The 140,287-nt window shown below is 46.4% G+C and overlaps 1 protein-coding gene across 2 annotated transcripts; it reads left to right on the top strand.

Moving 5' to 3' along the window:
- The first annotated feature begins 36,830 nt into the window (after window positions 1-36,830).
- On the top strand, window positions 36,831-96,300 carry ST3GAL5 (ST3 beta-galactoside alpha-2,3-sialyltransferase 5). 2 transcript variants are annotated; one of them, XM_056118189.1, is made up of 7 exons: window positions 36,831-37,021; window positions 66,827-66,950; window positions 68,666-68,771; window positions 82,147-82,490; window positions 85,957-86,143; window positions 87,331-87,489; window positions 91,097-96,300. In XM_056118189.1, exons 1-7 carry the CDS (start codon window positions 36,934-36,936, stop codon window positions 91,334-91,336), a joined length of 1,248 nt encoding a protein of 415 aa, XP_055974164.1. In that variant the 5' UTR covers window positions 36,831-36,933; the 3' UTR covers window positions 91,337-96,300. The 2 variants fall into 2 exon arrangements, with proteins under 2 accessions (XP_055974164.1, XP_055974172.1); XM_056118197.1 differs by lacking the exon at window positions 68,666-68,771 and having other exon boundaries at window positions 36,883-37,021.
- The last annotated feature ends 43,987 nt before the right edge of the window (window positions 96,301-140,287 follow it).

The raw sequence follows: 140,287 nt of genomic DNA, 5'->3' as shown, positions 1-140,287 counted from the left end.
GTGGTACTCGGCTTCTCTTTCTCTTCAGCTGAATAAACATTTTTGGACAGACTTAATTTTTCCACTACTAACAGAATAAAGGCAGTTTTCTAAAACGAAGAGGAGGAAGTGAGAATGGTATATATATATATATATATATATATATATATATATATATATACATATATATATATACCCACTGTCCACTGTCCTCCCATTGTTCATCAATTTGCTTGAGTGGGCCCAGTAACATCTCATTGTGACAATTGTTACTGTATTTGGCATATTGAATATGTCACGGGTAGCTTGCCAGGCTTTGCTGTGCAGGCGAGATACTCTTGGTAGCTTGCCGGGCTCTCCAAGAGGATATATATATATATATATATATATATATATATATATATATATATTTAAATGCAAATAATCCACGTTGATGAAGATATGGTGAAAAAGGAACCTCATTCATGTTAGTGAAATGTCATCTGGTTCAGCCTCTATGAAAAATACTATAGAGACTGCTCCACAACAGTAGGAACAGAGTCTCCATATGGCCCAGTGATTCAACTTCTTGGCATTTATCCACCCTAAACTTAAAAACACTAAATAAAACACAACACAACACACACACACACACACACACACTTCTATGTTCATTGCAGCACTTGGTACATTAGTCAGGTTATGGAAGCAATCCTAATACCCAATGACAGAAGAATGGATAAAGAAGTAGTGATATAAGGACCTCAATTCGATCCCTTGAATCCCATATGGTCCCCCAAGCACCACCAGGAGTAATTCCTGGGTGCAGTGCCAAGAGCAAACCCTGACCTTTGCTGGGTGTGACCCAAAGAACCAAAAAAAAATTTTTTTTTAAAGATCTATATGCACAATGGCATAATATGCAGAGATAAGAAAAGATAGAAATCTTGCAGTTAATCTTGCAATCTGGACGAACTGGAGAATATCATCTTTTTTTTTTCCCCTTAAATTTTTATTAGTGAAACACCATGAGGTACAGTTGTAGACTTACAAATTTTTGTGCTTGGGTTTCAGTTATACAATGATTGAATACCCATCCCTCCACCAGTGCCCATTCTCCACCACCACCAGTCCCAGTATCCCTCCCACCCCCCTTCCCCCCATCCCCCATCCCACCCTACCACTGTGGCAGGGCATTCCCTTTTGTTATCTCTCTCCTTTTGAGTGCTGTGGTTTGCGAAAGATATGGAGGAGAGTATCATCTTAAGCCAAATAAGGCAAAAGGAGAACAAGAAGTACCAGATAATCTCCTTCCTCTGTGGAAATACAGAGACAATAGAAAGTACTAAACAATGACAAACTCTTGGCCTTGGATCACAAAACTGATTATCAAGCAGTGGGTGGCTGAGGAGAAGGAAGACTGGACTAGGGCCACACAGGGACAGAGGTGGAGTGTCAGCACTTGGGTGGTGTTGGAGGGCAGTACTTTTGCACATCAATACCATCAATTTAAGATTATTGCAGCCATTTTATCTAAATGATAATAAACACTTTTTTTTAAAAGAAAGGACTTTTGAGCTTAAGGTGAAGAAATAGAATATGGTGGGGAAATAGAAAGTAGGAGACTGCGTGTTGGGAAATGATGGAAATGATGGCTTCACTGATACTGCACAAATCCTGGGCAAGTTTTAACAGGCAGGACAGGAAAGTTGAAAGGGAAGGTATTAGGGTTTTGCAGACTGATTGAGAAACTTAGTAGTGAGAGGCTTAAGTGAGAGCTTTTAGCTGGGATTGATGTTGAAACAGGATATTTGGGGTCTATTAGAATATTAGAATGAATTTCAGAGCATTGTCTTGATTGGGGTATGGTAAGAGACTTTCTGGGGCACAGGTATTTCATACCTGTGGAGGTAGCTGATTCTGGATGGTGAGGAGGAGGTGAAAAACAAATTATAGAGACCCAGTAAGAAGAAAATCAAAAGGGCTGGAGAGATCATGCAGCTGGTAGAGTGTTTGCCTTGTGCATGGCTGACTCAGGTATGATCCCCAGCATGCTATGTGGTTCCCTGAGGATGCCAGTAGTGACCCTAAGTGCAGAGCCAGGAGTAACCCCTGAGTAAGCTCAAGGGGTGGTTGGGAAAATGGAGACAATAGTGGAGGGACGGTGACAGTGGCGATGGAATTGGTGTTGTAACATTGAGTGCCTGTAACAAATCATTCTGAACAACTTTATAAACCAAGGTGTTTAAATAAAGGCAAAGGGGTGGGGTGGAAGGGGAAGTCTGAATGATCCTTAGGCCTCCTGGTCAGAGCTATCACCCACAGTGATGGTGGGCTGCAACTACTTATCAGGGATCTTTATTCACTCCAGGTTAAAAAAAAGAGCTGGCTTTTTCTATAAGGGAGGTGAGAAAAGTTCCTCTCTTTAAAAAGAGGGCACCATGCAGAGAGGGGCCCTTTCTGAGGTGAAGACACTTCTTTTTCCTTAACACAGGTGGAAGAGCCCATCCAAGGCAATTTGAATGGGGCCAGAGTGGGGGAAACTGAGAGGGCAGGTGGCTGGCAAGGGCCACAATCACTGGACAAGCCTTTCTCTGGCCCCTGTCCATGTCATTAGTCTAGTTCTACCATATCTCGGTCAATAAATGCCCTGAACCCCTGAGTCCAGGAGGACAATGACATTCTTCAAAGAAATGGAGCAAACACTCCTGAAATTTGTATGGAACAATAAGCCCCCATGAATAGCTAAAGCAATTCTTGGGAAAAAGAAAATGGGAGGAATCAACCTCCCTAACTTCAAGCTCTACTACAAAGCAGTAATAATTAAAACAGCATGGTACTGGAACAAAGGCAGAGCTGTAGACCAATGGAACCCAGTTGAATATACTGATATCACCCCCCCAAGCATATGATCATCTAATTTTCAATAAGGGGGCAAGAAAAGTGAAATGGAGCAAGGAAAGCCTCTTTAACAAATTGTGCTGGCAAAATTGGACGGCTACATGCAAAAAAGTGGGCTCAGAACTCTGCCTAACGCCATGTACTAAAGTAAGATCAAAGTGGATTAAAGACCTCAACATCAGACTGGAATCCATAAGGTACATTGAAGAAAAAGTTGGCAAAACCCTCCATGACATTGAAACTAATAGTATCTTCAAAGATGTCACGTCACTGGCCAAGCAAGTGAAAACAGAGATAGACAAATGGGACTATCTTAACTAAGAAGCTTCTGCACCTCAAAAGAAACAGTGACCAAAATACAAAGACAGTCTACAGAATGGGAAAGGATATTCGCTGAATACACATCGGACAAGCGGTTGATATCAAGGATATACAAAGTTCTGGTTGAACTCCACAAGAAGAAAACACCCAACCCCATCAAAAAATGGGGCAAGGAAATGAACAGAAACTTTCGCAAAGAAATCCAAATGGCAAAAAAAGCACACGATAAAATGCTCTACGTCACTAATCAACAGGGAAATGCAGATCAAAACAACAATGAGATATTTCACACCACAGAGACTGGCACACATCCACAAGAACAAAAGCAACCGGTGCTGGCGCGGATGTGGCAAGAAAGGGACCCTCCTTCACTGCTGGTGGGAATGCCGACTGGTCCAACCCTTTTGGAAAACAATATGAACAATTCTCAAAAAATTAGAATTTGAGATCCCATTTGACCCAGCAATACCACTCCTGGGAATATATCCCAGAGAGGCAAAAAAGTATAGTCGAAGTGACATCTGCACCTGTTTGTTCATTGCAGCACTCTACAATAGCCAGAATCTGTAAAAAACCTGAGTGCCCGAGAATAGATGACTAGTTAAAGAAACTTTGGTACATTTACACAATGGAGTACTATATAGCTGTTAGAAAAGATGAAGTCATGAAATTTTCATACAATTGGTACTACATGGAAAATATCATGTTAAGCGAAATGAGTCAAAAAGAGCGGAATAGACACAGAAAGATTGCATTCATCTGGGGAACATAAAGTAACATAATGGGAGACTAACACCCAGGAGTGACCGAGATTAGCACCAGGAATTTTACTCCATGACTTGGAGGCCAGCCACATGTGCTAGGGGAAAAGGAAGCTCAGATAGAGAAGGGAGCACCAAATAAAGGGTGTTGGGAGGATCCTCCCCGGGTGGGAGAAACATGCTGAAAGTAGACTATAGACCAAACATGATTGCCACTCAATGCCTCTCTTGCAAACCACAGAACCCAAAAGAAGAGAGAGCGAACAAAAGGGAATGACCTGCCACAGAGGCAGGGTGGGATGTGGGGGATGGGGGGTGGGAGTGATGCTGGGACCCATGGTGGTGGAGGATGGGCGCTGGTGGAGGGATGGGTATCTGATCATTGTATAATTGAAACCCAAGCACAAAAAATTGTAAATCTACAACTGTACCTCATGGTGTTTCACTAATAAAAAAAAAGAAAGGGAGCAGGAGTCTCTCAGGGCTTAGTAATCAGGAGATGTGAGGAAGGAGGTGGAAAATGGCAGGTTTTTAGATTGAAGAAGGCATGAGCAGGAGGAAGTCTGAGGTGCATACTCTTTTGATTAGAAAAATGCTAAGAGTTGCAGGAGACTATTATGATGAAGGGTCAGAAAGTCAGACCTCACCACAGCCAAGGGTATGATAAGAGTGAGACTGGGAAGAAGCAAACTAGAGGGGAGTACTCAGAGACACGACAGGAGAGTTTGCTTTCTTTTGAGGGGGATGAAGGATAATAAACTTGAATAAGAGAAAATAATAACCTGAGAAAGGATTATCAGAAGATAGCAAAGGACATCAGAGCATAATAACCTGGAAAAAGGAGAAAAGAAGACTGAGGAAAATCCGAGATTACAGAAGGAACTCGATCCAGACACATGAGGCATCCCCAGCAGAAATAAAGACAGTATGGTTGGAGCTTGAAATACATCAGGACCATCCTCACAAACATGCCTGCCCTGAAATGGAAGTTTCAGACAAATATAAAAGTCATTCTGCATATATATATATATATGGGACTGGGCCTCCTCCAACCAGATCCCCCATCCTCCAGCATGCAGGCGCTGCACCCATCAACCTCCCCCAGTGCCATACAATCCCATCAACAGCCAAGACCTAGAGACTACAAAACCCAGCTCCCGGAAGAGAACAGTGTAGAGTCTCCTGCCTCCACACCTGGCTATCCTCACCAGGGCCCCTCTCCACACATTCAGACGTGAGGCTTGTCCAAACGTGTGGAGAGTGGTCTTAAGCATGGCTGTGGCTGGAACTGGAGGTCTTCAGCTGCCGGGGCTCTGCTTAGGGTGGGGAGGGAAACTCAACCCACCCTCCTCCAAGGGGCCCTGGTGAGGACAGTCAGGTGGAGGCAGGAGACTCTGCCCTGTTCTCTTCCTGGAGCTGAGTTTTATAGGAGGCAGAGTCTCCTCCAGTCTTAAGCCATGCTTGGGACCACTCTCCACACGTTCGGACAAGCCTCACACATGAGAGAGCCGGCGGAGGAATCCAGGTGTGCGGGACCCAGGGCGTGGATCTCCAAGCCTGCTCAGATTGGGACTGGGCCTCCTCCTCCCAGATCCCCCATCTTCCAGTGTGTGGGCGTTCTGCCCACCAACTGCCCCCAGCGCCGTATGGTCCCGTCAACAGCCAAGACCCAGAGACTGTGAAGCCCAGCTCCCGGAAGTGTGCAGCCGCAAATGCGGCCACGCAACATCTTATTATCTAGTTCTTACTCTGGAGAACATGGCAGTCTACCAAAAGTATCCTGCCCACATGGCAGAGTCTGGCAAACTCCCCGTGGCGTATTCAATATGCCAAAAACCAGTAACAATAATGGGTCTCATTCTCCTGACCCTGAAAGAGCCTCAAATGTGGCACTTTCTAAAATCTCAGGGCTAGGACGAAGGAGACATTACTGGTGCCTGCTTGAGAAAATCTATGAACAACAGGATGACAGTGATACAGTGATATATATATATATATATATACATATTATGTATATGTATGTGTGTGTGTGTGTGTGTGACTAACAACACCAGTAAAATCAAGGGGTTAGAATGGGAACTGAGTCCAGGACATCTAAATGAACTGATCTGCATCTCAGATACAAGCACTTACCAAAAGAGGCAATGGAGTGAGTACCAGGGCAGTGTCTTGGGTGGAGTGATTTTATCTCTTCACTCCTGGGTTTCAGCACTGAATGGTGGAATGGACATGAGCTCAATATGATTGGTAAGTCAGATATGAGAACAAAAAGGTAAATATGAAAGAATAGCCTGGGGACATGAGTTACAAATAAAGTTTACTTCTGTATAGGCATAGAAGGACATGAGATATCATAAAAGATTCTCTGACCCCTAGAAAAGGGGAAAATTGGTTTATATTTACCAAGAGCTTTATAGATTAGCTCATATATTAAAAAGTAAACCATTAGATCATATTAACAAGAAACTCATTTTCTTTAGCAAGGGGAGTTATTGATGGCTCAGTTATCTGTAGGGGGAATTTTACAGTATACTGTGTGCAAATGTCTTCGTAAGAGACCTTGGGAATTTAGTATGTGGCAATCTCACCCAAAGCATTGTACAGATTCAATGTAGCTCTTATGAAAATGCCCATAAAATTTATTTAGAGAAATAACTCCCACCCCAGTAGCCACAGGAATTCAAGGGTGGGGGGGGGATGATGGGGGCTTCTCCTTCTCCAACTTTAAACTTAACTATACAAATGTAGTGATGAAAACATTGTAGTCCTGGAATAACAACAGACTCTCAGATCAGTGTACTAGAATCAAGAATCTGGAGACAGATCCTCTAGTATATGGACAGTTAATCTTTGATAAAGGAGCAAAACATATGAAGTGGAGTAAGGAAAACTCCTTCAACAAATGTTGTTGGGAAAATTGGCCAGTCTCAGAATGATCTTTCTTGCATGTGAGAACATAGTAAGGGAATAACAAATGTCCAAAGTCAACAGAAGCTGAGAACTGGTCTTAGTAGAAAACATACCATAGTGTGTGTGTGGATGCTGCAGTGGGGTGTGGGGGGTGGGGGAAGGAGGGATAGGACAGGGAAGGGGATACTGGGATACCAGGGGGGTCATACCTCAGGTGGAGAGTGAGGTGCTAGCATGTGTTATGCAAGAAACTTAGCAGCAACAGTTTTATAAACCACAGTGTCTACAATAAAATTTTAATTTAAAAACATAGAAAGAAATCAGTTTTTCAGACACTGGCTTTGTAAGGTTTGTTACAGTAGCAAAACAGTACACTTGTACTATTAAGCCCCAATGCCTGTTTGTATATTTGAACGGTGACTTTGTCAGTGGGGTTGTGTCCTTGACACCCAAACAAGACAACCAGACTTGTTTTATGGGAACGGATATGGTAAGATTAATTATGGAAACTCTCTGAGAATTGCATAAGGCATAACAATATTCTCAAATCCTATTTTTGTCCCACAAATGTTGCCAGTACAGTGAAATCTACTTTCAACCAATGTTCAGATAAAATAATAAAATGAGTATTTATAAATGTGTTTGAATTTGTCACCCCAAAATAAAAGGACTTAGATTTTCATTGGATGATATTCATTAGTGAGTGATTGCTTCCTCTACTAGACCTGAAAGAGGGAAGAAATACAAGCATTTTGTTGAATCTTTATTGGTCTGGTGGCTCTTTTTCCTGGAGGGGTTTTGGGTCAGCAAAGGAAGAACAAAGGGTAGAGGGACGTGCAAGGGAAGATTTCTTTTCTTCTACTCCCCATTATTCTCTTCCCTATTTGACCCCAAGGAAGAGGTGCAATGAGGTGGGTTCATCAGCTTCAAAGTCTGCAAGGAATAAAACATTAGGAATAAAATGTAAATATCAGGGGCAGAGAGACAGTACAGAGGGTAGTGTGCTTACTTTGCACGTGACAGACCCGGGTTGGATCCGGCACCCCAAGTCCATCAGGAGTGACCCCAGGAAGCAGAGTCAGGAGTAAGCCGTGAGCACTGCTGGGTGTGGCCCCAAAACAAGCAAGCAAAAACCATAAATATCCCCCAGAGGATCAGGGCAGGAGAGGAAGGAAGAGAGGAATAGGGGATTTTTCAGTACTGTGAAATTATTTTGTACGATAAGATGATGGTGGGTATATATCATTGGACATGTCTCACAACTCACAGAATGTACAGGACAAAGAATGTTAAGTAGTGGACTTTAAAGAGTAATAATATATTACTATTGGATCCTCAGTTGTAACTAAAGGATCACATTAAGGCAAGCTGGTAAGAAGAAGAGGCGTTGGGCTGAAGGGTGGGTTATATGTGAATTGGTATTGATATTTTCCATTCAATTCTTCCATAAGCCTAAGACTTCTCAAAAACAAAAAACAAAGGTTCATTAGGAAAAGTTTAAAAATTAACCCAGATGGATATAAGAGGAAAAACTCTCATTCTTGCTTTTTACTGGCTGTTGTTCCTCTTTCTCAATGAAGTTACTCCTAACCAACAGAACAGAAAGTGAAGGACAGAGATGGGATTGCAACCTTGGGAGAAAAACTAAAGGCACCCACACGGCCTGTTGTGGGCATTGCACCAAGGTCACGGAGTCCAGCTCAGCCAAGAGGGAACACTTCCTCAGAGACCGTAGAGTTTGGTGCAGTTCTTATGCAAATTACAAGAGATGTTTTCTTTTCTCATTTGTTTAATGGGAGCCTGTCCAGGCACAAACTTCTGCCTAAGTGGGGAGGTTTCTCAGGTGTGTGTGGTGGGGGCAGTCTGGTCTTTCGGGAACAGCAGTGATGTTGGGAGACACCTCTCCGCAGTTAGTCAACTGCAGAACTGTTGGAACTAGACAGACAGGAAGGGATGCTGGAGTCCTCAGATGGAATGTGGTTCTGGAATGCTGCTCCCCACAGTGGGGGGTTGGGGGGTGGGGGGAGTCCTGGACCTGTTTTCTGCCCCCTTCCTAGAAGAATGTCCTGTTGTGAAAGCTCTTTGCAAGGATGATGATTACCATAGCTTGAGGTCCTGGATATGTAAAAGTCTAAGATAGTTAAGCTTCTTTTTCTTTTTAAAAATTAAATCACCATGAGATACACAGCTATAAAGTTGTTCTTGATAGGGTTTCAGTCATACAATGGCCCAACGCCCATCCCTTCACCAGTGTACATTTCCCAGCACCAATGTCCCCAGTTTCCCTCCCTCCATCCCACCTCCAGTATACCTCTTCTCTTATTTTTTTTTCTTTTTGGGTCACACCTGGCGATGCGCAAGGGTCACTCTTGGCTCTGCACTCAGGACTCACTCCTGGCGGTGCTCAGGGGACCATATGGGGTGCTGGGCATTGAACCCGGGTCAGCCACGTGCAAGGCACATGCCCTACCCGCTGTGCTATCACTTCAGAGGCACTTATCCGTCTCTGTCTCTGTCTCTGTCTCTCTCTCTGTGTGTGTGTGTGTGTGTGTGTGTGTGTGTGTGTGTGTGTGTGTTTTCTTTTGGGCCTTATGGTTTGCAATACAGGTCCTGGAAGGTTTTCATGTATGTCCTTTCCCTCCTTTCAGCACTCAGTTCTTGTTCAGAATGATCATTTTCAACTTATTGTCACAGTGGTCCCTTCTCTATCCTCACTGCCCCATCCTGCCCCACCCTCCGACCTCTCCACCATAGTTAAGCTTTTGACCAAAGAATGTTACTACTTTTTTTTTTTTGATTACTGGTTCTAAGCAACTACTGTACGAGGAGGGCAGTCACAGCTGTTTATGAAGCTGTGAGCCCCCTGACCCTATGCTTTTTTCCTCTCTTCTTTCTGTCTCTTTTCTTAATCCTCATGGTCCCTCTGCTTCAGGCCTGTTCACTTGGGGCTGGTCCCCAGCACAGAACCTCGAGGAACTGCATAAAGTGACAGGGGCACCTCACGGGGTGTCTGAAAATGAAAACTCCAAAGCCTTGTCACCCGATGCAGAGAAGGAAACAGGGCCCAGGACCAGCCCACCCACAAATTTAGGCCTTAGAAGGCTCACCTGGTGCCGAGGAGCGCTGTTCCCACCAGCAACTGTCTGGCTAATAACATTAGAGTGTCTGAGTGGCTTCCAGTTACTGATGTGGTTGGGACTAGCGGGGGCTGGGAACCTGCACCTTTCACTTCTCCCAGGCAGGCTGCCCAGATTGCACACTTTCCAGCAGGCACTGGTGAAATACAAGGGGCTGTTTCAGCCATCAACTCCTGTGGCCTTGCATGCTGCCCATTGGTTGCTTTGAAAGTCACCCCAGGTACATGCAGTGAACCACACAGGCACAATCTCAACCCCAGAGTTCAGCTCAATGGGCATCTCTGGGGAAGTGGCTGTGGGCTGTTTGTCAGGTAGGTGAGCTGCTCTTTCCACTGAGAGAAGGGTCTGTTAGCCCACCCAAACCAGTTACAGTGATGTTTTGTAGATAAGAATTGTTTTGTTGGACCACACCCAGTAGTGCTCATGGCTTACTCCTGGCCCTGTGCTCAGGGGTCTTATGGTGCCAGGGATCAAACTGGAGTCAACTGCATGCAAGGCGAGCTATTTACCTCCAGTGCTACCTCTTCAGCCTCTGGAAAAGAACTTTATGAGCAGACAATAGCGGTACCATTTTGAAAGGGAGAAAGAAAACAAGTAAGGAAGAACGGGCCAAGAAACCTCAAAAAAGCTCTCTCTTCAGCCTAACTTGAAGAAAGCTCAAAGAAGTTGGTTTATACCAGAGACATCTCAAAGGAGAGAGTAGGGGCCCAAGAGATACCAGAGGGTAAGGTGCTTCCCTTGCATATACCAACCCAGGTTCGATCCCCGGCATCCCATACGGTCACCTGAGCCCGACAGGGAGTAACCCCTGAACACCACCTGGTGTGGCTCAAACACAGAAATCAAAAAAGGTAGAAAGCATGGTTGGGGCACCTCAGGGCCTAGTCCAGGGGGGCTTGGTGAAGTAAAGAGGGCCAGGAAGAAGTGCCTGAGCGAAAGCTGGCCTACATAAATATATTGACATACGTAAGTAGAGTTAGTGCATGTAAATCACCTTTGTTTGTGCTGGGTAAATAATTTGAGTCTGTTGTCACTGTTCTATTTCTAGGGTCCCTGAGGACCTCTTGGATTCCATGCTACTAGGTGCTTCCTTCTCTGATCCTAGCAGAAGTGTTCCAGCCTGGAGAGGGTACCAGGGTAGGGCTCTGGATGGAGGCACCCAGGGACAGAGGAATGTGGGTGCAGAATGAAAAAAACAAATGACTGGTGGCGTGATGTGAAAAATCAGGGATTCCCAATCCTTCTTGCTGCATGGTCAGCTCTGTGGCCTGATGCCACCTTCCAAACAAGACCTGGGGACTGCCCTCGGGGAATTCGGAGCAGCTCCAGAGGAAACCCTAAAAACATGCAGCATGGTTCCTGAGTAAACAGCCTGCCTGTATTTCCTGCAGTATGCTCAGTATGCACACAGACCAGCTTGCTGGAGAAGGGCCATCTGCCAGCGGGGGGACGTTAAGAGAGGAATGGGAAGCACATGGGTGGAAGGAATAGTAGCACAAACTTGCAGAGACATGATCGAATAAGCCCGTTGAGGGAGGCCGCGGAGAGCAATGGGCCAGAGAGCAGCCTAGGATGAAAGGGAAAGTGGGAGAAGAGACACAGGGTTTCCAGACAATGATGTGGGGTACAAAGGAGCTAATATCCAGGTCAGATTCCCCTTTCTGAGCCACACTGCTTGACCTGGACTCCACGGGCAGGTGAACTAGTACATTGGGCCCATCCTATATTGGCTTCTGTCTAGAAAATCCTGCAGCAAGTAGGTCTCTAAGAGTGGGCTTAACAGATGGATGTTAATTCAGTTGATAATGAGGAACCTGATAAGAGTTTGGGAACACAGGAGCCACTCAGAAAACTGAGTTAGTCTGAAGAACAAATTAACCTCTATGCCAGGTCCAGTCAAGGACAGTGACTGATGACAGTGAGGTTAACTGGGAGCTCAGCTGCATGAAGGTCTGTGTTTCTGGAATGAAGAGGAGCTGGGAGACTAGAACATCAAAATTTCTCCAAAAGGAACTGAATCCTTTTGGAAGGGGAACAAGAACTCGAATGGAATGTAGGGAGGAGGATTGAGCAAGAGAGAAAGAAAGCCTTTGCCAACCTATCTGAAAACAAACACCTTGAACTCCAATGGGGACATTAAATGTTCTGGCAGGTTTTCCCCCCTGGATTGGAATGCAGGGAAAGAATTATTCCCTTTCCCCATGCAGTGGGGCTTCCGACTGAAAACAGCCTCTTGAGCTGTGTCCCAAAAGGCTGGCACATGAAAGAAGTTTATGTAGCTGCATTCCCCGCCAGTGCTGCGTCCTTGGAGATCCTTTCCTCTCAGCCTTGAGTACAAGGACTTCACTGACCTAGATAACACAGCCTCGGCTTTCATGAGGAGAATTGGCAATACCAGCCAAGTACCAGCCAACTCTCCTAAGGAGAAAAAAAGGTCACCCTCCCAGCTTGCCTGCAAACAGGGAATTTATTCCCTACTCTTTTCTCTGAAAGAGGGAGGGGAAGCGCTTGGTGATGAGTGTAAACTATTGTCAGAAAAGGGAAACAAAGGCTGACTACTAGCCATTCACACCTTGATTCAAGTAGAATCCCAAGGAAGGAAGAGGTTCCAGATTTATAAGTCCATAACTGTACCTCATGGTGTTTCACTAATAAAAAAATTTTTAAAAAAAGAGAGACACAACAGACACCTTAGAGAATACTGAAGATGTTCCCAATCATCAGAGCCTCAGATTTACACTGAGGGTCTTCCTGTGCTATTATCTCCTTACAGTGTAGGGAATTAAGACTCAGAAAGATTGACTTGCCCAGGAATCCTCAGGCAGTTGTTGGAGGCAGAGCTCAGATTTGGCATCCAATGTGGCGACCTTTCCTGGGACCATCTGAGATGTGGAGCACTCTACGGGAGTTAAGGGCTGGGATCTAAGGGACCCAAAACAGGTTCCTTCATGAACACACCGCCACCTCTAGGGTTGACCCAGTCAAGCTCAATGTCACCTATTGTCAAGGCCTCCTCCCTCTGTGGGGAAACAGAGGAAGAGAGTGAGAAGTGGACTTCCAAGTGCCAACCCCAAATCCCAGCCCTCCATCCTAGTCCTGTGCACCTCTGGGGGAGCCTGCCTGGAACCACCTGCCACCACCCAGCAACCACCACATGCTCCAGCTCTTGCGACCAGAGACAAGACAGCCATGGGAGAGCAGGGTGCCTCTCGGGGACCTCGGCCCTCCTGTCAGGTGGCCACCTTAGCTCATGGGCCAAGGCTCCCGACATGCTCAGTGAGGGAATCAACTGGCGTGGGCTCACAAGGAAATGCAAAAATCACTCTTGGTTGAGAAGCTGGAGGCTCTCCATAAAGGCCTTTGCTTTCATAGGGCCTGGACATATGCTCCCAGGAACTGTCTGGAAGAAAACTGGTATTGGGCTTAAGAGACAGTAAAGCAGGATTTGCCTTGCATGTGACCAACCCCAGTTTGATCCCTTGGATTCCATATGATCCCCCCCAACATGACCAGGGGTCGCTCCTGAGCACAAAACCAGGAATAGCCCCTGAACACCAGAGTGTAACTACAAAACCCTACCCCCTCAAGATAAAGCAAGACCTCATAGTAACTTTATATTTAAGACCTGGAGCCCAAAGAAAGTATCTCTTGAGGTCAAAACTACCCTTCTTCAAAGACCCTGTGGGAGATTCATTCACAGAGGAACAAAGACCAGGAAAAGAGGTAGTATACAGCTTGCTCCTTTAGCCCAGTGTTGTATACAAATATAAGCTAAACCTTTATCTTTAAAGCCATGTCAGAAAGGAGAAAAGCCAAAAAGTACTTTGAGCTGGAACTTTTTGGGGATTCAAGGAAATATCTGGGTTCTGATCCTGTGTGGCCTCACCCAACACACAAGGGTGAACTCTTCCAACACACAGGGCACCCTCACCCATCACACAGGGCACCCGCTTCTAACACACAGGGCAACCTCACTCAACACACGGGGCACCCTCACTCAACACACAGGGCACCCTCTCCCAACACACAGTTCAACCTCTCCCAAAACACAGTTCATTCTCACCCAACACACAGTTCACCCTCATCCAACACACATTTCACTCTCACCCAACACACAGTTCACCCAACACACGGGGCACCCAACACTCAGAGCACCCTCACCCAACACAAAGGGCACCCTCACCCAACACACAGGGCACCCTCACACAAAACACGGGGTACCCTCTCCCAACACATGGGGCACCCTCACCCAACACACGCGGCACCCTCACTCAGCACACAGAGCACCCTCACCCAACAGGGCACCCTCACTCAACAGTGTGCAGGTAATTACTGAAGTTTATAGTTCTGCTGCTTCCTATCCAGGAGCCTCCGTGGAAGGACCCACAGCCCATAAGGAAACTGGAGCACATCCCCACATAGTTTCCCTCAGACCTTTCAGGGAAAGAACAAGAAACTAGGAAGAGACTCCTCTGGTTCTGTCTCCAACATATCATTTCAAAATAGGTAATCATTAAAGATGAATTGCCAGGATAGGAATTCATTTGTTGGGCATTAAAACATATGCCATACTTTGATATTCTTGGTGGGTCAGTGGATGGAATTTAATTCAACAGAACACTGCAAAAGGTCTCCATGAGTCAGGCTCACTGAAGGTACTGCTGATCTGAAGTGGAATCCAGCAAGACGAAAGTTGTCACGGTGTCACCAAACAAACATCCATACAATGAGTCACCATTCTGGCCAACATGAGTGACTCAAGGAGAACAGTGCAAGCAATGATGATTTCTGGGTAGTGGGAAGATATGCAGCAGAAATGCTTCGAGAGAAAGGTATAGTCATGGGCCTTTCCTGGGAAGGATTCATGGGTAAGGGAGAGAGGAGAAATGCAGCTGTGTCTAAGTAAAGAATATGGAGAAAAGGTGGGAGTCCTGATGCATGACCTATGTTGAGGGCAGGGAGAAGGAAGAAAGAAACGAGTCGGCAGAGATCCAGTTAGCTCCGGGATCCAACAAACAATGGATTTGGCAAGAAAGGGAGTGCAAGAGATATTGGTCAAGGAGCTTGCGACACTGATTGCGTTAACACTGTTATCAGAAGAGCTCACTTCCCCCTCCTGGGGAATAGCTATAGTAGGAAGGCATTGAAGCAGGGAGCTCCATTCCAGCTCTGGCTCTTGCGCAGAGAGAATCTGGGTGAGTGAATAACGTCCTGAGTTTCAGCTGGCACCTGTACTGTTGCAATGAATAGAGCCGGCATTGCAAGAGTTCTGAGGTCCTGGAGGTCTCTGAACACTGCAGGGCTGACCTTGGATGCTGCTACTCAGACAACACAGTATCTGAGTAGCGGCATCCTCATGCCTCTCATTGAACCTCTAGCACCACTTGCTGAGAATTGCAGGTGGGGGCCCTGGCCCCTGGGTACCTCTTTGGAGGCTTCCCACAGAGACTTTCCCCAAAGGATCATTTTTACAACAACAAAGACATTAACTACAGTAAAACTGAAGTTTGAGAAAATTCTGGGCTGGATGGTATACATTATTTCTAGTGCCCATATTCTGAGTTTCTATGGGTCTTTAAGTAGAATACTATGCCAGGAAAATGCTAAGAAACATTATAGTGTCTTTCCCTTCACTTTGATCTAGTAAGATATTGCGGTCATGATTGAGAGGTTGCAATGACCACAGAAGCCTAATCACCCTGCTATTTTTTGAGGTTGGTCTTTCTCTTCTGTGAGGTTAATAAATGTGCAAGATCAAAAGCAAGAATATTCTCTGTAGATAGAATAGTCACAGTTACTGTCACTGTCCTCTCATTGTTCATCAATTTGCTCGAGTGGGCTCAGTAACGTCTTCATTGTGACACTTGTCACTGTGTTTGGCACAGTCAGTCACTATAAAATTTACTAACTTCTATAGTCTCCAACTTGAAACAACCCAAATATTCATCAAAGGAACACAAAAAATGCATATGGACTGGAGGGATAGGACAGCAGGTAAGGCATTTGCCTTGCATGCTGCCTACCCGGGTTCAATCTCTTGTGCCCCATATGGTCTGCTGAACCCACCCTGAGTGCAGAGCCAAGGACACTGCTTCATGTGGCCCCAAAACAAAACAAGCAAAAAAGCCACACACACACACACAAAAAAAAAAAAACCCAACATATATCATGATATTCAGCAATGTAAATGAACAAATTCAAGTTGTAGGCAACATAGATGAAACTTTCCAACCCAATGTTGAGTAAAAAAAATTGGATGCCATAATATTTGAAGTTCCAAAAAAGGTTAAATAAACTTTAATGCAACCAGAGAGTGGGCACCATCATAAGTGAGAATGTGAGTGGAGACAGGTCTGGAAAGGTAAGTAGTGCTTTGTTTCTTTTTCTTTCTTTTGGTTTTTGGGTCATACCTGGTGGTGATTACTCCAGGTTCTCTGCTCTGAGTTCATTCCAGATAGTATTTAGGGCTGGTGATCAAACCTGGGTCATAACAAAGCATGTGCTCAGCCCTTTGAACAGTATTTCCAGCCCTGTTTTGTTTCTTGACATGGTATTTTCACTTGAGTTGAAATTAACTGAGCTGAAATAACTTGAGCTGAAAGTTCTACAGTGGTAGAACTTAGTGGTCAGTACCTAGCCACCCATGGATAGTCCCATAGAAGGTTCTCCATTTCCTCCAACAGTTTAGGGGAAGTGGCCAATCTCTCTAATAGGGTATATACTATAGCTTATACAGGGGAAAACCAAATCCCTGTGGTACATATAGCAAGTTGAGGGAGTGGAAAAATAAAATTGTATAAGATTGATATAAGATTAAGATTGATATAAGATTGGTGAAGGAGAGAATAAAAGAATTAATTCCTGAGCAGGCTACTTTTCCCACTAGTTACAAACCAGGGCATATACTGTCCTCCTGTTCATCGATTTGCTCGAGCGGGCCCAGTAACATCTCCATTGTGAGACTTCTTGTTACTGTGTTTGGCATATTGAATACTCTCGGTAGCTTGCCAGGCTCTCCGAGAAGGGTGGAGGAATCGAACCCTGCTCGGCCAGGGTGGCTGTGCACAAGGCAAACGCCCTACCGCTGTGCTATCACTCCAGCCCTACAGCATATACTATACCCTGGAAATGTAAGGAAATGAGGCCCCTGCCTTTAAGTATCTTGGCAGCTTCATCGGGAACGTGAGGTTGTCTCCAAGTAAAGCAAAAATAAAACAAAATCTGGCCAGACAAGCTAATTCTGAGGAGGCATGTGGGACTTACCTCTTCAGTAGGGCTTGCATACTGCACCGGATTAAGGATTATCCTCATCATCTTAACCAGTCAAGAAAACATAGACCTTTCCCCTCCTTGTGGAAGTTCTGCTTTACCCATATGGTGACCGTTACCCTGCAATGAAAATAATCATTTGAACTGCTGCTAACTTTAAAAAGGACAGTGCTACAGTGCAGTAGTTTGTTGTACATATATTCCTCTTGCCAGAAGAATAAAGTCCAAATGGCTCATGCTGTTAAATATTTCATGAACAAGTTTCATTTCTACCCTACACATGTTTTCCTCTCTTATGCACATGAAAAGAGGGCAAGGTTAGGAGCATTCAGCTCATGTTTTTCTGTTTTTTTGGAATCAAGTCTCAGTCTTCAGCCTCTCATATTTGCCTAATTGATATTTTACTTCCGACATCATTATTCAGTATATGTTCATTGATTTTTCTTGTCCCGTAATGTTTTTATTGATCTCAAAAGTTGATTTCCTGAGTTATGCAATTCTACTTAGACAGTTACTTTCTCCCAGAATTTTGCAGAGATTATATTTTTGTCTTCTGGGAAATTTCAGTATAATTGATATTTTCTTCTCTACACCCCCCACCAAATCTGTCCTTTCTCTCTGCTTCAAGATGTTCTTTTCAGTCACTTATGTTCTACAGTTTTACTATGATGTAGCAAGCATTTTTATTCATTTGACTACTTATGACTTGTTGGGGTTCCTGAGTTTGAAGATTATGTTTTTCATCAAACCTGGAAATGTTTTCATCTTTTTCCCCCCAGTTATTGCCTCTATACCAATTTCTCTACTTTTAATATTTCTGGGAATCTGTTAGGTATTGTAGACTTTGGATTTATTCATCCTATCCCATCCTCCATCTCTCTCTACTCCCAGCTTTGTGCTCAGGGATCACTCCTGTCAGGGTACAGAGGACCACCATGAAGTGCTGGGATCAAACCCAGGCCTTCTGCATGTAAAGCATGAGCACAGCCCACAGAGCTATCTCCCCAGCCTCCCCCTCCTTCCCCCGCTTCTCTCTCTCTCTCTCTCTCTCTGTATCTCTGTCTCTGTCTGTCTCTGTCTCTGTCTCTCTCTCTCTCCCTGTCCCCTATCCCCTTGTAGCTTTTTTCTTCTTTGTATCTTTTAGTTCACTGATTATATCTTTAACTGTCTTCTATTTAAACTGTTTTCCTGCATTTTGTTGTTACTATTGTCCATAGTCTATTGCTTCTTTTATTTTTCAGTTGTACTTTCTCTTATTTCCGTAAGCCCAATGAACTAATTTAGTTTTTAGAAGTTTGGAATTGTGCAAATTAAATTTAAAATTTGTTAGGTGTTATTCATATATATCCTAATAAGGGGAATAAAAACATGGGTAATGTAGAAATGGGACCAGATTTTGAAACATTTCCTAATTCCATTGTCTGCAGGTTTTGGGGTCTGAGTCTTAGTTTTATTATTTGTGTGACTCTTATGTGCTGAATCTTTCTCAGAATAATGGCTTGTTTCCTTATGTGCATTGTGATACTTTAAATTGTAAACTTAGAGTTGTGTGGGAGTTGACTTAGATTTGGATCAAAGGAATGTGTCTCTAGATCCACCAGGACTGTCCCAGCAGTGTGGGGCGCTGAATTGGGGGCCTCTGCGTGTGCTTCGATGCTTTGAATTATCTCCCTTTCTTGTGATTTGTTTCTTACGGTACCTAAGAAAACTACCAGCCTAGAACACTTTAAAAATGCCTTTTCTGATGAAGTCATAAAATTTACATACAAGTGGTACTACATAGAAAGTATCATGCTAAGCGAAATGAGTCAGAAAGAGAGGGACAGACAGAAAGATTGCATTCATCTGGGGAACATAAAGTAAGAAAATAGGAGACTAACACCCAAGAATAGCCGAGCTAAGTACCTGGAGGTTCACTCCATGGCTTGGAGGCCAGTTGCACATGCCAGGGGAAAAAGCAGCTCAGATAGAGAAGGGAGCACCTAATAAAGGTATTGGGAGGATCCTTCCAGGATGGGAGATGCATGCTGAAAGTAGACTATAGACCAAACACGATTGCCACTCAATGCAAACCACAGCACCCAAAAGGTGAGAGAAAACAAAAGGGAATGCCCTGCCACAGAGGCAGAGTGGGATGGGGGGATGGGGGGGTGGGAGGGATACTGGGATCAGTGGTGGTGGAAAATGGGAACTGGTGGAGGGATGGGTACTCGATCATTGTATAATTGAAACCCAAGCACAAAAATTTGTAAGTCTACATGGTGTTTCACTAATAAAAATTTTCTAAAAAAAAGGATTTTTCTTCGGGCTTGAGAGATAGTATACAGGGGTTACGGCATCTTGCACATAGATGACCCTGGTTTGATCTCAGCAATGCATATAGTGCCCTAAGCACTATCAGGAGTAATGCCTGAGCACAGAGCCAGGAGAAGCCCCAAGTACTTCTGGGACACCTCCCCACTCCCCCTAATCCCCCAAATACAAGGCCTTTGGTCACAAAGTAATATGAGAATTCCAGCCACCAACCAGCATAAGCATGAATTTATGTTAGGAAATCTCTGAGGAAATTTTTTTTTTTGGTTCCGCTCTGAGCTGAAATCAACTGTTCTAAGGCAAGTCATTATGACTAGCATTCTGCTATTTACTTTGACAAAGGAGATATCATGATATGTTGAAACTGGCACTCTCGCAGGGTTCTTAGCCTAAAGATCTCCAACCAAATGTCACTTTCTGCTACATTGTATTTGTCTCCTATTTCCAGTTGGTCAGAATTGACAGGTGGCCTCTGGGTAAACTCTGGTTCTGTGTTGCCTCTCCAGATTCAGACTTTCTCATTATTACTGCCTTTGGGTGGAATCGAACTCGGGTCGGCCATGTTGGCCGCTTGTAAGGCGAACGCCCTACCCGCTGGGCTGGAGCGATATCACAGCGGGTAGGCGTCTGCCTTGCACGCAGCCAACATGGCCGACCCGAGTTCAATTCCTCCGCCCCTCTTGAGAGCCCGGCAAGCTACCCAGAGTATTCAATATGCCAGACACAGTAACAACAAAGTCTCCAATGGAGACGTTACTGGGCCCGCTCGAGCAAATCGATGATCAACGGGAGGGCCTTTACCTTACTGCCTTTGGGAAGTTTTCCTTCTTTCCTGCCAACTTACCTTGCTGTGGAAAATGTGTTTTTAATATTTTCTCATCCTCTTAGGGATTTGGGGGTGGGGTGGGGTTGTACCCAACTGTGCTCAGGGATTCCTCCTGGCTCTGTATTCTGGGATCATTCCTGGTGAGGTCAGGAGACCATATGCGGTACTGGGGATGGAACCAAGGTCAGTCATGTGCAAGGCAAGTTTTCAAGCTACTGTGTTATCTCTCTGGCCCCTTAGAGATTTTGACCTGAAAGACTTCTCCAGAACCTAGTCTGCCATGCTGGAAACATGCATTCACTTTTCTAACAGTCTCCAAGAATCCTTTAACCTTTTCCCTCCTTCTGGCTCCATCCTCCTCATCTTCTCCATATGCTAAATGTTACTGCAGAAGGCAAATTTCTAAGACATTGCTAGTCTCTGGTGTATGCTCTTTCTTCAGGATATCCAGATCCTAATCTAGATCCACTCTCAATAGAACGACCATCTCCGAATGCAACAGTTATGTGTACCTAGGTCGAGAAGTCAACATGACAAATGACCTAGCACCTGAGTTGCGCAGGAGGAAGACAGCAGCTTGGAACGCCTTCAAGAGCATTGAAGAAATAACTAAGAGAATGAAGAAATACGAGATAACAAATTTGAGTTGTTTTAATCTGCTGCTTTTGTGATAATGGTGTATATATCAATAAGAAACTAGTAGAGTTTCAAACTACTTTATACCTGCTGCTATTGTTATACCTGCTTTATACCAGGCTGAGATCTCCTCAGAGGAATCACGCAAAGACAAGTTGCGATGCAATAAGCAAAGGGTCTTTATTGACTATCTTGGCTAGCTTGAGCTCGAGCCCTTATCCAGCTCACTCACACAGTGGCAGCCTTCCTGGAATGAGCAACCCCGTGTCTTAAAAGTGATGGGCTTTTATACCATAACATTACAGAACAGGGACTTTCCAAGGACCACCCTTTTGGCCGCAGTCTGAGGGGCTTTCTACTACTTGTCCTTAAGTGATTGATTATAAGTTGGAGTTACATAAGGGTTGCATATGAGTTACATAAGGGTTAGATAGGAGGGCGCTTCCCTACCTGTATCTGATTGGTAACCCTTAGTGCCTATTCCACTTCAGAAAAATCGTGACTCAATTTCAGGTATCTGCTCAATTCCAGGAATTCTGGGAACCGAAAGTTAGGCCTAGCTTCTTCTGGCTTCTTTATGAGCCTGTCATGACACTGCCTTTGCTTCTCTATCTCTCATGATTTCTACCTTGTCCTTTAAAGAAAGATTCAAATTTCCCCTGTCTTGAAAATATCCTTAAGCTCTGAGACAAACCTACCAGTGCCCTTTAATGCCTATATTGTTTTTTGTTTGTTTATTTGTCTTTGGAGGAGGATTGGGGCCATACCCCATGCTCAGGGGCTGGCCTGGCTCTGTGCTCAGGAGTCACCCTGGCAGTGCTCTGGGAACCATAAAAGCTGAGGTTTTGAGCCAGAGTCACGGGTGTTGCAGCCACATGTTAAACAAGGCCTTGCCTGTCTTATTATCTTTCTGCACGTCCCATGGCTTCTGTTGGTAGTTTTTCTCTTCTATTTGTCGTGTTGCTGATTTTGTTGTTACTGATTTTAAGTGTCTTAAAAATCTGGTCACTCTGGGAAAAGGTCATGTCTAGATGGACTCTGGAGTTTGACAGTCTGGGTTTGAATCCTGGCTTTGCTACTTCTCTGCAAGGTAATCTTGAACAGACTATTTCATTCCCTAAAGTATTTCAGCTCCAATCTTTGACTTTTTTAGGTAAGTTATGGAGATAAGAAGACCATACCTGAGGTCAGAGAGCTAGTACATGGGGTGAGGGCACTTCCTCATCATATACGGTCTCCTGAGCAGTGCCAGGAGTGATCCCTGAGTACAGAGACAGAATTAGCTTTTGAGTACCACTGGGAGTTGCCCCAAACAAACAACCAAACCAAACCAAACTAAACAAGAGGGTACCTCAAAGAATAAGTAAAATAATTTATGTAAGTTGCTTAGTGTAAGGCTTGGAACATATTAGACTCTCAGCCATAAACCAAAGAGTGAAGAATGGTTAAAATGAAGGCTTATAGGTATCTTAAATCTGGCAAAACATGTCTCCCAACTTCCAGCAGATTCAGCCAGTCCCAACTGTCTCCTTACTCCCAGAGGCTCTGCCAACAGAAAGCCCTTACCAGATGTTTCTGTAATATCACTTTCTCACCTTTATTTTACCCCTGTTTCTGCCTGATTGCTCTCAGAAAACATCCATAGTAAAACCTCCAGGGAATGATTTCCTTTGTGCTGGAGTTCCCAGGGAGGTGCCACTTCCAGGAACAGCAGGGAAGACCCACAGGAGGGTAAGACAAAGACAGACTGGGTCAGGTGGTATAGACATCTGGGTCCCCACCTCATCCCAGTGCACACACATCCTGTGTTTTGATTCAGTCATCTTCCTTCCCTTGTTCCCTCCTGGTCATCTACAAAACTGTCCCATAAGCATCACTCTACCAGGGCCAATGCTGCCAGACCTGGGAAAGGCCAGGAGTTCCCAGGAGTTCCCAGTTTCTGTCTGAAAGAGGGCTGTTTGGCAAGTGAAAGGAAAGGGCCATCCGCTGAGGCCTCCCACACTTCAATAATTTGAACCAATGACTCCCCTCATTTTTATTTATTGCAAAAAGTAACATTATGACAGCATGAAAGGAGATTTCTTTAAAAGGAAGAAAAGATTCTTCAAGAAGCTGCTTTCCTTTTCCAAGTTCTCATTCTGTTGTCAGCCACGTGGTGCAAATTTGCATATAATCTGTGTCCTCTTCATTGCTCTCATTTGTGTCTTACCCCTTTTCCAGCTGACAATAAACTTATGTCTTACACTTTTTCCAGACCACATAGCCTTCTTATTGGTTTCTCCATCTTTCTCTAATTGCAGATATTCCAGCTGATTTGATTCAGACATAATTAATGATTTTTTAACCCCTGGGAATTTTCACACGTCCCCTTGAACATTTGAGGTTGACTCTTGGCAAAGCTATAAATGAAAGGAAGTTTGTTTTCTTGTTTCTGGATCTGTCTGCATCTCTAACAGTTTTTTATTTCCCTGCTACTAATTTTAGCCAGAAGTTCTCTGTAGTTTAAGTCTAAAACTGTGCTCTAAGCCAGTGCTCTCATTCAGGGGACTATTAAAAAACTAATAATAATATATAGTCATGTGTTGCTTCAGACTTGGGGATATGTTCTGAGAATGTGTTATATTTCTCGTGATCACCACTGAATGTCGTAATATAGAAACATACAAACTTAGATGATTTGAAGCCAGATCAATAGTACATGGGGTAGGGCCTTTGCCTTGCATGAGGCCAACCTGGGTTTTATCCCTGACATCCCATGTGGTCCCCTGAGCACTGCCAGGAATAATTCCTGAGTGCAGAGCTGAGTGCGACCAAAAAAAGAAAGAAACAATAAATAAACAACAAAAAGGAAAACTTAGATGACACAAGATGCCATACACTTACACATCTCAAACAGTTTTTGTCCAATGGGACCACCATGGACTATGTATTCATCATTGATTAAAATGTTGCTATTTGAGAGAACGTGGAGGAGGTAGATACCTCTATATACCATCTGCATGTAAGAAATGATATGATTGATCTTCATCTAGACAATGATTGGTTTGTTCTGTGTAATAATTCAGATCCATGAATTTTCGCATCTGTGTCAACATTGAACATAACCAATCAGAAAATGGGGGTGGAAATACATAACATATAGAAGCATCAATCGCAAGCTGCTGGAAATTGAGGTCCTGGGAGAGAAAGGAGCTACTCGAGAGAAGCTACAAGGGGAGAGCTGCTGGGGAGAAGCTACTGATGAAGGGGCGCTGCAGGGCCCCTGTCCTAAACAGAGGGTGATGTTGACTTGTTGGGAGCTGTAGCTGGTGGTTGGTGCGCTCTTCTTACTCTACATCCCCAAACACCCGGAAGCTAGCTGCTTTAGTTGTTTGCTCTGTAACGCTCTTTTTTTTTTTTTCCTTTTTGGGTCACACCCAGTGATGCTCAGGGGTTAGTCCTGGCTTTGCACTCAGGAATTACTCCTGGCGGTGCTCAGGGGACCATATGGGATGCTGGGAATCGAACCCGGGTCAGCCACGTGCAAGGCAAACGGCCTACCTGCTGTACTATTGCTCCAGTCCTGCTCTGTAATGCAATGAGTGAGGGCAGTTCTATTTTTTCCCCTCATTATGGAAGCAGTACATACATAGGTTGTTAAATTTAAGAAATAGGCAAAAACAAGAAAGCAGAAATTTGCCATAATCTTTATTCTAGACTATATGCCACTAGCCCTTGTGCTCTTCTAAGTGTTGGCACTGTTTTCTTCTTATGGTACGTGGTATTGAATCCAGATCCTCATACATACAAGGCAAGTATTGTAATAACAATGGCTGAATGAATAACTCTTAGAACATTTATAATTCTGAGTCCTTAGGACCGGGAAATGAAAAAACAGCACATGTAGGCATACAAAGCATTGAATGGTAGACCTGGGGTTGGTTAGTTGAACCCACAGTGGAATTTATTCCAGTCCCTCAAACTAGAATGTACATAGAGGGAAAGTAGGCTGAAGGACTATTTGGGAGGTGGGTGGTGCATTCCTGCTGTGCTCAGGACAATTCCTGGCTCTGTGCTCATAGATCATCCTGACAATACTCTAAACTATTTGTGGTACCAGGGATGAAAACAAGATAAGCCAAATACAAGGCAAGCTCCTTACTTGCTGTGCTATCTCTCTGACCCCAGAGAAGTCATTTTGACCTTTATGTCCTCACCTGCATCTAATCAGTTGGAATCAAACTGTCCCGGCGAACTCAACTTACACTGCCTAGAGAAGCTCCTGTTCAATCTTGTTGGCCTGAGACTAAAATATAATTGCAAGGGAGTTTATTTGATAATAGGAATTGTGATTTGTATGTGTGACCAAGAGCATGCGTCCTAAGACATGTTGCAGTAGGACCATCGCATGGGGGACCTTTAAGGAACAAGTAGGGAAGTGGTCTGATCTGGCTCATTTGCTGTTTAGCTTTTTGAGTTGGTTCTCAGATCCTTTTGGATTGTGGGAGAAAGTGTCCAGACAGGAGGCTGCAGGGTGAAGTCTGCTGTCGCAATTAGCAGGTGACCTCTTGTTTTCTCTCTAGTCACCAAACTGATTGGAGTCAGGCTGGTTCATTTCCTCCTGGAAGACTCATCACGGCAGCTTCAAGACAGGATGATTCCAAGTTTCATATTTCACCCTTTTCATGATGAAAAAGACAAAAATCCTTTCAGGGCTCAATGCAGTCATTGCCAGAGTGAAGATGACTCCTCTGTTCTGGTTCCCTCCACTGGATACTGATTTGGTCCAAGGGAGACCATTTCTGGAATTCTTACCTCCATTTTCTGCTAGGAATACATCTAGGTCCTGGAGGCAGGGTTAGTCAAATGTCTTTGTTTTAACAAATTGTAGAGATAGGATTACACAGACCCAGAGAACACAAGTCTAACCTCGTGATATTGTACCTGCAATGGCACCCAACTTTAACCAATTAAATGATACAAGAGAGATTCATCACAGTAGGAATTGAGCCAGAGGATTCTTTGGAAACCATGCATCAATGTTTTCTGGTAGAAATTGAAGAATCAGAAACACTTCCAAACAGTTTCTACAAAGCAAATATCACCCTAATACCAAAAGTAGAAAAAGATATCACAAAGAAAGAGAATTACAGGCTGATATCCCTGATGAACACAGATGCAAAGATTTTCAACAAATCCTAGCAAACAGAATCCAACGACTCATCAAAAAGATCATACACCATGACCAAGGAGGATTCATCCCATGGATGCAAGGATGGTTTAACATTCACAAGTCAATCAACATAATCCACCATATCAATAAAAGAAAAGATAAAAACAATATGATCATATCAATAGAGGCATAGAAAACATTTGACAAGATCCAGCACCCATTTATAATGAAAAATCTCAGTAAAATGGGCATTGAAGGAACTTTCCTCAATATAGTCATAGCCACCTACCACAAACCCCTGGAAAGCATCATTCTCAATGGGGAAAAACTAAAAGCCTTCCCTCTAAGATCAGGCACAAGACAAGGTTGTGCACTTTTGCCCCTCCCATTCAATATAGTACTGGAAGTTCTGGCCATAGCAGTTAAGCAAGAAAAAGATATCAAGGGCATACAGATAGGAAAGGAAGAGGTCAAGCTATCACTATTTAATATGATACTATACTAAGAAAATGCTAAAGACTCTACATAAAAGCACCTAGAAACAATAGGTTTGTATAGTAAAGTAGCAGGCTACAAAATCAACACCCCAAAGTCCATGGCTTTCCTGTATACAAAAAATGAAAGAGAAGAAAGAGATATTTATAAAACAATCCCATTCACAATAGTACCTCATAAAATCAAGTACCTTGGAATCAGCTTAACTAAAGAGGTGGAGGACCTACACAAGGAAAATTACAAAACACTACTTCAAGAAATAAAAGAGAAAATGGAAACACACACCTTGCTCATGGATAGGAAGATCAACATTATCAAATTGGCAATATTCCCCAAAGCACTATGCATTTTTAATGTGGTCCCTAACAGGATACCCATGACATTTTCAAAGAAATAGACAAAACACTTCTGAAATTCATATGGAACAACAAACCCCCACAAATAGCTAAAGCAATCCTTGGGAAAAAAAGAAGACGGGTGGCATCACCTTCACCAACTTCAAACTGTACTACAAAGCAGTAGTAATTAAAACAGCATGGTATTGGACTAGAAACAGAGTTTGGACTAGACCAATGGAACAGAGTTGAATATTCTGTCACTGACTCTCAAATATATGACTGCTTAATCTTTGATAATGGAGCAAGAAATGTGAAGTGGAACAAGGAAAGTCTCTTCAAGAAGTGGTGCTGGGGAAACTGGACAGCTATCTGCAAAAAAAATAAACTCTGACCTCTCTCTAATGCCAGGCACAAAAGTCAGATCAAAGTGGATTAAAGACTTCAATATCAGACCTGAATACATAAGATACATGGAGGAAAATGTAGGCAGAACCCTCCATGACATTGAAGCTAAAAACATCTTTAAGGATGAAACACCACTGACCAATAAAGTGGAAACAAACATAAAGAAATGGGACTATATTAAACTAAGAAGCTTCTGCACCTCAAAAGAAACAGTGACCAAAATACAGAGAGAGTCCACAGAATGGGAAAGAATACTTACCAGTACCCATCTGTAAAGGGATTAATATCCAGGATATACAAAACACTTAGTAGAACTGTACAAAACAACCCTCCAACTCCATAAAAAAAATGGGGAGAAGAAATGAAGAGAAGCTTCCTCAAAAAAGAAATATAAAAGGCACATGAAAAAAATATTTTATATCCCTAATCATCAGGGAGATGCAAATCAAAACAATAATGAGACATCATCTCACACCACAGACACTGGCACACATTCAAAAGAACAAAAGTAACCAGTGTTGGCGTGGATGTGGGGAGAAAGGGATGCTTTTTCACTGTCGGTGGGAATGCCAACTGGTCCAGTCTTTTTGGAAAACAATATGGGCATTCCTTCAGAAACTAGAAATTGAGCTTCTATATGATCCCACAATACCAATTCTTGGAATATGTCCCGAGGGAGCAAAAAGGTACAATAGAAATGACATCTATACCTGTATATTTATTGCAGCATTGTTCACAATAGCCAAAATCTGGAAACATCACGAGTGCCCAAGAACAGGTGACTGGTTCAAGTAACTTTGGTACATCTACACAATGGAATACTATGCAGCTGTTAGAAAAGATGAAGCTATGAAATTTTCTTATAAGTGGATGGTCATGGAGAGTTCATGCTAAGTGAAATGAGTCAGAAAGAGTGGGATAGACATAGAATGACTGCACTCGTTTTTGGAATATAAAATAACATAATAGGAGACTGACACCCAAGGACAGTAGACACAAGGGCCAGGAATATGCTCAATAGTTGGAAGTCTGTTTCATGAGCTGGGAGAGAAGGCAGCTGGAATAGTTCTCTATAGATCACTAAGTCAATGATGGTTGGAGGAATCCTTTGGGATGGGAGAGGTGTGCTGAAAGTCGATAAAGGACCAAACGTGATAGCCTCTCAGTATCTGTATTGCAAGCCATAATGCCCCAAAGTAGAGAGAGAGTATGGGGGAAATTTTCTGCCATAAAAGCAGGGGGTGAGGTTAGAAAGGGGAGGTATACTGGGGACACTGGTGGTGGAGAATGTGCACTGGTGGAGGGATGGGTGTTTGATCACTATATGACTGAAACCAAACATGAAATTTTTGAATCAATTTCACAGTGATTCAATAAGAAAAAAAAGGAAAAAAGAAAAGGAACTGGTGGTAGAATTATGTGTATGAGAAACCATTATTAATGTATTACACACCATAGAATTTCTATTAATAAATTTGTTTTTAAAATTAAAAATAAATAAAAATAAATGTTTCCTGATAATTAGCCAAACAAACCATAGAGAGGATCTTCTTTGGTCATTTCCCAGAACCAGTGATGATTTTGACTGCCTTTCTATATGAGTTTCTATTTCCTCTGCAGGGTTAATGCGGATGTAGTGAGTAGTGTTAGCTAACGTATATACTCCTCCCCGTTTTCAGTTTCACCCATGACAGTTGTGTTATCTGATAAACCCAACTGAGTGAATTCAATTATGTCCTGCTAGACCAGTTCCTTTAACTCCAAAGGTATATCAGAGGGTTTTACCAATGAAGAGCTTATGATTGATGGAATAGGTGCAATAAAATCTCCTAAGAGACACGGTGCTGCCATGTACCAGGTGTCCAGGCAGCAATAGGCCCATCCTCCTTTAGCCTTATTAATATCTCTGTCACAAACAAAGAGATATCCTTAAGGAGCAGGAACAATTCTCCCAAACTTTTTAAAAATTCTTTATTAGTATGGAGACTATTAATTTAAAGTGTACCCAGTCCCTTTAAAAATTCTACACAATCCAAAATCTTTGCCAGTCTTATACCAAATTTTAAAGTAAGAGGGAAATTGTTAGGGGCCTGGAGTTGGCTGTCCTGTGATTGAAAGTTACTTCTGACAAATACAACATCACAAAGAGATTAAGCATTTAGGTGATACATCCTGTAATGGCTTAGATTTCCTCCATCATCAGGAGTTTGAGATAGCAAAATGCATTGTTCATAGATGGTAGTAGATTACAAGATAAAGAATCAGAGGAGGAGGGACAATTATGGGTATCCATGTTGAAAGGCGTTCCTACTGTCTTCAGGGTTTAGAGCTCATGAAATGTTAAATATCGCAGATATTAAGGATACTTTCCCTAAAGCATGGTTCTAACAAAACACAGGTGAGCTGGGTAACTGGACATATTTTATGGAGAGGTGGGATGCACCTGAAGGAGGAACCTACTCTTAGCTTTGTGCTCAGGGATCAATCCTAGCAATACTCCTGGGGACATATGAGGTGCCAGGGACTGAATCAAGGGACAGCTGCATGCGAAGCTCCTTATCCACTCCTTACTTTATCCACTCCTTAATATCTCTCTCGCCTCTGCAGAACTGGATTGATCTACTGACTCCAAAAGGTTATAAAGATATTAATCTCTAATCTCTCTTCATGGGTTTCCCAAAGATTTTCTTCTTCCTAAGCTCTTCTTGTTTAAAATAGCTGCATTGTTAGCAGACTACTGACTGTCTGACTTTTTTCTAACAGGTAATGAGAGCATTTACTCCCACTATCTAATAAGCTCCTAAGATTTCTTTTGGCTGAATCAGCCTGACTCCTAGGGGAACCCAAAAATCAATCCCAGGGCAAGAGGACAGGGCTACTCTGGGTGCTTAGACCAGTAAGTCTTAAACTCTAGTCATGGGACTCCTTTAAATTCTTAAAAATACTGAGGACCTCAAAGGGTCTTTTCTGGCTATTTTAGGGAGGTGGGGCGGTCCCCAGCAGTGCTGAGCAATCCAGGAGCTACTCCCATTGCTACGTGCCTCTTCTGTGATGCAGTGAGGTCCAGTTGCTCCGGGGATCAGACTCAGGACCTAGTGAATACAAGGCATACATCACTCTCTCTCCTGAATAAATTTCTTTTTTCTTTTCTTTTCTTTTTTTTTTTTTTTTTTTGCTTTTTGGGTCACACCTGGCAAAGTACAGGGGTTACTCCTGGAGGTGTGTGGGGGGAGACCATATGGGATGCTGGGAATCAAACCAGGGTCAGCTGCGTGCAAGGCAAATACCCTATTCACTGTCACCTTATCTATCGCTCCAACACCCTGAACAAATTTCTTAATGGAGTTTTATCTATTAATATTTACCAAAGTAGAAATTTAATTTATTAAGATAATAAAACAGGAGAGAGTCATAGTATAGTAGATAAGGTGCTTGTCTTGCATGTGACTCCTCTTGGTTCAAATCCCCAGAACTGCATATGGTTCCCTGAGCACTGCCAGGAGTTATTCCTGAACACAGGGCTAGAAGTCCTGAGCACTACCAAGGATGCCCCTCTGCCCCCAAATAACATTAAAATAATTAACAAAAAATGATTTTTTAAAAAAAGCACGCTAACATGGCATGTTGACTTAAAAAAACAAAACCAAAATATACCCTACATTTTCCCTAACAATAATATGTTGAAAAATGGCCTTTTGGTATTCTTTTTTTTTTTTTACATACTTGTAAGTCTCTATATCTGACATAATATAAGACAGCTGGATTTTTCATATCTGCTTCTGCATTTAATCTGTTGCAAATTGTTTTGGTGGGAGTACATGAAGAACATTTTGTTTCACACCAATAAAAAGGGGGAAAAGAAGCATTTTTCTTTTGTTTCTGAGCCACACCTACTTGTGCTCAGGCTTACTCCTGGCTCTGAACTAAGGGATAGCACTTGGCAGTACTCAGGAGACCATATGAAGTGCTGGGAATTGACTTGGGTTGGCCACATGCAAGGCAAATGCCCTGTCCACTGTACTATTACTCTGGCCCAAAGGGAGAAATATTTTTTTAAAATTTTATTGGATCACCGTGAGATCATTACAAGCTCATGTTTGGGTTACAATCACACAGCAATCAAACACCTATCCCTCCACCAGTGCACATTCCCCACCCCCAATATCCCCGGTATACCCCACCTTTCCCACCCTTCCCCTGCCTCCATGTCAGACATGATTCCCCATAATATCTCTCTACTTTTAGACATTATGGTTTGCAATACAGACCCTAAGAGGTTATCATGTTTGGTCCTTTATCTACTTTCAGCACACATCTCCCATCCTGACTGATTCCTCCAGCCATCTTTTTTCTTAGTGATCCCTGGGAGAAGTATTTTAATAGCCTTTTGAATAATTGTTGGTACTCTTTGATATACCACCAAGACTCTATAAGAATCATTTCTTAAAGACTTTTTGTTGTAGAATCTAAAACCTTATTTACAAACTTTTTATATGGTTTAATTAAAATACCTGGCCTGTCTTACATTTAAAATGGATCTGTTACCCATATATGATTTCGTAATAACATGCATTTGGAAAATATTGATTCACTGAGTCACTCTTCCAGATGTGGACATTATCCAATATTCCCAAATCACATTGTTACCACAAAAGTGGATTTTTCTTGCATTAGTGGGTTCTTAAAAATTATATGGAAGATTTGAATATAAAACTTGAGTGCTGAAGAAGTTTAGTTTATTCAGTCAAGAAGCTGTATCCGGTCCCTCCCCAATAGTCAGGCCTTTCACTCAGGGACGATGTCACCCACCTCACCTCTCTTTCCTCTGGCCAATTCCAGTCTATGATAATCTGGTCTGACCCTACATCCTTCTGCTTGACTCCAGTGTTCAATGGCCTGATTTTGTCCTATGCTATAATCAAGCTAGTGTATATATTTTCTCAGTCTAAAATCTTGTTGCTGGGTCCCTTTAGAACTATGCCCCAGAGACACAGTCACATGACTCACATGACACGGCCACATGAGTTTGACTTCTGTGCTCAGTACCTGTCACTGTCTGGGCATTTGAACCGTGCCAGATTCTGTCATCTCTCTGGACATAGGTGAGTATACAAACAGGAGCCAACCTGACTGGGGCTTCCTTTTAGCTTTTGTATTTTCCCACCCTAGTCATCCTATCATATTCGATATGCCAAAAACAGTAACAACAATCTCACAATGGAGACGTTACTGGTGCCTGCTCGAGCAAATCGATGAACAATAGGAGGACAGTGCTACAGTGATCCTATCATCTTTTCTTGACAGCACAACTTTTGGGGTGGGTGAGTTTTAAACGATCAGATAAATAGTTTAACTATTTATCTGGTGCTCCACCCTTCCACTTTCACCATATCAATATATACTAATACCATATAGATCTCATCAGAAAAGTTCTTAAACATCAAGTTTCTGTCAAACTCATGGTGATGCAAGCTTTTCAAAATTCAAACGTTGTTTTGAAAACTGAAACTTCTTCACCACTTCCCATAGTTGTTGTTGGTGAAGAGACAGTTTCTCTTTGTTCATTGCCAATAAAACGTCTATCACTCCAGTCAAAGTATCCATAATCTGCAAGTTGTTTTCTAAAGGAAACATTGGTGTTTCATGAAAACGAACAAACCAGCTGCCTTCAAACTATGGTGCAAGTGTTTTCCTTAGCCAACCACCCTACTTTAGTTTGCAGTAAAATTGTTTATGAGTATTTTCCATTTTGTCCAACAAAATATTTAAAAGATACTTACTCAAGGATTGATAACTTAGTGAAGTTAATCACTTTTTCTCCTCCATCAAAAGCATTCCTGCATGAAATCACACTTCAAAAACCAATGAAAATACAAATCTGTGATTGTGCAGTAAAGAACATTTGTACAGATTGGTGCCACGACCTGGCTTAGTGACGGTGAAGGACATTTTATGAATTGTTGCTTTTGCACCACCAGTAGAGAAGGGAAATGATGTCCTGGATCATTATAAAGGGATTCTGGCATTGGTGCAACCCTGGCCTTGAGAGCCCTTGGCTCTACTTTGAGAGGAGCTACTGGCTTAGATCAGTTAAAACCTGCTCACTCAACAAGGAGTACAGCAAAATTAACCAAATGTGTATGTTGTATCACAAAAAAGGGAAGAGTGCATAGCATGCTGAGGGTAACCACAATGCCTGCTCTCAATCAGAATGACCAAAGCAATGAGCATAAGGGACTGAAGAAGTGCAAAAAGCAGTTTCTGTCCCAGTTGACAAATGGTCTAATCTCTTCACTGGCAAGCCTCTCTGAGATCTAGTGGCTGATCCTAATCTATTATGTGGAGATCTCTATCTTCCACCCATTCCCCATCCTTCCCCTTCTCTCCCCCTCCCCCCCCCCCCCCCCACTCCCAGTGCCAGGAATTGAACCTAGGGCCTTATACAGGCAAAACAAGTGCTTTACCCTGGAGCCACCTATCTGGCCCAAAGGCTCTCTTAATCCAGAGCAGTAGATAAGGACTTTGTCCTTAGTGAGGATCAAGTCTGTGGACAGGGCTTGGCTTATTGCACAATCATATCAGTTTTTCTCCCCACCAAATACAGTAGTATAAATGAGGAAGCAGATTCGAGGTCAGCTTTGCCATTCTAAGAAAGCACAGGAACAAGTGAATAGAAAAGAGGGGTTGTATTGGCAATGAAACACCTTAAACCCATCCACCAGCACCAGCTGGAGAACAGCTCAAAGAGAACGTGTTGGGTCTGGCTTAGAGGGATGAAAAGCTTGTACACATTCTAATACTTATTCAGGAAACTTACACAAGCCTCACAATGGAGACAATACCGGGCCCGCTTGAGCCAGCCAATCGATGAACAACAGGAGACAGTGCTGCAGTGCTACCATATATATTCATGAAGGGAAAGAGGGCGCATGGGCAATTAAGCAACACACAAAGACCATCTGTGGCATGTCCAGAAAATGGAGGAGACGCATTTATGGGTGTGCATTTTTGGGTATGGTAATGAAGATTAAGGAGACTACAGGTCAAGAGAGTACTACCGAGTAGCCTCCACTGGCCTGGCGGGTACTGTCCGGCTGGCCAGGGGCCTGGGGGTGCTTATCAGTACAAAAACGTTAAGATTTTTCCGTTGACCCAATCAGAGCCGAGAGAATGCTGCCTCGCAGGTTCTCTCAGAGAGAGGTCACATCCAAATTATAAGGACCACACTGGCCCAAATTATAAGGTCAGTCTTTTAGATGTCCCTAATCTCAGAGAAACCTAAATTTTCAGGTGAAAGAGAAGGGAAGAAGTTGCAAAACCTTTTGACAGGTTAATAGCTGTCCTGTTAGGCTGGGATGGGAGAGGGCTTCGAGTCTCCTTTCTTCCTCACCCCCACATCACACCCACTTGTCCAATTCAGGTGTTCCTCTCCTACCCCCTATCCCCATATCAAGCAGGGCTTGGTTTTAAGGATAGGGAGTATCTGGGAGGTAAAAAGAGTCAGAATAGCTGATAGAAAGAGATCTGTTGAAGGTGACAGGTCTCTAAGAACAAGGGGTGGGGTATCCAGCATTTTCCTTAAAGCTGCCCTATCGAGCCAACCGTGGCCAGAGGCACTACAGTGAGATCTTTCAGGAACAACTCTTTGATCACTATTCTTAAAATGTTCTCATGATCTCACCCTAAAACATCCCAGAAATATTTTTATGGCAAACCTCCTTTAAGATGTGTGAAGCTAGCATCCTCCCAGCCTTCTATTTATTCCTTCCTGACCCTCGTTACCCGGACTCCACACTGGAAAAACGCACCTCTCCCACCGTGGGAAGAACGGACTCCTCCAGGCAAATCCTGCACAAGCTACTGAAAAGAGAAGGACAAATACATTTGCCTCCGTGTCTTGTATCTTCCTTGCCAAGCTGGAGTTGGCTTCCCAAGCAAAACAGAGAGAAGCTCTCTACCGGTCGTGAAAGGCATTGTAAAAGGTGGACCAGCAACTTCACTGAATGATCTCAGTCAACAAGTTCTAAGGCCCGAAAATGTGGCAGGTAGGTGTCTAAGGCGCACTATTAGGGACACAGTACAGCTGGACTTTTACAACAACAACCTGTCTTTCCGTTGTTCATCGATTTGCTAGAGCGGGCCCAGTAACGTCTCCATTGTGAGACGTCTTGTTACTGTATTTGGCATATCGAATACTCTCGGTAGCTTGCCAGGCTCTCCGAGAGGGGTGGAGGAATCGAACCCGGCTCGGCTGGGCTGGCTGCATGCAAGGCAAATGCCCTACCGCTGTGCTATCACTCTAGCCCTGGACTTTTAAATGCCTTTTAATTCCTGAATTTGGGGATTCACGAATATTTGTGCTCTCGAAGACTATTTTATCATTTTTTCCCTCTGGAATTAAGGCAGAGGTGGGAGTGGGGGTGGGTGTCCAGAGGTATGGGAAGGCAGTTTCTGATCCCGGCTTTGCCATGGAGTACCCCAATGATTTAGAGTAATTTACTTATGTTCACCCACCAATAAAAGTAGTTAATAATTGCGAAAATGGTGGTGGGGAGCGGACAGCTAGGATAGAGAAAGGCCCACTATGACAATGATAGTTGGAAATTATCATTCTGAACAAGAACTGAGTGCTGAAAGCAGGTAAAGGGACAATAACCTTTCAGTACTTGTATTGCAAACCAAATTGCCCCAAAGGAGGTAGCAGTGGCAGCGGGGAGGGAAAGGTGAGGGAGAGAGAGGAAGGGAGAGAGAGAGAGAGAGAGAGAGAGAGAGAGAGAGAGAGAGAGAGAGAGAGAGAGAGAGAGAGAGGAAAAGTGCCTGTTATAGAGGCAGGAGGCGGGTATGGGAGGGAAATTGGGGACATTGGCGGTGGGAAGTGTACACTGATGATGGAACATTGTATGACTGAAACCCAATCACGAAGGGCTTTGTAACTGTATACTCAAGGTATTCCACTTAAAAAGAGAACAAACCTAGTGAGCAATTACCGTTATCTCTCGTCTGCTCCTACACAGGAACGGCACACTACAAAGCCGACCTGCAAGGCGAGGCAGGCCACAATCTCCAGAACAGGAACCTGCGTCGATGTGCGGAGCGGTGCCCGCCAGCACCCCCGGGACTACAGAACCCCCTTCATTCATCCGCTGCGCAGGCTCTGCAGCCCGGGAGCCGGCAAACACGCGCCGGCTTCCTTCCGCCCCCACCACTGCAAGCACAGCCGGAGGGATGAGCGGGTGCGCTCGCCGCCGTCCGCAGCGGACCGCAGCCCTGCGTCGCGGCGGGGAGCCCCCGGTGGAGGGGTCGCGGCCGCGGGGCGGGGCCTCGGCGGCGGCCTCCGCGCGCTCCGATTGGCCCCCAGCGCCCTCGTGACTCTGGGCCCGCCCCCCGAGCCCTCCTGGGCCGGGCGCGGGGCTGCGGACGGCGCAGGGCTGAATGGGCGCGAGCGCGGCGCCCGCTGCGGGCGGGGACGCGCGGCCCGGGCCGAGCGGCGGGCGGGCGCCGCATCCCTAACATGAGCGCGAAGCGGGCGGGCGATGCGAAGCGGCGTCCCCTGCTGCCGCGGACCGAGGCGGAGGCTGCGGCGGCACCTGCCGGCCAAGGTACGTGGCGCAGCCCCCCTCTTCGCGTCAGTCTGGGGGCCGCGGCGGCGACGCGCCCCCGCCCAGCCTGCCGGGTCGGGGCTGCTCCTCCTCCCCGGGGCTCCCCGCGGGCTGCCCCGGGACGCCCGCGAGCCCAGATGCGCCCTGTGGGGGTCGCGAGCTGGGCTGGTGACCCGGGCTGGCGTGGACGCGGCGGGGACGCCCGTGTGGAGGCGTTGCTGGAAGATTCGGAGCCCGCCGAGCGGCGCGTTCATTGCCTCGCGAGGGGTTTGGGGACCCTCCGCCGGGTAACTCCATCTTGCAGACTCCGGAAACTGCACGGGCACCCAAGCAGGCAGCTGTGATGGGTGCGAGCTGCAGGTCGAAATTCGCCCGGTGACCTTGCCTGTCCCCTCTCTGCGGCCAGCCCCGCGAAGGGGACTCGGCTTCGATGATCTTTTGGTTTCTGATTAATTGTAAGGGCGGCTAGATACTCAGCGTGCGCCTTTGGTGTGTGAGTCTTGGGAGAGCGTTTAGGTGAGAATTGGGAACGGGGGACCCCAGGCCCCGTCCCACCCCAATTGGGTGACCTTGGCCAATACCGATTTTTTTTTTTTTTTGGTCGCGCTCCTCGCCCTGCTCCTGGACAAGGTTGACCCTTCCCAGGCCCTAGGGGTCCGTGATCCGAGAGAAGCGGGTTGCAGATTTCTACCTTTGTGCTTAACTCGTTGCCGGTTTCGAGCAGAGGGAACAGAGAATGGTTTTTACCTGCTGCACCCCGTGTGGCACCCCTGCGTTGCGGCTCCTGTGAGGCTCGGGGGCTGGGTGTTGGATCTACAAAGAGAAAAGAGGCTCATCTGCCCTCTGGTGTTTAGCCAAGCTTTCTCTTGCTCTCTGCCGGCCGATGCTTTACACAGAGGGATGCTTGCTTGAAAGTGTGGTGGAATCCCAGGCTACTGAGTGGAGAGAGGCACGGAGGCAAACGGGGGCCGGGGAGGTGGGTCCCTGTTGCCCTTGCGTGAGCCTGAAAGCTTGTCGTTTAGGAAGAATGTTTGACGTTTCCAGTGGGAGAGCAGAGGCTCCCTGGCACTGCATCCGTTTCCTGGGCAGGGATGTTGTGAGCTGCAGGAGCATGTGTGGTTACCTCTGTCCAGCACCTGAGATGCTGCTATCCCTGTAAGGAGAAGTGGACCTTGCAGAGTTTTGGTTATGTTTAACCACCGCCCTTGCAACTCAGGGAGAGACAGGAAATGAGTGAAGTGGGAAGGTACAGAGTTTATAGAGAGAGAGAGAGAGGGAGCTGAACACATAAACTCTGAAAACTCCTGCTTGTAATTTTAGCAACAACTCCCAAATAGTCTGATGTCATTAAAAAAAAAAACTAGTGAAATTTAAGGAAAATTATAGTGCAGAATTAGAACAGATGCATTTCTTTGTTCTTGGATATGCCTCTTCCACTTGCTGGCTTGCCTTGCTGGGGTATTTTGTAGCAGTGAAAGCAGGTGAAAGCAGGTGACCTCTTTGGAGGTGAAAGAACTATAAAACTAAAGAACTATAAAAAGAGGTTCCAGGGTTCTATGCAGGAGTTCACACAAGTGCCCTGGGACCCAGGGGATGTGTCATGGAGCCAGGCAGTTCTCAGGAGAAGGGGTGCTCACTTTCCCTACCCTTCCATGCCCTTCTGGCTCCTGAGAGTGATTTCATCAGAGCTGCTGTTGAGACACAGAGAGGTGGGGAACCTTGGTGGACGTCAAACAGCAGTGAATGTGTGCACAAAAGTAGGGGGAGAACTCCTGAGCCGCCGAGGAAGGGGAAGCAAGAGTTGGGTCACTGTGAGTAGTGTATGGTATCAAAGGCATCTGAAGCTGAAGGGGGTGGTTCCCAGCCTGGTGGGAGGAAGCCATGGGTATGGTTATACTCTTTGGGTGCTCTCTCCCCATGTATTAAACACACACATGCAGACGCAGTGCCACTAAGGAGTGGGCATGGGGGAATGAAGGTAGAGTGGTACAAGGATACCACCAGGCCTGTTTTATCTGGATAACTTTAATTTAAAATTGGTGATGGGGGCCGGGGTGGAAGGGCTTCCAAGGGTCAATTCTGGCAGGTCAGGCAATTCAGTGTGAGGGCCAGACAGTGCAGTGCTTCCGGGGGGCCAGGGACCACTAAGGACACCCTGGAGATGCTTGGGGGCAACGCAGGCCACATCTGGTGGTACTTGGGGGCTCCCAGGGTTACACTCCACAGTGCTCAGGGAGGCAGGCTATCTTGGGTATGCCAAACATGCATCACTAACCATCCTATCTCCCCGGTCCCTCATAACTAAAACACATTTTTAATTGTTGTAAACATATGAGAAAAGTAGTTAGTTCCACGTTTATCCTCTCAGCACTCGCATCCAGAAGCAGGACCCCCAGGTGGCCCTTCCCACTCACACTGACTTCCAACTCATCTATACACGCAAGGCAGGTCCTCAGATGACATCTTCTTCTTCTGACATTGACAGGAGGAGAACAGTCCAAGCTGATGGCATAGGCCAATGTCAAGGGCCTGTTTCATTAGACTTTGTTTTGCTTAAACTTGCAGTTTCCAAACCCCTCTGGGAAATACTTGCACTAATGATGCCATTCACTTAATGAGTCTCAAAAACCTAACCCAGAAGAAAAGAAGCAGAGCGCTGCAGGGTTCCACAGATACACTGATAGTTAAACGGTCACTTAACGGTCACTTAACGTTTAACTATCAGTGTACCAGTGGAACCCTCCAGCGCTCTCCTTCTTTTCTTCTGAGTTAGGTTTTTGAGACTCACTCGAGATGCTGCTGGTGACACTATGAAATGTGCACTCTCATTACTGATTTGACCCATGGCTGAATGTCCCACAGATTCACTGTGCACTTTTAGATGGTTTCCAACCTTTGTGCTCAGTGGACCCTCTTACACTTGACTTGTGTGTGTGTGTGTATGTGTGTGTATATATTTTGCAAATATATGTATATGTGCACGTATATCTGTATATTTGCATTATTCTCCACTTGTTATTCTTGGAGTAGGGGGCGGGGGTGGGGAGTTTGGACCAGGTCTAACAGAGCTCAGGGCTTTCTCCTGACTCTGAGCTCTGGTATCACTCCTGGCAGGTCAGGGGACCATGTGTGGTACCAGGGATTGAACTGGGGGTGGGCTGCATGAATGGCAAGCACCATATCCTTTGTACCATCTCTCGGGCCCTCTTTTTCTTTTTCTAGTAGATTTTCCCCTTCCCTTTGTTGATTTGTTCCCTGGGAGTCACACACACTTGGTTGTTGGACTCACACGCTTGGTTTGTGGCATGCCAGATCGTACTGTTTCGGCTCCAGGGATCACAAACTTCAGTGCTTCCCAGAACACACTTACTGGGGTGGGGGGTGGAGGGGAAGGCTGGGAGGACTGGGGATCAGATTTGTGGCCTCGACCCTTCACCTCCCGAGCTGCAGTGTACCTTTCTGATGAGGGTTTATGCAGGCGTCTAATTGCTGGGTGCTGGGTGCATATCTAGGCAGCTCAGGAGTTGCAGGTAATGGAAGGGTCTTTGATTGCAGTTTTAGAATAACTAGATTGGTAGCCTCCTCTGGGTGATGGTGAATCTTACAAGAAGCTCAGATCCGTTTTTCTCACAGAGGCATCCTTTTTGGGCTGTGCCCAGTATTTTCTCAGCAAATGCAGTCACCTCTGGGCCCCAAACACCCCTTCAGTCAGGCAGTTGGGCAGGCCAAGTGGCTGGGAGCCCTTCAGCCCTGGCAAGTTTCTCTGGAAAAACGACTTTACTTTATCTCTGCTTCTAGTGCTCTCTGCCAGCATGCCTGGAGCCTCTCCTCCCCCTGGCTTTCGCCATCTTTGCACTTTCTCCACTTGTTTCTTACTTCTCTGACCTGCTTTCCTGGAGTTCTGCTAAAGAGCTCCCCCATGCCCTAGTAGAAAAGCCCTTTTCTTATTTAGTTGTTTGAAGCTGCACAGAAGAGGGTTGTTCTCCTATTACAGCCTGAAAAATCCCCAGGATTAAGTTACCAGAGACTTCACCAACTGCTCTAGCCAGGCCTTCTATTGTTTCTCTTCAGATTTTAATGTTGGAAAATTGTAATGGAATCATACGGGACTTGATCATCTTGAAGAAGGAAAAAGTGGGAAAAAGTATAAGGAAAAAAAGTGCTTTGATAGAAGAATAACTCAAGAGCAGGTGTCATTTTTGTCATTAGACACTTCTGAGTATTGATTTCTGATCAGGGCAGATTTTCTAGACTTCCCTTTTCTTTCATCCTCCTTCCTCTCTCTGTTTTCCAACATCTTTTCTTTTTCTTCTTTCTTTTTTTGAGGGGCCACCTGCCAAAGTCCAGGCTTACTCCTGGCTCAGTGCTCAGGGATCACCCCGGTAGTGCTCTGGGGACGCTGCAGTGCCAGGGGTACAACAGGAGGAAGTCCATCTCTCAGTCCTGCCCGCTTTTTTTTTTTTTTTTTTTTTTTTTTTGCTTTTTGGGTCACACCCAGTGATGCTCAGGGGTTACTCCTGGGCTCTGCATTCAGGAATTACTCCTAGTGGTGCATGGGGGATCATATGGGATGCTGGGAATCAAACCCGGGTTGGCCGCGTGCAAGGCAAACACCCTACCCGCTGTGCTATTGCTCCAGCCCCTCAGGCCTGCTCTTAATCTCTGCTTTTCACAAACATTGTTCTCATTTCTTTTCTAGACATCTGCTTGGAGAGATGAGGATGGAATTGTGCTATAACACAGTTTTTACTCTACTTGTCATTTCCTGACCATTGGTCATCAAGGATTTTGCGGTAGGGTGCAGGATCCTGGCTCCTGGTTCCCTGGAGCTCCTTAGTCATCCAGGGAATTTGCAGCTTTCTGGTAGCTTCATGGGAGGGAGGGCGGTGGGAAAGTTCAAAAGAAACAAGTGATCAAAGTTCAAAGTTAATTGTCCTTGGAAGATAAATGTTTAAAATTCTTGAGCACCTGATAATAAAGTAAAAAGTGACCAGAAAAGGAGTAGGAGATAAGAACAAAGCTCTTTCAGGAACTGCTAAAACAAGCTGACATCAACCAGCAAGAGATTATTCAAACAAACAATCAAACAAACTTACTGAAGAAGCTTTATTTAGCTGATGCTTCTGGTGGTTCCCTCCTTCCCGGACAATACACCCATCCCAGCTCAGTTTAAAAAGTCTCCTAATGCTTTGCGCTCATAGCAGCATATATGTTAGAAAAGAAAGGCGATAGGAAGGATACATGGCGGACAGAACTGGTTGACTGATTTGGCTCGGGGACTTGTGAACCTTTGAGGGAGAGATGGGTCCTTGGTGCCAGCTGCAGTGTGCAGTTACGAGCAGGTCATGCTTCATGCTTCATGCTGGAGGAAAAACACACTCTATTAGCAGGGGCAGCCTGGATGGGGAACCTCCCCCGTGCCGCCTGCCCAGAGTTTGGGAGCAGAGAGTCAAAGGGCTCCTTGATAGAAGTAGAAAAGGAAATCATGTGTTTGGATCATGCCTCTCACAGAGCTAAGTCCATAGCATTCGTTTTAGGAATTCGGACTTGTTGAACTTCCAACATGAAGCCCAACAAAACTTCCCTTTGTCCCCATCTGAGTGCTGCCTTCCTTGGTCAGTCTAGGCCCTGTCCGTTCCAGCTTGTTCCCCGTCAACCCCCACTCACACCCCTTTCTCACTGTGGCTTCCTATGACTAGTCAGTTCTTTCTCTTCCTGCAGGGCGGATAGAATGATTGAATGCCAGACTGATACATATGCTGCCTGGCTAACTCCCCACTTTCCTTCCCCATCCATCTGCCATCTGCTCCCCGGGGAAATGCTTGCTGATGTTGCTTTGTATTCTTAACCTCAGGACTCCATCCCTTGCATCTTTCCTTTGGGGATGGGACCTGCTAGTTTCTGAATCTGCGCGCGCGCGCACACACACACACACACACACACACACACCATCTCATACCCTATCTTTCCTTCCCATGGGACTCAAGTTTGGGGGAAGCACCTGTGCTGGGACTTGTTGATAGTGTTCCAGAGTTGCTGTGTCATTCGACTTTCACTTTCTTGCACTGAACATTATTAGTCCAGCCCAGCAATTTGTTTTTGGGCCTCCGGGAGATCTAAAAACCACCTCTAGTGAGACTCAGGTACCCAAGTTGGATGGTCCAGTGCTTGCGCCCTTTGAAGCAATAGTTTGTTTGTTTGTTTGTTTGTTTTCAAGCCACATTCAGTGATGCTTAGGGATTACTCCTGGCTCTCCAAACAGGAATTACTCCTGCTGGTGCTCAGGGGACCGTATGGCATGTTGGGGATCAGCTTTATGCAAAGCAAATGCCCTGCGTGCTGTACCATCTCTCCAGCCCCAGTGGAGCAATATTGTTCAGACCCAGTGGTTATATGGGTGCAGTCCACCCTGGTAGTTCTAAGGACTATGAGGTGTCAAGCATCCAACTTGGATCCTTGTGTATGTAAGACATGTGTCCCTGCCCCACTGAGATATCTTCCCTCCACCTGTATTTCCTTTGGATTTATCTTCCGTTCAGTGGTAGGGCGTTTGCCCTGCACGCAGCCAACATGGCCAACCCGAGTTCGATTCCTCCGCCCCTCTCGGAGAACCCGGCAAGCTACCGAGAGTATTCGATATGCCAGACACAGTAACAACAAAGTCTCCAATGGAGACGTTACTGGGCTTGCTCGAGCAAATCAACGAACAACGGGAGGGACTTTATCTTCCGTTGAAATGATAACTCTGGGCCTTGCACACTGTTGACCTGTGTTCAGCCCCCAGCGTGTCCCCAGAGACCCGCTAGGAATAATCATAGAGCTAGGAGTAAACCCTGAACACAGCTGGTGTGTCCTCAAAACCGAAATGTTTTTTGAAAGGATGACTTCCAGGTTTTGCTTTATTTGTGGCATTCATGGGCCTGCCAATGCCTTGTTCTTCTGTAAACTCTAGTATGTAGTTACAACATATTTGTCATACAGTATGAGTGGTCCGCTCCACGGAGCTATCAGGAGGCTGTTTTGTTAGTTTGAAGTAACCCAGAAGGGTGGAAGGGTCTATGGGGAGTTTCCTCAGTCCTCAGTATCATATCTTCTTCCACCTCTGCCGTTAAGTCCACAGAGATAGGAGGCAGCAAACAGAACCTTCTAGCATGCTCTTTTTTTTTTCCTCCAGTAGAAACCTAACTTACTGCACAGGCTAGATCTTGTGGCTGACCCAGCCATGGAGTTGTGTGACATCTTTCAGCTCCAGCGCTAGCTCAGCTGTCCCCCCCCTCCCCTTCGATGACCCCATGGTCCCATGACACCTGACTCATAGCCCACTTCTACCCCTGTGATCACGGCCCCTGCTTCGGAACTAACTACTTAGGGCTGCCTCATTCCTCCCCTGAGGATGGTTCGAAGGACTGGTTCCTTCCTAGCTGCATCTTCGCCACTGTCCCTGGGTCCCCTCTGATCTGGCCTGTGCAGGTCTCTCTAGGCATTTTGGCACGCCCTTCCCACCACCGGGAGTCTGCGCCTCTCCTTTCTGTCTCAGAAGCCCAGCCTGTCCTGCAGGGATCCACTTACATCCATTCATCCCAGGGAAGCCTCTGATCAACTCCGACTGAGCTGGTGCCTGTTGCGCCTTTAGGCTGGCTTATTTGGTATTTGGAATATTTGGGTATTTTGGCGTCCCTGGCTAAATTATTCATTTCCGGAGGAAAGGGCTGTGTTATATCTTCCTGTCTTTCCAGTGTATGGAACATGCTGATAAAATGGGTATTCAAAGAATTGCAAATGACCCAGCAGTATAGACCACCCTAAACTGAAGCTCTGAAGAGGTTAAGCCCTGGTTTTAGGGCGTCCTTTGTGTGTGAGGAGTGAACCTGCCTTCCTCCCATTCTGCTGGAATGAACTCAGTCACCGGCCTCTTTGAGAAGACTGAGAATGCATATGCTCAGATTATTTCCTGAAGGGCTAAATTCTTCGGTGGAACCCAGCTGGAAGAAGGCTGGTACAGAGAATATGATCTCGATCATGATCAAACAGACAGATACAAAGAGAAGGCTAGTGATACAGTAGCACTGTAGTACTGTCCTCCCATTGTTCATCAGTTTGCTTGAGCAGGCACCAGTAACATCTCCATTGTGAGAATTGTTGTTACTGTTTTTGGCATAATAGAATCCGCCATGGGGAGCTTACCAGGCTCTGCTATGAGGGCAGGATACTCTCAGTAGCTTGCCGGGTTCTCCGAGAGGGATGGAGGAATCAAACCCATGTCAGCCGCCTGCAAAGCAAATGCCCTACCCTCTGTGCTATCCAGCCCAGCAATACAGTATCCACCAGAATGCAAACAGGGATGATTCCTGGGCTATGGCAGAACAGTCAAGGCATGTGCTTATAAAATGCCCTTTCAGTTTTCACTGTTATGTGAAATTTCTGACTTTTAAAAATCATCTCCTTACAACACTCTTCAGACACTTTCCTCTAAGGAAACTTTTTTGGATCATTTTTAGCAGATTATTCACAACAAGCAATACAAAATAATTTACTTACTCTGCGGTTTGGGGGCAGGTTTGCGTGATGGTGGGAAAATTCAAAATAATGGTGGTGGGATGGTGTCAGAATTGGTATTGGAATGTTGAATGTAATAAATTATTGTGGACAAAATTTTTAAAGATAAATTAATTAAAGTCAATAAGTAAATAAAAATCATCTCTTGGGTCAGAGATATACGACAGGGTTAATACGACTGTCTTGCATACCCCGGATCAATCCCCAGCACTGCACATGGCATAAAGCATCTTCTGAAGTGACCCTTGAGCACTTCCCAGGTGTGGTCCAGTCCCCATTCCCACCTCCTAAACAAATAAATAACAATTTAAAAATTTTTATTTATTGACAGCAGTGTTATTTGTATCTTTTTTTTTTGAATGAATCACCATGAGGTACAGTTACAGACTTAAAAACTTTCGCGCTTACATTTCTGTCATACAATGATCGAGTACCCATCCCTCCACCAGTGCCTGTTCTTCACCACCAATATTCCCAGTATCCCTCCCGCCACCTCCCCATCCCCCCACCCCTGCCTCGGTGGCAGGTGCATTCCCTTTTACTCTCTCTCAAACTGTGGTTTGCAGTACAGTCATTAAGTGGCCATCATGTTCGGTCTATAGTCTACTTTCAGCCCGGATCTCCCATCCCGAGCGGGCCCTCCAAGCATCCTTTACTTGATGATCCCTTCTCTCTCTGAGCTGCCTTTTCCCCTAGCATGTGAAGCCGGCTTTCAAGCCGTGGAGCAATCCTCCTGGTCCTTATCTGTACTATCCTTGGGTGAAATAAATAAGAATTTTTTTAATCCCTTAAATTTGCCAAACTGGAATTTCAGAACCAAGCATAAACCTAGGTTTTTGTTTTCAAGCATAATCCTCTGTGCCATGCCATAGGAGGGTTTCAGTCCTGGTTTTGTCCTGGGCAGATGCCCTGAGTGCCAGCATGACCCCATCTACCCTCTGACCCTCTGCGTCAAATCTCAGTGACTGTCCTGATCCCTGTAAATGGAGGGGCTGAGCAGCAGGTGTGCCTGCCCAGGAGAGACATAAGCAAATGCATGGGTGACCCTGGAAGCAAATGTAGAATAGCTAAGGAGTGCACGGAAGCTGTGGTTATTGGAACTGAGCTTGAGAAGGACGCTGAGACGCTGATTCTCCCTCTCTGCCTCCTCCCACACGCCCCGGCATTTTATTCTCCTTGAACTCTTTGACCTCTTTTGACTGGACACAGAGTTTTAACCTCATTCTGGCAAACATTCACTTGTGGGTGCTGAAATGCACACTGAGGAACTGGATATTTATTTCATCTCTGTCTCCCTTTGAGTTTCTAATGGCAAAGCGGAAATTCATTACTGGACAGTGGAGAGGCCCTCCCCAGACCTCCTCAACTCATCCTTCAAGACTAACGTCACCAGTACTGTGACTGATCCACATCACGTGCCTCCTGGGAGACGTTGGAACGGGCACAGCTTCACATCTGGGCACTTTCAGCCCAATGTGAGTCATTTGAATAATCGTTAAGAAACAGACAAATCCTGCTTCAGGGAAATTCCACAAAATAATTAACCTGCATTTTGTTTTTGTTTTGCTTTGTTTTTTAAAAAGTCAGCATTAGGAAAGATCAAGGAATTGGTTTAGATTAAAGGAAGTGTGGGGGGAAAAATACAGGCAAGGGACTGAAGAGATGGCTCGGAGGACTGGAGTATGCGCTTTGCATGTGAGAGGCCCAGATTTGATTCAGCTCCTGGTACTGCGTGATTCCTGAGCACTGCTTGGAGGAGTAGCTCCTCACTGCAGAACCCATTTAGTGTGGCCACACTCACACGTATAACATGTGATTGATTCAGGATGTAGGAGTTAGTTTTCCCCTCAGAGGTTGTTAATTAGAACCCTAGGGAAATGTGTCTGAGGTCTTCAGATTATAGCAGTATTGAAGACATATTTCCTATTTTTTTATCATATGCCATGGCTGTATACAGGAATATCTGTTCTCAGGACACATTGGGATATTTAAGGCTAAGTCTCCTCATGTCTTCAACATACTTTCAAGTCACTTTTTTCTTCAAATCATTTTTTAAAAGAGATAGGCATGTTAGCTAATAGAATGGCAGGCAAATGTGACAGAATACGGACAGTTAAAGAGTCTGGGCCAGGGATGTGGCTGAGAGGCAAATCACATGCCTTGCACATGTGAGGCCCTGGTTTCCGTTGCCCTGGCAGAAAATGAAATAGGATACAAACAAGGCAGAAAGTCTGGGTACATGGGACTTGGAATTCTTTGTACTGTTCTTACCATCTTTCTGTGACTTTGAGGTTATTTCAAAATGTAAGTTTGGGCCTCACGATAGTACAGCAGGTAAGGCACTTGCTTTGCATGTGGTCAAACCCTTGTACCATATGTGGTCCTCTTAGCCCTGCCAAGAATAATCCCTGAGCACAGAGCCAGGAGTAAGTCCTGAGCACCACTGGGTGTGGTCACCTCCAAAATAAAGTATAAGTTAGGGCTATAGATGTTACTGAATGCAAAGTATATGCCTTACATAAATGAGACCTGGGTTTAATATCCAACAAAAAGCATTCTCTCTCTTTCTGTCTCTCTCTCTGTCTTTCTCCCTGTCTGTCTCTCTCTGTCTCTCTGTCTCTCTCTCTCTGTCTGTCTCTCTCTGTCTCTGTCTCTCTCTCTGTCTATCTCTCTCTCTCTCCCTCCTTCCTTTCCTCCCTCCCTCCCTCCCGCTTCTATATCTGAGACCTTGCTGCTGGCTGTCTTAGTGTCTGCCCTTTCTGAGATTGTTACTGGAATAAACTCCCACAACACCAAGCTTTCTTCAGAGAACTTCTTGTGTTTCCTTTGGCATCAGCAGGAAACAGGATGCAAGAACAGTAATTGTGTGGCTTCACCTGACAGGAATTTCTTTTTTTCAACTGTGGCTGCTGCTGTTCCTGCTCTAGGGGATTTGCCTCCTGCTGGTCTTTTCAGGTCTCTGGTCAGCCAGCTTCCAGCCCTGCATTCGCCTGGTGCTGACCTGACCTGCAGCTGTCCTGTGACAGAGTCTTCCAGGCAGATTGTAACCCTAAAAATACATCCAAATGCATCTGAGAGTGTTAGTACAGAGGCGGTGCCTTTCACCATGGGGCCTGACTGGGCCCTTGCCAGCTCATGAAGCACAAGGCCCCCAGAGTGTTTTACTCAAAGTCTCCACACTAACCAGTGAAGGGCGAGCGAACCTTCTTCCTGCGTTGGCAGACCCTTGTGTGGAGTATTTTGGTACCAGTTGAGGATTAGCCTTTCTAGCCTAACCGTATTGGATCCTGTTGAGGACAGCCATCCACCGCTGCTGGAATTTCTCCGGAGAGGTGAGGGTGAAGGGGCCGTTCTGGGGTTCAGAAGGGGACTCCGAGCTGGGTCTTCAGGTTGTGGCTTGCCAGACCATGCAGGAGTGTGTCCGTGTCCTGGGCCCACTGTGGTAAAGACAGAGGTGGCCTGCTGTTATCCTCTCCTTCCCTTCCACCTCTCCTTTCCTAGAGTTGCCTCTCCCTGCCCTGGTTTCTCCATTCTTCCTTCTTTTCCCTTTTATCTTTTAAAATCCATCTCCTCCACTGACTCCAACTTCCTACATGGCCGTATTTGTGTTCATTGAACAAGCTGACTCTTATGTTTCCTGTTCCTCAAAAGGGAGGGGAGTGAGACTGATGATATTTTAGTGGAGAAAGGGGCCAAGAGAAATATCCCTGCCCCACCTGTGTTAAAATGATGTCTGCTCACTTTTGGCTATATCATGCATTGGGTATTTTCTCTTTCCTTTTCTCCAAAGAAAGCAAAAAAAGAAAGAAAACCTGACTAAGTTGTACTTCCTTATCCATGGTAGTGAGCACTTGATTTTTGTCTCCCTTTAAAAAAATTTTTTTAATCTTCACCCCCCCCTTTTATTTATTTGGTTTTGGGGTCATATCTGGCAATGCTAGGGGTTACTTCTGACTCTTGGCAGTATACAAGGGAACCATATGGAATTCCAGGGATTGAACCCAGGTTGCCTGTGTGCAAGGAAAATGTCTTTCCCTCTGTACTGTTGCTTCAGCCTCTTTCCCCTTTATTTTTTGCTTTTTTTTTTTTGGGTCACACCCAGCGATGCTCAGGGGTTACTCCTGGCTCATGCACTCAGGAATTGCTCCTGGCGGTGCTCAGGGGACCATATGGGGTGCTGGGAATCGAACCCGTGTCGACCGTGTTGGCTGCGTGCAAGGCAAACACCCTACCCGCTGTGCTATTGTTCCAGCCCCTCTTTCCCCTTTATTTAAACACTGTGGTTTAAAAAGTTGTTCATGATGCATTTTTCACAGGCATTCAATATTCCAGCACCAGTACCACCACCTGTGTGACCTTCCCTCCACTATTGTTCTCATTTTCCCAACCACCCCTTAGGCCTGCCCCCTTAGCAGCACAAAATAATTTATTTTATATTGCTTATTACAACTAAATGGCTAATGGAATTATAAAAAAAAGTAAAAGAAAATCAGTGAAAATTGTTATAGAAAATTGTTATATCTCCCCACGGGGGTCATTACATACTTGTCTGATGATTTACTAAGCTGGTCGTGGCTAGTCAAGCCTTCTGTGTTATTGTTTTTGTTTATTAAGCTTAGTTGGCTCCTCTGTTACTTTCCCATCTAATTTGGTGTGCTCCTACTAGGATGTCAGTATTGTAGAACTTGGAGGTGTCGGTGGCCTCACACTTCAGAAACTTCAGAGTATTTAATGGGGCTATAAGTTTACGAGGCAGTCTTTGTGGGATGTGGGTGTGGCTGCCAGGGCTTCTAAGAGTAGGGATGGAGGGAAGTTGCCAGCACCGCTCCCTCGGGTGCCCCAGAGTTCTCAGCTAGGAGATAGCTCTACGTGCGTGTGTGTGTGTGTGTGTGTGTGTGTCTGTGTGTCTGTGTGGCTTGCTTGATCTCTTCTGAGATTTAATCATGAATCTGTAAAGCTGGGCTGATAGATGACAGTGGCTGCAGGATGTGGATGTGGCTGCCAGGGTTTCTGGGTTTAGAGGATGGAAGGAGGCTGCCTGCCCCCACTTCGAAAAAGCCCCAGAGTTCTCAGCTTGGAGACTGGTGTACCTGGAGTTTTCAGCAGTTTGGTGTCTTTGCAGAACACTAATTAGTTGTGAGGCAATGGAGTTGGGATGGGGACAGCTGTGGAGAGGGTGTGAGTGCAGCTGCTGGTGCTTTAGCGGGGTGGGGACTCAGCCACCTCATCCTCTCCTGAGGATACTCAAATTTTCAGGTGGGAGAAGGGTTTAACTGTGTTGTTTTTTTCTCCCGGCTTACTTGATCTCTTTCAAGATTTAATCATAAGTCTATGAAGCTGGGCTAATGGATAAGCTTACATGGTGGCGGTTTTGTCTCCATTTCTTAAGGCACACACATGCACAGACACACACGCGCGCACACACACACACACACACACACACACACACACAATGACTCTTATTTGAAATAGGATTCCCAGCCCAGGACTGGAATGATAGTACAAAGGGCACATGGCTGACTCACGTTTGATTCCCAGCATCTCATAAGGTTCCCCAAGCACCGCCAGGAGTGACTCCTGAGCATCACCAGGTGAGGCCCCCCCAAAAACAAGAAAATAAAGGATTCCCATCCCTGACCACCATGCACCGTACTCAGAGCATTGTGTAAATACCGGCTGTTTGTGCTGTTCAGACACATGGAGGATCTGTTTTTCCTTCCTGTCTTTCAGTAAGGCTGGCTGACCGTGAGTTTGTTTTTCTGTGGGGACCTGGGTGTGAGCCATTGATGGGGGCATTCTTTCTTTCAACTCTCTTGCAGCATTGCATTGTATATGTTAAAGTGCCTTGAAGTATTAGACAGGAGTTTCTCAACCTTTTTCTGTGACCTCCTTCCCATCTTGCTTTCTTCCTGTGTCCCTCTCCCTCTTACCAGTTGGCCTCTAGTCTTGTGTCATGCCCTCCCCCCCCCCATCCATACAGCTTTCTCCTGTGGTCCCCTTGGAATATTGAGGACCTTAACAAGGGGGTGTTATATGACACTCAGATGAGAAGCTAGTGTTTGTCACTGTTATAGATTCTTTGTCTTTCCAGGGCCAGTGATGAAACCCAGGGCCTCATGCATGACAAAGCTTGTTGGGAAGTGGGATTTCTCCAAATGCAGCACCCACATAATAGGGAAATTTGCTTCCCATGAGCATCAGCATTCTCACCTGTTCCTAGCAAGCAGGTGGGAAATTCTGGAAATGAGGTCTGGGCATCATGAGGTCTGTGGCCTTCACAGCCTCCTGCAGGAGCCCTTGCCTGTGACCAGGCCACACCAGCACCAGCCAGAGCATCTGGGAAGCACCAGTAACTTTAGCGCACAGATAGAGAACAGATAGAGAATGAGCCTGGGAGCTGATGGGGCGTGGGGTTCACACCCACGCTCTCAGCAGCTTGGATATGGTGGGTGAAAGGTCAACGTTCTTAAAAGAGACACGAGACCACCCCACCCACCCTGCATAAATAGGTAAGAATGATATCGTGGTGCTTAATCTCCTGAGGATACCCAAATGGTGACATCAGCCTGGGTGTCTAAAAGCACCGTGGTATGCCTTAACCCTCTGTTCCCACAGTGTGTGTACTGTACATATGTGGGGCTTCTTGGAAAAGATCAGGGGTGGAGGACAGTTGTAGGCTTGGGTGTGGCTGGATGAGTGCTTTCTTTTCACTTTAAAAAGGTAGTGATACTTAAGTGAGTAGAGCACTTGCCTTGGTTCAATCCCTGGCACCACAAATTGTTTGCCAGCCCGCCAAGAGTGATTCCTGAGAACAGCTGGGGAGTGGCCCAAAAACAAAATAAAAATAAAAAGAGGGTAAATATCCAATGAGACTTTTTGTGTTTTTTTTTCTGAAAGGGGGGAAGTAGGCCAAATAAGTTTGGGAACCTTCTGTATTTACCCTTTCCCTGTATCCCTCCCGCAAATCCTTCCAAACCATCCTGTCTTGGCTGTCCTGTGTCTTCCGCTGTTTGTCCAAACCAGGCCTCTGTGCTTTGCTTGGTTCTTTCTTTCTGTTTTTCTGACACCAAGTAAAGTACTTCATCCAAAGCACGAAGTCCCAAATTTGATTTGATTTAAGCAAGTCTTTTCTTAGCTTTCTAGAGGATAAAGTGTCAGATCCCGATCAGGGCTGCCAGGAGTCGAGTGAGTTTGCGCCAGTCTATGGTTGGCTTCAGACTTCATTCCCTAACACCTGCCAAAAAAGAAAACGCGAGGGGTCGGGGGCGGAGGGGGGGGAGGGTGGGCAGACATTCTGTTGAGCTAGAGACCATGTTTCAAGATGCCTCCTGGGCATCTTTTCCTATTTTCTTATCCCCTCAAATGCATTATGCCTTCATCTCTAAGCCACAGATAGGGACTTCCACCTTGATGTATTTTTGTTGCCAGTGCTGGGGTTTGAACCAAGGGTCTCACACATGCAAAGCAGATGGTCTGTTGCTGAGCCACATCCTCAGCCCCATATGGATTTTTCTAGAAAAGGACCCAGATTTGTCTTTGTGTACTTTTTGGTTCATCACAGGTTTTTCTTTCGTCCTTCCTCAGTAGAGCTCTGGCCTCATCCCTTCCTGGTCCTCCACTCTAAGACCCTGGTCTCTCCCTCTGCAGCACCAGGCGTCCTGTATCTTATTCTCCCTCAGCAAACCTTCTCTGCTGCCGAGAAGTCCTTCTGCTCCCAAAGCCTCACCCCTAGCAGGCTGTGTCTGCTGTCTTATGACCACCTCGCTTGGCCTGTGACCCTCCTCAGGAGCTCCCCTCCGAATTCATACATTAAGTCACTGCTTTCTCAACCTCAGGGGCTGCTGTAACATGATCGTTATTGCCCCAACAACCATGAACTAAAGCCCTAAACACTTGTGAACCCACTGTGTTCTGAGGTCTAGAGGTGTCTACCCAGGTGAAAAGCAGGAGGCAGAGGGGATAACGCAGGTTGGGATTCTCTGCTCCTCACCTGTGCACATGTCACCTTCAACAGGTTACACGCAAGTCCATGAAGCAGGCGGGGGATTTGATGATGCCAGTGTGTACGCTTATGCCTGCCACTAAATATTAATGCCCTCCAACACTCTCGCCTCCGTAATTGTCTTCACAGTTAATTTGGCAATTCATTATGTGCTGCTTTGTGGTCTCTATTCTCATCTTAGCTTCAGTGATTAATACTTAATTTTGAAAACGTCAGTGCCAGTTGTTCAAATGGACCGAAAGCCTTGCCCATGGATCAGGGCTGTTAATCAGACTTGTTTCTTCATCAGGCATGGAAGCATTTCAGAAGAATTTATTACATTTTCATACGTGAGTAAAAGTAATACTCACTCTGAAAGCCTGGCCTTTCTGAATCTTCATGGGGTAGCTGTTCACGACAGTGAGTAAAGGGTCAGACTTGTGAGTTGGGGCACCTGGAACTTGGAGGTGTCAGGGAAAGAACTAACTGCGTGAAGGAGGAGAAGAGGGACCATGACCTTCCTAACAGCCTTCATTTATTTATTTTGTTTTGGCTTTTTGGGTAGCACTCAGTGATGCTCAGGGGTTACTCCTGGCTCTGCACTCAGGAATTACTCCTGAAAGTACTCGGAGGACTATATGTGATGCTGGGGATCAAACCAGGGTCAGCCTCCTGCAAGGAAAATGCCCTCTCTGCTGTACTATCGCACCAACCCCCTATGGCCTTTTATGTGCTGTGCAGGTTCTGGGGATACAGACAATGGAGTCTGGGTCTACAGCTCTGGCCTCCAAGTGTTACCAGATGGTGGAGATCTACAGTGTACTGTAGCACTGTAGCACTGCCCTCCTGTTGTTCATCAATTTGCTCAAGCGGGCACCAGTAACATCTCCATTGTGAGACTTGTTGTTACTGTGTTTGGCATATTGAGTACGCCACCGGGAGCTTGCCAGGCTCTGCAATGCAGGCAGGATACTCTCAGTAGCTTGCCGGGCTCTCCGAGAGGGACAGAGGAACTGAACCTGGGTTGGCCGCGTGCAAGGCAAATGCCCTACCCGCTGTGCTATCACTCCTGCTGCAGTGTACAGAAATTAATTCCCCATCCTTTGTGCTCATTGGAGAAAGAGACCTGCCCGGGGACGGCTGCAGTGTCGAAAAGTGACTCCACAGAGAAGGAGGAAGATTTCAAGATGAAAAAATATTTCCCGGGTAGGGCATGGGGAGTGACGGCAGTGGGGTTCCAGACCAAGGAATGTGCAAAGGGTATGAGGCAACAACCAGGTGTCCAGGCTTCTGTTCGTACTTCGTAGCTAGTATGGGGTAGAAAAGTTTTTCTCATAGAGTCTTAGAGCCTGAGATGAGTCAGGAATCTTTGAACAGGCATAAGTAAGTAAAGTAAAGGCCCTCCTGTTGATCATCGATTTGCTTGAGCGGGCCCAGTGATGTCTCCATTGGAGACTTAATGTTGTTACAGTGTTTGGCATATCGAATACGTCATGGGGAGCTTGCCAGGCTCTGCCGTGCGGGCGAGATACTCTCGGTAGCTTGCTGGGCTCTCCGAGAGGGGCGGAGGAATCGAACTCCGGTTGGCCATGTTGGCTGTGTGCAAGGCAAACGCCCTACCGCTGTGCTATTCCTCCGCACCAATGTTTTAAATATATTTTGAGTGTGTGTGTTTATATTTAAAATCCTTTGGAGGCTGGAATTGAGATAAGGGAGCCCAGAGGTACCTCATCTAAAGAGATACCCATGGACACTGGGCTTTCCAGGAGGCATGATGTCGAGGCCCTGGGAAGGAGAGAGCTGGTCCTTGCTTTGCGGTTTGCACCTTAACTGCGTAGGCAGACGGCATCGCTGCAAGAGCATGCTGAGGGACAGGGGAGAGAGCAGAGGGGTGAAGGCACAGGCCTGCTTGCAGAAGATCCAGCATGACCCCTGCAACTACATGACCCCTTGGGCCATGTATGTGTAACTCTGGAGGGCCCCGATCTCTGCGGGGTGACCCTGATGCTCCTCAGCTCTACAGGGTCTGAGCAGCACTTCTTCCTCAGGCCTTAGCACTGAACCACTGGCTTGGTGGGCCCAGTATCGCTCTACCTAGACCCCGAGTATACTGGGAGAATCCCTGCCTGCTAAAATGAGACGGGCCTCTTCCCTTTCTGTATGCTAATAACAACAACCACCAACACTGATAGTGTTTCCTATGGGCAACTGCTTTCCTAGGTTAATCCTGTTTAAGAGGGATTTATACCCATTTTACAGATAAGGAAACTGATCTACAGAGTTTTACTAACTTACCCATGGATTCACAGCAGGCAGAGCTCAGGTATCAGACTCTAGATGACCTCTCCCAAGCCGCTGTACACTGTGACTTGCAAAAACACACATACACCTCTGTTTACTTTTTTACCATTTGGGTTGTGTAAGTGTGTCCTGTGGGGAGAAAGGATCCTAGGGGGAGGGGCTGAGAATTGTGGACCCCATCCCCCCTGCCCTCTGCAAAGCCCCTCCTTTCCTTGCCACAAGGGAGAGAGGAGAGCCATCAGCTGTCCTGGTCAGTGTCCAGCCAGGGGACATTCAGCAGGCCAGGAAGGTATCTGTGCAGGGGACTGATAACACAGACCTTGGCAGGCCTGAAGACGGCCAGACAAGGAGTGTTAGTCAGAGATCAGGAAGCTGCTGTCACCTTGGGCTATAACTCATACTTGTCACAAAGCCACAGGTGTCATGTGGAGAGCGTGGACGGACACACACACACACACACACACACACACACACACACACACACACACACCATTACCCACTGTAGCTGATGCCAACATCAGAAGCTCCAGGGCTGGGAAGGTTGCTGCCTTCCTCTTGCTTCCTTCCGCCAGCTCATCCCACCTCACAACCCAGCAGGGAGGCCCGTGGCAGGACCCACACAGCCTGGGAAATCCAATCGTTTACAGCCGAGTGGCGGAAGAGAGAAGCCGCTTTGACTTACGTAACGTTTAATTTTGGAGTCCCTGTAGCGTCCCATCCCGGCAGTAGAACCTGAGCCAGCAGCGCTGTCCAGCGTGGCCCGGATTGGCGGGGGCGGGAGGCGGGTCCTTGCTGATTCCGCTCTGGGCTTTGTTCTCTGCTTTGGTGCGAGTTGAGTATCGTTCTGAAGATAAACACACAGCCTTTGAGAAGTTTCCATTTCCTGTGTATCTAGTGACAGGTGGCCAGCCGGTCCCCCTCTCTATTCCCCGTCTGCGAGTGTCCTTAAGTCACCACAAAGTGGTCCTGCCTGGAAGCCTTCCAGGACCCCAGCTGTTCTTACTTCTTACTCCAGCAGATTGTTCAACAAAAATTTCCTAATGAGATTTCCAAGTAACTTTGGAAACATCTCAAATAAATTAGTATCTATGGGTGAAACTTCTTGCAGTCTTAAGTTACACAAAACTGAAGTTGAGGAAGATATTGTATACAGCAGCAGAAATAAGAAATGCTTGAATATCTGGGTTTTTTTTTTTAATGATAAAAAGCTCAATAGGGAGGATTAAGTGAATAGTGAGATATGCCTTCCTCCTGGCTAGTAAAGACATTATTTCTTTTTTTTTCTTTAAAAGAATTTTTTAAAAATTTTATTGAATCATCATGAGATAATTCATGTTTGGGTTACAATCACACAGTGATCAAACACCCATCCCTCCACCAGTGCATATTCCCTACCACCAATTTCCCTGGTACACCACGCCTTTCCCACCCACCCCCTGCCTCCATGGCAGACAATATTCCCCATACTCTCTACTTTAGGGCATTATGGCTTGCAATACAGACACTGAGAGGTTATCATGTTTGGACCTTTATCTACTTTTTGCACACATCTCCCACCCCGACCGATTCCTCGAGCCATCTTTTTCTTAGCGATCCCTTCTCTATTCCAGCTGCCTGCTCCCCTTTGCTCATGAGTCAGACTTCCAGCTATGGAGCAATCTTCCTGTCCCGTGTATCTACTATCCTTGGGTGTCAGCCTCATGTTATGTTGTTTTATACTCCACAAATGAGTGCAGTCCTTCTATGTCTGTCCCTCTCTTTCTGACTCATTTCACTTAGCCTGATACTCTCCATTCTATCCTTTTATAAGCAAAGTCATCTCTCCTGACAGCTGCATAATATTCCATTGTGTAGATGTACCAAAGTTTCTTTAAACAGTCATCTGTTCTAGGGCACTTGGGTTGTTTCCAGATTTGGGCTATTGTGAACAGTGCTGCAGTGAACATACAGGTACAGATGTCATTTCTACTGTGCTTTTTTGCATCCTCAGGATATATTCCGAGATGTGATATTGTGGGGTCATATGGAAGCTCAATTTCTAGTTTTTGAAGGACTGTCCATATTGTTTTCCAGAAACAGTATGATTTGCTGGACTAGTGGGCATTCCCACCAACAGTGAAAGAGTGCCCCTTTTTCCCCACATCCACGCCAGCACTGGTTGCTTTTGTTCTTTTGAATGCGTGCCAGTCTCTGTGGTGTGAGATGATATCTCATTGTTGTTTTGATTTGCATCTCCCTGATGGCTAGCCATGTGGAGCATTTTTTCATGTGCCCTTTGGCCATTTGTATTTCTCTTTTGAGGAAACTTCTGTTCATTTCTTCTCCCCACTAATGCCAGGCACAAAATGGATTAAAGACCTCAATATCAGACATGAATCCATAGGTACATAAAGGAAAATAGAGGCAGAACTCTCTACGACATGAAGCTAAAAGCATCTTTAAGGATGAAACAGCATTGACCGTGCAAGTGGAAGCAAACATAAACAAATGGGACTGCATCAAACTAAGAAGCTTCCGCACTTCAAAAGAAATAGTGACTAAAATACAGAAAGAGCCCACAGAATGGGAACGAATATTTACCCAGTACCCATCTGATAAGGGATTAATATCCAGGATATACAATACACTAGTAGAACTGTACAAGAAGATATTATTTCTTAAACTAACATCTACATTTATAAGAATAGCAAGAAGATATTATTTATTAAACTAATATCTACATTTATAATAATAGCAATTAGTACCTATACTTAACTGCTTAACTGTGATTTGAGTTTGTTTTTCCATAGCTAACAGTCTGGAGGTGGAGGTGGTTTTGTCCTGGGGATTGTTCAGGACTCCTGCCCTCCTCTCTGTTCTTAGTTATCTAAGCCACATCTGTTCATATTCTGTTGCTTGCTCCAGGAGAGACTGGGAAATAGACTTTTTATTCTAGAAGCCTGAGTATGCACCCAATTAAAAGTCCAGAGTTCTAATTTGAGAAAAAGGGGAAAACTGATTTGGGAGGAATTGTATGAATTAAAGTATCCTTGAAATATAATTTGGAAATGGAAAATTTGAGAATGAAACCAGTTCCAAAGCATACCTCAGAATATATATGTATATAAATAAAGAAATACATATATATTTAAATAAATTTTCCTTTGAAATAAGCATGTTTTCTTCTCTTTTATTCTAGATATAACTTTTAAAAATTAAGATGCCAAAGTAATTTTCTGCCTCCTGCTGGGCTCCGCTTTCAGCTTGGTTACTGTAGGTTGGGTCTCATGCTTCCAGTGTTTTTGGCTCTGTGGTTTGGTCATGCACGTATACACACCTCAAGGTGTCCAAGGGCCTCTGACCCTTGCCCCTGTTACTTCCTCTCTGCTTCTTCTTCCCTCCTCAATTTGTTTTCTTCCTGTTCTTTCTTATTTCTTATCTAGGATCAACGGTAATCTAGGTATTCCCCTTTGATACCATTGGTTCCCTTTTTCTATTATTCATAAAGACAGATAAATGAACTATCTGGTATTTGTCCTCCATCTTCTGGCTTTCTTTGCATAATGTGATACCTCCAATTCCATCAGAGTTGCAGCAAATTGTATGATTTCATCCTTCGGTGCAGCTGTATAGTATTTGATTGTGTTTCTCTACCACACTTTCATAATCCACTCATCTGTCATTTGACACTTAGGATGATTCTATATCCTAGCTATTGTGCTAAGTGCTGCCATGAATAATGATGTGTATATGCCCTTTGGGATGAATGTTTTTGTGTCCTTGGAGGAAATACCAAGAAGCAGAATTGCTGGGTTGTATGAAGCTTTATTTTGTTTTCCTGAGACATCTCCATACTGTTTTCCGTAGGCATTGAACCAGACAACATTCCCACCAGCAATGGATGAAAAATTCCTTTTTTACCACATCCCTGCCAACACAGTGTCTTGATAATTTGCCATTCTTACTGGTATGAGATGATGGATATCTCCTTGCCATCTTGATTTGAATTTCCGTGATAATAAATAATGAGCGCTTTTTTAGTGCCTGTTGACCATTCATTTGTCTTCTTCAAAGGAATGTCTATTCCGGGGCTGGCAGGATTGCACAGCGGGTAGGGCATTTGCCTTGCATGCGGCCAACCTGGGTTCGATTCCCAGCATCCCATATGATCCCCTGAGCACCGGCAGGGGTAATTCCTGAGTGCAGGGCCAGGAGTAACCCCTGTGCATAGCTAGGTGTGACCCAAAAAGCAAAAAAAAAAAAAAAAGTTTATTTCTTTTTTTCCCCTTTTTTTGATAGGTTTTTAGATTTTTGTTGTTATTCATCTTAATATATTATATATCTTATGTATATGTATATATACTTTATATACTTCAATATTATCCATTTATCTGGTGTGTTGAGTGTAAATATTTTTTTTTACTCAGTTGGGTGCCTTAGTTTTTAGCCTGGGTTTCTTTTGTAATGTAGAAACTCTTTAATTTGATGTTGTTTCATTTGTTTATTTTTGTTCCTGATGCCTTTGTCAATGGAATTATAATCACTGAAAATACCTTTACGGTACAAATGTTGGCACCTTCTGTTTCTCAATGTATTATGACTTCTGATCTGATCTCAAGGTCTTTGATTCACTTTGAATTGACTTTTGTGTAAGGTGTGAGGTATTTATCTAGTTTCATTTTTTTAAATGTGTGTTTATTCAGTTTTTCAGCACCATTTGTTGAAGAGGCTATCTTTACTCCACTTCATGTACCTAGCTCCTTTGTGAAAAATTAGTTAACCATAGATCTGGGGATTTGTCTTTGGGTATGCAATTCTAACCCATTGGTCCGGAGAACCTGTCCTTATTCCAGTACCATGCTGTTTAGAATGCAATGGCTGTATTTATTTATTTTTTTTTCCCCCTTTATTTTATTTTATTTTTTTTAAAGTTGTAGATTTACAATTTTTTGTGCTTTGGTTTCAATTATACAACGATCAGATACCCATCCCTCCACCAGTGCCCATTTTCCACCACCATGGATAATATCCCTCCCACCCCCATCCCCCCATCCCCCCGTCTCTGTGGCAGGGCAATCCCCTGTGTTCTCTCTCTCCTTTTGGGTGTTGTGGTCTGCAAAAGAGGCATTGAGTGGCAAACATGTTCAGTCCATAGTCTACTTTCGACATGCATCTCCCCTCCTGGGAGGATCCTCCAAACATCCTTTATTTGGTGCTCCCTTCTCTATCTGAATAGCCCTTTCCTCTAGGATACCCGGCTGGCCTCTAAGTTATGGAGTAATCCTCCTGGTGCTGATCTCAGCTATTCTTGGGTATTAATCTCATACTTTGTTACTTTATATCCCCCAGATGAATGCAATCTTTCTATGTCTATCCCTCTCTTTCTGACTCATTTCGCTTAGCATGATACTTTCCATATTGTACCACTTGTATGTAAATTTCATGACTTCATCTTTTCTAAGAGCTACATAGTACTCCATTGTGTAGATGTACCAAAGTTTCTTTAACCAGTCATCTGTTCTTGGGCATTCAGGTTTCTTCCAGTTTCTGGCTATTGTAAAGAGGGCTGCAATGAACAAACAAGTGCAGATGTCACTTCGACTATACATTTTTGCCTCTCTGGGATATATTCCCAGGAGTGGTATTGCTGGGTCAAATGGGAGCTCAATTTCTAATTTTTTGAGAATCGTCCATACTGTTTTCCAGAAGGGCTGAACCAGTGGACATTCCCACCAACAGTGAAGGAGTGTCCCTTTCTCGCCACATCCACGCCAGCATCGGTTGCTTTTGTTCTTTTGAATGTGGGCCAGTCTCTGAGGTGTGAGATGGTATCTCATTGTGGTTTTGATCTGCATCTCCCTGATGATTAATGATGTAGAGCATTTTCTCATGTGCTTTTTTGCCATTCGGATTTCTTCTTTGAGAAAGTTTCTGTTCATTTCATTGCCCCATTTTTGGATGGGGTTGGATGTTTTCTTCTTGTGGAGTTTAACCAGTATTTTGTATATCCTGGATATCAACCCCTTGTCAGATGTGTATTCGGTGAATATCCTTTCCCATTCTGTAGACTGTCTTTGTATTTTGGTCACTGTTTCTTTGGAGGTGCAGAAGCTTCTTAGTTTAAGATAGTCCCATTTATCTATCTCTGTTTTCACTTGCTCGGCCAGTGGCGTGGCATCTTTGAAGATACCATTAGCTTCAATGTCATGGAGGGTTTTGCCAACTTTATCTTCAATGTACCTTATGGTTTCTGGTCTGATGTTGAGGTCTTTAATCCATTTTGATCTTACTTTTGTACATGGTGTTAGGCAGAGTTCTGAGCCTATTTTTTTGCATGTAGCCGTCCAGTGATGCCAACACAATTTATTAAAGAGGCTTTCCTTACTCCACTTCACATTACTTGCACCTTTATCAAAGATTAGATGAGCATATGATTGAGGAGAGATGTCAGTGTATTCAACCCTGTTCCATTGGTCTGCAGTTCTGCCTTTGTTCCAGTACCATGCTGTTTTAATTATTACTGCTTTGTAGTACAGTTTGAAGTTCGGGAGGTTGATTCCTCCCATTTTCTTTTTCCCAAGAATTGCTTTAGCTATTCGTGGGGGCTTATTGTTCCATATAAATTTCAAGAGTGTTTGCTCCATTTCTTTGAAGAATGTCATGGGTATCCTTATAGGGATTGCATTGAATTTATACAATGCTTTCGCAATGGCTGTATTTATAACATTCTAAGTTTTAAGTTAGGTAATGAGATATCTCCAATTTCTTATTTCTCAGTATGGCTTTGGCTATTTGGGGTGTCTTATGGTTCCATACAAACTTTATTATTTCCTATTCTAAGCTTGTGAAGAATGTCATTAAAATTTGAATTGACATTATGTTACATCTATGTAATAATTTACATAGGATGGTCATTTTGACAATATTGATCATTCCAATCCATGAGCATGGTCTATTTTTCACTTTCTTTCTAAGGTCTTCTATCTCTTTCTTAAGTGACTTATAGTTTTCGTTCATAGATCTATCAGATCTTCTGTTAATTACTAGGTACTTGATGTTTTGGAACACTATTTTGAATGGAATGGACTCTTTGACCTCTTTCTCTTTATTATTTGCATATGGAATGCAATAGACTTTTGGGTGTTGACTTTGTAGTTATCTACTTTGCTGTATTGATAAGTTATTGTTTTTGGTCACTTTTTAATGGGCTTTTAGTTTTGTCTATGTATATTATTATGTTATCTGCAGAAGCGATCACTTGACTTCTTTTCCAGTTTGGATCCCTTTGAGTTTTTCTTGACTAATTGCTGGTCCTAGAATTTCTGATACCATATTGAATAAAAGTGGGGACAGTGGACATCCTTACTTCATGCCTGATCTTAAAGGGAATGCTTTCAGTTTTTCACTGTTGAGAATGATACTGGCTGTGGGTTTGTTTTAAGTGGCCATTATCTTGATCTTCCACCCCTATTTTGTTGGGGTTTTTTTTCTTTTTTTTTTCTTCCTGGGTCACACCTGGTGATGCACAGAGGTTACTCCTGGCTCATGCACTCAGGAATTATTCCTGGCGATACTTGGGGGAAAAAATGGCAGGCTGGGAATCAAACCCCGGGTCAGCCGCATGCAAGGCAAATGCCCTACCCACGGTTCTATTGATCCAGCCCCGAGGTGTTTTTTTTTTTTTAACATGAATGGATGATCATGTCAAAATCTTTCTCTGCATCAATTGGTATGTTCATATGATTTTTATCTTTCCTTTTTATTGATGTCATGTAATACATTAATTGATTTGTGTATGTTGAACCATCCTTGCATGCCTGGGATGAATCCCATTTAATCATGGTATATTATTTTTTAGAAATGCTGTTGAATTTCATTTGCTGAGATTTTGTTGAGATTTTTGCATCAGTGTTTATCAGGGAAGGGGGTCTGACATCTTTTTTAAGCAGTCTGCTTAATCTGTCTGCTTTAGGTATTATTGTAATGTTGCCTTTATAGAAACTTTTTGGAAGGATTCCTTTTCCTTCAATATTTTGGAAGAGCCTATGGAATAAAGGCAGAAATTGTTCTTTAAAGGTTTGATAGAACTCAATAGTGAATCCATCTGGTCCAGGGCTTTTATTCATGGGGAAGTTCTTAATTACCACTTCAGTTTCCTTGCTTGCAATTGGCTTGTTCAGATGATCTATTTTCTCCTCTCTCTGTTTTGGGAGATCACGTGATTCTAAGAATCAATCTGTTTGTTCTAGGTACTCCAGCGTAACAGCATAATGTTGATAATAGTAACTTCTCATGATATCTCAGGGGTATGTTGTAATTTCGTCCCTTCATCTCTGGTCCAATTTATTTGGGCATTTTCTCAGAATTTATTTCCCCCCCCCCCCATGAGCCTAACCAAAGTTTGTTTGTTTGTTTATTATTTATTTTGGAAAGTAGAAAAGAAAGGAAAAGGAACTCCCCAACTGGAGAGAAACTTAATATAAAACTAAGTTAAAAGAAGTTTTGTATATCTAGCCAAAGTTTAACCTATCTTGATTATCGTTCGAAGAACCAGTTCCTGGTTTCATTGACTATATTGCTTTCTTGGTTTCTATATTATTGATTTCCGCTGTAGTTTTTATAATTTTTTCCTTCTATTTTTGGATTCATTTGTTATTTCTTCTACAGGTGTTTGAGAAATGTTTTTCCACAAAACAATTTTATTTTATTTTTATAAAGTTGTTCACAGTATCAGACATGTTTTTAAGTTGATGATTTGAGCTTTTTCTCTTTCCTAAGGTATGTCTATATTGTTATGAATATTCCCTTTAGTATAGCTTTGTTGTACCCATGAGATTCTGATGATTTGTTCCTTCATTCTCTTAAGCTTCTAGGAAACTTTTTATTTCTTCCTTGATTTCCTATTTGATCCAGTTGTTACATAGCAGGGTTTTGTTCCACTTCCAAGTGTTGGCATTTCCCCACATCTTCTTTCTGTGGTTAATTTCTACCTTCATGACATTGTGGCCTGAGAGGGTTCATGGATGATTTCTAATTTTGTAAATTTATGTAAGTTTGAATTATGCCCTAGCATGTGATCTGTCCTGGTGAATGTCCCATGTGTGCAAGAGAAGAATGTGCATTTGCCGTTTTGAAAGGGAGGGTCCTGCATATGTCAACTAATCTCAGTTCTTCAAACTCCTAGTTTAGGACTCTTCGCTCTTTACTAACATTCCGTGTGGTTTATCTATCTAGTGGTGAAAGTGGAGTATTTCAGTTTCCCACTACTATTGTATTTCCATTAATGTGTTTCTTTAGGTCTCTGAGTTGGCAGAAATTTTGCACACTTCGTTGACCTATGTCAACAAAGAAATTTTGCACACTTTGTTTGGCCTATGAGAGTTAGAATTTCTTCACCTATTGTTCCCTTGACCAATTATAGTATCTGTCCCTCTCCCTAATTACTTTCTTTAGAGTGAATGCTCTTCAGTATGATATAAGTGTGGCTACTTTTTTTTTGGAGGAGGGGTCTACCATTGGCATGTTTTCCATTATTTCACTTTTAGCCTGTAGCAATTCTGTGAATTTATGAGTGTCTCCTACAAACAGATGGATTTTATTAACTGATTCAGCCAGCCACTCTATGGTTTTTGATGGGAGACTTTTGTCTATTGACATTAAGAGATATTGCCATTTTTCTTTGTATGTGTTGGTAGGGGCTGGGGAAGGAGGGTAATTTTTGCAGGGTTGGATTTATTTCGTTAAAGCAAATGTCATGAGCTCTTGTTTGTCTTTTATCCCTCCCTCAACCTAGTGTAGTTGGATTTTAGGTTGAAAGTTTTCATTCAATATTTTGGATACTTCGGGGCTGGAGCGATAGTACAGTGGGTAGGGCGTTTGCCTTGCACGCGGCCGACCTTGGTTCAATTCCCAGCATCCCATATGGTCCCCTGAGCACCGCCAGGAGTAATTCCTGAATGCAAAACCAGGAGTAACCCCTGTGCATCACCGGGTGTGACCCAAAAAGCAAATACAGATAGATAAATAGATAGATAGATAGATAGACAGACAGACAGACAGACAGATATAGATATAGACATATGATACTTCATTCTACTCTTCTCTTGCTTGTATGGTTTCGTATGAGAGATCTGTTGTGATTCTCTATGTTATTTCCTTTGTATTTGAAGTTTTCTTCTATCGATGCTTTAAATAGTCTTTCTCTCTTTTTGGTTATTACCATTTTAATTACATTGTGTCCTGGCATTGTTTTGTTTGAGCCTATTTTGTTTGGTACTTTTTGGGCCTCTTGAATCTATGTAGGAGCTTCTCTTCAGAGAACTGGAAGTTCTTAGCAATCATCTCTTTCACCAGTCACAGCTGGGTGTAGCCCAAAAACCAAAACCCTTATTTTGCCCTTCCATAACCATACTCCCCCCAATCCCCTTGTGCAGTAACTCCTGACTACTAATCTGTTCTCCATTTCTGTAATTCTGTCATTTCATGAATGTTTTATAAATGGAGCCATACAATATGTAACCTCATAGTAGTAGCTGAGGACAATTCTTTCTACATTTATCCGTGGGCCTTACCCACTGTACTATTGCTCTGGCCCCAAGATTTTAAAAAATTCCTCCTGTCTTCAGGAAATAGTTTATTTTCCTCTTAAGATTATTCCTTAACCTTTCAGTAATTTTTTTTTCTTTTGGGTCACACCCAGTGATGCTCAGGGATTACTCCTGATTCTGCACTCAGGAATTACTCCTTGCAGTGCTGGGGGAACCATATGGGATGCCGGGGGTCGAACCCTGTCTGCTGTGTGCAAGGCAAATGCCTACCTACTGTACTATTGCTCCAGCCCCACAGTAAATTTTTATGTAAAAAATAGCTCATTCTTTATTATTGCTGAGTGCTGTGCCATGATGTGAAAGCAAAGACATTCTTTAAAGACATTCTTCAACTTCCTCGTTCCCTCTTCTGACTCTGCGTTCTCCCTCTCTCTTTCACAGCAATGCAAAGTGAGTATAATGATGTGAAGTTGATTAGTGAGTGCTCCAAATCCTCCCTGCAATGGTGCATCCGAGCTCAAAACAAGATGAGAAGACCCAACTCGCTGTTAAAAGACATTCTCAAGTAAGTTCAGGCCCTCGGGCCTTGAGATCCCCTTGACTCTGGTCAGTTGTGCGGAATGGAGAAAAAAATTCAATGTGAGCCCTAAAAGTGCTCCTCATCCTTGGTCAAAGATCACTGGAAGTGCGGTGTGTCAGGCAGTGTTTGGTAACGGTATGACTCCCCCGTTGCAACCAACCAGCTTCCACATGGGTTTCAAAGCTCCAGAAAGAAGTTCTTGCAGGTCCAGCTCTTCCTCACATTATTTAACAAAGACTTTCCCTTTAACTCTTATAGAGATAATTAAAGTCTCCTTCGAGTAACAATAAATATTGAATACTTCTGAGGATTACGGGTTTTTCTGCTGTGTCACACTTATATCCGAATAAGTGTTTGAGTTGTTTAAACAGTTTATTTAGTATCAGTTAAGCTAAGTTGAAAAGTACCCCTTTTTTGTGTTCAAAAGTAGAAATCCAATACTATAATACATGCAGTGTTTTTATTTTGGGGTTTTTGTTGTTTGGGCCACAACCTGGCGGTGCTCTGGGCTTACGCTTGGCCCTATGCACAGAGATCACTCCCGATGGGCTCAGGGGACCATATGGGTTGCCAGGAATCAAATGTAACTTGGCCATATGCAAGCACCCTACCCACTGTACTATCGCTCTGGCCCCATAATTTTAAAAAATTCACCCTATCTTCAGGAAATAGGTTACTTTCCCCTTAACATTATTCCTTAACTTTTAACAAAAGAAATTATTTAAAGCAATAATTCTTGAACTCAATTTAAAATTTTTACTGGGGTAATATTTGATTTATAGCACAATATGTATGTTTGTAAGTTGTAAGGGTACAATGGTCTCACTCCATATCCACCACCGTAGTGCCATAACCCCCCGCCACATGAACTGTGGGTCCCCCTCCACCCTTTGAGCACACCCCTCACCTTTAATAATCTCAGTTCAAAACAGCGGTTCTTAGGGCTGAAGAGATAGTATAGGGGCTAAGGTACTTGCCTTGCATGCAGTTGACCCTGGTTCAATTCCCAACACTACATATGAACACTACCAGGAGTGACCAGTGATTCTCAAACTCTAGTATAAACTTTTTTCAACTTTAGTTGTCAGTATCATTTGGTGAGCTAATTAAAACCAAGATTCCTAGAGCCAGAGTTCAGCTTAATTCTTTTGTTCAAATCCTAGATACGTGAATGCACATATTTAAAATTGTATAATTGTGTAAACTTATCAGAATTTAAAAGCAGTTTTTTCAGGCTGAAAGGATTGTTTAGACAATGCTGGCAAGCCTCATTTGATCCCTGGCACCGCATATGCAGATTACTGAGATTTTAAAAAAAATGTAATAGATTTAGAACTATTGAATCTAACTTTGTGCCACTGTTAAATACTGGTAATGTGAATCTCAGTAATCTGCATTGTGGTTCAGATTTGATTATAGTACCTCTGTGCAAAATAATAATAATAATAATAATAATAGTAATATGGTGCCTCTGTGCAAAATATTATTTTATCCTCTTATAACATAGTCATAAATTACTGATTTACTCAGGAAAATAAGAAACTGTGCTTTCCTTTCACTGCTGTATTCAATTTAAATACTGTCACTTTATGCCACATAAGAGGCAACTCCTTTTGGGTTAGGGTTCCACGTATTTCTCCTGATGTCACTTGATGATCACATGACTGCATCTTTGTGTATTATTTATTTTCTCCCCCCAGGTGTATATTGTTTGTGTTTGGAGTATGGATCCTTTTCAAGTTAAATTATACTACTGAAGAATGTGACATGAAAAATATGCATTATGTGGACCCTGACCGCATAAAGGTTAGATTTTTTTTTTATGTAGTTTAAAGTAATGCATTTTGAAGCATATACTTAGTAACCTCATCTGGAGAGTAGTATAAACAAATGTTCATTGACATTATAAATAACTCCCAGTTGTCCCTTTTATTTATAATGGGACAACTAGTCCCAGCATTCCAACACCCAAATCAGAGACAACCTCCCATCCTAACGATAACAGCGCATCCATCCTCTTCACCCACGGTACCCTTACCCCACTCACTGAAAGGGGAGGAGTGTCAAGTGGAGGAAACATTTGTGTGTGGTGGGGAGGAGGATAAAGGGATTCTAGTCACATGCTCTAGTCACGCTTCTGCTTCATGTTCTTGGAACAAGAAGACATCCCTATTTGGTTTTTTACTTAATGACTTCATGCTACAGTTCAAGATTTTTCCTTCCATTTATTTTCTAAGTATTCTATGCTAATTTCACTAATGGTTTGCATGGTTACATTATCTAAGAATGTTCAGCCCTAGATGAAAGGATGATTTAACTAAGGTTGTGTGGTCATTGTTTAAAGGACTTGTAGAGGTGCTTCCCAGATGTGTGTCATGATGTTGTCGTCATCTTGACTGGAGGATATCCCAGGATTCTTTCTTAACACAGGATGGCCTAGGAGGTTCAACTCTTTGCCCAAGTCACACTTATAACTTCTGAAAGAGTGTCTAGGATATAATCTTGGTGAACTCTTGTGACAGAGCTGGAGCATTATACTCTCCCCTTCTCATAGTTGAGGAAAACAAGGGTCAGAGAGACCTGGTACCCTGACCGGAAAAGGATCACCTGAAATTGGTGCAGTCAGGGGTAGGGCTTGGGCCCTGCTGTGTGGGTTCAGAGCCGCGACTCCTGGTGACTCTGTACTCTCCTGGGTTGGGCGTTCCAAAGAAGCAGACTGAAGTTTTAGGTAGCATGACACCAAAGAGAGCTTATACTTCTGACCTAGATTCAAATCGAAATGCCACTTAGTAACAGTGAGACCTCAGGCTTGTTTTTTTGAGTCTCCGTTTTCTCGAAATTAGATCATATACACAGAGTACCTCCCTGAGTTCTGATTCTGAGTTCCAATTAAAGAAACATGCAAGTCATGTATTTCCTTGAAAATGCCTCAGATTCTTTAATGGCGCAGACATGAATAAAGAAGTCAGTGAAAAGGTGTGATACAGAAGCGGACGTCATGGAGGCACATGCAGGACAGCGGGGTCTCAGGGATCTTCCTGATCACAACCTCCTTCCTTGCTAGGTTTGTTCTCAGTGGATGCAGGTCATGCCATGAGTGCACACACTTTAGCCTTGGTGGAACAGGATGTGCCCAGTACTCTCTACATAGGCCTTTCCACCCCTACTAATGAGGGACCCCTCCCCCACAATCCCTTTCTGTTCTACTGTTCTGAGGAACAGAGTTTCAGAATCCTGTCTCTGATGTGTGCTCATGGGAATGGCCTGAGATAATGCCACTTGATCCGACATACTGATAACTGTATGGGCTGGAGCGATAGCAGGGCTGGAGCAATAGCACAGCGGGTAAGGCGTTTGCCTTGCACACAGCCGACATGGCCGACCCGGGTTCGATTCTTCCGCCCCCTCGGAGAGCCCGGCAAGCTGCCGAGAGTATCTTTACTGCACAGCAAAACCTGGCAAACTACCTGTGACATATTCAGTATGCCAAAAACAGTAACAACAAGTCTCACAATTTGTTGTGAGACTTTACTGGTGCCCGCTCGAGCAAATCAATGAACAACAGGAGGACAGTGCTACAGTGCTACTGATAACTGTGAACTCTCCCTGCCCCTAGCTGCCCCCTTGCCATCTCAATCCATCTGCTTTCCCCTGCCCACTTAGTAACCATGTCATTGATCATCTGACCAAGAATCTAGGTTAATGGAGGAAAAACATGGGCTCTCATGCAGGGGTCAAGCATACCACATCACTAATACAAACGGGACACTTGATTTAGTATCACCTGAAGCAACTTGCTGGGTCTGATTTCTCCGACAATGCCATCTACACCAGGCTGCTGCGGTGATTTGTTTGAACTCCACCAGCATACCCCCAAGGATGATCCTCTGTCCCTGGCACATTCACACAATGTGCCCCTACTCCATCACTGTGGACATGTCACTTTCAATTTCCCCAACGAAATCCTGGTGGCTTTGGAGATAAGACCCAGCTATACCCCAAGGAACTACTGAAAGGGGCATCATTTGTGTAGTCAAAAGAGGAGGAGAGCCCTGATACGGAAGACACAGAGGCTCCGTCCGCAAGCCAGAGGTCAGGCCTGTGGAAGGGCTGGTCTTGCCCATGGGACCTTAATGGCAGAGAAGTATATCCGGGGTAAGAACTGGAGCTGAGAGAAGGGTTGGATGATCTTCACCATCCAAAGATAGAACCGGGGCTGGAGAGACAGTACAGTAGGCAGGGTAGTTACCTCACACACACGGCCACCATGAATTCCATCCTGGCAATCTATATGGTTTCCTGAGCCCCACCGAGAGTAAGCCCAAAGCACCATGGGTAAGACCCAAAATCCAAAAAAATCCCCTCTTCCCCCTGCCCCCTAAAAAAGCCACAGCGAAGATAAAAGTCAGTGGGCCACCATTGTGGTGAATCTCAACTGACCTTAAATGAGGATAATTACTTTGGGAGCCCTGTATGTAGAACACCACCTGCAAAGACGGTAGAATTCAGGCTGCCTTTTGTTCTGTGACCTGAGATGTTTTAAAGCAGACTTTCACCGCATGTGACCCAGTCAGAATAGCTCACTCTGCACCGTTGATCCTGACAACTCACTTTATCGCAGAATGTGGGAACCATGTCTGCAAGCAGTGCCTACCTCTGAGGACTCTGCAGCTCTGAGCAGCTGCAAAGCTGAGCTGATACTGCTGGTCTGGGTGTAGGAGGGAGATGGGAGTCTACAAAGCAGAAAGGGTCCTAGAGTGAAAGGCTTGACTCTCCCACTCTGTAGCTCCTCTATCTGCTCCCTGGATATGCTGCATTAAGAGAGGGCAGCTAGGGGGGATGGAGCAATAGCACAGAGGGTAGGGTGTTTGCCTTGCATGCGGCAAACCCGGGTTCGATTCCCAGCATCCCACATGGTACCCCTGAGCACTGCCAGGAGTAATTCCTGAGTGCAAAGCCAGGAGAAACCCCTGTGCATCGCTGTGTGTGACCCAAAAAGCAAAAAAAAAAAAAAAAACCCAAAAAACAAAACAAAAAAAGAAAGAAAAAGAGAGAGAGCAGCAGGCCCATACCCTCTTATAACACTTGGTAAACTTGAATTTTAAAGCCAAGAGAAAGGGCACCCTGTAACTGGCAACATAAGTATAAATTCACAGTTCCATTGATTACATTCACTACTTACGATATTGGGATGAGGAACCCCAGCAGCCCCATTGGACTTAGGGTTACCCAGGTCACCCTGGACCTGCCCTCATTCAGACAGCGGAGTGTGGCCAAATGAGCTCTAGGGATTGTGCTCTCTATTCAGTGATTCCCCTGTCTGGGCCTGTGTTTAAAAGACGGTAGTCTCTGCGGGTACTGCTGTGATTCTGTGAAAGTGTGATTAGATGTGATATTGTACTCAGAAGACATTTGAGGAAAGATGTGAGCACGTCCATGTCCCTTTAGGTCTGGGCTGCTTGGTTCAAAGTCATCTGAGTTCGGCCATTTCTCCTTTCAGAGACTGAAGCTCATACCACTTTAGGAACTTCGGTCTGTGCTGGGTTGTTAATTATGGCTAAGTGCGCTCTTCTCTGATTGCAGATCCATACTCAGGCATGTAGAGTAAGCCCAAAAGCCTTGGATTGAGGTATTAGAAACCTGTTCTCTTTTTTTATATATATTTCTTTTATTTTTTTTAATGAATCACCGTGAGGTACAGTTACACACTTACAAACTTTCATGCTTATATTTCAGTCATACATTGATCAAGTGCCCATCACTCCACCAGTGCCCATTCTCCACCAGTGCCCATTCTCTACCACCAATGATCCCAGTATCCCTCCCACCAATCCCACCCATTCCCCCCACCCCACCCTGCCTCTGTGGCAGGGCATTCCCTTTTGCTCTCTCTCACCCTTTGGGTGTTGCGGTTTGCAATAGACGTATTGAGTGGCTATCATGTTCTGTCCGTAGTCTACTTTCAGCTCACATCTCCCATCCCGAGCAGACCCTCCAATCACCCTTTACTCGGTTGCCCCTTCTCTATCTGAGCTGCCTTTCCCCCAACCATGTGATGCTGGCTTCCAAGCCATGGAGCAACCCTCCTGGTACTCATCTCTACTATTCTTAAACCTGTTCTCTTTCAACCTCTGTGCTGCCTGCCATTTCCCCAGACCTTTCTTGAATGGTGTAGAAGGCTTGCCTTAGATGTAAATGCTTTCACCATGATGACCCTGCTCATGAACTCTTCAAGAACAACACCTGCCTTCCAATTCATAGCAGTCCATCTTGGTTCCTTTTTAACAGTTCTTTGCCCTCAGAGGCACCATAAAGATCATTCCTTTCACGCTTGTTGTTATTCCTTCAGTGTATGCTGTTTGGTGAGTGTAAGAGAATTTATAGTTTCTACCACTGGCACCATCCCATGTTCAGGCTTCTCTGTTATCAAATTACCCTCCTCAGCCTGTGTCATGATCACCACTTTCACCCACAGCCCCAGGCCCTCGCAGACTAGTTCAGTTCTCTGTGGAGTCTTTCTCTGACCCGGCTACCAAAGACAACCATCTTGAAATATAAAGTAACAGAATGGGAAACTAACACCCAAGAATAGTAGAAATAAGTACCAGGAGGTTTGCTCCACGGTTTGGAGGCCGGCCTCACATGCTGGGGGAAAAGGCAGCTCAGGTAGAGAATGGACCATCAAGTAAAGGTTGTTTAGAAGGCCGCTCAGGATGGGAGATGTGTGCTGAAGGTAGACTATAGACTGAACAGGGTGGCCATTCAATACTTGCATTGCAGACCACAACACCCTAAAAGAGAGAGAGAGAGAGATAGAGAGAGAGAGAGAGAGAGAGATAGAGAGAGAGAGAGAGAGCGCAAAAGGGGATGTGCCTGCCACAGAGGCGGGGGGTGAGGGGGATGGAGGGGGGAGAGATGGGAGGGATACTGGGAACATTGATGGTGGAGAACGGGCACTGGTGAAGGGATGGGTACTTGATCATTGTATGACTGGAACATAAACACAGAAGTTTCTAAGTCTGTAACTGTACCTCACAGTGATTTCTTTTTAAAAAATTTTTAAAAATTTAAATAAAAAAAAGACAACCACTTTGGGTTTTCTTGTTGTTTTGGTTTTTTTTTTTTTTAAAGACAACCAACACTACTCCCACTACCCAGCCGTCGCCACACTCCAGGACGCTTTCCGGACCCGCGCGGCCGCTTTGCCTTACATCATAAGACACTAAATACCCATCTTCTGGAATTGTCGTACCATATTTGATAGGGTTCAAATATGGTAACACCTACAAGGGTGATTAGAGGTCACCCCAAAAGCCTCTATCCCTCTCGGAAAGACTGGCAAGCTACCAAGAGTATTCCGCCCACACGGAAGAGCCTGGCAAGCTATCCGTTGTGCACTCGATATGCCAAAACCAGTAACTACAGCTGGTCTCATTCACCTGACCCTGAAGGCTTCACCGACATGGCAGCACTGAGAAGGATGAGAAAGGAGAGGCCGACAAAATCTCAAGGCCGACCTAAGCTGCCACAACGAAGGAAGACAAAAATGATCGTCTGTACTTTCAATGCACGTACGCTAGCATCAGATGCATCCATCGAGGACCTGATGGTACAAGCGCGAATGATCAAGTACGACATCATTGGTCTGACCGAGACAACAAGGCACGAATCTTACCATGCCGTTTTCGACACTGGAGAAGAATTGTTCCTCGGAACATGCGATAAAAGAGGTGTTGGAGGCGTCGGTATCCTTGTCAACACAAACTTGGCCAAGAGCATTGATTCATTCGAATGCTTAACAACCCGAATCGGACGTTTACATTTGAAGAGATGTGGCTCACTGCCTGCAGTTTCTATCTTCGTTGTCTACGCACCAACATCTCATTATGATGAAAGAGAAATCGAGAAGTTCTACATGGAGCTAGAGAAGTTCTATAAAGAAGACCACACCTTCTACAAGATCATTGTGGGTGATTTTAATGCCAAGATAGGACCGAGAAGATCAGCTGAAGCACTTCACATCGGGACCCATGGCCTAGAATGGAATGAACAGGGTGAGAGACTGTCTGAGTTCATCATGTCGACCAAGACCATTCATGGTAACTCACAGTTCCAGAAGGCAGAATCTAAACGATGGACATGGGAGTCTCCCGGTGGACAATTCCACAACGAAATAGACCACATCATATTCAGTCGACAGTTTTGCCTGACTGATGTCGCTGTTGTCCCAAAATTTCTAATGGGATCGGACCACCGTCTCCTTCGTGCAAAATTCCACTTCACAGAGCAGGGAGAAAGGGCTGCAAAGTTCAAAAAGAGAACTCCCAGAATGACCACCAACTGGGAACTCTTTGGTACTCTTGCGGCAACATGGGAAGATGCCATTGTTGACAACATTGACGAGGAATACGATCGACTGGTTCAGCACCTCCATGAATGTGCGAGGAATGCCAAGAGAGAGATAGCCACAAAAAATCGGCTATCTTCGAAAACTCTTGAGCTAATTCGCCAGTGTGGTTTGGCGCATGCCGCAGGCAACCGCAAGCTAACGTCCGAGCTCGCAAAGCAGTGCAGAGATGCGATCAAGGAAGACCTCAAAGAGAGAAGAGCAGAAGTACTGGTAGATGCGGCAGAAGCCGGGAAAAGTATTCGTAACGCCCGCCTGTCCGCCAACTACAAGACCAAGATGACTGCCCTCCGACATCCTGATGGATCCATCACATCCTCCAGAACGGCAATGGAGAAGATTATCCATGACTTCTACTCAAATCTCTTCGATAGCCATGTCCACTTGCCGACATACCAAATTCCACAGGATGGATATGTCGTTCCCAAAATTCTCCCTTCCGAAATCCGACACGCCATTTCGTCGGTAAAGAAACAAACAGCACCCGGCCCAGACAAGGTCAGACCTGAACACCTGAAGAACCTGCCGTCAGTACTCATCAATACGCTGGCTCGGCTCTTCACTTGCTACCTGTCTGAATGCAAGGTTCCGTCCCAATGGAAAACCATCAGGACTGTACTACTGTTCAAGAAGGGAGACATCCATGACATTGGCAACTATCGCCCGATCTGCCTATTTTCTGTCATCTACAAGTTGTTCACTCGAGTCATCCTAAATAGGATTGGCAGAACACTAGATGAAGGACAACCATGCGAGCAAGCCGGGTTCTGCAAAGGATTCAGCACCATCGACCATATCCACACAATAACCAAGCTCATTGAGGTTTCTCGAGAGTTCAAGATGCCGCTCTGTTTAACGTTCATTGATTTAAAGAAGGCCTTTGATTCTGTTGAGACGGAAGCAGTCATTGAAGCCCTAGCCAATCAGGGCATTCAAGCCCAATACATCAGGATCCTCCGTGAGCTGTATTGCGGATTCACTACCAGGATCTCATCATTCTACAAAGAAGTGATCGTTGATGTCAAGAGAGGGGTGCGGCAGGGTGATACCATTTCACCGAAACTCTTCAGTGCCACCCTCGAGAACATCATGCGACAACTAAAATGGGAAGGAATGGGAGTGAAGATAGATGGTCGGCAACTACACCACCTCCGCTTTGCTGATGACATTGTTTTAATAACACCAAACATCAGCCAAGCGGCACAAATGCTGGCCGACCTTGACCGTGAGTGTGGAAAGGTAGGACTACAGCTGAATCTTACGAAGACAATGTTTATGAGAAACAGCCTCGTTCCTGACACCCCATTCGCTCTCAATGGAACGACCATCTCCGAATGCAACAGCTAGGTCGAGAGGTCAACATGACAAATGACCTGGCACCCGAGCTGCACAGGAGGAAGAGAGCGGCTTGGAACACCTTCAAGAACGTTGAAGAAATAGCTAAGAGGACGAAGAACCTCCGGCTCCGGGCACATCTCTTTGATTCCACTGTACTTCCTGCATTAACATATGCCTCAGAGACCTGGGCCCTACGCAAACAAGATGAGACCGCTATTCAGGTCTCCCAAAGAAGAATAGAAAGAGCTATGCTTGGAATATCACGTTTCACTCAAATGAGAGAAAGAATCCGGAGTTCCGACATCCGTCGAAGATCAAGAATCAGGGACGCTGTCTCATTTGCCAAGGTGTCGAAAATCAGATTGGCTGGTCACTTAATGAGATTTAAAGACGACCGCTGGACTAGAGCTGTTACCGACTGGATTCCACGGGATGTCAAAAGATCGCGTGGCTGCCCACCTACCAGATGGTCAGACTTCTTCGTGAAGATCATGAACGATCGGTTTGAGGCCCTTCATGTTCCCAGAGCGAACAGATGCCATTGGGCTACACTAGCACGCGACAGGGACAAATGGAGACATTACTGGTGCCCGCTCGAGCAAATCGACGACTAACGGGAAGTTAAGTGATTAGGTGATTAAAGACAACCACTTTGAACTGCACTAATGTGGCACAAACTTTGCCCACAGTTGCTGTTCCTGGTGCTTGCAGCACCAAGTGAGACGGCAACCCAGGGAGGGAGAGCCCGGCCCCCACGGAAGTCGGAGTCTCCCGAGGGAACCAGTGCCCGAGTCCCTGTGACACCCCTCACCTCCCCACCCCAGTTTAATTCCAGATTCTCCTCCCACGTAATGCTCCACGTAATGCCTCCATGTAAGTAGATCCACACCTCACAGAGAGCACCGTCCTGTACTAAGCAATATGCCACTGTATCTAGGCTCATGAGAAAGATCAGCTAGAAGGTAACTAGAGTAACAGTGGAGGTAGCAATAAGTGATTGATAACACACATAGCATATCTGGGGCCTGAGTTTACTCCCCAGCACCTGCTGTGGTGGCCTGGATGGTTCCCAGCCTATTGCCAGCCCCAAACACGGAACCCACCAGCTACCAAGCATTTCCAGGAGTGCCCCTGTGGGGGCAAGAAACTATCTATGAAGTAAAACTGCAAGTGGAGGTTTTGCCAGGGAAAATTACATCAATTTCCTTTTTCTCCTTCGGTGGATTTTCACATTGTGGTTTTTCATGGCAAATTGCCACATCACTGATAGTTGGCACTACTCAGTGTCTGTTTATTCTTCACTGCGGCAGCCAGCAAGTGTGGCCTGAAAGACTTTTACATGCTGAAGCTCCACTTTTATGACTTGGCGGGGTACCATGGGAGTTCCTCTGTGGTCAAGAGTGTGCCGGTTCTCTGCTTCCCAGAGAGGGGGGGTGTCCTCACCCTGAGTGGGGCCAACCATCCCCAGATGGCATCTCCACACTTTCTCCCTCAGGAGCCCCTGCTTCCACCTTTGGTGCTGGTGGCAGCTCAGAAGGAGAAAGTCTCCGTGCTTCCCCTTCAGCTCCGTGTGATCCACTGAGTAGCTCTCTCAGGGTTTTCTCCTGGGAGCTTTGAAGCTCTGAAGAGAGAGACTTAAGACCATTTCTGGTTAAGAGAAATTCTCCTGAGAGCTTTCTCAGAGCTTATTACACATGGTCTAATGAGTTGAAACAAAGGAAGAAAGGCAATTTCTGTGACTTTAGCCATCGGTCAGTGCACTTTTTCTCAGGGACCCTTATTGCCTCATGGAGGACAGGCCACGGTCCAATAAGCTGACCTATGCTCTGCTCATAGTCCACACAGCAATAAATCTGGGAACCTGACATGGAACTCTGTCCAAGGGGGATGGAATGAAATTTCACTCCTTCCAGATCTGGCCGCCAGGCAGCCTGTGCACAAGCCTGCTCCCCTTCCTGCCTATCCGGTCAGAAGATGGCCACTGAGCACCTCTCAGACCTCCCATCTAGGCACTTCTCAGATCATTTCTGTCTGTAGGGATTTGTGAAAACAAATGATTGGGATGTCTTTCTTCGCCCCCCCTTTGGCTTTTTTTTGTGGGGGCAGGGGGTTGGTGTCCCACCCGGCAGTGCTCAAGGGTTACTCCTGGCTTTGCATTCAGGAATTACTCCTGGTGGTGTTCAGGGGACCATAGGGGATGCTGGGAATCGAACCCGGGTCGGATGCATACAAGGCAAATGCCTTACCCGCTGTACTACTGCTCCAGCCCCCTCGGATGCCTTTCTTTGTGAAGAAGTACAACTTCTTCTCTTTTTAAATTAAAGAACTGTGGTTTACAAAATTATTGATAGTTGAGTTTTAGGCGTATAATATTTCAACACCAGTCCCACCCCCAGTGTTATCTTCCTCCACCAGTTTTCCCACATTCCTTTCCCACACCCGGCCCCTCCCCCATCTTCGCCTATCAACTTGACAGGCACCTTACAAGGTTCCAGGGGTTGCAGCTTAGATCTGATATGTCCAGTGTGGTTGTGTCTGTGTTGGATATATGGCCACAACACTCACCCATATCAACAGAATCACTGAGGCCCTGCTGCCTATTCACTCATTACTTGCAGTGTTCTCTTCCCCCACCTCGACCCAGCTTGATTTCTTTCCTCCCCTGTCCTTTTCCTCTCTAAACACTGGGGTCATGGGTGATGTAGGCATCCCCCTTTACTACAATACATCGTGTTGAGTGAAGTAAGCTAGAAAAGGAAGACACCAGATGATCTCACTTATCTGTGATACATAGAATACTGGACGAGAATTGGCCCTTTGCCTGCTTCAGCTTGTCATTTTGAATCTTGGAGCATGGAATAGAGACTCATGTGCAGGGTACACGTGGCCCCCTGTTGGCCCTACCTATACCAGTTGGGTGTGAAGTGCTTGCTGAGTGTATATACAGGGCAAGGTATCTGGGAGAGAGGGTAAGAAAGGGCCAGGGTCACTGGGTATAGAGAGAAAACAAAAATTGCAGGGATGAGGGAAGACGTTCCTGCCCAGAGGTGTTTTTGGGTTTTGTACGTTTTTTAAATAAAGTTGTTCACAGTAATTTATTACATCCGATAATCCAACACCAATCCCACCACCATTAGACCTTCCCACCACCATTATTTCAAATTTTCCCATCATCACCCAAGCCTGCCTCAAAGGCAGACCCTAAATAAGTTATTTTGTATTGCTTGTAATGAATAATCCACTATAAATGAGCCCAAAAAGTTTCCTTAGAGAAAAGTGTATGAAGATTGTTGTATCTCACCCTGGAGACATTAAGCTCTTGTATAACATGTTGTTGTAGGTTGAGACTTCTGTGCTAATATTTTTTTGATTGAGTTCGGTTGCCTTCTATTTTGCACCCCATCCAATGTGATGTGCTTCTTCTGGTACAGAAGTGGTACAGAGCATGAGATATCACTCCAGGAATTCTAAAACTTTTAATAGGGTGATAGAGCTGGAGTTAAGTTTTTAACTGGATGGTAACTTTGTGGTCTGGAGGCATCTCTGTAGCTTGTTGCACTTTTCTGAGATTTATTTGTGAGTCTCTGGATCATGGAAATTAATGAGCTCATATGGTGTCAGAGGCAGTTCCTGGGCGTGACTGCCAGGCTCCCCTCAGAACAGAGAGATGGGGGAAGGTCACCCATTCCCGACTCCAAGAGGAAGCTGGCCCAGACCTGGACTTTGTTCCTCATATCTGGGTCTTCTGCATTGACCAGGACCAAGTGTACCTGGCATTTTCAGCTATTTCTTGTGATATAAAACATTAGTATAAAGGAAATGGTGAAACCAAGGCCCCATGTAACTTTAAAATAAACATAAATCCAGTTGCTTTCCAGCTCTATAGAATTCATTACTCCAGGTGCTAAATGAAATTACTTTTCATCTTACTAAACAGGAACATGAGTATAAAATATTTTCTATTATTTTTTAATGTCGGGAGGGGGAATGTACCACCTTAACCAGTTTTAAGTATATAGTTAAATTGTACTATAGGATATTCAGGTGGTAGTGAAACAGAGTTTTAGAACTTTTTCAACTTGAAGAACTAAAATTTTGTAAATCCAATTACATTTAAACAGTTTTCCCTTTTGTCTCTGTCTCACTCCCCTACTCCCCACATTCTGTCTGTCTCTGTGAACTGGACACCTTAGATCCCTCACGTAAAAGAAATCATCTTCTTTGTCTTTTTATGACTTTTTTTGCTGGGGGCACACCCAGAAATACTCAAGGGTGACTCCCGATTCTGCACTCAGGAATTACTCTTGGCAGTGCTTGGGCAACCATATGGGGTATTGGGGATTGAATCTGAATCAGCCACATTTAAGGCAAGTGCCCTTATCCACTGCACTGTCATTCCAGTGCTCTTTCTGTGACAATTTTATTGCAATAAATATGGTATGATATCCACAGGGTCATCCTAGTTGTAGCATGTGTCAGGATTTTGTAAAACATGAGATTGTGAACACCGCCAAGCATGGATTTTTTTTACCCCAAATTTGTACACCAAATTCACTTAAACAAGGATCAAATGGGGGTAGGTGGAAAGCGAGCCCAGGGAGAGGGGATGCATCTTTACTGTGTAATGAAATAAATATTGAGTTTGTCTCTGTGTATGTGATGTTGCATGAATATTCTTTCGGTTGGAGGTGCAGAGACAAGACACGCAAGAGGAATGTAGAGAGCACAGAGGGCCAAGGCATCGATCTGGCTCGAGACGAAGAGCAACCTTTTATTCTATTTTTTTTTTAATCAGGGACATCCTAACAACTTCATCACAGAGAAAGACTCACTAATGAGAGTACAAACAGTTACAGGATAAGCATTCCTCAAAAGAACATCAGGGTATACGTTGTCCTGTCAAAGCTATGTTGTCAAAGCTATGTTGTAATAACTTAAAAACGTCAGAGGAAGATATGGAGCTGGACACATAGGCTCTACAGATTACATCCCCCACATTCTTGTGGTTGGTTGCACACAGGGCAAAGAGAAGGCTCATACTAATACTTGAAGGTCAAACCAGATTAAGGACGTGTAAGAGAGGGGGAAACTGCTGCCTTGTACCGCCAAGATAATGTATGACTATGTAAGCGGGTGTATGAAAGTACTCTGTACTCTCCAGGTCATCGGATTCACAAGTTTAGCTTGCCCACTTCACGTAAAAGTGGGGCCTCGGTTCTGCTTCCTGCTTGCAGGGCAGCGTCCAGAGGCTCGTCCTAATGTCCTGACTTAGCATCAACATGTGGTTTTTCTCAGGCTGCTGCTTCCACTTTCTGAGCAGCTACTGAATAACAAGTGGGGAGTTGTTAGAAGACGTGGAGGGGTACAGTGTCATCACTGGGTGCGCCTGAGAGGATGCCTATTAGCTTAGCTCCTGTGGCTCTGATTCTGTTGCAGGGAGCTCAGAAATATGCTCAGCACATCTTGGAGAAGGAATGCCGGCCTGGGTTTGCAGAGAGGTCCATGGGAACGTTGTTTGAGCACAGGTACAGCATGAACTTAGCACCTTTTGTGAAGAGAACCCCCCAAGCGAATGAAGCCGAGTACAAATACGAGCCTCCCTTTGGATTCCGGAAGTTCTCCCAGGAAGTACAGACTCTCTTGGGACTCTTGCCTGAGGATGACTTCCCTGAACGCTTGAAAGCAAAGAGCTGTCGGCGCTGTGTGGTGGTCGGCAGTGGTGGGATTCTCAAGGGACTAGAGCTGGGTGAGATCTTGAACCAGTTTGACATTGTCATAAGGTACGTTGGTTTCATAGGCAACCTGCCTGCTCTGGAATAAAATTCACATGATCACAGGTGCCCCCCTCCCAGCCCCCTCAACCAGCACCCTACACACACACACACACACACACACACACACACACACACACCAGTGTGGGACACAGAAACTGCCCTCACACCCACTGCAGGAGACTTGGAGACAAAAACATAAAATTATTGGCTGCAGTTTGGGTCAAATCTTCCAGAGGAATGAGGTGTGGAAGAACCCATAGCTTTGGTCCTTCATTATTTACATGTATGATTATTTTTGGAAATAAATTTTCCTTGAAAATAACAATTATTTCCTTGCAAATAATTGCTCACTGAAAGATATTTAACATTGTATAGATTTTTCCCCCTTGTGTTGCATGGATCAAACCCAGGACCTCACACTTGTGAAGCTTACATCCCTGGTCCCAGTATTTTAATACTCTTAAGGATCTTGATACATTTTAGTAACTTTTCCTTAAGCAGATACAGTGAATGGGAGGGAAACCTGGGGTCATTGGTGGGGGAAAGTGGACATTGGTGAAGGGATTGGTGTTGGAATGTTGTATGCCTAAAACTCAGTCATGAATAACTTTGTAATAAACAGTGACTCAACTTAAAGGGTGGGGGGGAAGTACATAGAACGAGGACCATGATGACTTTTGGGTCTTTGGGGGTCCTCTAAAAACAGTGCTCTGGACCCACCCCCGGAGATACTTAATCAACTAGCCATATGATTCAATGCTTGTGACATAGTGCTACCAGGCTAGCAGTGATGGGGCCACCAAGGCAATCCCAGTGATGCCCAGGGGACCACAAAGTGCCGGGGATTAAATTCAGTTATCTCTACACGCAAGGTGTATAGGCCTGACCACTGAGCTTCAAGCCTGAATTACAAATGTCTGACAGTAGGTATTGGTTTGATTGATGGCTGGAGAGACCAGGAGGAAGCCTGGGCTTAGAGATTGTAATTAGGGCAGAAAGTATATGGATCAGGTATGAGAGAAAGTATAAGACTAAAGACCCCATCCAAGAGTCCTGTTGAAAATGTGAATTTCAGAATTTTCTCACAGTTAATGTAAGGACCATCAAGATTTCTGGTTTGGGATTATTGAGACATCAGAGGAAATCACTGTCAGATAAGATGGGCAGGAAGGAAAAGGGAGAGGACTCAGGAGAGCGGAAAAGGGGCTGGAAGAATGCTGGGTGTGAGGTGATGTTGGGCATTTGGTGGGGGTCCGTGGACTTCCCACACAGACTGGGCAGCCATTGAGTATGGGCACAGATGTGAGTGGTTTAGCCTCACTCTAAGAGACAGAGTAGGAGGGAGAAGTAATTTTTAGGGTGCTTTATAAGAAGGTTCTTTTTGTTTGGCTTGGTACTGGGGTTATTCCTGGCTCTCTGCTCAGGGGTCAGCCTGGCAGTGCTCAGGGAAGCATATAGTGCTGAGGATCAAACCCGAAGCTCCTGCAAATGAAGCCTGTGCTGTAGCGCATTGAGCTGTCTCCACCCTGAAGAGGTTCTTGTCAGGGTGACTTTGACGTTAAAAGCAATTCTGAACTGGCTGAGATGTTTCCAGAACAGTCCAAAGAATTCCCATTCACCCTCTCTCAAACCCTCTGATTTCTAGTGCTTTATTGCATTTTTGTTTTTCCATGTTTTTATTATTCTTTCCTAAGCCTTCGGCAGTTTGGATCAAGTGCCTATATTCCTAATTACTTCAATGTGCATTTTTCTAAGTACAAGGACTTCTTGTTACCTAACCACAGAACAGTATTCACGTGAGCAAATTCACACTAATATGGAATTTTCTGAAGTTTTTATTCAAATATCACCAATTGTCCCACTAATGTTCTTCCTTTATTTTTTTTTTTTTACATTTCTTTGGGTGGAGCCACACCTGGAAGTGCTCAGGGATTACTTCTGGATCTGAGCTCAGGGATCACTCCTAGTGGGACTCAGAGAATCACATGGGGTGCCAAGGATTCAGCCCAGGTTGGCCATGTGCAAGCAAATGGCCTACTTGCTATATCTCTTCAATCTACTGTTCTTCCCCTTAATTAAAGAGAAGAAAAACCATGTCTAGGATCATGCCCTTGGTTGTCATATCTAATAATAGCTTTAAATCATCCAGGGTTACTATCTGAGATCTGGGAGAGGAAGTAGCGATAGAATAGGAAAGAAAGGCTGGACACAGACATGCATGGTAATATAGGGAAGAACCAAACTGCCTTTTTTTGCAGGCTGCTTCCCAAGCCCTGCTCCGGAGGCCTGGGGCCCACTCCTGATTGTGCGGCCAGACAGATTCAATGCTTGGGCTTGTGTGGTGGGAGCGATAGTACAACGGGGAGGGCATTTTCCCCGTACCCTGCTGACCAACAGGGAGGGCATTTTCCCCGTACCCTGCTGACCCAGATTTTATCCCTGGCATCCCATGTGGTCCCTCAAGCATCAATTAGGAGTAATTCCTGAAAGCAGAGCCAGGAGCAACCCTTGAGCCATCAATAGTTGGGCTTGAATCTGGGCATTGACAATGTCCAGTGCTAGAGGTGCTTGAGAGGGAGTGTGGTTCTAGGGTTCACATTCGGGGCTGCAATCTCCCCGGTTGCACAAATCTGACTTTTTTTATTTTTCACATTTCTTTTTTTTTCTTTTTAGGTCACACTCAGTGATGCTCAAGGGTTACTCCTGGCTCTACACTCAGGAATTACTCCTGGTGGTGCTCAGGGGACCATATGGGATGCTGGGAATCGAACCCGGTTGGTTGCGTGCAAGGCAAACGCCCTACCCACTGTGCTATCGCTCCAGCCCCTATTTTTCACATTTCAAAACTGTATAATTGCGATTGAGTGAGTGGGGTTACTTTTTGGGACAGTTCTTAGAATAGGCCCCCAGTCACCCTGGTGGTAAAACTTTCATTGATCTGTTATCTGTGTCCTTTAAAATCAGATGGCTTTTAGGATTCCTGTTCATAAAATGGGAGATTGTCAATTTTAAAATATTAAATAAAAGGGGAGGTCATGCCTGCCTAAGTTTCTGAGTTACCTTTGTTCATTTGTTTTGGGACGCCCCTTCCTCCCCTGGCTTAGTTCAGGGCTTACTCCTGACAGAGCTCCAAATACCATATGTTGTTCCGGGGATTGAACCCACCGTATGATCTCTCCAGCTCTCCAGTTACCTTTTTTAAATTCTGTCAAGAACCTCAAGTGTCTGCACACAATAGGAAGCTTTCAGGGAAAGAATGGCAGTGCCCAAAGAGAAACCAAAAGTGCATCTGGATTGGCCCCAAGTGACAGGAAGAGGAGGTTAGATTGTGCATCTCTCAGAACCATCTGCTGCTGTGTTCACAAGCCTGGAACCGCACTTTGGGACTTTGAGACTGGGTGGTTTTATCTGTTGCAGTAAGATAATTGATGGCTTGTTTTGTCAACTCATCTTTGTCCTTTTGTTGCAATAGGTTAAACAGTGCACCCGTTGAAGGCTTTTCAAAAGATGTTGGAAATAAAACCACCATAAGGATGACTTATCCAGAGGGCGCCCCACTGTCTGATCTGGACTATTATGCCAATGACTTGTTTGTTACTGTTTTATTTAAGGAGGTAGACTTCAAGTGGCTTCAAGCAATAATAAAAAATGAGACCCTGGTAAGCATTAGAAATTGAGCTCACCAATGTACCTTCCTGAGAAGTTAAGGGAATTCCAATTATAGTCACCAATTTTTATTTTTAAGTAAACACAGTGAATTGTGGGACTTCTGTTCTTTCAACTAATTTCCCTTCTTTGTAGCCTCCTGGGTGGGAATGTCTGTCTCTCAGAGCTTGTGAAAATTACGGAACCAGATGTGGACGTGGTGATCATGATTTACTAGGAATAGCAAATTTAGAGCCAAAATTTCCCACACACCTTATCCAGGCTTCTTGAACTTATATGGCTTTTGGCTATTTGCAGAAATTAGATTCCTGTGGATGAGTACAAGTCATTACTGAGGCTGTTCAAAAGCATAGACATACAAGGAATATTCTCAGAATATTTTCAGAGAGATTCTTTCAAAAGAGCTTTGATTGATTTCCAACCATTGTTGGAAATTCACACCCTCCAGGCAAGCAAATATGGAAGAGATGGCCCTTACTGGGTGATATTCCTTTGTTTTTCTTCATAATAAGAGTCAACATTATTTTATCATCCTAAGCCCCTTATGTTGAAATAAGCTTCAGAAGCCAACTGTTAAGTACTGTGAGTGCATCCTACTACATGCTCATATCTGCAAGATTACTAGGATGTATTAAACTTTTGACATAAGCTTGTGATGGAGCATAAGCCAACACTTGATTCTCTATGGTGGTCATGGTTGTCTGGATTTTCTTTTTAAGAAAAGTTCTGGTTGGAAAGTGAAGTGCATAGGAAATGACTTACAGACACCATGAGATTTTACAGATGGGGAAATAGAGTTTAAAGTATGGAGAAAATGCACGTAAGGGCTTGGCCAGTGCCGGCACTTACTGCCATTAGCACCCTGGAATTGGAATTGCTTATTCATCCCAGGCAATGATGACTCTCAATCCTAAAAAACACTGTCTTGGGTCATTGAATTGAGGAACCTCTGAATTAAGGCACTTCCTACCCAATTAAGAACTGACTCTTCAGTTCTTCATCCCCAGTCAGTCCTTGAGAGCTGCTTATTGAAGTTGAGTTCTTAGGTTGCACAGCCCATGTTGGCCACAAAGAATGTCATCTATGTGTGGTCACAGCAAGGCGGGGGATGCGTTCCCTCCCTGTACTGACAGCATCCGCTGTGCTGTACCACTAACAGTTGCTTGTTTTCTCTCCCTAGTCATTTTGGGTGCGGCTCTTCTTTTGGAAGCAGGTCGTGGAAAAAATCCCTCTGCAACCAAAACATTTCAGGATTTTGAATCCAGTTATCATCAAGGAGACTGCCTTTGACATCCTTCAGTTTCCAGAACCTCAGTCAAGGTTCTGGGGCCAAGATAAGGTATTCAAAATTTCTGTTCTTCCTGTGCTGGAGGAGAGATTTCTGCACACGTTTCTCTCAGGCTCAGCCATGTCCCTCACATCATCTTCCCGTGGAGCAATCTAGCCATGGTTAGATGCCCCCAAGTGTATGTCGGGTTAGATGCTCCAGGTGTACACCGCACTCTGACCCCAGGATCCTGTTAATTGCCCCAGAAGTGTTAATTGCCCACTTCTGTTCCTGACTCATGCCTTTACTCAGCATGTAGGTCACTAAGATGTTCTTTAAGGTATTCTTTCTCCAAAATTCCATATAAATGCAGAGCATGCAGACATATGGTCTGAGTTTTCCTCTCATTCTCTTTCTCTTTATTTCTCTCTTCCTCTCTTTCTCGTTCTAACTCAATCTGTATTTCTGTCTCTCTCTTGTCTCTGTCTCTTTCTCCCCCCACCTCCCATATCCCTCTCACTACCTCTAGCTGTGCTCAGGGCTCTGCACTCAGGGCTCACTCCTGGTGGGCTGTTGGGGACCACCTGTGGTACCAGGGATTAAATCTGGCTTGGCTGCATGCAGTCAAGTACTACCCCACCCACTGCACTATCTCCCAGGCCCCGAGTTCTTCTCATTTTTAACTCTGTGGGTCACTCCAGTGAGAGATACCATGTTTACTAATAAATGAAGGTTTTGATAATGAAGTCATCCTCCAAAGCAGTGCATTTTTCAGTTGATGTTTGAGCCCTGCACTGAATGTGGGTATTTTCCAAGATCTCTGGGTGATTTTAATTTGCAATATAACTTAAGAAGATAAGCATAAAGGTAATACAGACTTTTTACTCTAATAGTTTCTGTACCCTCAGTTATCCCATGCTACCACCAGGGGAAGGATGCTTTATCCTTTGGAAAGCTGAACCTGTGTTTTTAAAACCTTTTCCAAAAGCCTTGGAAATACATTACTCTGGCTGCTCTTTCCCAACTGGGAACACATAGAGGTGCCAGAACACGGAGTTTAACATATAATCCATGAGCATCACTTTTAACTAAACGGTTTAAAAAAAAATACAGACTTTGACAAGATTCTTAAGTTCGGTATAGAAGTTTCTTCAATACTTGAGTATTTTTAGTATCTATTGAGATACTCATAGATTTCTGTTTATTTTAAATTGCTTTGTTTCTTTACTAAATGCCATCATTTTAAAAACACAAGTAAATGTTTCTTTGTTGGCTTATAGGTAGATTTAATTTTAAAAAGAACCCTTTAAAAAAAGTTGGGGGACTGGAGCAATAGTACAGTGGGTAGAGTCCTTGTTTTGCACGTCGCCAACCCAGATTGGATCCCTGGCATCCCAGATGGTCTTCTGAGCCCACAGGAGTCAGCCCTGAACACAGAGCCAGGAATGAGCCCTGGGCACTGCTGGTGTGGCCCAAATGCAAACCATAAAAAAGGTGGGAGAGAGATAGATTTAGGGCCAAAGAGATAGTACTGAGACCACAGTCCTTGCACATGCCAGTCCTGTGGCTGGCCCTGGCACCATCAGTGGTCCCCAGGCTCTGCCAGGCATGACCCCTAAGCACAGAACTGGAGTAAGCCCAACACACTTGTCAGTTGTGATCCAAAAACAGAAAAAAGTGAACAGATTTGGGGGCTGGAAAGACCGTACAGGGGTTAAGATACTTGCCTTGTGTGTAACCCAGCCCTGACCTTTCGTTCCCCAAGCACAGAGCCAGGACTAGCCTCCAGCACTGCCAGATGTGGCCCCCAAACAAAACAAAAGATGACAGATTTTATTATCTCTAATATGAAATTACTGAATGTCGGAAGGCATCAGGACCAACAAGACCCAGAAGAAATGTGTGAAATGTTATAAAAATGACAGATTAAATAGTCTCAAAGTACACAGTGCCTGTTAAACATAAAAAGGTGAGCCAGTTTGAAACCTGGGAAAATAAATATATATTTCACAAAGTGAAATTAAAATAGCCAAAGAATATATGATAAATATGTTCATCTTCACCACATTAAATAAAAGCATATTAGAAGCACAACAATGTTATCCGGGTGTGAATAGGGTACACCTGGTGCTGTCCAGGGGACCATATGTGGTTCCATGATTCCAAAAAGGTTTGCAGCCATGGTCGCATGGTAGGCAAGCACCATAACCTTTGTACTATCTCCAACCCCATAATGACATGTTTTGCTTGTTTTCTGAGCATAGGTTTGAAGGCCAGATATTGTTGTCATGTGGCAGAATTATATGGCCATGTGTTTTCTGAAGGGTAGTTTGGTAACCTTACATCAGTTTCAAATATCAGTAATTTTTCACCCTGTACTTTTACCCATGGTGTATTCGATATGCCAAAAACAGTAACAAAGAATATCACAATGGAGACGCTACTAGTGCCCGCCTGAGCAAATCCATGAACAATGGGAGGACAGTGCTACTACAGTGCTACAGTACTTCTACCCAAGAGATATGTTATTTGAGCCAAAGGTTATAGTATAGGGGTTAAGGCGCACACCTTAGGTCATCCTGGGTTTGTTCCATGGTACCACTTGGGAAGGTTTCAAACATGAAGTGGTAGCGTGATACAAAACCCAGAATGTTTGCACGTGACCTGGACTTCTTAAATTATAGGCCGTCCTGGTAATTACCATATGGTAATTTAGTGTGAAGGTCATGAAAAACTTGGCAGCAGTAAAAAAAAAAAAATAGTTTCTGATGAATTCAAAAGCAACCAGGTCATGAATCCAAAGTATTTCAGTAGCACTGCACTGGCTGACCTGCATCCTGCATTCCCAGCTTGAAGGGTGGGCCTGAGCGGCAGCAGTCAAAGGAGAAGCCCTATTCTAGACAGGAGGAGACATTTGGGGAGACACAAATGTGAACGCCCCTCATTTGGGCCTACAGAGGTCACATGCCAAACAGAGGAATGCAGAGGAAACTGATGAGGAGCGATGCATAGAAAACTGTCCAGGAAGTGATCTTCTCTAGAAAAGCAGAGGGTCGTACCAGGCGTGGCTGCATTGGAAGGGACAGAGCCATCCACAGCACCCAGGTCGGAAGGACAGATAAGCACCTGAAACCTGACCTGAGAACAGGTAGTGAAAGGTCCTGTGGCCACTTCCCAGACCCCTATTGACAGGAGAGAGAGCAAATGGGGCTTGTGCTCCCCTTTGGTCAGCAGTTGGACTGGAGGGTGGAAGTTTTAGGAGGGACAGTGCTCAGCTCGGTACAAGAAATATCAAAAACATTCACACCAGGGGCTGGAGAAATGGCTCAGCTGGTAGGGCTCTTGCCTTACACACAGCCAACCTCAGTTCTGTCCCCATACCCAATCCCCACCAGGAAGGATCCCTGAATGCAGGGTCAGGAGCCCTGAGAACTGCCTGGCATGGCCCAAAACCTTAAAAAAAAAAAAAGTAAACAAACAAAAATCATTTATCCTGTTGACCACAGTTTAGAGCTCGATTTGGTTGGTTGCTCTGATCTTAGAACTCTGGCACCCATAAAATCATGCGATGAACAAAAACAGACACACCCGGGGCAGCTTCTATTACTTATCATATCATCCCTCATCCTGGGAAAGCCGTGAATGATGCTTAGAATTGTTGTGTATCCTTTCTTTTCAGAATATCCCCACAATTGGTGTCATTGCCGTGATCTTGGCCACACACCTGTGTGATGAAGTCAGCTTGGCGGGCTTCGGCTATGACCTCAGCCAACCCAAAACCCCTTTGCACTATTTTGACAATCAGTGCATGGCCGCCATGAACTTCCAGACCATGCACAATGTGACCACGGAGACCCAGTTCTTGCTGCGACTGGTCAAGGAGGGCGTGGTGAAGGACCTGAGTGGGGGCATCCACTGAATTCTGAACAGAAGCCTCGCCGGAAGGAAGGCCTTTCCCAACCTTCTCCATGCGTTCTTTCTGCTCCGTTCTTGGACTTGCAGCTGTGATTTTTAACTTTGTGTTTAAAAACCTCCCGAACAAGAAACAATTTTATTCATCCCATTTTTTTTATTGGCCCTACTTCCTTGAAACCAGTGTTTTTGCACAAAATTTTGTAAGCTAACCTTGCGGATTGGCTGTGAAAGACTTTTCAAAGTGAATGACATCTGATGGCGTTTTATGGTATTTTAAACAAATTATTTTATTTGTGAAGACTCTTGTCTTTGTCTGCTGTGCATAGGATGACAAGGAGTTAAATGGAAGGAGAAGGAAGCAGTTTGGTCCAGAGGGCCTGGCTGCAGTTCTGTGTTCCTACACTTGGGGGAGCAAGATGGCTTCTCTGTGGCTAAGCCAGCGGTACTGGACCAGCACCATGAGCGGGGCTGATCAGAGAAGTCTGCTGCCTCTCTCTGTGGCCTCTGTGGCTCCTTGGGGAAGACTGCAACCCATATAGCAAAATAGTATTCCTCTGGTCTCATGTCTTAAATGTCTCTGTGGATACTTGCATTTTGCTTTTGAAAACTCTCTTTGTTTAAAGAGAATGCACTTGGGCCAAGGATATGGCTTGTATGTGTGAAGCTCAGTTGGATCTCTGGCAACGAGAGAGAGAGAGAGAGAGAGAGAGAGAGAGAGAGAGAGAGAGAGAATATGCTTTCATAGTCTTACCACTTTTGATGACTTAATTTGAATATTGGGACTCAGACGTGTGGTCCATGGCTGTCCTATGGCTCAGGCAGGACCACCAGGCCTGTAGTGTACATCTCAGTGCCATCTCCAGAGTATACTCAGAGTAGGCCAGCATTTAAGACCAGGGTTTGACACACCAACTCCCCAGTAATTGAGTCCATATCATAAAGTCAAGGGCTGTGAAAAGCTCAACCCCTTTTCCTAGAATTGGGCCTTCGTCCCTTGTCTCTCCAACTGATGAGTCTCATGGTGGGTGGTGTGGGCTGGCAGAGAGGTCCTAGCCAGAAGATAAGGTGAGCAGTGGCTCTCAATGTGGATTATTAATTTTAATGTGGATAAAGGGGCTGGAGTTCTCAGTTTTGTAGGAGACAGGAGTTAGGGCTTTAAGTTTGTTAGCTGTCTTTCTCTGGGTTGGCATTTCTGCTGGAGATAGAGATTGAGCCTCTTTTTGCCTAGATGCTTACTGCCCCTTATTTTTTCAGTAGGACAAGACTTGTCTGCCCCTGGGGACATTTTCTGTCCCTGTCACCTGAGCCTCTCAAGGCTGTGGGATGTATTAGCCTGGTGCTTCAAAAAATGCTGGTCTGATCCCATCTCTCTCCCTTCTTTTCTGTGTGACCTTAGTGCAGGCTCTATCCAGGCCTCTTGACTTTCATTCACTGGCAGGTAGTAAGTTCCCTAATCCTAGCATCTTAAACTGTGGGTCCTGGACCCATATGGAGTCACATAACTGAATGTGAAGGATCGTGAAAGTTTGTTTTAAAATAAATTTATGATTTATTATTAGTCAGTGTTTGATTTAGTTCTTATGCCTAGGGCCATGTGAAAATTTCTCTGGCAAAAGGAATCACAAGTAGAAAAGATTTAAGAAGCTTTAAGTGAATAAAAGGTGCATTTTTTTTCTTTTTAATAGGATATTCTACAATTTATTTAATTAATTTATTTGGGGGGTGGGGCCACACCCAGCAGTGCCAGGGGTTACTTCTGTCCCTGCACTCAGGGATCACTCCTGGCAGGGTTCGGTGGGCCATATGGGGTCCTGGGGATTGAACCCAGTCAACCACATGCCAGGCAAGAGACTTACTTACCCACTTAACTGTTTCTCCCGCCCCATAAGGCGTGTTTTTCAGAGACCTTTTATGGAGTCCACCTGCCAGTCAGAACAGAGCTTTTAGCACTTAACATTTTGGGGAATTTCCTTCTCTGCTTCTAGAATGCTCCTAGACCCCACCCCCAACCCAGCAGCTTTTCTGGAAATTCTTCTAGGAGCGCCAGGGTAGCCTGACTGAGTTCAGAAGCCGAGGGTTCACCAGCCCTCCTCCAACTTGGCCTAGTTTTATAGGCCTGCACAACTTTCCTCCAACATGGATGGAATCACTGGTTTTGAGGCAACTTAGGACAATGTACCTGTTTTCTGTATCTGATGTTACTGGAACTCTGAGCCACTGAAAATTTCAGTCGGTTTTTTAATTTGTTTTCCTTATGGAGAGCATATTCTTTCCAGAAACTCAGGCCGGCCATGGAATAACAGGAACTGCAGTGACTTATGCCCTTATCACCTGTCTTGTATTTTTGGAGCTAAAATCGGGGTATTCTGAATGACCTCTTGGGTTCTAGGTGTTGCATTACCTTCTACCCTACTCCTCCGTGTCATGCTGTTTTCATTTCATTTTCCATAAATGTGTAATAAGGTGTTAATTAGCTGAAGTGTGTCTATTTTTAATGAATTTGAAGGATCTCATTATTTGTTGAACCCATCACTTAAAGTAAGCAGTGACAGAAGAAGTTAAGGGAAGAAGGAAACATCTTGCCAGACACCAAATGATGTTGGGACTGAAGAGAGAGCCACATTGGTTTGTTCACTCTCACGCAAGGCATCAAAGTTCACTCAAAATGAATCAAAGGCTTGGATGGGAGCTTCAGGACCATAAAATACAGCAGAAAGCACAGGCCAAATATTCCAATCTTGGTTTCAATGTTGTCTTCAGGGATTTGACTCCATCAGCAAAGAAAACGAGCAAAATCAACTGGAATCTATCAGCTTCAATCTTTACAGCAAAAGGAGCAATCACTAAAAAAAAATTCTTCTGAATAACAGAATATTCGCACATCACACATCTGACAAAGGGCTACTTGTCCAATAACTACCTATAAAGAACTCAAGGACAACAGAACAAACTACCCCATGGAAATGCCACAGAAGAGCGAGACAGATATGCAGATGACCTAAAGGCCCATGATGAGCTCATTGTCACTGGTCATCATGGACATAAAAATCAATATGCCAGTGAGATTCTACCTCACACCTGTATGAATGGCCTGTATCAAAAGGGTCAGAAATGAGTGTTTGGCAGGAGTGTGAAGAACTTGCTCTCATTTTTTATTGCTGGGAATATAAATGGATCCTTTTTTCCAATCTCTATGGAAATGAACTATGGAGATTTCCAAAAAATCAAAAATTAAAAAATTAACTAGAGCTACCATATGATCCAGGTATTTTACCCCTTGGTATCCATCCCAGTAACTGAAAGACCAATGTTTAAAATTTGCATGCACATCTGTGTTCATTACAGTACCAGACAAGATACCAAAAACCACCCAAATGCCTGATGACAGATGAGTAGTTACAGAAGATGTGATCTAGATTCACAGTGAAATTCTATTTGGCCATTAGGAAAGATGAAATCTTGCCTTTTACTCCCACATGGCTGGAATTTGAGGGGCTTGTACTAAGAGAAATAAGTCAGAAGGAGAAAAACAAATACCAGGTGATCTCCCTCATACGTGTTATACTCAAAAAGAAAGCAAAGAAATAGCCAGTGCTGAAGAGAAGCTAGCCTGAGAATCTGATCACAGAATTGAGGTTACAGTGAGTTGTGTGTTTGGCGGTGAGGGTGGAGGTGTCTGTGGGCTAAAGGGGCCCTGGGACTGTGGTTGAGGGAGATTGATACCATGGAAGGGGGTGTAAAATGGCACCATTGAATCACTTAGTTACATATTTATACTCTGTAAACACATATTACCTCAATTAAAAATAACTGCTAAAAATGGAAAAGCAAAAATAAGTCACACCAGCATTTTCTTTTTTCTTTTGGTATGTGTGTGGGGTGCGGAGGGAACTATATCCTGTGGTGTCAGGGGTCAAACCACAGTCCCACTCATTCAACACATGTGCCCCTCACCTTGTACTATCTCTCTAGGCCCTCAATTGCTAAAGTTTTTTAAAACCAAGAACCACTTTTGTTTATCTCCTTCCCAACCCCATCACTTTAGGACTTGAGGCCCAAAAAAGATTGTAGAATTGACCTTATTCTGCATCAGAAGAATCTCTTAGACCCACATTGTTGGAAGATTAAGAAATGATAGTTCCCCTTTTTATCAGGTTTATAGGTTTCTGTTTCTGTTTCTCCCATTCTTCTTTGGGGTAGTCCCATCCTCCTCAGTCATCAAGTCCACTGAAAGAAAAAAAGAGTTTCTGTGATTCAGCAGAACTCACCTTTTGATTAGAGTCTTTTGTCTGACAGTATGAGTTGCTACGTATGAGATGTGTATCCTTTGGGCCTTTCTTCATTTGCATGTAGAATAAAACGCTTCCCTTGTTTGCTGCCCATGGGACCAACCTCTCTTCCCACACACCGTCCTCTCCACCACATGCTCTTGGCTCCAGAAAAGCGCACCAAGAGAAAGAAGCCGATCCCAGAATATGGTGTACCCCCCAAATGTGTTTCCTTCCATGGAGACTAAGACCCCCTCACCAACCTTCTCAATCTTTCACCTTTCTTACTCCCCATGGACATTTTAGACCATTTTAGACCATTTTAGACCATCTATACCATTTATCTTCTCAGAAACAAGGGATTTATCAGTATATACCGACTGCCTATATTCAAACCTGGACTGAAGTAAACAGGGAAGGAGAACTACTCATTAAACCTACCACACAAAGGTTATTGCATACAAGGTAATTTTCTCAAATGGAAATGACAGCAGCCTTGATAAATTGAACATTTATTATCAGAATGATTTGATTTGATTAATTCCCAATATCAAATGTCAACCATATGCAGAGAAGAAAAGCATATTGGCAGGCTATGGTGCCACAAGAATACATGGTATGCTTTGAAATTCTGTTGTAACTTTTTTAAAAGCAGATTTATCCCATGTGCTGTGTCAATAAAAACACATCGGAAAGAAGACAAGCTTCTAGGTTCTCTTCTGTCTGGAAAAAAGGGAGGTGTTGAGTTTCATGTGGGTGTCAGGCTGTCGTCTATGGTTTGGCAGACACAGCATTTATAATCTTTGTGTAATGTGACCAGTGGAATTTTCTGAAAATTAAACAATCAGGAAACCTCAGTAGACACTTCACAGTAGCAATATTAAGAACTGATTGCACATGAAAATGATTATCTGAAAGAGCAAGATATTTTCACATTATCCTCTGTTACTTGGCTTACATGTTTTTTCACTTATCAGAGAGAATCAGTTCCCAGAGAAATAGACACTAACGATGATGAATTCACTTGAAATATAGGTTAGACTCTTGATATATGAAGGTCACACCAACTTACCAGGCAGTAATAGGAACGCAACAGAATGTGCAGTGAGGGACAGTAAAGGCTGATTAAGTAGTCAGCTGCAAAAGTAGGTTTGCGTAACCTGTTCCCTTAACTTCTGAAGGTCTCTTAGCAAGATGACTTGTTTGGGGTGGGGAAAATGGTCTGTCATCCCTAACACAACAAGAGTCCATCTGTAACTACATTACAAACTCTCTAGTTACAGAATTTTATACGTTAATACATTTAGAGCCTTCTAACAAAACATTGCCTACTGGGGCTGGAGCGATAGCACAGCGGGTAGGGCGTTTGCCTTGCACGCAGCCAACATGGCCGATACAGATTCGATTCCCAGCATCCCATATGGTGCCCCGAGCACCCCCAGGAGTGATTCCTGAGTGCATGAGCAAGGAGTAACCCCTGAGCATCGCCGGGTGTGACCCAAAAAGCAAAAACAAACAAAAAAAAAACATTGCCTACTGAAGGCAGCAGTGTTTGATGTTGGAGAGGGTCTTCCCAAGCAGGGCCCCTGGGAACCACTTCCACTAATATTTAGCCAACAGGGATGAACAGGTCAATGTTCAGTCTGGGGTTGCAGTGCTGCTCAGACCCATGTTATTGGGGATCTGCAGGGCAGCACTCAGTGGTACTCAGGGGACCATGCAGTGCCAGGGATGCAAGTCTGTTCCTTTGAATATACCCCTGACTATGGAGCTGGTTTTCCAATCCTCAGATATGTTGTCCTTACTCTAAAGACAGTCAGCTGAGCTTTTCTGTCTAGAAGCAATTTGTGGATACAGTTCATGCTAAGAGAATATCCAGAGCAATGTAGGTACCTAAAGCAATAAGTGAATGTTCCTGCTTTTCCTGAATGAACTGTTGTTAGTGACTTAGTTATTCTAATAGCTGATTAGGCCTATTTACAAACTCTTCGCTTAGCCATACATTTTAGAAAACCAATTTATTGCTAAAATGTCCCAAATAATAGATGTGATTGATAGAATGTCAAAGACCTTCCAAAGGTGTGCCACAATAGGGATTGGGACTTCTGACTTTAATAGGGAAGTTTCTGTATCAGTGTTCTACGTTCAAGACAGCTACAGTGAGTTCATTGTATGGAATTTGAAAACTTTGTACGTGGGGCTTGCAAGTCCATTGTATGGAATTTGCATCACATACTTGCCTGCTTGCTTTTTTGCTGTAATTTACTGGATAATTTTTTTTTCTTTTTGGGTCACATCCGGCAAAGCACAGGGGTTCCTCCTGGCTCTGCACTCAGGAATTACCCCTGGCGGTGCTCAGGGGACCATATGGGATACTGGGAATTGAACCCAGGTTGGCCGCGTGCAAGGCAAACGCCCTACCCACTGTGCTATTGCTCCAGCCCCTGGATAAATTTTTTTAAAGATGGGAATTAGTATATAATTTTGAGTTGTGCAAAATTTAAAATAACAGGGCAAAAGGACTTCTAACAATGAGATTTTGTTCTGGAGCTTCTTGCTCTTCCATTGTGTTAATTATGTATGAGCAGTGAGTGAACTTCATGTGCGCACACAAACACACACAGAGCCACCCTACCACCATGACCACCATCACGACTACCACCACCACCAAATAAGCAAATGTAGTTTGTAATTTCAACCAAGAGTCTTCCCCTAAAAGGTTGAGTAAAATATCACAGTGGTGGCATCTCTTTGTCTATCACTCAATGATGTTACTATTCTATGTAAATTTGACCTTAACTAAGAGCACTGTTGTGCAGTGATCCCAGGGTAAAGCAAGAAGAGGCCAGAAGGGACAGACCCTCTGTCTACTCGCTAACCTTCCCCACTCTCTCAACAGGGCTGCCAACTTGTCATATGAGAGACTGACAGGGGAACGAGACCGGACATTGGTCAATGCAAATGTGATATACTGTTGGTCTAGAAGGGGAGGGAGTCACAAGACTTTGCCTCTGTTAGGAGAATATTCTCTTGTAACAACCAGCACTGCAAAGCTTAACAACAACTAGACCCTGTTATTCCCTTAAGCAAACATCTCTATGCCTACACAAGGACAGGTAACTTTCTGCCTTTCTTTAGATTTGTCAACATCAATCATCCCCACTTGCATCTTTGATCAAGTCTATTAGATTGTTCTTGCAAGCCCCACACACAAAGCCTGGAGGCCTGGTATGCCTGTGCCTGAGAGGTCAATGAGCTACAGATACTGGATACCAACAGGGAATGAAAGGACCAAGTGATGGCTGGTCATCCCATTCATTAACATTGTAAAAATCACACTCTTAAAAACATCAAAGCTCTCAGTTGCCATGGTAATTCCTAGAAGTAACCAAATATGATGAGAAACTGCATAACACTTTGACTTCAAGAAATCACCACCCCCAAACCCTCTCTGTCATCTGAAATTTCATATATATTCCACCCCTTATTAATTTGCTGTTGGTGTACCCATATGATCCAAAAATTTGTTTTTGTTGGTTCGTTTTTTCCTCGGGGGTTGGGCAGAGGGGCATATTGGGTGGTGCTCAGGGGTTACTCCTGGCTTTGCACTCATAAATCACTCCTGGCTGTGCTCTGGGGGACCATTTGTGGTGCCGGAGATCGAACTCAGGCTGACTGCATGCAAGGCTAGTACCTTACCCCTGTACTGTCTCTGTGGCCCCTGACCTAAGAATTCAATAGAAACAATGCTACTGTCTCTATAACCCATACTCTGATTCCTAAGTAGTACTTTCACTCTAATAAACTATGTTCTGTTTCTATGACTCAGTCTTGAATTCTTTCCTGTGGCAAAATATGGAGCCTGAGCAGGAACCACAACTTTGGTCCTGATCAGGTTTTCCACCAACAGAACCATCTGGTCATTCTCTTGCATTGAACAAGCCTTTCCTGTCAGCTTCATGCTCTGGTTTGTGCCTGGCATCCTACATCTCCACGGTCAGCAGTCTTAATTCCAACTGCATTGTCCAACTAACCTGGTCAAATACTCTGACTTTTGCTTTGGACAGTCAAACCACCATACTAATTTCATGACTTTATCTACTCACTAGTGACTTGTTTTATATGTTTACATATCCTACTGCATTGAGGATCATATTTAGAAGGGCTCTCTTTTTTTTTTAATTTTTATTAGTGAGATACCATGAGGTACAGTTGTAGACTTACAAATTTTGCGCTTGGGTTTCAATTATACAATGGTCAAATATCCATCCCTCCACCAGTGCTAGAAGGGCTCTCTTGACAACTTCCAAATCAGTCTGTAACTTCTTCAAAATCTTTCCAGAATCTTCCCCAGATGTTCTTCCAGCAGAGTCAATATTGATGTTCTTCCCCTCTCTGTTCTCTCTGCCCCTTTCAACTTCCTGCTCACACCCTGTGTGGAACATTGACTTCGCTCGCCTCCTATTAGAAATAATCCTTCTTCAGATAGCCCAGCTGGGCTGATGACTAGAATCTGTCCAGGGACAAGGAGCCGGATTCAAAAGCCACTGTCCTGTTCCTATTTGCTGGATGTCAGAATGAATTCAGGAACATTGGCATGTCTAGTTTTTACTGTCCAGCTTTAAATACTCCTTGAGTAGATAAAAATCTAAGCATTACCATTCAGTTCTCGGAGAGCCCGGCAAGCTACCGAGAGTATTCAATATGCCAGACACAGTAACAACAAAGTCTCCAATGGAGACGTTACTGGGTCCGCTCGAGCAAATCGACAATCAACGGGAGGGCCTTTACCTTTACCTTACCATTCAGTTATGAAATGGGAAGTAGAAAAACTTATTTCAAACTCATTTCTTTAGACTTTCTGAAGTTTATGAAAAGTGATATGAAAGAACAGATATTATACCTCCTTTGATGAACAAACTTAACCTGAAGTAGTCCTACAGCTTATCTCTCTGGGCTGGCTGGAGAGTCTGGACAGGACCTAGAAAGCCAAGAGTAAGCCCTGCCTCTGCTACGACACGACCCTCCAGTCTGCTGCGGGGAAATCCCAGCCTCGCTCTGGGGTTTCTGTTAAACGGGACATTGGCAGGGGCCCCAATACAATTTCTCTTGACCAAGCAAAACTAGCTCCGAAGCAGCGGCTGGCGGGTCTAGCGTGCAACAGCGACACCCCGCGGCCATAAAGGGTTCGCACCGCCTGCAGAGCCCGGGCGCGTGGTTCAGGACCCACCTGCTGGCCCACAGGCGCAGCGCGCATCTTCCCTCCGGGGGAAGGTCTCTGTCCACCCTTGGTCCTCTTCTCTCTCCTGGATTCCGCGTTCCACCTGCTCGGCCACTGCCTCTTCTCAGTACCCCGCCCCCTCCCGCAGGGCGCCGCCAGCCTGCAGGCACACTCCAAGACCTTGAGCCGGGCGTCAGATACCAATAAGCCCCGTCCTGGACGTGCCAGGACTTACTTCCGCCAAACTGCTGGCAGGCCAAGTGGGCACGCGCTCTGGAATATCATTTCCATCTGTATCACTGTATCACTGTCATCCTGTCGTTCATCAATTGCCTCAAGCAGGCACCAGTAACGTCTCCTTCATCCTAGCCCTGAGATTTTAGGAAGTGCCACATTCAAGGCTCTTTAAGGGTCAGGAGAATGAGACTCATCATTGTTACTGGTTTTTGGCATATTAAATACGCCATGGGGAGTTTGCCAGACTCTGCCGTGTGGGCAGGATACTTGTGGTAGCCTGTCAAGTTCTCCAGAGTAAGAACTAGATAATAAGATGTCACACAGCCGCCAAAGCGGCCGCCCGCTTTCAGGAGCTGGGTTTTATAGTCTCTGGGTCTTGGCTGTTGATGGGATTACACGGGTGCCAGGTGCAGTTGGTGGGTGTAACGCCTACATACTGGAAAATGAGGGATCTGGGTGGAGGAGGCCCAGTCCCAATCCAAGCAGACTTGGAGATCTACACCCCGGGTCCTGCACACCTGGGTTCCTCTGCCGGTTCCTTCATGCGTGAGGCTCGTCCAAATGTGTGGAAAGTGGTCTTAAGCATGGCTGTGGCTGGAACCGGAGGTCTTCAACTGCTGGGGCTCTGCTCGGGGTGGGGAGGGAAACTCGACCCACCCTCCTCCAAGGGGCCCTGGTGAGGACAGCCAGGCACGGAGGCAGGAGACTGCACTGTTCTCTTCGGGGAGCTGGGTTTTATAGTCTCTAGGTCTTGGCCGTTGATGGGATTACACGGTGCTGGGGGGCAGTTGGTGGGTGTAACGCCTACATACTGGAAGATGGGGAATCTGGGTGGAGGAGGCCCAGTCCCAATCCGAGCAGGCTTGGAGATCTATGCCCAGGGTCCCGCACACCTGGGTTTCTCTGCCGGTTCCTTTATACGTGAGGCTCGTCTGAACGTGTGGAGAGTGGTCTTTAGCATGGCTGTGGCTGGAACAGGAGGTCTTCAGCTGCCGGGGTTCTGCTCCGGGTGGGGAGGGAAACTCAACCCACCCTCGTCCAAGGGGCCCCGGTGAGGACAGACAGGCACAGAGGCAGGAGACTCTGCCTCTATCTAAAAGTGTCATTTGCCTAAGTGGACAGTTTGGAAGAGTGAAGTGCGGGGAGTTGGCAAATCTCCTAAATGCCATTCCCTCATCTGCTACTTCCTCTCCACCCACGACCCTTATTCCTAGGCCCACCATCTGGAAGAAACCCAATTTATCTTTTTCTTTTATGAGGCAAATAGTGTATATCTGCTGGAGAGACATTAATACTTAAATGAAAAATTAAAATGAGAACATTTAAACGACTTGTGTTTCAATCCGAGTAGACGTCTAACATGAGACCAAATGAGTCATTCATAAACTTTCCACAAAGATACCCCAGAACCAGATGTCTTCACTGGTAAATTCTATGAATCATTTAAAGAATTAATATCAATTGTTCACAAACTCTTCCTAAATATACAAGAGAAGAGAACACTTACTGGCTTATTCTGAGTCCAGTATTACTCTTATTACAAATCAAGAAAAGAAAACCACAGAGCAAAATATATTATGAAATTAATTTTTAAAATCTTACACAAATTAAATTTAACAAAATATAGAGAGAACTGTACCTATTCATCAGGAGTTATAACTGATCAATAGGTACAGTACAATATAATCCTACTGGTCAGGATTGTATGGTTGGTTTAACATGCAAGAATCCAGTTCTGCAGGGGTTAGAAAAATAGAACAGTGAGTATGGTATTTGCTTTGCATGCAGCTGACCATAGTTTGATCTCTGGCAGCATATATGTCCCCTGGGCACGGTCAGAGTGATCCCTGACCACAAATCCAGGACTAATCCCTAAGCACCCAAACCAAAAAATAGTCTGTGTGTGTATGTGTGTGTGGTTTTTTTGGTAATATTTTGTATCAATAGAATAAAAGACAAAATCCAAACTTAACCTGGCAATTCCGGTCCAAGTAAATACTCAGGAGAAAGGAAAACATGCCCACGTGGAAGTTTGTTCATAAATATTCACAGCAACATTTTTCATAAATATGGAAGCCAAATCCGATCTACAGACAAGTAGATAAATAAGCTATGGTATATCCATAAGGTAAAATATTATTAAGCCAAAAAGAATAAAGTACTGATACAATATAGATAAATCTTAGGGGGAAAAACCAGTCTTAAAGGACTATATTTATACAATATGAAATATCTAGAATAGACAAATTGGAGACCAATAGTGGATTTATACTGCTTATAACTCAGTATGGTGGGGAGATTGGAGCAATAGCTTAGGGGTGCTGAGTGTGAAGGGGTTTTTAGCCATGAAAGCGTTTGATAGTTGTATTGATGGTTGCATGATCCTGTGAATATTCTAAGAGCCACTGGATTATACACTTAAATGAATAAATTGAATGGCATGGAAAGTGTATCTCAATAAAGCTCTTAGAGATGCTGTTCAGGTTTCTTTGGCCCTGCATACCTATGTCCAAAGAACCCAGGACGTGTATCTGTTAGGGATGGTTCCAGATACCCCGGGTGCTCAGCCCTCCGCATCCAGCTCTAGCCAGCTTCCCTGCCCTGCATCCACCTCCAGCTGAGGACCGCTGTCCTTCCTACAAGACTTCACTTCTAAAAGCCTCCCAGAAACGAAGATGCAGCGACATTGGCGTCACAAGAGAGGCAGGAGCCCATCAGAGCCCCGGGGGACGGTTTCTGCCCAGGCACCAGGCGGTTCTCCAGGCAGAGGCCACGAAGCAGCTCACTCAGACATTAGCAGAGGTGACATCTCTCCATCCAAGGCAGCTGCCTGTAGGATTCCCCCTGAGACCAGAGAAAGAATTGGGTGCCCCCCAAGGCACCTCATCAGCCATCTTTCCACTTCTCCTCCTTCCTGGCTGCAGAGATCTCCTCTGAGTGAGCCCCTCAGCTGGGCCTTGGAGGCTGCAGCAGCTGCTCTGTGAGAGCCCGGCCACCACAGCGTTCCTTCGTGCATCCCCCAGCCCCGTCAGAGAGAGCCATTCTCAAAGTCTAGCCATGCACAGGAAGGCTGCCTGGAGCTGCCCAGGCAGGTGTCACTAGCAGAAAGGAGTTTTGCCCCCAGGGAAAGGAGCCATGCAGGGCCCAGCACTCACTTCCCTGGCTCTTTCCATTGTCATCAGAAACCAAAGCTGACTTGGTTTCCATTTCTTTTTTTTTTTTTTTTTTTTTTTTGCATTTTGGGTCACACCCGGCAATGCTCAGGGGTTACTCCTGGCTTTGCACTCAGGAATCACTCCTGGCGGTGCTCCGGGGACCATATGGGATGCTGGGAATCCAACCCGGGTCGGCCGCGTGCAAGGCAAACACCCTACCCGCTGTGCTATTGCTCCAGCCCCCTGGTTTCCATTTCTGAGGTGTTCTGTTGCCCAGAATGCGACTGAGCACCACGTTTTCCTGGACTCTGACAAAATCCCACAGACTGAATGGTTTGAGCATCAAGCCCATTTTCCCACAGAACTGGAAGGTTCAGGATTAAAGCAGTAGCAGGCTGGTATCTGGGGGCCACTCCCCTGGCCTTCAGAAGGCTCTTGCTTCTCACCAGGACACTGAGTGACTCAAAACAAGGCCCCCACGCCAGGCTCTCGCTTCACCGTCACTACCTCCTGAAAGCCCCAGTCTCACATTGGGAAGTTGCAGTTTCAACACAAGCGCGTGGTGACATTTTGTGGGAACGTGAGGAAAACATCTCTTCTGTTCTTTGTGGGACCACTCCGTGAAAGTCTCTTCTTTTCAGGGTGGAGCTGTCCAGTGACAGAATTACTGACTTTCTGCCTCCTGAGTGTGGCCACCGATTCAGCTTTTTTCTTGTGAGGATGGAAGCAATGACACTCAAGCTCTTTCCGTGCTGGAGCTGAAGCAGGGGTGTCCCTGAGTTGCTTTCTCGAGCCAGCAGCTGATAGAAACAGGCGAGACCATGTGAGCAGCACCTCCTCATGTGCCCTTGGGAATGTCCACGGGGGCATCTTTATCCTGTGTGTCAGGGAAGAAAAAGGTGGCTTTGGAGTGTGGACAATAAGGATGGGACAGAAATAGGGAGAGGAGGGGAAAAAGGGTTCGTGAAGGGGGTCTAAATTCTGTTGCCCCCATTTCAGGGACAGGAAGCAGCCCAGAGTTCCTACAAGGTTTCCACAAAGAACATGTAAGGGGGCTGGAGCAATAGCACAGCAGGTAGGGCATTTGCCTTGCACACAGCCAACCCAGGTTCAATTCCCAACATCCCGTACGGTCCCCTGAGCACTGCCAGGACTAATTCCTGAGTGAAGAGCCAGGAGTAAGCCCTATGCATCACTGGGTGTGACCCCCCCCCCAAAAAAAATATTTACAAACTCAGGGAGATTCGAGTGCAGCATTCTTCGATCCCTGCAGACTGCTGCGGGCCCACAGGAGTTCCAGAAATGCTGGAAACCGCTGCTTGGCTCTGAGTTCTGAGCCTGGGCCAGTGTGCAGGGGGGGCTAGGGACAGGGTGTCCGCAGATGTGAAAAGCTGAGGAGCACTGGCCCAGAGTATACAAATGAAGGGCCACTGGGAGCCTTAATTTCAGGGTGCAGGTTGGAGGTCAAGCAGGGCATTCTATAAACACAGAATGTGTGCTGTGAACCTCGGGCCGAGATTATAAAAATCCCTACCAGGCGCTATGCCAGGTGCTTTGCAAACACCATCCCTAAAAACCAAAAACTGTAAAGGCACGTAATACCTCGTGCCTTGGGAGATGGGAAAACTGAAGCCCAAAGGAAAGTGATTCCCCCCACTACCCTCAACCCAGGGCAACTGATGCCTCCTCCAAAGAGGCTGGGAATCGCTTTAGTAGAAAGCAGGGCACAGGGTTTTACTGCTGCTAGTGCCAAGCAACCCTACTCTGCTTGCCCTGGCCAGACCAGGGTTGAGACTCAGTGACGGCTTGCCCCTGGGGGTCCAGAAGGCCCACGGAGAGATTGCAAACTAGGTGCCCCAGAGTGGATTGTTCCAGCCATAGGCCTGGCTCGCACAGCCTGGAGAGAGAGCGGCCCCTCCTCCTCTCGAAGACACCCAGCTGACCCACCAGGAGGATCTTAGCCCCCTGCTGGCATTTGCTGGCTGTCAAGCCATGGAGACAGTACAGGGGTGAAGGGATTTGCCCAGTATGCAGTCAACCCAGGTTCGATTCCTGGCACTGCCAGGAGTGACCCTCGAGCACAGAAGCTCTGACCACAGCCAAATGAGAGCATTGGATAATCAAATGCTGTATTGTATAATTACAGCTCTAATCTAGCGAGTTTGCTCCTGAGACTTTTATTTATTATGACAAGACTCTCACCAGGTCAAAGGAGTGTGGTGGTACTCTTTGTCACAGCATGTTGGGCAGTGATGTGGGTGTCTAGCTGGGTCTGGGCATGGGCATCATGTGGTCCCTGCACCCTCTATAAGCATGGGGCAGCAGTGAGGAGGGACAGGCCTGATGCTGACGGCACGGGATGGGTCTGTCTTAAAAACAAAGAATAAGCTTGAAAGCAAATAGGAGAAAGAGCTCTGTATCTGCCTGTGCCCAATCTCCAACATAAAGACCACTGCAACATTTTCAACAGAAGGATTTCCTGTGGAGTGTTAGCAGAATGGGCTGGAATTTCTGCTGGAAGGAAATAGGAAGTTAAAGTTACAGCCATACCTGCTGGAGGGAAAATGGAATGGTGTTACCAGGAATCCCCACTGCTACCAGAGATTCTACCAGAGGCATCTTTCCTAAAAGGCCTACCACCATCCCCCAACAGGCCTACCACCATCCCCCCAACAGGCCTACTACAACTTTCCCCTCCCTAACAGGCCTACCACCACCACCGTCACCCCCCACAGACCTACTACCAGCCCCCAAAGACCTACTACAACCTTCTCCTCCACCAACAGGCCTAGCATCCGCCCCCAACAGACCCATTACTACCTCCCCTACAAACCTTCTAGCACCTCCCCTGATGGCTCACTGCCAGCTTCCCCAAAGCCTGTGGTTTAATAGAAGGTCCTGAGGGTGTGGTTCTACGTGGGCCCTGCAGTGCTGGGGATTTCACAGACCACCCAAAGGGTGGACTGGGATCTCGAGAGCCACATGCAGTGATGCTCAGGAGATGCGTGGTGTCCAGCATGGAATCAGGGCTGACCACAGGCAAGGCCAGCACCTTAACCCCTGTCTGATCTCTCCAGGTCTCGTCTTCTCTGTCTGAAGGCAAGAGATTCTGTGGAGAGAAAAGGGTTTCAGGATTGAGTAAGCACGAAAAGGAGCCTTCGCAGAGAGCCCTGGGTTCCTCAGCACCCACAGCACCCACAATCAACTCCCAGGGTCAGCACCTCGCAATCCAGCACCTCGCTCCTTCCACCTTGCTCAAAGCAACATTGCTAAAATGAGGAGGACGCGCTCGGCCACTGCCCCCAGCACTGATCACTGCCTGCCACTCAGTGAAGCCGTGATCTCTGTCACTCGCTCACTAAACCATCCTGAATTTTCTGGAAGGGAACACGCACAGCGCCTTGGCTGAAATCAGAATGCCTGTGTCTGATGCTCTAGAGCTGCTCTTGTGGGGTTCCCGGCCGAGTCTTTGGGGTTTCCCAGGCAGGCTGGCAGGCTGATAGCTCTGGTGGGTGCGGTCAAGGGCCCCAGCCTACTGCCAGCCTCAATGCAGCCCCGGGACCCGACACCCTGCCCGTCATCCTACTCTGCTGGCCAGGCCTGTCCAGGCCCCACTTGGATCACTTCCCAGGGGGCTACCCCCGAGTCTCACCCGAACAAAGCCTCAGTGAGCCGAAGGGTGTGAGGCTTCTGAGACTCCCCTGCCAGGGGCGCAAGCAGCTGTCGCCCCTAACGATTTCTCTAGTTGGAGGGAAGTCCAGAAAGAACTACTTACTTCATCTTTAAATAAATGTTCCTTTCATGAAAACAGGAATAACCTCGTTATCCTTCAGCTATTTTCTTCAGCTCACAAATCTTGTTTTTCTGTTTGTAGGTATGGCAAGATAAGAACAGTGACCTTTAATTTCCTTGGATTAATGATCTATTAACTCAACTTAAAGACTCTAAATTTCCCTTAAAATTCATTTGCAAACTCAATGAATTAAGTGCCGTAAACACTTTGAACTGCATTTGTAAATTAAATATATCACATCGCCCTTCGTAAGTACTTTGGTTGCCTAGCAAAGCAAACTTACAAGCAGACTTTCTCCAAGCAATAAATTCTTATAAAGCCTAAGGGGAGAAAAACAAGCATTAATACAAGGAGGCACCTGTTTTCTTTAAAATCTCATTACTATTCGCAAAAATGTAGTCAAATTTTCTCTCCCCTTCCAACTTAAAATCACAAGGCCAAGTTCTATTAAGTTAAAGGCCTATGCAGGGGCTAGAGCGATGGCACAGCGGGTAGGGCATTTGCCTTGCATGCGGCTGGCTCGGGTTTGATGCCCAGCATCCTACATGGTCCTCTGAGCACCTCCAGACGTCATTCTTGAGTGCATCGCTGGGTATGACCCAAAAAGGAAAAAAAGGGAAAAAAAGGCCTATATATCAGGCTGACCATTCTTGGATGTGTAGACTGTACCAGTAGCCTCCAGAGACAAACACAAGAGGTGACTTATGCTTTTGTTGGTTTTTGTTTGGGGACCACACCTGGTTACACCTGGATCTTCGTTTAGGGTGTGAAGGGACCACACGGTGCTGGGAAGCAAACCCAGGCCTCCTGCATGCAGAGCTCCTGCTTGCAGCCATCTCCTCCTCCCTGCCCAGGTGACTCTGACCCTTCACAGGGGTCCCGGCGATCCCAAAGGCTTGACTCGTCTTACCATCTTCCTCCGCCTCTGTTGTTGCGGTAAGTTGTGGAGTTCACACACGGCAGCCTGAAATCAGGAATCACTGATGACAGACCTGCCAGGATCATACTTGGCACACGCAGGGCAGTAGGGATCGAACTTGCAGCCTTACAAAGCACAGGGCCGGCTCTTCAGCCACTGAGCCTTCTCTCGGCCCCTGCCACCTTCGTGTCTCAAACTAAGTTGTCCCAGCCTGGAGGAGGCCCTGGAAGCAGCAGGGGCGAAGGGCAGGAGGCATTGGGCGGGCGGTATAGGACCATGATGTGAATGTCATTTGGTCAAAGACTCAAGACTGAGTATTTAGAACCCACCGGGCATGCTTCCCCTTTAACTTTTGACTTTTTTTGGGGGGGCAGTGTTGGGGAGTCCCCAAAGTAGTACTCAGGGGTGCCCCCCACACCACTGATTCTCAGCCAACTAAGCCTGCAATGCGAGCACCCAGGATTCGGTGCTTCTCAGGCCTGTGCTGCTGGGAATCAGCCAGGCCCCTACACACAGTGATGACAGGGGACCAGGGAGTTCTGGGGAGAAAATCAGGGACGGTGCATACAAGGCATGCACCCCAGACCCCCATTTTGTTTGGGGGAAATGGGGACGGTCTAGTGAGTACAAAACAAATGATCTACCATTGAGTCATACCCCAGCCCCCACCCCCAACTCCCACCAAGGCCTTTTAATACTTGCATAACAACAGGACTTGTTTCTTTCTGAGAACTGGTTTCACAATTCTCCCTGAGCATCTTGCCCCATATCCAGTTTTCTATGATTTTTTTTAAATTTATGGAATATTCATGAGATAGACCATTACAATGCTGTCATGATCGAGTTTCTTTTCTTCTTTTTTTTTTGCTTTTTTGGGTCACACTCGGCGATGCACAGGGGTTACTCCTGGCTCATGCACTCAGGAATTACTCCTGGGGGTGCTCGAGGGACCATATGGGATGTTGGGAATCGAACCCGGGTCGACCGCATGCAAAGCAAAACACCCTACCTGATGTTCTATTGCTCCAGCCCCATAATTGAGTTTCAGTCATACAATAATCCACCACCAACCCCTCCACCAGTGCACATTTCCCACCCCAATGTCTCCCATTTACCCCCGACTTACACACACACACACACACACACACACACACACAAGCCTGCCACTATGGCAGGCACTTTTCCTCTTTCTTTGTCTCCTTTTGTGCATTATAGTTTGCAATACAGGCATTAAAAGGTCACCGCGCTGTTCAGGGCATTCAGTATTTTTATCAGGAAGGTAAGGCTGGAGTAACTTTTTAAACTGGGTGGCAGCTTGGGGTGTGGACAAGAGTCTGGGGCTTCTGGAAGTACAGGGAGGTGGGGAGAGGTAGCCCATCCCAACCCTGAGAAAGCCGGGAGATTTCAGTCGCAAAACCCGTATACCCAAATTTTCAGCACATATCTCCGTGAGGTCTATCCCGGGACGGTGGAGTCCAGCCAGGTGCATGGCAGCAATTTTGGATTATGGAAATGATTTTTTAAAAACTTTCTTTGAGTTCATTGAGAATTTGGCCTCCCCATGCCCAGCTCTATCCACCAGGTCCCTTCAACCAACCTTTAATTTATGGTCCAGTCTGAGTCTTACAGGCACCAGTGGCATGAAGATCACTCCAATGAAAGGGAATTTTCCCCAGAGACAAGGGGCTCAGTCTGAGTGGAGAAGGGCAATTTTCTGCTGATTCTTGGTAGTCTCCTCCTCTTAAGCATCCTATCTTTCCTGCCTCTATTTTCAGGATCTGGAGTAATTTCAGAGGATTAGGCAGGGGCTTGGGGATGGAAAAAAGTGGTTTGGAGGAGAATTTAATAGCCATGAATGGTCCCCAGCAGGGAGAGGAAAGCCTTCAGCTTGGGCTGTGTGGATTACAGGCAGGGAATGGGCATGGACCCAGCTGCAAGGCCCCAGAACTGAGCATTTAACACTCCACTCTCATTCCCTCTCACTCCTGGCATCTTGCACAGGCCCCGGAAGAAGGACCACACTCCCCATCCCTAAAGCAAGTCTGACTACACTTTCTCCTGAGCCCTGGCAGAGATGCATCAGATTTGATTTTACTGAAATAGAGCGGTGCTACTTCCTGTTCTACTTGTGAAATGAAGTGGGCAGGAGGGATCTGACCTGACCACTTGATAGCTACAGAACGCTGAGCAAACTTTACTTCTCTAGTTTTTCCAGTTTGTAAAATAGAAACGTGCACCTCATCTACCAGGTGGCCAGCCCACCAGCCTCATCTTGGGCTGGGGAAGAAAAGCCAGCGTGTGGAAAAAGCAGGAGAGCCAGCGTGGCTCAATCTGGCCACCAGAGGGCGATGGCGTGCCATGCAGCCTGTCAGCCTCTGCCAGGTGAGTGGGGTGCCGAGTCCACCAGCGCTCTGGACTGTAAGGAACAGGATGTGGGGTCTAGCCCCGTTCTCAGTCCAGGTGCCTGAACCCCTGCATCTCATCTACCCTTAGTTAATGCCGCCAGGTTGCCCCAAAGATTTCATTTACAGATTCTCACTGTGTTTGGAATCCCCCAGGGTGTCTAATGCGTGGAAACAAACCAGTCTGCACCCCCAGTCTGCACCCACCGCCTGCACCCACCATCTGTACCCCCAGTCTGCATCCTCCATCCACTGTCTGCACCCATCGTCTGCACCCCCAGTCTGCGCCCTGCATCCACCTCCTGCACCTACCGTCTGCACCCCCAGTCTACACCCTCCATCCGCTGTCTGCACCCATTCTGTACCCTCAGTCTTCACCCGCCAGCTGCACCCACTGTCCGCACCCACCATCCACTATCTGCACCCAGTCTGCATCCCCAGTCTGCATCCATCGCCTGCACCCACCATCTGCACCCATTTTGCACCCATTATGCACCCCCAGTCTGCACCTACCATCTGCCCAACAGTCTGCACCCTCAGTCTGCACCCACCGCCTGCACCCACTGTCTGCACCCTGAGTCTGCACCCTCAGCCTGCACTCACCATCTTCACCCACAGTCTGAACCCACCCATCTGCACCCACCATCTGCACTCACAGCCTGCATCCACCATCTGCACCCATAGCCTACACCCACCGTCTGCACCCACAGGGCCACTGCAACAGGTCTGAGCTTCGGGGATGCCTCGCATGGCAGCCTCCTCCTATACATGGAGCCCATCAATCTGCAAACAAGGTCCAGGCAGCTGCCCGAGAATCCCCGTTGACCCTCACAGGGCCAGCTTCCAGACCATTTCGGGGGTCCGGTGACTCCACTTAAACGAGCTGGCCCTGGCCCTCCCCGAGTGTCCCTGTCACTTAATACGGAGGGAGTGAGGTTGACACTCTCATCTTAGGAGAAGACGGGACTGCCATGTCGGATTGACACCCACAGCTCCAGGGGCTGTGACTTCTCTGACCCTTGGGACTGGGGTGTGGGGTCCCCAAGTCTGGACTCTGAGACACATGTCGAGGCGCTGCCGATTCAGTGAGTGAGGCCAGGCCCATGGGATCTCAGGAAGGTGTCTTCCTGAGGGCAGCCTGGCCTGTGTTTCCTGGCCACTCTTACCTGGCCCCTTCACACCTTGTTTTCTCCTGTGGCCCTCGTATGTGTGTGTGTGTTTGTGTGTGTATTTGTTTGTGAGTGTGTGAGTGTGTGTGAATGAGTGTGTGAGTGTGCGTGTGTGTGTGTTTGTGTGTGTATTTGTGAGTGTGTGAGTGTGTGTGAGTGAGTGTGTGAGTGTGTATATGAGTGTGTGTATGTGTGTGAGAGTGTGTGTGTGTGTAATGGGGGCTTGGGGTGTCTATGGACCGGGCCTTACTTTTCCCTGTGAACCAGGACCCTCAGAGGTTTTCTGGGAGGCAGAGGAGGGAGCCAGTGACAGTTCCCTCTGGCACACAGGGCAAGTGCAAACTTCTAGAAGCAGTTCCAATTGTCCGAGGCAGAGTGGGGACCACCAAAAGTCCAGCACAAACTGTCTGAGCCATTCAACCACTCAGAGGCCCTGATGTGTCTCCTGCCTGGCCCCCCTCATTTCTGGTTTCACCTAAGGCCCCTGGGATCCCTGAGATGTGTGGGCGCATATGGCCAGCCTAGGGGACAGTTATCTGGGTGGGGGCTGGTTTCGGCAGGGCAGGCTCAGGGGCCACCTGAGAAAGCATCAGGAAGGCAGGGAGGGGTGACAGCAGGGCATGGCAGGCTCCACTCTGACTGTCCCCCTGTCTCTGAGCTGGCAGCAGATGCCAGGCTACCCGTCCCTCACCTCGTCGCTGACACGGGCCTCTCTCACAAGTGGCCCGACTGAGCTACCCGTCACCAGATGTGCTGTCCTGAGGGTGCAGTTCCCCGCTCTGCAGGGGAGAGGGGCCAGACCCCTCTCGGAGGGTTTCTTCCCAGAGACCCCAGAAGGGAAAGCAGCACCCCCACCCATGGGTAGCCTGAGTCCAGGGGAAGGGAACCGCTGGAGAGTTGGGGTTCCTGAGGTGTCCCTCGTGGGGGGGTCACAGACAGCTCTGTCTGTGGGTGGGAGGCGGGGGTACTGGGTGGGGAGAGAGGAGAAGCAGGGACCCCATAGGAGGTGCTTCAAGTAAGTGGCCTGGTGTCCACACTGAGCTGACGCTCTCCCCATGCCCCCAGCCCAGGTGGCACTGGGTGACCTTGAGTAAGTCATTCTCTTAGGCATGACATGTGACTCCGCAGGACCTCAGTGTGCTGCTGGGCGGACTGAACTGGTCACCCCCAAGCCCTAGTCCCCCCAGTGCACATACACATACACGCACAGACATACATGTACACGCACATGCACACACCCCCACACACACACCTCTACTGCAGCGGGGCTGGGGCGTCCGCACCCTGCCCTCCTCTTCCCTGCAGCGGGCAGGGGTCCGGGCGGGCGGGCGGCAGGGGCTCCGCAGGCGCCGGCAGCCCCTCCCCTGCGCGGGCGGGCCGGGGGCGGAGGCGGCCGCGTCTCCAGCCCGGGCGGGCGCAGACAGAAGTTGTGTATACAGGATTTTAGTGTTTCCTCTCCGGCTCCAGCCCCAATTTGAGGGCCTGTAAAAGCTTGACTGGCGTCCAGTGCGGCGTGGTTTGCCTGAGCGCCGAGTCAAAGCAGCCCACACAGGGACTGCGGGGGGCGCCTGCGGGGCCAGGGGGCGCCACACCCTCGTCCTGGCCGCCACCGCCTCCCCGCCGCCCGCCGGGCTGCCGCCCAGCCACCCCACCCGGGACGAGGGGCCGCCGCTGCGTGACCCCTTGTTCCCCAGCCCCGCGCGCTGCGGGCTCTTCTCACACCTCTTCGGGGTGTCTGGGTGGGCTGGTGCAGACGCCTCCCGGGGGTCGGGGAGGCGGGGGAGCTGCCCCCACCCCGTCTGGACACCCCCCCCCCCCCAGCCCCACACTCGCTCTCCAGCCCTGGCCTCAGCCGGCTGGCCAGGTACAGGTAGGGGCAGCGCAGCCGGGCAGAGGGGCCCCGGGGGCTGCGTGTGACCCACCAGAGCCAGCAAGTCTGGGCGAGGCTGCGCACAGGACCTGGTGGCCACAGGCAGCGATGGACAGCCTGGACTGGCCACAGGCCCTGCGGGGGCCACTCACTGAGCACAGAGACTCAGTGGACCCAAGCCCCCTCTCTCACCTTCTGCCCATCAATGCACAGACCCCAAACCCCGAGCAACACTCTGGCCGCCGGCCTGTCCCTGCACCTTTCTGTGGGGGCCACGCTCGCTGACCCCAGCAGGACTGATTTGGCCATTGCGGGTTGTCGGCGGCCACTTCCAGCCGCGCAGGCACCAAAGCCACTGCTGAATATTCATGTGTTTGCTTACAGGAGCCGCTGGGGCTGATACTAAGGAACACCACAGCTGCTCTGCTATCTTCCTGCCTCCCCAGAGGACCTCGGGCCTCCAGATGGAGCCGCGGGCCCCCGGCAAGGCTCCAGGTGTTCCTACGGTGTCCACCACTCTGTGACCCGCTGGGGGAGAGATTCTCCGCACCTCGGTCCCTCCAGGTCATCATTGCGAGAGCATCCTGGAGCCCACCTGGAGTGATCCCTGAGTGCAGAGACAGGAGTGACTGTCTAGTGTGCCCCCGCCCTCCAGAAGAAAGGAGTGACTCTTTTTTTTTCCTTTTGGGGTCACACCCAGCAATGCTCAGGGGTTACCCCTGGCTCTGCACTCAGGAATCACTCCTGGCGGTGCTCAGGGGACCATATGGGATGCTGGGAATCGAACCCGGGTCAGCTGCGTGCAAGGCAAATGCCCTCCCCTCTGTACTATGGCTCCAGCCCCAGAAAGCAGTGACTTTGGTGTTAAATATAAAGACCCTTATGGACTACATGACTCCTGAGCCGTATTTTTTTTTTCTGTGCCTGAAGGGACTCTTGACCATCTGATTTGGAGACGAGAGATGGCAGAGGCAGTTAGGGAGCAAGCCTGGCATGCGCCTCCTCTGGGTTCAATGCTAGCACACATGGTCCCCTAGTATGGCTGGGTGCAGCCCTAGAGGCCCCCAGCACCATCAGGGTAGACTAGGTACCCCAGCACTGCAGGACCTGTGTAGCTTGTCATCCTCGGGCCGTTGCACTGGACTGATGGTCCAGTTGGCCAAGAATTGCCAGCGGGGCCCCTGGACTTCCGTGCCCCACTTGGGAGTCCTCCTGAAATCTTATTTGGGGGACTGGACAGGCACATACTTCTCATGTAGGAGGCCTCAGCTTTGGTCCCTGCAACCTCACGGTCCCTTGAGCCCACTAGGAGCAATCGCAGTACTGAGTTGGGAGTAGTCCCTGAGCACCACTGAGTGCTGGGTCCCCAATTTATTTTGGAGCGGGGAGTTCAGGGATAGCTTAGTGGCAGACTGCCTGCCTTGCAGTCATAAGGTCTTGAATCTGAGCCCAGGGAAGTGAGGGGAGGGGAGGGGAGTGGAGAGGAGGAGAGGAGAGGAGAAGGGAGAAGACAGGATGAAAGGGGAGAAAAGAGGAGGGAGGGAAGGGGGAACAGAAGGGAAGAGAAGGGAAGGGAAAGGAAGAGAAAGGGAAAGGAGGGGAGGTAGTTCCATACCCCTCAGCAGACTTCCCCAATACTAACAACTTATATCTCCAAAACACAGTATCAAAACCAGGAGGCCAACAGTGGTATGCTATTTAGAACCTATTCAGGCAGCAGAGCAGCTGTGGTGTTCCTTAGTATCAGCCCAGGCAGCTCCTGTGTGCGTCTAACTCCTTGCAGTTCTATCAGATATGCTGCTTTGCATCTTTTGCCTTGGTGTTCTTTAGAGTCTTTTGAAATGTAAGTGCTCTTCATTTTAATAAAATATACTTTATCAATTTGTCTTCCTGAGGAGCATGCCCAGCTCTAGATCCCAGAGGTGTCGTCTATGCTTTTCCAAGCTTTGCAGTTTCGTGTCTAAGCCCATGATCTGTTTTGCATTCTTTTTTCCCGTGAGGAAGCAAATTGAACTGAGGATGGTTTGGGGCATATGGACTCCCAGTGGCAGAAGGGAAGAGGACTCAGTCAGTTTTCACTTTTCCATGAAGTTAAGGAGGCCAGAGAAATGACACATCCTTCTTGAGGTGACAACAGTCGGCGAATGCTTTGTTGAAATGGCTCCCACATTCTATCTTCCAAGGTTACAGCAGATTCTACCAGTGACTTCTTTTTTGGGGGCGGGGTGTCACACCCGACAATGCACAGGGGTTACTCTTGGCTCTGCACTCAGGAATCACTCTTGGTGGTGCTTGGAGGACCATATGGGATGCTGGGAATCGAACCCGGGTTGGCCGTGTGCAAGGCAAACACCCTACCCACTGTGCTCTTGCTCCAGTCCCCCATTGACTTCTAACCCCAGGCCCCAGGGTGAACATGAGGCATGAGCAGAAATTCTTGAATCTTTCCTAAATCAGAGCCTAGAAATGCAGCTGTGGAAACTCAGACTCATCTCTCCCTTCATTAACCAGCAGTGTCCGCACTGGCCGAGACGCCCAAAGACCCCAGTGGACTCATGGTGTACACTTGGAATGAACAAGCATCAGGTTTGATTGCTGTAACTTCTCCCAGTGGAGACCACACCCAGCAAGGTGGTACCTGGACCCTGTGCAGCTCGGGAGTCCCGGCCCAGGCCGGGACGTGCGAGGAGTGTGCTCTGCCACTTGAGAGCCCACCCTGGCCATGAAGTCATCCCATTTTATTGGTTTGGTTTGGTCTGGTTTCCAGCTTTGGGGAACACCTGGCAGTGCTCAGGGTTACCTGACACCTGCTGGAAGCACCTTCCCTGCTGTTCTGTTTCTCTGGTCCAAGAAACACCTTTTTTTTTCCTTTTTGGGTCACACTCGGCGATGTACAGGGGCTACTCCTGGCTCATACACTCAGGAATTAACTCCTGGCGGTGCTTCGGGGACCATATGGAATGCTGGGAGTCGAACCCGGGTCGCCCACGTGCAAGGCAAAATGCCCTGCCCACTTTGCTATCACTCCAGCCCCCTTAAGACATGCGTTAGTGCAGCCCTGCCCCAGCCATCCTGCCACCACCATAGGTTTCTTGTACTTTGGGAAACACGCGCCTGGATCATGCGTTCTTGGTAGTTTCTGGCCTCTTCTGCAGGCAACGCTGCAGAGGCTGGAAGCTTCTCGGCCCCTCGGCCCCAGCCTGCTCTACTACCTTCCCTCCTTGGCCCGAGAAAGAGCCAGACTCAGCCTAATGGTGGCAGGGCTGTCCCCAGCCAAGGGATGAAAGGGCATGGGCAGGTAGCTCAAGCAAGGATGCCCCTCCAAGTGGCCCTGTCCTACCACCCATTGCATCAGGACAGGAAGGTCTCAAGTCTTCCTAGAAGATGCCATCCAAGAGGTGCTGTCCAAGAAGCAGGCGTGGAATCTGTGCTCTTGTCCTTATTACTGGCAGGGAAGCGAATCCTAAGCTGGGGTGCCCTCACCTGGTCTCAGCCACGCCACTGAGCTCCTGGAAGGGCAGGACCCATCAGTCCCTGGGGCTTTAATTCCCTCAGAGTGCAAATGGTTTGCTGAGCCCTAATCCCCATCCTGGGATTTGGAGCAAACCAAGTAAGAAAGCCATGTGGGGGGAAATAAAAGCAGGATGCTCCAAGGCACGGAGCGAGAGCACAGTGGGTAGAGCATTTGACTTGATGCGGCCGACCCGGATTCATTTCCTCCATCCCTCTCGGAGATCCCGGCAAGCATTGAGAGTATCCTGCCTGCACAGCAGAGCCTGGCAAGCTACCCATGACGAATTCAATATGCAAAAACAGTAACAAGTCTCAGGATGGAGACGTTACTGGTGCCCACTCAAGCAAATCAATGAACAATGGGAGGAGAGTGCTACAGTGCTACAGTGCTGCAAGGCATGAAATAAGGACTGAAGTGTAACTGTGTATCACCTGAGAGAGGGGCAGTTCGGGTGTCCCACAGTGCCATTGTACAGGACACCCATCCCCAGCACAGACCGCCAACCTGGGAGCATCGTGGCTTACCTAAGAGAATGGACTGAAGCGACGCCCCCCTCCCCACCGCCCTGACACACACACACACAAACACACACACACACACACACACGCACAGGCTCTGGTAGACAGCAGACAACGCAAGGAGAATCAAAAAAACAAAGATGCAGCAAAGAGGACAGCCAGCCCCAGGCTTTGCAAATGTCTGTAGGGATTTGGCTGTTGGAAATATCAACGCTTGGTGAAAATTCACTCCTTAAAAATAATGGGCAAGGGGCTGGAGCGATAGCACAGCGGGTAGGGCATTTGCCTTGCACGCAGCCAACATGGCTGACCCAGGTTCGATTCCCAGCATCCCATATGGTCCCCCAAGCACCGCCAGGAGTAATTCCTGAGTGCATGAGCCAGCAGTAACCCCTGAGCATCGTCGGTGTGAACCAAAAAAAGCAAAAAAAAAAAAAACCATAATAATGGGCAAGCCAGAGGAATCAGCAATAAGGACACAAAAAGACACTTGACATCACGAGTCATTAGGGAAAAGCAAATTAACACTCTAACCAGGTATCGCCTTGTACCCATTCAGATGGCCACTACCATAAAAACAGAACAAGAGTTGGTGAGAACGTGGGGAAATTGGAGCCCTTGTGCGTTATTTGTGGGCCATAAAATGGTAGAGCCACCTAGCACGCAGGACGCAGGCACCTCAAAACTTAGCACTGGAACTACCATATGATCAGTAACTTCTCACTATACTTAAAACATTTGAAAACACGGTGGAAAAAAGAGAGAGCTGAACAGGAGTTAACACATGGAAGCAACCCAAGTGCTGTCAACCAATACATAAATTAGAAAAATGTTGCATATACAAACAATGTGACACTATTCAGCCTTAAAACAAAAGGAGATTCGAGGCCGGGGGTATTAAAACCTTGTATGTGCGAGGTCTTAGGTCCAATACCCAGAACTTAAAATAAAACCAAAACAACAACAACAACAATAACAACAACAACAACAGAATACTTACTCCCCCCCTTCATCCCCTGTAAACAACACAGAAACAAAACCCAAAAAAGGAAGGAAATTCCACACTAGGCTACAATATGAGCAAACCTTGAGGACATGATTCTAAATGGAATAAGCCAGTCACAGAAAGAAAAACAGTGTGGTTTCAGTTATTTGAGGAAATTTAGAGTAGTTAAATTCTTAACAACAGAAGTTGAATGGTGCCTCCCAGGGGCTGGCTGGGAATCAGTGGGGAGGCGGGAAATGGGGAATTAATAGGGGTACAGTTTCAGAGTGGCGAGAATGAATTCACAGCAATAGGGATGTATTAGCTACCCCTGAACCATACAATCAGCCATGGTCATCTGGTAAATTTTATATAATGTTTATTTTAACACAATCACTGTACTGTGGGCTGGAGCGATAGCACAGCGGTAGGGCGTTTGCCTTGCACGCAGCCAACATGGCCGACCCGAGTTCGATTCCTCTGCCCCTCTCGGAGAGCCCGGCAAGCTACCGAGAGTATCTCGCCCGCACGGCAGAGCCTGGCAAGCTCCCCATGACGTATTCGATATGCCAAACACAGTAACAACAAAGTCTCCAATGGAGACGTTACTGGGCCCGCTCGAGCAAATCGATGAACAATGGGAGGACAGTGACAGTGACACTGTACTGTATCACTGTCATCCCGTTGTTCGTCAATTTACTCGAATGGGTGCCAGTAACATCTCTATTCATCCCAGCCCTGAGATTTTTTTTTTATTAGTGAAACACCATGAGGTACAGTTGTAGATTTACAATTTTTTGTGCTTGGGTTTCGATTATACAATGATCAGATACCCATCCCTCCACCAGTGCCCATTTTCCACCACCATGGATAATATCCCCCCACCCCCATCCCCCCATCCCCCCCTGCCTCTGTGGCAGGGCAATCCCCTGTGTTCTCTCTCTCCTTTTGGGTGTTGTGGTCTGCAAAAGAGGCATTGAGTGGCAAACATGTTCAGTCCATAGTCTACTTTTGACATGCATCTCCCCTCCTGGGAGGATCCTCCAAAAACCCTTTATTTGGTGCTCCCTTCTCTATCTGAACTGCCCTTTCCTCTAGGATACCCGGCCGGCCTCTAAGTTATGGAGTAATCCTCCTGGTGCTGATCTCAGCTATTCTTGGGTATTAATCTCATATTTTGTTACTTTATATCCCCCAGATGAATGCAATCTTTCTATGTCTATCCCTCTCTTTCTGACTCATTTCGCTTAGCATGATACTTTCCATATTGTACCACTTGTATGTAAATTTCATGACTTCATCTTTTCTAACAGCTACATAGTACTCCATTGTGTAGATGTACCAAAGTTTCTTTAACCAGTCATCTATTCTTGGGCATTCAGGTTTCTTCCAGTTTCTGGCTATTGTAAAGAGTGCTGCAATGAACAAACAAGTGCAGATGTCACTTCGACTATACATTTTTGCCTCTCTGGGATATATTCCTAGGAGTGGTATTGCTGGGTCAAATGGGAGCTCAATTTCTAATTTTTTGAGAATCGTCCATACTGTTTTCCAGAAGGGCTGAACCAGTCGACATTCCCACCAACAGTGAAGGAGTGTCCCTTTCTCGCCACATCCACGCCAGCATCGGTTGCTTTTGCTCTTTTGAATGTGGGCCAGTCTCTGAGGTGTGAGATGGTATCTCATTGTGGTTTTGATCTGCATCTCCCTGATGATTAATGATGTAGAGCATTTTCTCATGTGCTTTTTTGCCATTCGGATTTCTTCTTTGAGAAAGTTTCTGTTCATTTCATTGCCCCATTTTTGGATGGGGTTGGATGTTTTCTTCTTGTGGAGTTTAACCAGTATTTTGTATATCCTGGATATCAATCCCTTGTCAGATGTGTATTCGGCGAATATCCTTTCCCAAAACGATATTTGGGAGGCCGACAAAATCTCAAGGCCGACCTAGGCTGCCACAACGAAGGAAGACAAAAATGATCGTCTGTACTTTCAATGCACGTACGCTAGCATCAGATGCATCCATCGAGGACCTGATGGTACAAGCGCGAATGATCAAGTACGACATCATTGGTCTAACCGAGACAAGAAGGCACGAATCTCAACATGCCGTTTTCGACACTGGAGAAGAATTATTCCTCGGAACATGCGATAAAAGAGGTGTCGGAGGCGTCGGTGTCCTTGTCAACACAAACTTGGCCAAGAGCATTGATTCATTCGAATGCCTAACAACCCGAATCGGACGTTTACATTTGAATAGATGTGGCTCACTGCCTGCAGTTTCTATCTTCGTTGTCTACGCACCAACATCTCATTATGATGAAAGAGAAATCAAGAAGTTCTACATGGAGCTAGAGAAGTTCTATAAAGAAGACCACACCTTCTACAAGACCATTGTGGGTGATTTTAATGCCAAGATAGGACCGAGAAGATCAGCTGAAGAACTTCACATCGGGACCCATGGCCTAGAATGGAACGAACAGGGTGAGAGACTGTCTGAGTTCATCATGTCGACCAAGACCATTCATGGTAACTCACAGTTCCAGAAGGCAGAATCTAAACGATGGACATGGGAGTCTCCCGGTGGACGATTCCACAACGAAATAGACCACATCATATTCAATCGACGGTTTTGCCTGACTGATGTCGCTGTTGTCCCAAAATTTCGAATGGGATCGGATCACCGTCTCCTTCGTGCAAAATTCTACTTCACAGAGCGGGGAGAAAGGGCTGCAAAGTTCAAAAAGAGATCTCCCAAAATGACCACCAACTGGGAACTCTTTGGTACTATTGCAGCAACATGGGAAGATGCCATCGTTGACAACATTGACGAGGAATACGATCGACTGGTTCAGCACCTCCATGAATGTGCGAGGAACGCCGAGAGAGATAGCCACAAAAAGTCGCCTATCTTCGAAAACTCTTGAGCTAATTCGTCAGCGTGGTTTGGCGCATGCCTCAGGCAACCGCAAGCTAACGTCCGAGCTTGCAAAGCAGTGCAGAGATGCAATCAAGGAAGACCTCAAAGAGAGAAGAGCAGAAGTACTGGTAGATGCGGCAGAAGCCGGGAAAAGTATTCGTAACGCCCGCCTGTCCTTCGCCAACTATAAGACCAAGATGACTGCCCTCCGACGTCCTGATGGATCCATCACATCCTCCAGAACGGCAATGGAGAAGATTATCCATGACTTCTACTCAAATCTCTTCGATAGCCATGTCCACTTGCCGACATACCAAATTCCACAGGATGGCTATGTCGTTCCCAACGTTCTCCCTTCCGAAATCCGACACGCCATTTTGTCGGTAAAGAAGCAAACAGCACCCGGCCCAGACAAGGTCAGACCTGAACACCTGAAGAACCTGCCGTCAGTACTCGTCAATACTCTGGCTCGGCTCTTCACTCGCTACCTGTCTGAATGCAAGGTTCCGTCCCAATGGAAAACCAGCAGGACCGTACTACTGTTCAAGAAGGGAGACATCCATGACATTGGCAACTATCGCCCGATCTGCCTATTGTCTGTCATCTACAAGTTGTTCACTCGAGTCATCCTGAATAGGATTGGCAGAACACTAGATGAAGGACAACCATGTGAGCAAGCAGGGTTCCGCAAAGGATTCAGCACCATCGACCATATCCACACGATAACCAAGCTCATTGAGGTTTCTCGGGAGTTCAAGATGCCGCTCTGCTTAACGTTCATTGATTTAAAGAAGGCCTTTGATTCTGTTGAGACGGAAGCGGTCATTGAAGCCCTAGCCAATCAGGGCATTCAAGCCCAATACATCAGGATCCTCCGTGAGCTGTATTGCGGATTCACTACCAGGATCTCACCATTCTACAAAGAAGTGATCGTTGATGTCAAGAGAGGGGTGTGGCAGGGTGATACCATTTCACCGAAACTCTTCAGTGCCACCCTCGAGAACATCATGCGACGACTGGAATGGGAAGGAATGGGAGTGAAGATAGATGGTCGGCAACTACACCACCTCCGCTTTGCTGATGACATTGTTTTAATAACACCAAACATCAGCCAAGCGGCACAAATGCTGGCCGACTTTGACCATGAGTGTGGAAAGGTAGGACTACAGCTGAATCTTACGAAGACAATGTTTATGAGAAACAGCCTTGTTCCTGACGCCCCATTCGCTCTCAATGGAATGACCATCTCCGAATGCAACAGCTATGTGTACCTAGGTCGAGAGGTCAACATGACAAATGACCTGGCACCCGAGCTGCGCAGGAGGAAGAGAGCGGCTTGGAACGCCTTCAAGAACGTCGAAGAAATAGCTAAGAGGACGAAGAACCTCCGGCTCCGGGCACATCTCTTTGATTCCACTGTTCTTCCTGCATTAACATATGCCTCAGAGACCTGGGCCCTACGCAAACAAGATGAGAACGCCATTCAGGTCTCCCAAAGAAGAATAGAAAGAGCTATGCTTGGAATATCACGTTTCACTCAAATGAGAGAAAGAATCCGGAGTTCTGACATCCGTCGACAATCAAGGATCAGGGACGCTGTCTCATTTGCCAAGGTGTCGAAAATCAGATGGGCTGGTCACGTAATGAGATTTAAAGACGACCGTTGGACTAGAGCTGTTACTGATTAGATTCCACGGGATGTCAAGAGACCGCGTGGCCGCCCACCTACCAGATGGTCAGACTTCTTTGTCAAGATCATGAACGATCGGTTTGAGGCCCTCCATGTTCCCGGAGCGAAGAGATGCCATTGGGCTACACTAGCACGCGACAGGGACAAATGGAGACGTTACTGGCGCCCGCTCGAGCAAATCGACGACTAACGGGAAGTTAAGTGATGATTTAAGTGATCCTTTCCCATTCTGTAGACTGTCTTTGTATTTTGGTCACTGTTTCTTTGGAGGTGCAGAAGCTTCTTAGTTTAAGATAGTCCCATTTATCTATCTCTGTTTTCACTTGCTCGGCCAGTGGCGTGGCATCTTTGAAGATACCATTAGCTTCAATGTCATGGAGGGTTTTGCCAACTTTGTCTTCAATGTACCTTATGGTTTCTGGTCTGATGTTGAGGTCTTTAATCCATTTTGATCTTACTTTTGTACATGGTGTTAAGCAGAGTTCTGAGCCTATTTTTTTGCATATAGCCGTCCAGTGATGCCAACACAATTTATTAAAGAGGCTTTCCTTACTCCACTTCACATTACTTGCGCCTTTATCAAAGATTAGATGATCATATGATTGAGGGGAGATGTCAGTGTATTCAACCCTGTTCCATTGGTCTGCAGTTATGCCTTTGTTCCAGTACCATGCTGTTTTAATTATTACTGCTTTGTAGTAGAGTTTGAAGTTAGGGAGGTTGATTCCTCCCATTTTCTTTTTCCCAAGAATTGCTTTAGCTATTCGTGGGGGCTTATTGTTCCATATAAATTTCAGGAGTGTTTGCTCCATTTCTTTGAAGAATGTCATGGGTATCCTTATAGGGATTGCATTGAATTTATACAATGCTTTCGGTAGTATTGCCATTTTGACAATGTTAAGTCTCCCGACCCATGAGCAGGGGATATCTTTCCATTTCCTCATGTCCTCTTTTATTTCCTGAGGTAGCGTTTTGTAGTTTTCTTTGTACAGGTCCTTTACTTCCTTAGTTAAGGTGATTCCTAGGTACTTGATTTTCTGGGGCACAATTGTGAACGGGATTGTTTTTTTCATGTTGCTTTCTTCTCTCTCACTGTTTGCGTATAGGAAAGTCATGGACTTTTGGGTATTGATTTTATAACCTGCAACTTTACTATACGAGTCTATTGTTTCTAGGAGTTTTTTGGTGGAGGTTATTGGGTTCTCTAAGTAGAGTATCATATCATCTGCGAATAGTGAGAGCTTGATTTCTTCCTTTCCTACCTGAATGCCCTTAATATCTTTTTCTTGCCTAATCGCTATTGCAAGTACTTCCAGTACTATATTGAACAGCAGTGGAGATAGTGGGCATCCCTGTCTCGTCCCTGATCTTAGAGGGAAGACTCTCAGTTTCTCCCCATTGAGGATGATGCTTGCTGTAGGCTTGTGGTAGATGGCTTTAATTATGTTGAGGAAGATCCCCTCTATACCCATTTTGGCTAGGGTTTTCATCATAAAGCGGTGCTGGATCTTGTCAAATGCTTTCTCTGCATCTATTGATATAATCATATGCTTTTTATCTTTTCTTTTGTTGATATGATGGATTATGTTGATTGATTTTCGAATGTTAAACCATCCTTGCATCCCTGACAGCCCTGAGATTTTAGCAACCTCTCCTTACTCATCTTTCCCAACGATTGGAGGCTCTTTCAGGGTCAGGGGACTGAGACCTGTTATAGTTACTGTTTATGGCATATCGAAGACAGGTAGCTTATTAGGCTCTGCCTGTGAGATTTTAACACAATAAGAAACACAAAGACTACAAGGATAAAGGTGCATTTACAAAAAGATAAACAGTCATTGATTTTAAAATGTGATAGAGACCCTTTCTGCATTAACATACACCTCAGAGACCTAGGCCCTACAAAAGCAGGATGAGAACTATTTGGGTCTCCCAAAAAGGAATCAAAAGAGCTATGCTTGGAATATCACGCTTCACTCAAAAGAGAGAAAGAATCCGGAGTTCCGACCTCCATCATGGTCAAGAATCAGGGATGCTGTCTCGTTTGCCAAGGCATCGAAAATCAGATGGGCTGGACATGTAATGAGATTTGGAGACGACCGCTGGACTAGAGCCGTTACCGACTGGATTCCATGGGACGTCAAAAGACCGCGTGGCCGCCCACCTACCAGATGATCAGACTTCTTCGTGAAGACCCTTAACGATTGGTTTGAGGCTCTTTGTGTTCCTAGAATGAGCAGACGCCATTGGGCTACACTAGCGCGCAATAGAAACGAATGGAGCCGTTACTGGAGCCTGCTCGAGCAAATCGATGAGTAACGGGATGTCAAGTGATCAAGTGATTTAAAAAAAAAATGCAGTGCTCAGCCAAAGAAGAGAATACAGCATTACTCCTGTTGTGAGTGCCACAACAGGAGGGAAACTTGAGGACATTATGCCAACTGAAATAAGCCAAGTACAAAAGAACCAATATGGCACAGTCCCACTCGTGTGAGGGACTGTGAGTGGGCAATGTCAGAGAGACGAACATTGATGAAGTTTTCTAGGGGCTTAGGGAGGTGACTCTGAGTTTCAGATTGAGTGATGAAGAAGAAAGCTCTGGAGATGAAGTGGGTGGTCATACAACTCTCTGTGCTAAATGTCCTGAACATGGTTAAAACAGTATGTTTCAGTAGTGTGTAGATTTTACCACATTCAATTAGTAAAATAAAGTTCATTTCTATGATATTTTTCTGGAGTAAAACCTTGCACACCTCCCTCAAAAAAAAAGAGGAAGGGTAATTCCTTAATGCTTGGAACAAACTCTGTGTAATCACCTTAGATACTAAAACTAATTTGAAAATAAGGATCCAGAAATTTTAAAAAGCACCCAATCTTGGTCAGAGAGATAGTACTGTGGGTAGGACACCTGCCTTGCATGAAGCCAACCCAGGTTTGATCTCCAGAACCCCACATGGTCCCCCAAGCCCTGCCAGAAGTGATCCTTGAGCACAGAATAAGAAGTAAGCCCTGAGCACCACCAGGCATGGGCAAAAACACAAAATATACAGTCTTATGAAAGACCAGTAGTGGAGGGAGAGTGGGGTTAGAGGGCCGAAGGGGCGTCAGGGTTTGGGAGGAAAGGGGGCCACAAGAACCAAGCCAAGACTCTCTCCCAAGACAGTCACTGAGCATCCAGGCTCTGAGCCCAGTATGCCCCTAAGAGGGTACTAACACTCAGAGATGATGTTGTCATACGCAATATTGTAAGGTAACTTGGATCCTTTCTGTTTGTTTGTTTTCGGTTTTGTTTTAATATTAATTTTTACTCTTATCGAATCACTGTAAGATAGAGCATTGCAAAGCTGTTCATGATTGGGTTTCAGTCATACAATATTCAGATACCCATCCCTTCACCAGTATAATTTTCTAGCACCAGTGTCCCCAGTTTCCCTCCCAGCTCAGCCTACCTTTATGGCAAGCACCTCTCCTCTCCTCTCTCTCTCTCTTTCTCTCTCTCTCTCTCTCTCTCTCTCTCTCCTCTTTCTCGCTCATTTTAGCATTGTTTGCAATACAGATGCTGAAAGGTTATCATGGATATTCCTTTACCTATGCAACCTGAGTGCCTGAGAATAGATGAGTGGATAAAAAAAAACTATGGTACATCTACACGGCTGTGAGGAAAAATGAAGTCATGAAATTTGCCTATAAATGGGTGGGCATGGAGAGTATCATGCTGAGTGAAATGAGTCAGAAGGAAAAGGACAGATATAGAATGGCTTCATTTATTTGTGGGACATAAAAAAATAATAATATGTTGGAAACTATCATGCTAAGCGAAATGAGTCAGAAAGAGAGGGATAGACATAGAAAGATTGCATTCATCTGGGGGATATAAAGTAGCAAAGTATGAGATTAATACCCAAGAATAGCTGAGATCAGCACCAGGAGGATTACTCCATAACTTAGAGGCCAGCCAGGTATCCTAGAGGAAAGGGCAGTTCAGATAGAGAAGGGAGCACCAAATAAAGGGTGTTTGGAGGATCCTCCCAGGAGGGGAGATGCATGTCGAAAGTAGACTATGGACTGAACATGTTTGCCACTCAATGCCTCTTTTGCAGACCACAACACCCAAAAGGAGAGAGAGAACACAGGGGATTACTCTGCCACAGAGGCTGGGGGGGATGGGGGGACGGGGGTGGGGGGGATATTATCCATGGTGGTGGAAAATGGGCACTGGTGGAGGGATGGGTATCTGATCATTGTATAATCGAAACCCAAGCACAAAAAATTGTAAATCTACAACTGTAAAAAAAAAAAAAAGAAACAAAAAAAATTTTTTAAAAATAAAATAAAATAAGAAGATAAATAATAATAAGGTAAAGGTAAAGGTAAAGGCCCTCCCGTTGATCATCGATTTGCTCGAGCGGGCCCAGTAACGTCTCCATTGGAGACTTTGTTGTTACTGTGTCTGGCATATCGAATACTCTCGGTAGCTTGCCGGGCTCTCCGAGAGGGGCGAAGGAATCGAACTCGGGTCGGCCATGTTGGCCGCTTGTAAGGCGAACGCCCTACCACTGTGCTATCGCTCCAGCCCAAAATAATGTGTTTTAAAATTGGATAGGTGTTGAAATACTGTATTACTAAAATTTTATTAATTAACATCTTTGCAAGGGTCTCTATCACAGTGATTCAATTTTTAAAAATCTTTAAAAATAAATAAATAAAAAGTAAAGTCTCAGCATGGTGGTGGCTGGTCCTGGAGGTCTTCGGCTGCCAGAGCACTGGTCGGGGCGGGGAGGGAAGCTTAACCCGCTCTCCTCCAAGGGGCTCCGGCGAGGAACAGCCAGGCGCGGGGGGAGAAGACTGCACTGGTCTCGTCCGGGAGCTGGATTTTATAGTCTCTGAGTCTTAGCCGTTGATGGGATTACACGGCGCCAGGGGGCCAGGTGGTGGGTGTGACCCCCGCCTACTGGAATTTGGAGGATCTGGGTGGAGGATGCTCGACTCCAATCCGAGTAGGCTTGGAGATCTCGGCCCTGGAACCCGCGTGGCTTTGTCCCTCTGCCAGTACCTTCATGTGTGCGGAGAGTGGTCTCAGCATGGTGGTGGCTGGTCCTGGAGTCGAGCATCCTCCACCCAGATCCTCCAAATTCCAGTAGGCGGGGGTCACACCCACCACCTGGCCCCCTGGCGCCGTGTAATCCCATCAACGGCCAAGACTCAGAGACTATAAAATCCAGCCCCCAGACATCTTATCAGGACATCTTTTAATGACATCTTATTATCTCATTCCTACTTTGGACAAACTTGCAGCCTATCGAATGTAGCCTGCCCACAGGGCAGAGTCTGGCAAACTCCCCATGGCGTACCAAATATGCCAAATACCAGTAACAATGATAGGTCTCTTTCTCCTAAAGAGCCTTGAATATAATCTCAGGGCTAGGATGAAAGAGACGTTACTGGGGCCTGCTCGAGGCAATCGACGAATAACAGGATGATGAAATGGAATGAAAAAAAAAAGTAAAATTGAACCAAAACACCTAATAAGAGAGAGAGAACAAAAGGGGATGCCCTGCCACAGAGGCAGGGTGGGAAGGGGGGATGGGGGGTGGGAGGGATACTGGGATCCGTGGTGGTGGGAAATGGGCACCGGTGGAGGGATGGGTATTTGATCACTGTATAACTGAAACCCAAGCACAAAAATGTGTAAGTCTGCAACTGTACCTCATGATGTCTCACTATTAAAAAATTTTTTAATAAAAAAAAAGCTGATAAAAAAAACTTCAAAAAAAAAATAAAATTGATGTTCCAAGTGGGCAAATTCAGCAAGAGTCCCGCTCCATCTATCTGAAGAGAATCCTGTGCAAACAAAGCCTGGTGCTATGTGTCCAACCCAAGGCCACCTGCAGGGAAAAATTACATTATTAATCAGCCTGTGCCATGATAGATCATGTCCATCTTCTCCAGCTCTGACGAAAAGTCGTTCTCAGAAGCCAGGAGGTGGGGGTGGGGCAGTCGCCCTGTTGTTTGGTGCCCTCTGTGTGGCATCTTGGGTCATGGAAAGTCTGATTCGCACCCTGCCAGCGGGGATCCGCCAACTCTCTTCAGGGGGAGACTAAGCAGGGAGCCTCGAAGGAGAGAGCTCAGGCTACATCTCACGTCAGGAGAAGACTAGTCTGTTGCCACCGAGCTCCCCAAATTTCACAACCATTCTAGTATGCAGAGAAAACACTGTGCAACTTAGTGAGGTAAAGGAAAATGTTGCTTCCCCAGCCGGGCTGCTTGCTCGGGTGGAGATGCTTGGTAAGTTCACCACCTGTGGGAGGGTCTGGCATTACACAGGTTGGTGTTTCTGTTCTCCCAGATAGAAGGGTGAGTGGTTCTTCGGACTCTGCTCTCGAGCCATCCTGGTCCCAAGTCCCACCTGTGCTGTTGTGCCTCCAACCCCAGTTGGTCACCTCTGCCAGATCCAGGATGGCCCACCTCCCATTCCGAGAGAGGATGAGAGGGGAAGGCCCGCCCATTCTTGTGAGGGCAGGTATCACTGGCTTGCAATGGCAGGTATCATGACACAGCTGTAGCACTGTCCTCCCATTGGTCATCGATTTGCTCAAGCAGGCCCAGTAACATCTCCATTGTGAGACTTGTTGTTACTGGGTTTGACACAACACTGGCCCCAAATTGTGTTTTAAACAGTCAACATTTATCATCTCAGCTTCTGTGAGTTAGGAACTCAGGCTGCAGCCAAGCGTCAGCCAGAGCCACGGTCATCTGGAGCTGAAGGATTTGCTTCCAAAATGACACACTCGCTCAGTTGGCAGGAAGCCTCGGTTCCTTGCCACACAAGCCTCTCCACAAGGCTTCTTGATTGTCCTCAGGGCATGGCAACTGGCCTCCCTCAGAGGGAGTGTGATCTGAGGAGTGAGTGCAGAGAGAAAGCAACCACTGCTCTGTGCTAACCTGGGAGATCACGCATAGTAACTTCTGCCACCTTTTATTCTTCAGATACAAGACATTAAATACATTGTGCACTTGGGGTGGGGGGAATGGGGCTTAAAGAATGTCATAGAATTGGACATAAAAACCCACCACAGGACAAATCCAGGAAGTTGTAGTTAGACTTCTGCTTGCAGCCCCATTGGCCAGAACTCAGTCACATGACCACAGAGTGTGTGGGGGGGGGTGGGGGTACTGGGCTATCTTGTCTTTACAGTAATGGGCTGCACCATCACTTGACAATTGGTGTTTTGTTGTTATGGGAAATGAATTAGGCTTCTCTCTGAGAAGAAGCAACATTGCAGATATGTTGGCAAGGAGTTTCCTGTGGAACATAATTTACGTTATAGGTGAGGGAGAACATGTTTCTCATCACTGGCATCTTTGAAGATGCTCATGACATATGGATGAGTGAAAAAAAATCACAGGTTGAAAAACAGCACGATCTATTTGAGACAGTTTATACGTGCAAGGCTCAGCGGGTGTGGAGGCAGAAAGGTGACTAGAAAGAGGCCCTCACCAACACTATCACTGGCTATTTCCAGGTGACTGAGTTGCCACTCTTGGACATACATTGCTAGGTCATTTTTCTATACTGCTATTTTTTCCCCAGATGGAAAAGCTATAAAGCATTTTTTTTCTTATTGGGTCACACCTGGCGATGCACAAAGGTTACTCCTGGCTCATGCACTCAGAAATTACTCCTGGCAGTACTCAGGGGACCATATGGGATGCTGGGAATCAAACTCCAGTCAGCTGCATGCAAGGCAAATGCCCTCCCCTCTATGCTATCACTCCAGCCCCCAAAAAGCATTTCTTACCTCCCAAAGCTTGCTTAGAGAGGGGAAGGTTGGAGCAATGCTGATGGCCCTGCCAGGGGAGCCAAGTGTAGATGGAGCAATAACAGCATGGCCAGGGGCCAGTTGGGCAACCAGAATGGACCCAGCGTCCGGTCACAAAACCACAGCGAAAACCATGGGACTGAGGGTAGGGGGAATCATGAGGACAGAACTCAGAGGGTGTAGACTCAGGGAGCAGCCCAAGTTTGGTGCCAGATCATGGCCAATCATGGACATGCCAAGTCTAGAAAGGTCCTAATACAAGCATTCAAAGCTGAGGGTCATGTTCCCAGGGTCCCTGGGTCCAGGAGGAAAATAAAATCCACAAGTGATGCCGGGTATCAGAGAGGAAAACCTGCACAGAATGAAGAGCTCCCTGTGCCCCGACCAGACTCAGCTAGACAGGCACAAATAGTGGGCCTGCAGCGCCAGAGAAGCCAAGAAAACTCCAGGAAGCAAGGCCTCTGCCAGGACTGGTGCTGCCTGCACTGCCTCCCGCCCCAGGGATCGGTCAGCGGGCTTCTTCTTGCCCTGTCAACTCCAATCTTTGACTCGCAACTCCCGGGACTACTGGGTTGAGAAAGAGTCTCAGGCAGGTCTAGGGTTGGGAGGAACCACTGAAAGTGATTGATCGGCAATGTCTGCACCCAGCACTGCAAAAATAAGAGATAACAGAAAACAGGAAGGCGACATCGGGGCCTGGGGTAAGTCCTGGAGGAGGCAGCAGGCAGGGCATGCAGGCCTGGGAAGTTTCTGGAAGGATTTGATTTGCTCCGAAGGGGGCAGCCAGAACTTTCTGGAATATAGATGGGGGTACAGAGGTCAGTTGCTTGCAAAGAGGGCAGGCCATGGCAGGAGAAGACCATGGCCACAGCCTAGGAGGCTGAGAAGGAGTCCCAGGGTGCTTGGCGGCACCCCAGAGACTGAACTGGCTTTCAGGGAGGGCCGCGGCCGACATAATGGGGACCAACCCTCCACACTGGCCTTAGCACCCTGGACAGCCCTCTGGGAAGAGCTGGAAGAGGCCAGCCTGGGGGATGGCCTGCAGTGAAGTGTGGGCACTGGCACCAGCCTCTGGGGAGGAAAGTGGTGAGAACCGAAGCGTGAGGAACAGCAGAAGGCAGCAGCTGACGGTGCTAAGGAGCAGATGCCACCGGCAGCTGGGTTTCTCCAAAGAACAATGCAGAGCCCTGTGGCCTTGGGCTGCAGAGGTGGCTGGGAGGAAATCAGGTCCTTGAATTAATTCTCAGAGCCAGAATGATAATACAGCAGGGAAGGCGTTTGCCTTGCACACGGCCCTGACCCGGGTTCAAACCCGGCACCCCTTATGGTCCCCCGAGCACTGCCAGGAATAATTCGAGCACAGAGCCAGGAGGAAGCCCTGAACATTAGTGGGTGTGCCTCCCTCCACTCACCCCCCCCCAAAAAAAAAGAACTTTTTGAAGTAATTAAGTCTCATCAACAGTGAGCTGATGCTTGCCAAGCTAGGGGAGGTGCATCCAGGTGCTGCCTCTAGGCCCCAGGCCAGACTTGGCTCCTTGGACAAGTGCTCGGGCTTGGAGGAAATCAGCCCCTGGCCCAGCAGGAAGGAGGAAGAACACAGGCTGGATACAACAGGTGGCGGAGGCCAGACTGAAGAGAGAAAAGCAGATGGCAGGGAACGCCTCTTCCCTCCGGCTGGGGGTTACGCCTGGATGCAGGGATGCAGGCTCCAGAAGGTGACTTGAGTCATGAAGCAGATCCTAGCCTCGGCCTGATGTGGGAGAGATTTTCTAAAGATCTTCATCTTTAGTTGGTCCTGGTGGTCAACACTGCACATCTCAGATGGAGGGACGGAGACCCGGGGACAGCGATGCATTCCCGAGCCACCCAGCTAGTGAGGGAAAGGTCTAAGAACAGGGGGCTGAGGAAGCCCATGCCCACTCTGAGGGTCCCATGCTGTGAGAGGGGGATGCAGAGAGGCCCAGCTCTTTGCAAGAAGAATGGTTCTGAGAACAGTCCTTGCCGGGGAGAGAGAAGAGAAGGCAGGGCTTCTCAGAAGGCGGGCTCAGGCCTGCAGGGGCAGCGCATGCCCTTCCTTGAGGGAGACCCACTCTCATGCCAGTCTTCTGCACAGCCTTGCCTGGAGCTCACCCTCATGGGCTTCCCCTGGGCCTGCCCCCTTCCTCCCTTCCCGCTGAGGGCAATCTTGCTCTTCCCCCTCACCTGAATCTCTTTGGGACTTTGTACAATCACCTGCCAACTGGAATGTGAGGCTCAGGACCCCCTGGGCTACCCACAAACCCCTCCCTCGGGGCTCCGAAAAAGCCCGAGGAGCCTTTGGGGTCCAGGCCAGGAGTGTGTGTGGAGCTCAGGTCTGAGGGCTGCCCATTGCTGAAGGGAACACCCAGTGTCCTCCGGAGACTGGCATAGCAGGAAGGTGGATGGAGAAGCCAGGTCACAGCACCATGAGGGGGACAGAAGCTGTGCTGGGAGGCCCAGGGGATACGGGTTTGAACGAGGCTCAAAGGACCTTCCGCGATGAGGGCTGGGCGTGGGAGAGTGGAATGGTAATGTGGCCCCGAAGAGCAGGATGCAAGTATTATGTGTCATTTCTCTCACCAAGCTCTTTGGTCAACCACTCCAGAGAGTCTTTGTTCCATCGCATAATCCCCTGGCTCAGAAGGGGAAATCAAGGCAGGAAATCCCTCAGTAGGGGAAATCAAGGCAGGCCAGCCTGTGTTAATCCTGGCTCCAAGGAGCGAGAGGGCAGCCAGCATCCAAACACTGCGCTCAGCAGGCAGTGGGACTCTGGTAGTTTGGGAGTCCAGAAAGGAAACAGCTGTGAGAAGCCTTAGGGGTCTCATTACCCCCACCAGAGCTGGTCAGGCCCAGGCGGGAGCGTGGACCCCCAGGATTCCTGCACGGTTCAAGGGCCCCTCCTGTCACAGGGCCACTCCCCCACCCTCCATCACCCATCACCCTCCTTTCTGGGGCCCTCCCCAAGAGGGGAGCGAGCTACTGGAGCGGTCTATCTGTGGGAACCTGAGCCCAGAGGGCATCCCCCTCCCCATTTGGCCATCAGGTCTGCCTGCTGACAGGGACAGGGAGGGGCAGTGGCTCAGAACAGCCTGTCCAGCCCCACACAGGGGCAGAACAGGGGGCACCTGTGAGGTTGCCAAAGGGGGCCAGGGCCTCTCTGGCAACTGCTCCCCTCACACTTGGCTCCTGCCCAGTCCTGCCATCAAAGGCAGGGAACGCAGCCCTGACAGATGTCACCCTAGCGGAGCTGTCAGTCACCCTCGCCAATCACAGCAGCACAGGGGGGAGCCTGGTGGACACTGACCACCCTCCAGGAATCTCTCAATATCACAGCTCAGTTGTGAGTGTAGCAAGTGGACCCAAAATCTGGGAAAGAGTGAGGGTAAGAAAACTGTGGCTTGGGCCACAGTGCTATGGCACAGGGGGGTGGCACATTTGCCTTGCACATGGCTGACCTGGCTCTGTCATTGCATATGTTCCTCCAAGCCCACCAGGAGTGAATTCCGAGTGCAGAGCTAGGAGTGACTCCTGAGCACAGCCAGGGGTGGGCCAAAAACAAAGAAAGAAGGAGGAGGGGGAGGAGGAGGGGGGAGGAGGAAGAGGAAATGGAGGAGGAGGAGAGGAGGAGCAGGAGGAGCAAGAGGAGGGGGAGGTGGAGGAGGATGGGGAGGAGGGAGAGGAGGAGGGGGAGGGGGAGGAAGGAGAAGAGGAAGAGGATGAAGGGGAGGAGGAAGAGGAGGAGGAGGGGGACAGGAAGGAGAGGAGAAGGATGACTCGTCCAAAATCATCACAGTCTAGAGGCGCTGTACCCCATACGGTCTCCCAGGGACCCCACTTTGCTGTTGCCCTAAATGTTGAGACATGAGTTACAGATCGTGCCCTCTTCCAACGAACGCATGGAGAGTCCGTGCTGTGTGGGACACACGGACAGGAGCAGCCGCAGGAAGGGGCGCAGCTCTCACCCGGCCACAACACGAACAGGGTGTGGAAATGTTATGCCCGGCGGAGACAGCACAACCGAGAAAGACAAACGTGTGATTCTGCTAACATGAAGCACCAACACCATGCAAAACCAGAGACAGAAGCGAGAAAACACTAGCAAGGCCGGGAAGGCTAGGAGGAGAGTCACGCTTAACGGGCTGAGTTTACACTGGGGATGATAACAAAAACTTTGGGATCTAGATTATGGTATAGCATACGATATTGTGTGTATTTAATTTCACTGAATAATATAGTTAAAATGCTTCAGCAATAAATATTATGTTAATATATAACTTTTTTTTTTTAAAGAACAAGACCCAAACGAGTTGATATCACACACCCTCAGGGCCTCATGCTCGTGCTAGACAGGAAAAGTCTTGGTCAGGACCCTCACCCTGATTCTATTTAGAAAGTAAAGGTCAGCGTGGTGGTCCCTAAGTGTACCCCCATCCTTGCTATTTGTCCTATTTCCTTCTCCGGAAAATGGAGTTTATTTTGAGTCTTTTAGTTAAAAGGGAAAGCAAGGTGTATGTTTGTATTTGTATGTCTGTGTGTCTGTATGTATGTGTGTATGTGTCTGTGTTTGTATTGCGAGCATGTGTGTGCATGCATGCAAGAGGGAAATTCTCTAGAAACTCCTGGCTGTGAGGTGAGAAACCTACATCCCACGATGAGTGTCTGTCATCTGTGGCCAGCTGTCTGAGAAGCGGTTTGGGGAATGGCCTTGGCATGGGGCTTATTTCGGGGCTCTGCTTGCCTCTTGGGGGAGCAGCTAGTTGTCCTGTTTTATGCTCCCCTTGGTCCAGTCTGATGCCTTTGGCTGCGGCTGGGTCACAGCAGAGCCTACGGGGAGGAAGGGTCTATCTGGGGCCTGCGTGTACCTGTGCTCCCAGAAGCAAGACCCTGGCAGGGCCTGTGGCCAGTGGTTGCACCAGCTCCTGACCTGCCCCAGGGCACCATATTTCTATATCTGGGGCTTTCAACCCTGGGTTTGGTGGTGAACTGGGGTGGGTATGAGGCTGTTGGGCTGAGAAGAGAACAGACTGGATCCAAGCCCAGCTGTGGGACAACTTCAAGTGACTCACAACCCAGAAATGTGGTGTCAGGGAGTGAAGCCAGAGGGGGAAATACTTCTAACTGCCGGAAACATGACAAACCTGTCAAAAATACAAGGAATCGGCTCAATGAATTGGGAAGCAACATGGTTAGGTTTTGTTTGGTTTTAATGTGGGTGCAAATATTTTTTAAAGAAAAAAAAAACAATTCGTAGGGTGAGTGATGCTTTGGAGAAGCTGAGGAAAGATAGCTGTGCTTCCATGAGCTGAAGCCAAAATGAGGGAATGAACCAGCCACAGGAGGAGAGAGGAGAGAGGGGAGGGGGGAATGGAGGGAGGAAAGAAGGGGGGAGGGGGGAGAGAGAGAGGATAAAGGGAGGGAGAAAGGAGGGAGAGGGAGGGATGGAATGAAGGAGGAAGGGAGGGAAGGAAAGAGGGAGGAAGGGGGGAGAGAGAGGAATGGAGGGAGAAAGGAAGAGGGAGAGAGAAAGAGAAAGAGAGAGGAAGGGACAGAGAGAGAGAGAGAGAGGGGGGAAAATAAACTCAGAGGATGCAAGAGATTGAAGCCAGAAATTCCCAGGTAAGTGTAAGTCTCCTGGGATATCACAAAGATTCGGAGGGATACTAAGTTGTCCACTAAAGTTGGGACCAAGGAGGAATTGTTTTTAATCGGATGTGGAAGGAAAGATGCGGCCTTAGAATATGGGGGCGCGAGCAGGGGCCTCTGCCCTCAGAGAAACAGGCCTCTCTGCCTGCCTGGGTCCCAGGACAGAGAGAACAAGGTTTTCTGGGGGCAGTGGGAGGCTGCCAAGGTGAGTCAGACTCAAAGAGAATGGCTTTCACTGCCACAGACTCAAGGGTTCAGGGAGAATCTTACTTCTTGGGCTGACAGAGGAAGAGGAAAGTAGATAGGCCTGAGAGGGGGCTAGTAGTACTTCAGGATGAGGTAGAGCACCCCTAGAGAGCCAAAGTGGGGGTCCTGGACATGGGGGAGGTGCTGGAGACTCTGGGGGAGGCGGGACCCGCTGTGACAAGTCCAACAGACTCCTGAAAGCCTGGACTTTGGCCAGGAGACATGGGGCCTGCGGAGGGACTTCAGAAATAAAGTTCTGTTGGCCACAGGGGCAGAAGAAGCACCTGGGAACCCATCAAAGACAGGGAGGTCAGCTGGAGGTGACCACCACGCAGTCCTCGGAGCGGCAATGGGACCATTCCCCTCCACCATCGGCCTCGGTGCTGTCACCTCGTGATGCCCTGGAAAAGCTGACCTGAGAGCTAACTCTGGAGAGCCGAGACCACATCTCTTCAGTGGATGAACGCCCTCTGCCTAGAGCGTTATGAGGAACTGAGGCAGCTTCCGGCCCTGGGAGAAAAAGCTGCCACTGATTAGTGATGCCTGAAGTGAGTGGTTAGGAGAACACCACATTTAGTCAGTCACGCAACATGCTCATTCCACTGCTGTCCAGGGCCTGTGACAGGCTGTGACATGGGCCGGGAAGAGCCCCTGTGTGCAGGAGTTCCGATCTCAGAGGTCCGTCACATAAAGAGCAGAAAGGCCCCCTAAGCCCAGGCTCCATCAGCCCCAGACCGGCACCCCTGTTAAGCCCTGGGAAAAGGTCTGTGTTCTATTCTCTCGCAGTCTTGAACAAATTAGCTTCTTGCTCGCGATTTGTGGAAGGAAGAAAATAAATGAGCGAATTACCATATTTTCCATTTTTATTCATTCATTCAACAAAGAAACCAATATATACATTCAGCAAGATTTTTTCCCCCCTAGGAATTGGAGGTGAATTAGACCCAATCTTTGCCCTCTAGGAATTCAGACGCCATCCGGAGATCAGGCGTGGGCCCCGATATCTGGAAGACAAAGTCGTTATTTATAAATCTAAATTCCGTGGGGGTACCTGACTTCGGGAAGGCAGACAAGAACTGTCTGGGTCTGGAGGATCAGAAAGGAACATGTGAGAAGGAGAAACCAGGGTGAGCAACAGGTCCTCCCTCCCCATCAGCATCTACGCAGTGAATTTTCCTGACCCAGGCAGGTACCCAAGTGCGTACCTGGGTATTTGTGCATGAGAGAGGAGGAGGAGGAGGAGAAGGAGGAGGAGGAGGAGGAGGAGGAGGAGGAAGAGGAGGAGGAGGAGGAGAGAGGTATGCGCGTGTCCATCTCCCCTAGCCCCATCTGGAAGAGTCCTCTCTACCTCTTCGTGCCCCTGAAGTCTGGAAGGGAGCGATTTGTGCCACAAAAGGGGAACAGCAACGAGGCAGAGACAAACCCCCCAGCACGGTCTCTTGAAGGGGCACATGGGCATGGGAATGTGGCCTGAGCAGGCCAGATGGCCCCTGGGCAACTCCAGAAGCAGCTTGGGAAAGGAACAAGCACAGCTCCATTCAGACCCCCAGCAGCCCTCCACGGCTGACCCAGTATGGCCCATCCTGGCGGGGCTCTGCCTGGGGACAGGCTGGCTGATGAGGGGCCTGCCTGAACCTCCAGTTCCCAGCGTGGCCGTCACACAGAGGACTGTTGCCCAGAGCGACACCACCCCAGCTCCTCACTGACTTGTGCAAAAGGGGGAGGTGGGTGAGGATGGGGTCTTTGGGGCGGGGTGAGGGTCAGCCGATTACTAGTGACTTGGAACATAGATATCCACACTCCTTCCTCCTTAGCGCTTTGGCTTTGGAACAGCAATAGAATACAGATCTCCAGACTATTCGCAAAGGACAGAGCAGTATCTGTCGATTTGCTTTCAAAGGTGAGATACTGTAAACCAAAAAAGGAGAAAAAAGACAGGATGCCTGAGGCCCAGAGGACACAGTGAACTAGAAAGGCACAGAGGAGGGTCCTAGGAGGGTGTGATGACCATGGGACAGAAGGGAGTAAAGATGGGGAACCTATAGTCTACCAGGGCCTCTGGCCAGGCTGTGCATCCTGAGAAAGAAACAGGGCCGGGGCAAAGCTCCAGGGCCTTACCACAGGCTTTGCCGGCTGGAGGCCTCGATTGATCCCCAACTCTGCAGGCTCCCCGAGGCATCACTGGGAGCAATAGAAAGGGTCCAGGGATTCACGGAACCACCTCCCCAGAATTGCAGAGCCTACTCCAGAGCCAAGCACAAAGCAGAGAGCATGCATCGAAAACCCCTCCACGCCTCTCTCCTGGCTCGGAACCATCCTGTTAGGCCCCGTACCAGCCCTTCGTGATTTCTATTCTGGAGAGGGTCTCTTTGCATGGCTGCTTACAGGAGACAGTCAAGAAGACTGCCAATGAATCCACTTGGTTTTTAATTTGGCAGTGGCAGAGGCGGGAGGGGAAGGGTGGGGAGTAACGCACCTGGTGGTCCCCAAGAGCTGACCCCAGTTCTGTGCTTGGGGATCACTTCTAGTGGGGCTTGCGGGACGATGCAGTGCCCGAGATTGAGCCT

This window comes from Sorex fumeus, unplaced genomic scaffold, assembly GCF_029834395.1.
Source record: "Sorex fumeus unplaced genomic scaffold, SorFum_2.1 ptg000003l, whole genome shotgun sequence".
NCBI lineage: Eukaryota > Metazoa > Chordata > Mammalia > Eulipotyphla > Soricidae > Sorex > Sorex fumeus.
The sequence above is the reverse complement of the archived record's forward strand: the minus strand, read 5'-3'. Positions and strand labels throughout refer to the sequence as shown.

Coding starts and splice junctions, on each gene's coding strand:
- ST3GAL5 (XM_056118189.1), top strand. CDS start 36,934: ATGAGCGCGAAGCGGGCGGGCGATGCGAAGCGGCGTCCCCTGCTGCCG. Junction 82,491..85,956: donor CAGTTTGACATTGTCATAAG/GTACGTTGGTTT, acceptor TTGTTGCAATAG/GTTAAACAGTGCACCCGTTG. Junction 86,144..87,330: donor TAATAAAAAATGAGACCCTG/GTAAGCATTAGA, acceptor TTCTCTCCCTAG/TCATTTTGGGTGCGGCTCTT.